General features: G+C 47.4%; 1 protein-coding gene across 2 annotated transcripts; it reads right to left on the bottom strand.

Moving 5' to 3' along the window:
• Positions 1–17,743: 17,743 nt before the first annotated feature.
• LOC147124982 (succinate--CoA ligase [ADP-forming] subunit beta, mitochondrial-like) lies at positions 17,744–66,202 on the bottom strand. 2 transcript variants are annotated; one of them, XM_085995644.1, is made up of 4 exons: positions 66,094–66,202; positions 57,795–57,972; positions 55,202–55,301; positions 17,744–17,933 (listed from the first exon to the last, which is right to left on the bottom strand). In XM_085995644.1, the coding sequence occupies exons 1-4, from the start codon at positions 66,163–66,165 to the stop codon at positions 17,759–17,761; spliced, it is 525 nt and encodes a 174-aa protein (XP_085851770.1). In that variant the 5' UTR covers positions 66,166–66,202; the 3' UTR covers positions 17,744–17,758. The 2 variants fall into 2 exon arrangements, with proteins under 2 accessions (XP_085851770.1, XP_085851774.1); XM_085995648.1 differs by lacking the exon at positions 66,094–66,202 and adding an exon at positions 61,085–61,108.
• Positions 66,203–113,034: the final 46,832 nt, after the last annotated feature.

The raw sequence follows: 113,034 nt of genomic DNA, 5'->3' as shown, positions 1-113,034 counted from the left end.
ATTAGGGTAGTTAGTCCTATGGCGGGACGGTTTAACGGGCTCCCACAACCTATACGAGGGGTGGGGGTGCCACCCACAGCCATGGACGCAAATATCCCACTGGATGTCTACCCAGAATTTAGAGCCGGAGCTCCGACTCCACTTGCCGGGACTGTCTGGAGCGGAGTTCGAAACCCTATGCCGTGTGGCCCAGTGGCGGGGATGCTACCGCTACGCCAAAGGCCCACTCAGATTAGCAATGTGAAATGGCTGGAATGAGCACAATTCACGGCATTAAAAGAACTCACAATTGAACTGATGATGACCTCAGCAATCTCCTCAATGAAGTGGAGGTGCAGCGCCTGGTCATCATTGGCAATGAGAAGTCCAAGGCGCCGCAAAAAGGACAGATGATAGCTTGGTCTTTCAAGTGGCAGCATAGGGCTCCAGTCACGGGGAGGGAAAAGGTGCAGGAAACGTAAGGGTGTCATCTTTTGCGCGGAGTGGGCCTTTTGCGTAGCGGTAAGCATCCCCGCCACTGGGCCAGAAGGAGTAGGGTTTCGAACCCCGCTCCAGCCAGTCCCGGCAAGTGGAGTCGGAGCTCCAACTATAAATTCTGGGTGGACATCCAGCGGGATACTTGCATCTGCGGGTGTGGGTGCCCCCCCCCCCCTCGGATGGGTTGTGGGAGCCCATAAAACCCTCGCGCCATAGGACTAACCACCGTAATGGCTGGTATGAAGATGGTTATGGTCACGGAAGGAGTGTTAACGTGGCCAGAAATCCTTCCACCACTTCATACAGTTCCCGAAAGGGAACAGTGTGAGGATACGTATGCCGATGACCTATTGCGCAATGCACCTCCTTGGACCCTCAGTCGCAGATGCGAGGGGGCAAATCGTGCAATTGTTAAATTTTTCATTTTATTGACATGTAAAATGTTGGCCCAGTAATTCCCTTCCAAACGCGCGAGTACGGTCGGGGTACTCACGCGTCTGGCCGGAGGAAATGCCGGTTTTCAGCATGCACAGCGCATGCGGGGAAAACCGGCATTTCCTGTCCTCTGAACGAAGGGGTTCAGAGGCAGAACGCGTGCGACTGTACAGGCAGCGCTGTGCGCAGTAAAATGCGCCGGTTTCATTCATGCTTTCAGTGAGGTTAAGTCCTTACAACTTACACATGAAAAAAGCATGAGTACAGTTGCTCCAGAGGCTGCGGAGGAAGATATTTTTTATCGTGGAGCTTCTGAAAGGCAATATTTTTGTTTGGGAAAGGGAGGAAAGTTATTTTAAGAAATGTTGAGGTAAGTTTTAAAGTTTATTTTTGTTTTTTAAAACGGGTTTTCAGTACTGTAGGTAGAAGGATCAATTGTGGCTATGTGAATTGAATTTGCTGTGTTTATTAAATGTAAAAATGACTCCAACATTTTTAAGAAAGAAACTTTTCATCAGTAATATATTCTTTTAAGTAATTATGTATGTATGTCTGTATATATTCCTTTGCGTGTATGTATATATTCCTTTACTTATGTGTATGAATGTATGTATTTAATTATGACTTTCAGAGAAAGTAACTTATTGGAAAATCATAATTAAAAACATACATTCATACACATAAGTAAAGCAATATAAAACATACATACATATACGTAAAGGAATATATACGGACATACATACATAATTACTTATTACTGATGAAAAGTTTCTTTCTTAAAAGTGTTGGAAATGTTACATTACTCATTTTAGAACACTCATTTTCACATTCAATTCACACAGCCACAATTGCTCCTTCTACCTACAGTACTGAAAAGCCGTTTAAAAATAAAATTTAAACTTTAAAACTTACCTCAGCATTTCTTAAAATAACTTTCCTCCCTTTCCCAAACAAAAATATTGCCTTTCAGAAGCTCCACGATAAAATATATCTTCCTCCGCAGCCTCTGGAGCAACGTTACACATGCTTTTTTCAAGTGTAACTTGTAAGGACTTAACCTCACTGAATCCATGAATGAAATCGACGAAGTTCACTGCGCAAGTGCTGCCTGTGCAGTCGCACGCGCTGTGCCTCTGAACCCCTTCGTTCAGAGGACTGGAAATGCCGGTTTTCCCCGCATGCGCTGTGCATGCTGAAAACCGGCATTTCCTCCGGCCAGACGCGTGAGTACCCCGACCATACTCACGCGTTTGGAACGGAATTACTGGGCCATTAGAAATAATAGAAATAGATAGATAATAGGTACTTCTGTCTGTCTATCTGTCCGGCTATACACTCTCAAGTTATTGAGCATACCTACACGTGCGTTACATCAAAAGAAAGCTTACGATTCCGGAACGGTCATAAGCGTATTTACTTTTCGGTGAGACAAAAATTGTGCCCACGGTATACAAAAAACATTCAAAGTTCCGCTCATTATCCGCTCATTAGCATCGAGTGACGTCAAGGTCGACCAATCGTACGGTCGAGCGACCCGATGGTCGACCAATCGCTGCGTCGCGGGGGCGGGTTCCTAGCGCGTGCGGGCGGGCCGTCCTAGAATCGAGCGACAGGACCATTGACCAATCCTACACTTCAGCGACCTGACGGTTGACCAATCGGTGCGTGTGTGGGCGGGCCTTATCATTCTGAAATGAGGTGAGTGGCTGCCATCTTGATTCCAAACTTTTCATTTCTTTTTCCCACTTTCTGCGTGTTTCTTTTCAAATCTACATTTCCAGCAAAACAATAAAGTTGCTTTTAAAACACAAATTGATTTTTAAAAAAGTGAATTAATTTGTAAATCTTTTCTCTAACGTCTATAATTTTCCTACCTTTCACCATTTTTCCAGGCCTCGAAGCCTGGGCCTCTGTTGCCCAGCCACGCTCGAGCTAGGCACCTCCCGTTGCGATCAACAAAAGGCCCGCGATCGCCGCCATCTTTGTGAAGGCTGGAGGGGGCGGGCCTCAGCCGAGCGCCGCTGCCGCCGCCATCTTTGTAAAGGCGGGCGACGGGAGTCAGTGCGCACGTGAACTTCCGCCCGGAGCGGACTTGAGTCTGGCCGGGCCTCACGCGGTAGGTTGCGCGGCGGCGTCTCTCTCTTTGGTCTTGAAGCCGGCTCGGGCGGGGGGCGGGGCTCGGGAGGGCGGAGCTCGGAAGAGCGCGAGCACGGGGCTAGGGAGGGCGCGAGCGCGGGGCGGCCGGGAGCGCGCGGCTCGGGAGAGCGGGAGCGGCCACAAACCCTCTATCTCTCCTTCCCTCTGTCTCTCTCCCCTCCCCCTCCTCTCCCTCCCTCTCCCCACCTCCCTACCCCCTTCCTCTACCCTCCCTACCCCCCCTTCCCCTCCCTCTTCCCCCCTCCCTCTCTTCCCCCCTCCCCCTCTCTCTTCCCCCCTCCCCCCTCTCTCTTCCCCCCTCCCCCCTCTCTCTTCCCCCCTCCCCCCTCTCTCTTCCCCCCCTCTACCCCCCTTCCCCCGCTCCCTCTTCCCCCCAGTCACGCTCCCTCTTCCCCCCCCAGTCGCGCTCCCTCTCCCCCCCCCAGTCGCGCTCCCTCTTCCCCCCCCAGTCGCGCTCCCTCTTCCCCCCCCAGTCGCGCTCCCTCTTCCCCCCCCAGTCGCGCTCCCTCTTCCCCCCCAGTCGCGCTCCCTCTTCCCCCCCAGTCGCGCTCCCTCTTCCCCCCCAGTCGCGCTCCCTCTTCCCCCCCCAGTCGCGCTCCCTCTTCCCCCCCAGTCGCGCTCCCTCTTCCCCCCCCAGTCGCGCTCCCTCTTCCCCCCCCAGTCGCGCTCCCTCTTTCCCCCCCCAGTCGCGCTCCCTCTTCCCCCCAGTCGCGCTCCCTCTTCCCCCCAGTCGCGCTCTCTCTCTCTCTCGTCCCCCCAGTCGCGCTCCCTCTCTCTCTCTTCCCCCCCAGTCGCTCTCTCTCTCTCTCTCTTCCCCCCCAGTCGCTCTCTCTCTCTTCCCCCCAGTCGCTCGCTCTCTCTCTCTCTCTCTCTCTCTCTTCCCCCCAGTCGCTCTCTCTCTCTTCCCCCCAGTCGCTCTCTCTCTCTTCCCCCCAGTCGCGCTCTCTCTCTCTCTCGTCCCCCCAGTCGCGCTCCCTCTCTCTCTCTTCCCCCCCAGTCGCTCTCTCTCTCTCTCTCTTCCCCCCCAGTCGCTCTCTCTCTCTTCCCCCCAGTCGCTCGCTCTCTCTCTCTCTCTCTCTCTCTCTCTTCCCCCCAGTCGCTCTCTCTCTCTTCCCCCCAGTCGCTCTCTCTCTCTCCCCCCCAGTCGCGCTCCCTCTTCCCCCCAGTCGCGCTCCCTCTTCCCCCCAGTCGCGCTCCCTCTTCCCCCCAGTCGCGCTCCCTCTTCCCCCCAGTCGCGCTGCCTCTTCCCCCCAGTCGCGCTCCCTCTTCCCCCCAGTCGCGCTCCCTCTTCCCCCCCAGTCGCGCTCCCTCTTCCCCCCAGTCGCGCTCCCTCTTCCCCCCAGTCGCGCTCCCTCTTCCCCCCAGTCGCGCTCCCTCTTCCCCCCCCAGTCGCGCTCTCTCTTCCCCCCAGTCGCGCTCTCTCTCTCTCGTCCCCCCAGTCGCTCCCTCTCTCTCTCTTCCCCCCAGTCGCTCCCTCTCTCTCTCTTCCCCCCAGTCGCTCCCTCTCTCTCTCTCTCTCTCTCTCTCTTCCCCCCAGTCACGCTCCCTCTTCCCCCCAGTCGCGCTCCCTCTTTCCCCCCCAGTCGCTCTCTCTCTTCCCCCCAGTCGCTCACTCTCTTCCCCCCAGTCGCTCTCTCTCTTCCCCCCAGTCGCTCACTCTCTTCCCCCCAGTCGCTCTCTCTCTTCCCCCCAGTCGCTCTCTCTCTTCCCCCCGTCGCTCTCTCTCTTCCCCCCAATCGCTCTCTCTTCCCCCCCAGTCGCTCTCTCTTCCCCCCAGTCGCTCTCTCTCTCTCTTCCCCCCAGTCGCTCTCTCTCTTCCCCCAGTCGCTCTCTCTCTTCCCCCCCAGTCGCTCTCTCTCTTCCCCCCCAGTCGCTCTCTCTCTTCCCCCCCAGTCGCTCTCTCTCTTCCCCCCCAGTCGCTCTCTCTCTTCCCCCCAGTCGCTCTCTCTCTCTTCCCCCGTCGCTCTCTCTCTCTTCCCCCCCAGTCGCTCTCTCTCTCTTCCCCCCCAGTCGCTCTCTCTCTCTTCCCCCCCAGTCGCTCTCTCTCTCTCTTCCCCCCAGTCGCTCTCTCTCTCTCGTCCCCCCAGTCGCTCCTTCTCTCTCTCTTCCCCCCAGTCGCGCTCTCTCTCTCTCTCCCCCCCAGTCGCGCTCTCTCTCCCCCCCAGTCGCTCGCTCTCTCTCTCCCCCCCCCAGTCGCTCTCTCTCTCTCTCCCCCCCAGTCGCTCTCTCTCTCTCTTCCCCCCAGTCGCGCTCCCTCTCTTCCCCCCAGTAGCGCTCCCTCTCTTCCCCCCCAGTCGCTCTTTCTCTCTCTCTCTCTCTCTTCCCCCCAGTCGCTCTCTCTCTCTCTCTCTTCCCCCCAGTCGCTCTCTCTCTCTTCCCCCCAGTCGCGCTCTCTCTCTCTCTCTTCCCCCCAGTCGCTCTCTCTCTCTCTTCCCAACAACAACATGCCCTCAAGAAAGCCTCGGCACCGCCGGGCACTTCAGCTATATATATATATATATATATATATATAATTACAGGTTTACCATCTGCAGTATTATTGCGACATAGAAACATAGAAGATAGGAGCAGGAGTAGGCCATTCGGCCCCTCCAGCCTGCTCCGCCATTCAATGCGATCATGGCTGATCATCCAAATTCAGTACCCTGTCCCGGCTTTCTCCCCATATCCCTTGATCCCCTTAGCCTTAAGAAATATATCCAACTCCTTCTTAAATATATTTAATGAATTGGCCTCAACTGTCTTCTGTGGTAGAGAATTCCACAGGTTCACCACTCTCTGGGTAAAGAAATTCCTCCTCATCTCAGTCCTAAATGGCTTACCCCTTATCCTTAGACTGTGACCCCTGGTTCTGGACTCCCCCACCATCGGCAACAGCCTTCCTGTATCTAGTCTGTCTAGTCCTGTTAGAATTTTATAAGTTTCAATGAGATCCCCTCTCATTCTTCTAAACTCTAGCGAATATAAGCCTAATCGACCCAATCGCTCCTCATACGTCATTCCTGCCATCCCAGGTATCAGCCTGGTGAATCTTCGCTGCACTCCTCCATGGCAAGAACATCCTTCCTCAGATAAGGCGACCAAAACTGCACACAATACTCATGGTGTGGTCTCACCAAGGCCTTGTACAACTGCAGCAAGACATCCTTGCTCCTGTACTCGAATCCTCTTGCTATGAAGGCCAGCATACCATTTGCCTTCTTAACCGCCTGCTGCACCTGCATGCTTACCTTCAGTGACTGGTGCACAAGGACACCCAGGTCTCGTTGCACTTCTCCTTTTCCCAATCTATTGCCGTTCAGATAATAATCTGCCTTCCTGTTTTTGCCACCAAAGTGGATAACCTCGCATTTATCCACATTATACTACATCTGCCATATCGCCCAACCTGTCTAAATCGTCCTGGAGTTTCTCTGCATCCTCCTCACAGCACACACGCCCACCCAACTTTGTGTCGTCTGCAAACTTGGAGATATTACATCTAGTTCCCTCGTCTAGATCATTAATATATATTGTGAATAACTGGGGTCCAAGGACCGATCCCTGCGGTACCCCACTAGTCACTGCCTGCCACTCGGAAAAAGACCTGTTTATTCCAACTCTTTGCTTCCTGTCTGCCAACCAGTTCTCTATCCAAGTCAGTACCTTGCCCCCAATCCCATTTGCTTTAACTTTGCACGCTAGTCTCTTATGCGGGACCTTATCGAATGCCTTCTGAAAGCCCAAATACACCACATCCACTGGTTCTCCCTTATCTATACTACCAGTTACATCCTCAAAAAATTCCAGTAGATTAGTCAAGCATGATTTACCTTTTGTAAATCCATGTTGACTTTGTCCGATCCTGTCACTGTTTTCCAAGTGCTCTGCTATTACATCTTTTATAATGGACTCTAGCATTTTCCCCACTACCGATGTCAGGCTTACCGGTCTATAATTCCCTGTTTTTTCTCTACCACCTTTTTTAAATAGTGGGATTACATTAGCTACCCTCCAATCCATGGGAAGTGTTCCAGAATCTAAAGGATTTTGGAAGATGACCAGCAATGCATCAGCACATGAAGAATGACCACTTGGGCAAGGCACCAGAGGGTTGCTGGCCAAAAATTGGTGGTGGGGGGGGGGGGGGGGGGGAAACGGGGGTTAAACTTAACTGGATCATATCATATATTTAATAAAAGGGAAGGTATTGAGGGGTTTCCTTTCTGAGACTATATTACATGACAGAGAAAGTTGCAAACATGAATTTGCAAAAATGGTAACTCATAATATATTGAGAACACTCTGGTGCATTGTTGAGGGATCTTGCTCTGTTCAATCTTCATGTTCATGACCTAAACTAGGACTGTTTGAAAATCTTACCTACAGCATCCAGTGGCCGTAAAAATTTACTGCATAAACTTCTTGTAAATCACTGTATGAATGTACTTTGCTACATTTATGTTTGTTATACTATCAAAGCAGTGCTAAAATTGGGGGAATACCAAATTAAGTCAGTAATGCAAAAATAAAACTTGTTTTATACCCGGGGGACATGATTTCATTTTGATGTTGCAGGAGCTCCAACAGGTGAAGCCCACAGAATAGTTAGAAACTGATCTATTTACCAGTTATGTCAGATTCTCTAACTCTGCTCACCCAACCTTGGCTCATAGACTTGTGCTATTAAGTAAATATATAGCTGGGTAAAGCAGGCCACAAGCATTGGACACTATGGGCTGGATTTTGTCAATGGGGCGTGATGGAGGCGGGACTCCCACTTTTTGGGTTGTAGTCCCGCCTCCATCGATTTGTGGCCAACCCACGCGATTTTCCCTTGATTGACCTTGTTGAGCCCGCCCAGCGGACTCAGCAGGCCAATTAAGGGACACCCAGTTACAGGTGATGTCAGGGGTTGACATTTCATCTGTCAAGAGCTTTTGACAGATGAAATATCAGCGTTTGACAGCTCTGTGAAGCTGTCAAACACTGACTTCTAACTTGAGTCCTTCTCCACAGACTCAGTTAGAAATCTCTCCAGAACAGAAAGCAGAATGCTGCAACTTTTGACAGCTCGCAGCCATTCTGCTTTCTGTGCCGGTGAGATGAGGGACTCCCGAGACCTGAAGGAAGGAAGCCTGTATTAGTAAGTAAAGGTAAGTAAAACTTATTTAAACACTTTACACACACCAAACACACTTACTTCTGCACTCATGCACCCATCACTCACCTGAACACCGGACATCTCAAACCCTCCAACCCGACGGTCCGCCTCGCTAACTTGGCGTGGTTTGGAGCCGTCAGGCAGCCCACACTTCAGGGCTAAAAATAGGGATTAGGCCAAAAACTGCCTGTTAACTACCTGTTAACAGGCAGTTAATTGGCACTAATCCCCTTCCGGGAGGCAGCTCCCAGCACAGGTCAGGTCCCCGCCTCCTGGGAAACGGGCATGGGGGCGGGAAGGGTTCGTGCCCCCCGATTCTGCAATTTTCCCCCCACTCCCGCCTCCAAACCCGCCTCCGTGGGGCTTGGAAATTCGAGCCCTCAGATTTTTCTCAAGTTCAAAGCACTCAGGCGTGGTATATACCTGTGCATTCACAGTCGTGCTGTGAAATTTGAAGAAAACTGGAGTACTACTGCCTACAGGAAAGTCTAATCTAGTGCATCACCTGTGGGGTGCGCACAAGAGCAAGTTAAATTCTTAAAACACCAATCACAACACCTGCTGTGGTCAAATATACCAATGGCAGTACATTTTTTTCCCCAGCAAGGCAGAAGTTAGTTATTAAAATCTTTAGTCACCTAAATATCAGAACAACAGGTTATTCCTTCTCGAGATGTGGGTGCCCCTGTCAAGACTATCATTTATTGCCCATTCCCTGGTTGCCCAGTGAATGTGATGGTGGGTGGGCCGCCTTCTCTGTAGTAGTTTGACACAATCGAGTGACTTGCTCGGCCACTTCCGAGATCAGTTAAGAGTCAACCACTTTGGTGTGGGACTGGAGTCACATATCGGCCAGACCAGGTAAGGATGGCAGGTTTCCTTCCCTAAAGATCATTAGTGAACCAGTTGGGTTTTATGAAAATCCGACAGCTTCATGGTCACTTTTACTGATACCAATTTTATTTTTTAATTTGAGATTTTTAACACTGAATTCAAATTCTCAAACTGTCATGGCGGGATTTTAAACTCACATTCTCTGGATTATTAGTAGAAGCAATATGGAAAAAAAGCACAGAGATCACCAGGAACTCCATTTACACAGTCATCTGAAATGATCTAAGGGGTGTGACACACTTAATTTATTTTAGAAACAGATTTGGGCCGAATGGCCTGTTTCTGTGCAGTACATTCTATGTAAGAATTTTCCAGCGCATTTTGATTTTACATGATTAATCTTGAGATTAATATTATAAAATGGTTTTGTGACAGGATCAAAATCATTTTTTTTTTAATGAGAAAGCACTTTAGAGTGAACTACAGTGCACCAAATGCACACTAGATCTACAAGTATATCTGCGGTTATTTCAAGAAGTCAAAACATGATGGCAAGTGAACTTTAAACATAACTTCAGAGCAGAGAGAACTTGGTATCGTGACAGCTGTTCAGAAAGTAATGCAGTAAAGTGAAGAGATTAAGCTGCCATTAACTCAGCTGGAGATTTTTGGAAGGGAAAAGGCTTATAAATAGCAAAGTGAGGGACATCAATGTTGGAAACAGCAAAACGCGCTTCCACTTTGAGAATCCAGTAGAACAATAAGCATTCTCAGATTAGTTTAACCTGGCAAGATGCAGAGCAAAACTCTCTCTGCTCTGATAACATATTTCAACCATAACCTCAGCAAAGCACCTTGACTAAACCAGTGTAAAATTTTCCACTCTATCCGCCAATTATATTTGTAGTCCTTAAGGGTACAGTTACACAGACCAGTAGCTGCAGTTTGGCGCCTGCCGAGCTGAAACTTTTAGAAGATAGCTCTGCAGATATCCTGTTGAGAGAGCAGGAAGGGAAGAACCCCTGCTTTCTTAAAAAAAACATTTTAAATTGTGGTTATGGTAGGTTTAAAAAGTGCTTCAGAGATCCAGCAGAAACCCCAAGCACGTTGCTAACCAAACGGAGGCAAAAGGGCAACGTGACAATGTCGTGCATCACCCCTGCTTTACAAATCTCTCACTCATCAAGGACTGCTTCCTGAACACAAATTGTATTTTGTTATTGGGAGGATAGTGAATTCTTCCAGAATTTGCCATCCAAAATAACTCATCCTGTTAAGTCACATTTTAGAATCATAGAATCTTACAGCACAGAAGGTGGTCATTCGGCCCATCGTGCCTGTGCCAGCTCTTTGAAAAAACTATTCAATTAGTCCCACTCCCCTGCTTTTTCCCCATAGCCCTGCAATTTTCTTCCCTTCGAGTAGTTATCCAATTCCCTTTTGAAAGTTACTTTTAAATCTGCTTCCACCACCCTTTCAGGCAGTGCATTCCAGACCAGTGACTCGTTGCGTAAAAAAATGTCCTTCTCATCTCACCTCTGGTTCTTTTGGCAATTACCTTACATCTGTGTTCTCTGGTTACTGACCCTTCTGCCAGTTGAATCAGTTTCACTTTATTTACTCTATTCAATCCCTTCATAATTTTGAACACCTCTATTAAATCTCCCTTTAACCGTCTCTGCTCGAGGAGAACAATCCCAGCTTCTCTAGTCTCCCCACGTAACTGAAATCACTCATCCCTGGTACCGTTCTAGGAAATCTCCTCTACAGTATCCTATGAGCTGCAATGCAAAAGAACCATAAAACATATTTCGGTGTAGCAGAACTTCGCAGACACTAATCTAATCAAGTTTCAGTGGATAAACAAGCCAGAAGAACATACAGCAGCGAGTGATGGGATTATGCCTTGTGATCCACTCAATAACATACCTACTTTGACAAACACAGTTCATCTTTCTGGTTTATATGATTGACTCCCAAATTAAATGTGATGGACACACAATGGGGAAAAAATTGTCTAAAGTATAACTGTGAATTATAATTGTTCATAAAATATCCTAGTTACTTAAGGAAAAGTTGGGGCAACTTCAGCACAAAGGTACACCTTTCAACTATATATAATTTCAAAAACTTTAAGTAAATGTCTGTTGCCTTGTGAAGGATAGCTTTTCATCATTGATCACATCACATTTTGCACTACTTCTTGTACTTGGCAGCTATACCAGAGATGAATGATGCATCCAGGGGTTGCTTTACAATCTAATTCAGAAATTGGTACATTGGACCTGGATGCAAATTTGGAGGTGCCCAGGCTAAAGCCAGTTAGTACTGAATGATTACACAACAGTACCCAACCATCATTACTTGATTTGGCAACTCTGAATAGGCATCCAGATTACTCCAAAGTGTTAAGTTTCTGGTTCAGTTAATGAATCATTCTCGAGAATGATTCCCAGCTTAAAAACCTTAGTCACTCAAAGAAGTTTAAAAAGCTGAGGCTATTCACTTTGGAGATGCGTAGACTTAGCTGTGATTTGATAGATGCAAATAAAATACTAGATTTTGTTCCTATTCATACATTATTTCAATTTAGTAGATTGGGGAAGACCAGGGGCCATGGGTATAAATTACACAAGGATAGTGCTTGGTTAGATGATAGGCAGTTCTTCTTTTCTCAGAGGATAGATGATCTTTGGAACAAGTTGCTGGCTCATGTGGTAAACGCTGACTCTCTGCAAACCTTCAAACTGGTTTATGCCTGGGGCAGGGATCATATCTTATAAAAGGGAGGTGAAGTACTAGGCACTATAAGCATGGTCAATGTGGTCTCCTGCACTAGTTTTCAATCGCCTAAAAGAGTCAGTGAGGAATTTTCCAGCTTTTCCCCCCACAAATTAGCTTTTGGGTTTGATTTGTTTTTGTGCCTCTCCCAGGAGATTACGTGGCTGCTGGTGGGTCAGGAGTGTCTAATCATAATGCTATACGCATCATGACTGTGTGGGGCAGGCTTGATGGACCCGATGTTCTTTTCCTGTCCATGTTCGTATGCAAGTTGCTGATGGATACAGCCACAACCTGCATTAGATAAGCTCCAATGAATAACCTGCTGCAAAAGAGATCCAAATGAGGACCCTATGACCTACATAGGACCCCAACTGCAATTTTGAGGCACAAATGGGCAGAGCGTGCACTGTGTATTTGCCACCCGGCATTGAGCGGCTTAACCAGCAGCCCTTAAAGGGACTGCTAGAGGCTGCTCAGAAAATAGCTCAAATTTCTTTTTAACTTTTATTGCACCCCTTGTTAAAATCATCCCTACTTTAATTCTGCAACTATCCAACAGCCTCCCTCCCCAAATATTTTGAATGATAAATACACGTATGATGACTCCCATTAAAAAAAAATGAATTTGTTTTGAAAATGCCAATGTAGGTCATTTATTCACACACAAACAAGTTGTCAGGGACTACTGCCTTATTTTAAATGCAAGCAAGAAAAGTAGCAACTCTGAAGTAACTTGCAGATTGTGAGAAATAATCACACCTTTCATAGGAATATAAAAGAAACTTAGTTTCTTAATATGTCAAATATACCAATACATTCTTGTTGTTGTTGTTAGTCAGGCAGTGAAGGGAGAGATTTGTAAGACAGTACAGACTTGCCAAACAGATGACTTACATGGAGCCAAATATTAGAGGCTATAAGTAAGCTGGAGAAAATATGCTTCAATGTTTATCCTCTGGACACTTGATCATTCTCACCCTGAGAAATAAAAGACCATCAACTTCACTGCACATGGTGCTTTCTCACTCTCAGTATTTACATAACTTCTTTTTTTCTTCTTACAATATTGAAACATGTATATCTAGGGAATACTTGAAAACTGTTTTGGCTCCAACATTTTGTGCATCTGAAGGTTTGTTCTCCTGTGCTTGAACCTGCTTGACCAAATCAATATAAATGAGGAAGGCCACTCAATACATCCCAGCACATCCATTCAGAAAGAACCTACAGTCCTCATCCCTATTCATGCTAAGAAATGTCTCTGCCTGAACTTCACCCACGACGTCAACATGTTGATTTTTTTCACATATTAACATAGCAATGCCTTCCCCCTTTAACCAAGGGAGATCAAAATCAAAATCATTGTCCATCAGTTCAACATATCAAATTCATGTCATTCTTTCCAAAGTTTTTTTACGTGGCTAAAAATAAACTTACCTTTTTGAACAAGTATTTTTAAATTATAAATGAGTGAAAAACTTTTTAAAACTTTTATGCTGGTAAAAGCAGGCCTTACACCTGCTTTTACCAGGCATAAGATTTATAAGTGATTTCTGTGGGCAGAGGTTCTGCAGAAAGCGGAACTCTCCACCCACAGAGGCCCTTCTCCAGGGCAGGCTTCCGATCTGTCAAGAGGTTTCACCTGTAGGCATCGGAAAATACGTGCCATTGTTTTCAGGGCGTTGTGAGTGGACTATAACTGCACATTTTGTTATGCCCACAATTTATCACATAATTATAGAGTCTGACTCACCTGTGGTTTGGCTCCAATACAGATTGCGTTTTTTTGTTAAAACTCTCTCACCTTTACATCCTTCCTGCATCATCGCTTTCTTACTAATCAAATCTCATGTTTCTTTGTGCTATGTTCCTTTGCTCTTTTTGGCAGGGTCTCACTATTGTAATGCCATCAAGCCCTGCTGAATAATGCTAACCCTTTCTGGTTGCTCTTGCTAATTGAGTAGGTTTGACAGCGATATCGCATGTCAATTCAACAACAGAAAGCTTCCTACAGAGCAGTAGCAGCAACACAAGCTGCAACAAACATGCAAGTGCAAATTACGAGCAGCTATAAAAGTGCACTAGGCTGTAGAATATATAAAACATCACACCTGAGGAGGATTCATGGAAAAACAAAATTGACTTTCAACTTTATTTATGTTATATCAAGATTTATAGGTGCTTAAAGACACAAGGGTGGCTCTTGACAATCATTTTCAAAACAAGTCCTCTGGCTTTTCCAATTAGCATCACCATGCACCATGATATGTATAAAAGAGTAAAAATCTAATAAAACATCCCTGGTCATCAAGTTAGTTCTCTGGGACAACTCTTTGTCACATCAACTGTGAAAATCTAGGATCCCAGGTGTTCTATTTAAAAAAAACAGCAATCATCAATTTTTTAAGATTTATAAATCTGACTCACCAAACTTCGTTGTGCCTCGATTTCAAGTGTACATTTCCTTTCAAAAGTAGATTACCTCACATTTCTTTCCATAACATTTCTTCTATCTGCCCAATCTAGTAACCTGCCTATATCCTCCTGAAGTCACTTAGTCCTATTCAATTAATTACACACTCTATTTTTCTGTCACCTGCAAATCTTGATTTTATACCTCCTATACCCAAGTGAAGATTTTATGTGCACTAAGAGCAATGATGCCACACTGACCCCTTGGGGAAGGCATAGTTAAAATTGATCTGGGGCAAAAAATGCCCATTAATCATCATTTTCTGCTTTCTGTCCTTTAACCAATACCCATCCATGCTGCCATATTTCCTTTATTTCCACATGCCCTAATTTTATCAACGAGGTTCCACTTTGAAAATCCATATATACACAACATCCATTGCATTCCCTTTATCAATGCACTCCATTATTCATTCAAAGAACATTACTAACTTTGTTAGACACAACTTGTACAAATCCATGCTGGCTGTCCTTAATTAATCCATGTTTGTCTAAGTGATAAGTTTATCCCATTTTTTGGCTTTTGCAGGCTTACCACCTAACACTGTTCGGCTGACTGGCCCATAGTTACCTTGTTTAACCCTCTCTTCTTGAACAGAGGTGGTCCATTAGCAACTCTCCAGTACTCTGGTACAATGTCCATATCCAAGGATGTTTGAAAGACATCAAAGTCTCTGCTATTTCCTCTCCAATATCCTGAGCATTTTAGGAGGCATGCTATTAACTGTTCCATTTCATCCCTGATTCTCAAACACTCTTCTGTGAAAACTGAGGCAAAGGAGTCATTTAGTATCTCTGCCATTCCTTTATCGTCCAATAAGAATATTTCCTTTAACATCCTAAATCGGCCCCATTCTTTCCTTATCTATTCATTTACTTTTTATGTGTTTATAAAATCTTTGACTATTGTCCTTTATATTACCTAGAATCATAGAAACTTACAGCACAGAAGGAGGCCATTCAGCCCGTCGTGCCTGTGCTGGCTCTTTGAAAGAGCAATCGTGCTTAGTCCCACACCCCCGCTTTTTGTCCACAACCATATTTTAAATTTTTTTAATTAATTTTTATGGGATGTGGGCGTCGCTGGCAAGGCCAGCATTTATTGCCCACCCCTAATTGCCCTCGAGGAGGTAGTGGTGTGCTGCCTTCTTGAACCGCTGCAGTCCGTGTGGTGAAGGTACTCCCACAGTGCTGTTAGGGAGAGTTTTCCAGGATTAAGTTCTTCATCTTCAAGTACTGTCCAACTCCCTTTTAAAGGCCTGATGGTCTTTCTTCACACCCTCTAGCATCTCCAATTTCTTTTTTTGCTGTCCCTCTATATTTTCTGAATTCTGCTTATTTTTTCCTGTTATTAGCCCTAGATCTGTTACATACCTCTAAGTCTCATCTTAACCTGAATTTCTCCACAAGGAACTCCAGCAACCCTAGCACACTTCAACAGAAATCCATAGGAAATAAATTGGGCGACTTATGGGCCCAGAAATTCAGGTCTCCACGGGTGAGTACGCACGGGGTACTCACCCGTAAGCCCAATGGAAGTGCCGGTTTCCTGCATGCACTGCGCATGCGCGGTAAACCGGCACTTCCGTTCCCCTGAAAGAAGGGGTTAAGAGATCGAACGCATGCGCGGGAGAGGCTGCGCGTGCGCATCGAACTTCGGTTTATTTCACAGGTTTTCACGGGAGGGTAAGTCTCCAGAAGTTAGACATGTAAAAAGCAGGCGTAAGGCCTGCTTTTTACAAGGTAAGTGGTGAATTAATTAAAATTAAAACATTTTTTCCACAGGTTTATTATTTTTAAATACTTTAAAGAAAGGTAAGTTTATTTTTAGTCCTGTTAGAAAATAAAATTATTTTTTTCAAAAATTTAAATTGTTTAAAATAGTTATTTCATGTAATTTAAAGTTTATTTTAAAAATGTGATTTTTTTTTTTAAATTTATTTGAAGATTTAGTGATGTTATGGGGCCCGTAGTATTTCTAAGTTTTGACAGGTCTTCCTGTCAGACTTATGAATGGAGCATCCCCATGGCCCACGTGATCCCAGGGGATGCATCGAACTAACTGCGCCCCTGGGATACGCAAGCACTGCGCGCCGGCAGCTGGAGCAGGCCCCGGATCGGAATTCCACGGGGGCCCACAGCTAAACGGCCGGCACGCTAGGTAAGTGCAGGTCAGGGGCTTGCACCCGCGGGAAGCCCCCAACCCGAATTTCTGGGCCATTGTCCTAAACAAAATGGGAGAAGACAACATCCTCTGAAGGTTTGCTTCCATCAAAATTATTTACTTAATGAGAGTTAAGCAAAAACTGTATGTTGGCTTAAAAATCTCGTAATTTTTGACAATGGGTCCATATTCAACAAGGCAGAGACACTTTTTCAGCTAGCCATACCTTTTTGGTTTCATGTAATTCATTAGGCTCAGGGGGGGAAGTGGATCACCCGACATTTACACTGTTATATTGATCAGCAAGAGCCAAGGTTTGTTCCTTAATCAGTGCTGGGTTAGCTGACCTCAACCTGGAAGGTGATGAGGGAACTACAATTGGAATTATTGGGGAGACCAAATGCAGATTGGGTGTCCGCTTTGCGGAACACCTCCTTTCAGTCCGTAAGGATGACCCCGAGCTTCCGGTCACCTGTCATTTTAATTCACCGCCCCATTCCCACTCAGACCTCACTATACTCGGGCTCTTGCACTGTTCCACGGAAGCTCAGCGTAAGCTCGAGGAACAGCACCTCATCTTCCGATTAGGCACTTTACAGCCTTCCAGACTCAATATCGAGTTCAACAATTTCAGATCATAACCTCGACCCCCATTACATTTTTACTTATTTTTTATCCACACCTTTGTTTTGGCCCTTCCCCCGCGCCCCCCCCTTTTTTTCTCTCCCACATGGCAGCCGTCTCCCATATGGCAGCCGTCTCCCATTCTGCCAGCGCATTTCACACCTAATCTCGAGCCGTCTTTTGTCTCCACTAGTCCTATCACCACCTTGTCTCGTTTTGAATACCTCTTAATGTCTCTTCACTTCTCTTTTGTTCTCTCCCAGCCCGGCCTTTTAATCTATTTCATTTCCTGTGCTTTTCCAGTCTTGACAAAGGGTTTGACGCGAAACGTTGACTCTTTTTTCTCTCCACGGATGTTGCCTGGCCTGCTGAGTTTTTCCAGCATTTTCTGTTGTTATTTACAATTGGAATTAATACTCTTACGATATAGAGATAAATAGAAATTAGGCAGGAGTTCCTCTCATGATCCACATTCTTTAGAGTGCCCTTGAGCAGATGTTTGGTAAGGTTGTGTAGCTTGATGACACTCATTGTACTGTCTCACACAAGGAAGATTTCACTTGGGTAAGGATACCGGCAACAGTCAAGTCTTCACAACGCAAAAGCTAAAGATTTGATGGAATAAACTGGTCCAATAAAAGCTACTGTATATCGAAATAATAAATTTGTTATTTACTCACTTGAGAAGACCTGTCCATTGTGATAGCAAAATAGTACTCTCTTCTTGGATACCTGCGCTCGCAGATAAACACCTGGTTGCATATCCTCCCTTTCGCTCCAGTCTGTTTGGTGACTAGTTTTTTCCCGATCATCCTTGAAGCAATATCCCGGACTTCCTCTGGACTGCAAAAGAAATAATGTTTTACCGAACAGCCCAGCAATAAAGCAAAACCAAAACTGACAAGTTACAGATACAGGAAAATAACTTTTATTCCCCTTTCGAAACTCATATGTCTAAGGCATCAACACGTGCAGATTTCAAACATCCAAAAACAATTCAAGCTAAGTCAACAGCCAAAAACTGTAATTGTACAGCACTGACAGGTGTCAAAAGTTAGGAGAATGTGATGCATGCAGAATTGACTGCTCCTGTGAAGGTGGCATTTAAGCAGTGCTCTTAGATAATTCATTGTCTTTTTTTCCCCCCCCACAATTGACAAAATCTGATGGGACAGGGCACTGCTAAGATTGGAAAGTCTGGGATAAGGTTGACATAAGTCAAAAGTAATACTAAGATGATTCGAAAACATAGGCTTTAAAACCTTTCAGACTGCAAAACACGGAATACGAGGGAAGCAAAGGAGTTCCACAGAATGAGTTGCAAAGGAAAAGGTGCAATTAATCTGTATTTCAACACAGTGAGCATGCAGGGAGATGGAAGTACACGTCATTCAGAACATTTGTTTCCCTTACATTCTGGGTAGAGTAATGTAGTGGTTATAGAACTGATCTAGCAGCCCAGATATCATGAGTTCAAATCCCACCATGGCAAGTCAATTCAATAAATCTGGGCAAGAACCAGGAAAATTTACAATGAAAGCTGCAGTTTTCGTCTGAAAATTCAACTGGTTCACTATGTCTTTCAGGAAAGTGCGCCTGCCACCCTAACTCAGTCTGGCCTACATGTTGTTGGCTCAATGCTTTCTGAAACAGCCTAGCAAGCCACACACTTTTGGCAAGGATACTACAAGCAAGTTTTAGTATCCGATGGGGGACTGTAGGATTTCGCAATAATTTCAAAATTTCCCACAGTTCTGAAGATTAATTTTGATGAAAGAATACCTGGGTAATATACCTTTAAAAATCCAGGGGATCTAAATGGCCGCCAGACCGCATGGCAAAAGACAAAGGACTTGAAAAGGTAGCTTCTGTGTGTGTCTGTGAAAAAGGTGAAGCTCAAAGATGGCTGACCAGGCTGCCAATCAAAGGCAGTTCAGGGAGTTTCCCCTCCCTGCAGAGACAATCGATGTGTTTACAGAAACTGCTACACAAAGGATGAACCACTTGAGACTGGTTTCAGTCTGACCACAAGGACAATGACTTTCTGTTTACAATACCTTCAAGGCTATTTACTCAAGCAATCAAGGAAATGGACACATTTCAAACCACTGCAGCTTTATTCGAAAGCCCATCACAGACAATTGAAGACACATTTAAACTGAAAAGGAACAGTTTAAACAAATGGGTAATTCATCCGAACCCATCCTAGACAATGGGGCAGCTTGGATCCCTTTTGTTTTAGCCCAGATACATCCAGATCTGGGCGGGAACATTTTGGCCCAAATTGGGGTATAAAAGATAAAGCCATCGCTCTCTCTGTGGCCTCGCCTCCATGCTCTCTACAACGTGGGAGTCTGCCTGAAGAAGTGGAACACCAGCAGTTTACTTTTAAAATACTGGGGTGGTTTTACTTCGGGGCAGTGAAGATCAAAGATCGCAGGGCACGGAGAAGGCGTTTTCATTGGTGAGCATATATTTTTCTGGCCCCTTTACAAGGCAACTTAGGATAGGTATGGGGTGGGAATTAAGTGGGAATTTTGTTAGAACTGTGATTTTAGTCGATTTTCCCTCATTATTATGTCCGTTTCTCCCCCCCCCCCCCTATTTTAAGTAAGACAGTGTTGCACTAGCAGAGAAGTGCTATAGTGAACACGGAGTTCTGTATTTAAAGCTGTATATTTTAATAGAGTGTTGCACTGAGCAGAGAAGTGCTCCAGCGGACACTGTGTAGCTGTTTTTAAAGTGCTGTATTTAAATGAGTGTTGCACTGAGCAAGGAGCGCTCTAGTGGACACTGAGTGTACTGCGTTAAGCAAAAGTGCTGTATCGATTATTTTAAGTTGTTTCTTTCTTTTTGTTTCAATAAATACTGGTCTGTTTTGCACCCAAACCACGAGTCACGTTTTCTGTCTACATCGCTACCGAATAAGTCTGGCGGTCAGAACCAGGAATAGGGGAGCGCTTCGAAACCGCACGGGGGTCCCTGGAGCAGCACAGAGGCTTCTGACTGGCCAGAGACAATAACCCCAACCCCGTTGTTTAATTCCTACAAAATGGCTACTGAGGCAGGGACGTCGGCAACAGTGTGCGATGTAGCAGATGGTGGTTTGAGTCTGGAGAGAGCAGTAGTTATTGGGTTTCTTTTTATCCCACTGGTTTGTTTGTGGTTAGGTTCCCGCAGGCTTGGGGAGGTTACCCACAGGCTTAGGGAAGCCAGAGCAGAGAGTTGGGACAGGGAAAGGGAGGTCGAGGAATACCAGGCCAAGGTAGAGCGCCTGGTAGTTCAGTTTAGTGAGGGCAAAAGCCACACAAGGCACGAGTCAGAGTACCTGAAGTGCCTAGTTGCAGAGGCCAAGAATAATGAGATGAGGGTGCGGGAGGAGAACGCTCGCCTCATACAAGAAATAAAAAAGAGCAGGAGGAAAAGGTTAGGGAGGTAAAGGCAGCATATAAGCTGGCCTGCGAGCAAGGGTTTGAGGAAGCAGATTATGGCCCCTGTAGAGCAGAGATAGAAAGCCTGAGTATGGCTTTAAAAAGAGCAAAGGGGATGATCTGCCTGATATAATAATAATAATAATAATAATAATAATCAACTTTATTGTCATTGTTAGTGCACAAGTGCAGTACAACGAAATGTAGGCTTGCGGCTCCCGAGAGTGTACATTTAGATTAAGACATTTAAACATTCAACATTCATTTGGCTTGTAATACATTAACATAAACATAAACATAATAAAGTGCATTGGCAGATGTGCAGGCTTTAGAGTTTATTTGTGGAGTTCAGTAGGATGACCGCCCTGGGAAAGAAGCTGTTCCTAAATCTGGTCGTTCGGGTGCGAATGCATCTGTAGCGTCTCCCAGATGGCAGGGGGGCGAACAGACTGTGGCTGGGGTGGGTAGGGTCTTTGATGATGGTCAGTGACCTCCGTAAACAGCGTTTCTGGTATATGTGCTCTATGGTCGGTAGCCAGGTGCCGGTAATGCGTTGGCAGGTCAGTCGGATTTTACTGGCAACCCAAGTAAAACCGTCCCACTGGCAACACCCAGGGAAAGGTTGGTCAGGGAGTCAGAGGTCCCACGACCGCCACCCACAGCTCCGAGCTTTCGGGAGCTCTGGCAGCAAAGGGGGGTGGAGGATGGGAAGGTAGAGGAAGCACAGCAGGCCCCGCTAGATAGGCCGGGACCAGGACCAGTGTACCCCATCCGACAACGGAGGTACGGTCCTCCCGTTGATGATGACCCAGAGGATATCCAGAATCAGTTTCTGGTGCCGTATGGCACCCACCAGCTCAGGGACATGGTTAGCCACGTCCCCAAGCTCACTAAAAAGGGAGACCCCTCTCTGCACTTCAGGGAGATAGAGCAGGCAGCTTGTGTAAACAACTGCAATGAGGCAGAGCAAGCAAAAATGCTGCTGTTTTCCCTGGCAGATGATCTCCTCCAGTCCCTATCTGGCGAGTGCAAAAGGGGGCAGAGGGATTATGGGGGCCTCAAGAATGAGGTATTGGAGGCCATGGGACTCAATGATGGTGGCCCGTTCGCTCGGGTGGAAAGAACAGTGCAGCTCCCAGGGGAGTCCCCGCAGGCGTTCGCAGACAGGCTGTGGCCAGTCTACCGGAGTGCATGCCCGGGAATGCCAGGGCGAACAGCACTGGACCCAGTTCAATTGACTCACTGGCTCCGGTGTCTCAGATCCAAGCCCAGGTCATGGCTTGGTTTGACCCCCGAAACCCCCCGACCACTGAAGAAGCGGTGATCCGCCGGCTCACAGTAGCCTTCAGGAACATGAGGGGTATCGAGGCTACCCAACCCAAGGGAAAAGTCCATGAGGTTAAACCTGGGAGCCAGAGTAAGAGTGGCACCAGGAGGGGAACCGGCCCGCTCAGGCTAGGTTAAATTGCTACGGGTGTGGGAAAGACGGTCACTGGAGAAAAGACTGTAAAAATCCTTGGGAGGACAGGGTAAAGGATCCCACAGCCCCAGCCCAAAAGGCAGGGCCAGACCTCCCTCCCTCAGCAATTGAGTAATTTTTGCAGTCCCTACGGTCTCTTCTGACTAGCCAGGGGAGAGTAGCAGCCACCACCGGTGTTTTAACCCCGTCTGCCCCACCTCACTCCCAGCAATGACTAGAGCCAGCGCAGCCTGTTGACCTGTGTCCCCGCAAAAATGCTGAGGGGAGCAGGCCCTATGTTGAGATGGGGAGGAGATGGTGCAGGGGAGATATTCGGTGGACACTGGAGCCTCCAGCACAGTGGTCCACTCGGAGGACCTGACCCATTCACCCCGGTCTAACAAGGTCCCATCTAGCTTAATGGGACCCACAGGGTAACAGGCAGCTGGGAGTGAACCTGAGAATAGAAATCCCCAGCCCACAGCAGGTTCAAGTTCACAGGCTGCACAGGCAGGCACTGTGGCTTGTGTTAGGGGAGGAGCTATGCATGATTTTGAACAGGATTACTGGCAGGCAGCCAGTTATATCAAACAATGCAGTTTGTTTAAGCAGGGGGCAGGGGAACGGGCAGCTGGGATTGTAGAAGCTCCCCAGCATTTGGCCCGAGTGATTCCCCCTCTCTTGTGGGACTCCGGGGAGAAGCCCGAACCAGGTTTTAGACCTGAAGGGGAAGGCTCTCAGCCACCGGCATCCGGTGGCAAGGGATTGCCTGTCCCCAGCCCAGGTTTGGAAAGGGAAGGACCCGAAGGAGGAGGTCCCCAGCCAACAGGGAGTGTGACCTGAGCTGAGGGTCTGCTCGCCAGGGTAGCCCCACCGGCAACACTTCCTAGGAGATCTCTTCGGGTACCCCAGCCCAAGAAAGTATGGTCAGCCACTTTCCAGTGGAGTAGGGTGGTCTCTCGAGTCAGGGAGAGGCCAAAAGGCAGAGGTCCCCAACTAGCAGCCATAAGCTGCGAGGGATTTGAAGCTGGAATCAGGCCAGCCATGTCACAAGGAGCAGCCTGTGGCAGCCCAACCAGGGATTAAGCTGGCCGCCCGGAGACAGGCAGCGCTTGTATATAGTTTTCTGCAAGTAATGTACGATTAAAGAATTCAGGTAGAACGTGTAATTAAGGTAGAACGTGTTAAGTTTTGTGTTTGTATTGAAAATAATATTAGTGTATAAGTTTTAAGTGTGGTACCGTTCCAGAATTGTATTGTGGATCAAGGTCGCGGGACCTGATTACACCACCGCCCCCCCCCCCGCCACCCCCGAGCCATGTGACCTGGCGAGATTTTTTTTTTGTCTTTTTTCAGAGTTCTGGAAAGCACAGGGGACCAGCGTGTCGTGGGATTTGAGAGAGGAAGCACCCCTAGTCCATGAAGGAAGGGGTCTGCAGGAAACAGATGCCCACAACATTTAAAACTGCTGCTAGAAATAAAATTTAAGACTTACAGAACTTGTTAATTATTTTACTGCTTGTTTGGAGTTAAAGGAAGCTCGTTTGTCTTCCATCTATTTTTTTTAGCAGATATGTTGGCTGGGTGACAATCCCTTTAAAGATGTTGTATCTTGTTAAAATTATGTTACAAGCGGTGCAGGGGCGTAGGACCCCCTCCATGCTTGACTTACTGTGAATATAAGTGGTGCAGGGACATTGGACCCCCTCTGTGTATTGATTATTTAATTAATTTTGGGTTTTCTGTTGATAGATGCCTGCCGTACTACAATTCTCTCTGGACAGGGAAGATGGAGGTGTCGGGGGATCAAAGATAGATTTAATTAAGTATAAGGGAAGGTTGTTTGTGGGGGTCAGAAGTTATTGCTCACTTTTGGCAAGGATACTACAAGCAAGTTTTAGTATCCGATGGGGGACTGTAGGATTTCGCAATAATTTCAAAATTTCCTACAGTTCTGAAGATTAATTTTGATTAAAGAATACCTGGGTAATATACCTTTAAAAATCCAGGGGATCTAAATGGCCGCCAGACCGCATGGCAAAAGACAAAGGACTTGAAAAGGTAGCTTCTGTGTGTGTCTGTGAAAAAGGTGAAGATCAAAGATGGCTGACCAGACTGCCGATCAAAGGCAGTTCAGGGAGTTTCCCCTCCCTGCAGAGACAATCGATGTGTTTACAGAAACTGCTACACAAAGGATGAACCACTTGAGACTGGTTTCAGTCTGACCACAAGGACAATGACTTTCTGTTTACAATACCTTCAAGGCTATTTACTCAAGCAATCAAGGAAATGGGCACATTTCAAACCACTGCAGCTTTATTCGAAAGCCCATCACAGACAATTGGAGACACATTTAAACTGAAAAGGAACAGTTTAAACGAATAGGTAATTCATCCAAACCCATCCTAGACAATGGGGCAGCTGGGATCCCTTTTGTTTTAGCCCAGATACATCCGGATCTGGGCGGGAACATTTCGGCCCAAATCTATATATATAAAGCGGCTCTTCTGTCTGTCCCGATGTCTGTCTGTCTGTCTGCCTGGTCTCTATACGTTTGGAAGTTACAGAGCGTACCGACGCGCGCGTCGCCTCAAAAGAAAGCTTGCGATTCCGGACCGGTCATAGGCGTATTTACGTTTCGGCCGGACAAAAATCCCGCCCGCGGTATCCCAAAAACGTTCAGCGTTCCGCTCATTAGCATCTCATTAGCGACCGTGTGACGTCGAGGTCTTCCTACAGTTGAGTGTCGAGTGACTCGACGATTGACCAATCCTACGCTTCGGTGACCTGACCGGTCGACCAATCGGTGCGTGTGTGGGCGGGCCTTATCCTTCTGAACCGAGGTGAGTGGCCGCCATCTTGATTTTCCACGATTTTTCCCCCCACACTTTGTGTTAGGGAACGAAGCTAAATATTTCAATTATGTGTTAGGCAATTAATTAACAATTTATTTGAGTTTTATATTGTGTTTAGCAACCCCCCCCCCTCCTCACCCTCGCGCAGGGGGCACTCAGGGCCTGAAGCTGAAAAAATTTCTCTCTCTCTCTCTCTCTCTCCTTCTCCTCTTCCCTCTCTCTCCTTCTCCTCTTCCCTCTCTCCTTCTCCTCTTCCCTCTCCTTCTCCTCTTCCCTCTCTCTCCTTCTCCTCTTCCCTCTCTCTCCTTCTCCTCTTCCCTCTCTCTCCTTCTCCTCTTCCCTCTCTCTCCTTCTCCTCTTCCCCCTCTCTCCTCCTCCTCTTCCCTCTCTCTCCTTCTCCTCTTCCCCCTCTCAGGTGTCGCGGACGGAGCGCGGGCGCGCCGCCCGAAGTTTCCCGCTCGCTAACGGCCTTGCCGGCTCCCGCAGGCCGCTCGCACTGACCGCGCATGCGCCGCCCGCACTCACCGCGCATGCGCTGCCCACCCGCCCGCAGCGGCCGTCCATCAGCCGCGCGATACGCGGGGGACCTCAGCAACGGCACCGGACCTCAGGCGCTAGGCAGGGGGAGGGGCCGGAGAGGGGGAGACGGGGGAGGGGGGAGACGGGGGAGGGGGGAGGGGGGAGGGGAGAGGGGGGAGGGAGAGGGGGGAGGGAGAGGGGGGAGGGAGAGGGGGGAGGGAGAGGGGGGAGGGAGAGGGGGGAGGGAGAGGGGGGAGGGAGAGGGGGGAGGGGGGAGGGGGGAGGGGGGAGGGAGAGGGGGGAGGGGGGAGGGAGAGGGGGGAGGGGGGAGGGAGAGGGGGGAGGGAGAGGGGGGAGGGGAGGGAGAGGGGGGAGGGGAGGGAGAGGGGGGAGGGGAGGGAGAGGGGGGAGGGGAGGGAGAGGGGGGAGGGGAGGGAGAGGGGGGAGGGGAGGGAGAGGGGGGAGGGGAGGGAGAGGGGGGAGGGGAGGGAGAGGGGGGAGGGGAGGGAGAGGGGGGAGGGGAGGGAGAGGGGGGAGGGGAGGGAGAGGGGGGAGGGGAGGGAGAGGGGGGAGGGGAGGGAGAGGGGGGAGGGGAGGGAGAGGGGGGAGGGGAGGGAGAGGGGGGAGGGGAGGGAGAGGGGGGAGGGGAGGGAGAGGGGGGAGGGGAGGGAGAGGGGGGAGGGGAGGGAGAGGGGGGAGGGGAGGGAGAGGGGGGAGGGGAGGGAGAGGGGGGAGGGGAGGGAGAGGGGGGAGGGGAGGGAGAGGGGGGAGGGGAGGGAGAGAGGGGAGGGGAGGGAGAGAGGGGAGGGGAGGGAGAGAGGGGAGGGGAGGGAGAGAGGGGAGGGGAGGGAGAGAGGGGAGGGGAGGGAGAGAGGGGAGGGGAGGGAGAGAGGGGAGGGGAGGGAGAGAGGGGAGGGGAGGGAGAGAGGGGAGGGAGAGAGGGGAGGGGAGGGAGAGAGGGGAGGGAGGAATAGGACAGGGAGAGGACATGACAGGGAGAGGGGGGACACACAGGGGCAGGGAGACCAAACGCCCCAAAATTGCCCTCGCGCCCCAAAATTGCCCTCGCAACGCGGGGCTCCCCAGCTGGTTGGGGTATAAAAGATAAAGCCATCGCTCTCTCTGTGGCCTCGCCTCCATGCTCTCTACAACGTGGGAGTCTGCCTGAAGAAGTGGAACACCAGCAGTTTACTTTTAAAATACTGGGGTGGTTTTACTTCGGGGCAGTGAAGATCAAAGATCGCAGGGCACGGAGAAGGCGTTTTCATTGGTGAGCATATATTTTTCTGGCCCCTTTACAAGGCAACTTAGGATAGGTATAGGGGTGGGAATTAAGTGGGAATTTTGTTAGAACTGTGATTTTAGTCGATTTTCCCTCATTATGTCCGTTTCTCCCCCCCCCTTATTTTAAGTAAGACAGTGTTGCACTAGCAGAGAAGAGCTATAGTGGACACCGAGTTTTGTTTTGAAACTGTATTTAAGTAAGACGGTGTTGCACTAGCAGGAAAGTGCTATAGTGAACACTGAGTTCTGTATTTGAAGCTGTATTTTAATAAAGGAGTGTTGCACTGAGCAGAGAAGTGCTCCAGTGGACACTGAGTGGCTGTATTTAAAGGTGCTGTATATTTTAATAAAGGAGTGTTGTACTGAGCAGAGAAGTGCTCCAGTGGACACTGAGTGGCTGTATTTAAAGGTGTTGTATATTTTAATAAAGGAGTGTTGCACTGAGCAGAGAAGTGCTCCAGCGGACACTGTGTAGCTGTTTTTAAAGTGCTGTATTTAAATGAGTGTTGCACTGAGCAAGGAGCGCTCTAGTGGACACTGAGTGTACTGCGTTAAGCAAAAGTGCTGTACCAGGCATAAGTGCTGTATCGATTATTTTAAGTTGTTTCTTTCTTTTTGTTTCAATAAATACTGGTCTGTTTTGCACCCAAAGCACGAATCACGTTTTCTGTCTACATCGCTACCGAATAAGTCCGGCGGTCAGAACCAGGAATAGGGGAGCGCTTCGAAACCGCACGGGAGTCCCTGGAGCAGCTCAGAGGCTTCTGACTGGCCAGAGACAATAACCCCAACCCCGTTGTTTAATTCCTACAAGGAGGAAAAGTTCAGAGATGTGAAGGCAGCTTATAAAGTAGCAAGCACTAGGGATTTTGAAGCGGGAGATCACGGCCCCTGTCAAAAGCAGATGGACAGTTTAAAACTTGCTCTGTCCAGGGCAAAAGGCATGGTATGCCTACTGAGCCCGGATAGACCTAGAAGTAGAAGTAGCAACTGGACAGACTTCACCTGTGGGACAGACTTCACCTGTGGCACCAGGGAACAACTCGGTTGGGCAGCAGGAGGGACAAGTAATCTGTAGGGAGAAGTGCACACCACCACCACCTGCGGCGCCGGGTTTTGACTCGGTTTGGTAGCAGGCAGGAGTGGGCAAACAAATGCAGGAAAGGTCGGAACTGGGGCCGATGTGCCCGGCTCGACAGCAAAAGTTTGGCCCACCTGGGGTTGGTGGGGGCCAGGGGCCCCTTGAAAGCCAGTTCATGATTTCCCATGGGACCCAACAGCTTAGGGCTATGGTAAGCCACCTGAGCAAGCTCACCCAAAAGGGAGACTCCTCAGTCCACTTTATGTAAGTGGAACAAGCAGCAGGCATTAATGAGTGCGATGACTCAGAAATGGCCAAGATGCTTCTGTTCACCTTAGATGGCAAGCTGTACCAGTCCCTCTCTGCTGAGGGTACGTTGCCATCCGGGATCAAGTTCTGGAGGCGATGGGGATGAATGATGGTAGTCCGTTCTCCCGGGTGGAGAAGACTACACAGTTAGGTGAGAACCCACAGGCTTTCGCAGACAGGCTGTGGCCTGTGTACAGGAGTGCCTGTAATGGGGATCTCGACCGGGCGAACTTGAACCAGGATGAGCTGGCTCACTGGCTCCGAAGTCTGGTGGCAAACGGCTTGCCACGGATCAGAGCCAAGGCAGAGCTGTGGTTCGACCCAAAGGGCCCCCAAGTCACCGAGGAGACAGTGGTCAGACAACTGACCCTGGCTTACCGCAAAGGTAGAGGGGTGGAAGAACCACAAGCTAAAGGGAAGGATCACGAGTTAAAACCCAGCTAGAGTAAGAAGGAATGGCACCAGGAAGGGGGTAACCCTTCCGATGTGAGGCGTAACTGCTTCGGGTGTGGGAAAAGTGGGCATTGGAGAAGGGACTGTAGAAATCCTTGGAAGGATAGTGTGGGGAAAAATTCCCCAGCTCCTGCCCCAAAGGCAGAAACACTGACCTCTCCCCCCACAGTTGATTCGTTAGTAGCTGCACTTTGAGTTTTGTTGGCTGGCCCAGGGAGGGTAGCCACAGCCACGGGTGCTTTAACTCCATCTGCCCCACCTAACACAGACTTATGACTGGAGCCAGCGCAGCCTGTCTATCTGTGTCCCCTTGAGTACGATGTATGGAAAAGACCGCTTGTTAAGATGGAAGTGGAAAAAGTAAAAGGGACCTATCTGTTGGACACGGGAGCTTCGAGCACCATAGTCTACTCAGATAACCCCGCTACCTCACCTCTGTCTAACGAGGTCCCATACAGCTTAGTGGGGTTCACAGGTAACGAGCAGGTTGGCTCGTTCTCTATCCCACTGTCCATTCATTTGGGAGCACTCCACACCAAGTGGACTTGTGTTTTAATGAAGTGGGAGCAGGAAGGGAAAAGGGATCCTGGGGGCTGATTTTATTATAGGCCATAGGATTCTAGTGGATCGCAGGAATCACTGTCTGTGGGGAGCATGCACCGGCAAAGAGGGTGAAGTGGCAGTTATCCCAGGAAAACAGGGAAAGGGGACTTTGTGTACGCTAAAACCCAAGGACGGTTACGACCTCAAGCAAATGGTCAGTAACACTCCAGTGGAGTACCAGGCATTTGTGCGAGCACACCTCGGCGCATTTGCCACTCATAAGCATAACTGTGGGAGGGTGAACGGGGTCGAAGTAAGTGTAGATGGGGACCCCATGACCCGACTACAAAAGCAGTATAATTTCCCCAAAGAGGCGGAGGCAGACATGGAAACAGCCATGACCTCTCTGGTCAAACAGTGGGTATTGAGACCAATAGCCACCCATGTAAACTCTCCGCTGTGGCCGGTTAAGAAACGGGACAGCTCCTGGAGAGCCACGGTGGGCTATCGGGTACTCAATAGAAACATCCCCGCCTGTGCACCCACGGTCGCAGCTGTTGCCGACCTCATTGGAAGTATTCCAGCCTCCGCGACCACCTTCACGGTGCTGGATATTTCCAAAGGGTTTTGGTCCATCCCTCTACGGAGAGAGGACCAGTACAAGTTCGCCTTTACGTTTAAGGGCCAACAGTACACCTGGAACTGCCTGCCACAGGGGTTCCACAATAGCCCCAGCATCTTCCACCAGTGTATGGCAGATTGCTTAAAAGGCTTCAGCCAACCCCGACAGTTAGTCCAGTATGTGGATGACCTGCTCCTATTCACTGATGAAGGAGAAGAACACGGTCCACTACTGGCTGCACTGCTGGAGTTGCTCAAGCAGGAAGGTTTTAAGGTAAACCCCAAGAAGGTACAGATCGGCCAAAAGGAAGTAAAGTTCCTAGGGCTGGCTGTACGAGCAGGGGAAAGGGCCATAGATAAAGCCAGAAGGGAAGCAGTGCAGGAGTTAACAGGCCCCCAATACAGTGACAGGAGTGAGATCTTTTCTACGGCTGACAGGGTACTGCAGGGATTTTATTGAGGATTACGCAGACACAGCAGCCCCTCTGCTCTGACTCCTACGCAAGGGAGTGGAGTGGGTTTGGGATGAGGGTTGCGAGGCAGCATTTGTAAGCCTCAAGCAAAATCTGCAGACCGCACCAGGTCTAGGGGCCATTGATGGGGAGAAAGAGTTTTTCTTGGAGGTAGCAGCCAGCAGGGACAGTCTAAGTGCAGTGCTGCTCCAGGAGCGGCACGGTCAGCTGAGACCAGTGGTTTACTCCTCCAGGATACTCATGGATGTGGAAAAGGGCTATTCCAACTGTGAGAGGCACCTCCTCGCCACTCACTGGGCTGTGAAAAGATCATTGATCTTCACAGGCACCTCGCCCATCACCCTCCTCACCCATCACACGCCCACCCAGATGCTCCTAGATGGGAGAATTAAAGATGGGACAGTGAGCAGTGCCCGCATCGCTCGCTGGACCCTGCTTCTCTCCCAGATGGATCTAAGGGTGAAAGGTCTCTGCGAGCCGAAGCTCGCAGCCAACATGATTTATCCAGGGATGGCCCACCGGTGTTCTACTGAAGGGGTATGGGAAGTCAACATAGGTTTTCGGGCCGGGATACACCCCACAGGCCGCAAAATCTATGTGGACGGTTCCAGCACAGTATCTACTGGGAAACGACTCACAGGGTGTGGAGTTTATGACCCAGGGGCAGACATTGCCCTGGCAATTAAACTCCCCAGCACCATGAGCGCCCAGCAGGTTGAACTGTCCGTGGTAGTGTACGCGGTTACACACCCAGAGAAATTACCTACCGCATACACGATTTGCTCGGACAGCATGTTCACGTGCAATTCGTGTACGGAATACCAGGCCATCTGGTCCCGTCGGGGATACACCTCCGCCGACGGGAGACCTCTGGCAATCAAGCCTCTGCTGGAGAAAATCATGACAGCCGTAGGGGAGGAAGGGAAGGTCTATATCCAAAAGGTTAAGGCCCATTCGAAGACAGAACCCATGAGGGAAACCAAAGGGCAGATGAATTGGCCAAGCAGGGAGCTAGGGAAGGAGAGTTTTGGGACCCCTACCAGACAGGTTCGGTAGCCGCAATCCGGGACAAGGGAGGTACACAAGGGGTAGCTTTGGTCCCGGACCTAAAGCTGGCCCAGGTACGGGATCCCATCCTCAGAGCCATCTTGAACGCGCTCACAAAAGGGGAGAAAGTAGAGGGCCTATACGGTACAGCAGCCATCACCGTCAAAGAAGGCATGCTGTTCAGGGGGGAGCAATGGGTAGTGCCGCAGCAGCACCAAAGGGAATTCCTCCAACTGGCCCACGAGGGTCCAGGAGCGGGGCATCCCAAGCCTGAGGCCACCTGGCAGCGGGTGGAACAGGCAGGCTGGTGGCCAGGACTGAGGGAACAGGTCCGCGAGTTCTGTGCCAGCTGTCTGGTGTGTGCTGCCAATAACCTGACCCCCAGAAAAGGAAGGTATCTTTGGGACACACCAGGAGGGTAGAGGGACCATGGCAGTCGATCCAGATCGATTACATCGGGCCCCTACCCACCGCCCAGGGAGGCTACAAGTATTGCCTAGTCCTGGTGGATGTGTTCTCAAAGTGGGTAGAAGCTTTTCCCTGCTGTACAGCTACCGCATTGGGTACAGCCAAGATCCTGGTCAGGGAAGTGTTCTCACGATGGGGACTCCCACAGTATGTGGAGTCTGACCAAGGGAGTCACTTTACCGGACAGGTCATGCAAGATACCCTCATGGTACTCGGCATTGAAGGGAAATGGCACGTCGCCTACAACCCACAGTCATCGGGTCCTGTAGAGCGTTTAAACCGCACTATAAAAAAGCTGCGCAAGGAGACGGGAGGCTCACCCAAGAAGTGGGTAGAAGTCTTACCGTTGGTCCTAATGGGGATCCGAGCCAGCCAGTCAAAAAGCACGGGGTATTCCCCACACGAGCTGATGACTGGCAGGGTTATGCGGACCCCCACCCATGTGCTAGCCCCGGTGCTCATGGAAGGTCAGCTCAGAGAGGTGAACCGGGACAGCTTTGTCAGGAATCTGTTTGAACACCTTAAACAGATTCACTGGCAGGCTGCTAGCAACATGGGAAAGCAGCACTGGAGTAACTGATTGCTGCTAGAACCAAACAGGCACCACGAGTGGGAGATAGGGGATCAGGTCATGGTAAGAAACTTTGCCCGGTTGGGAAGTTTCGAACCATTGTATATGGGGCCGTACAGCATTGTGGACAAGGCAAGCCCCATGGTCTATGCCATCAAGATGCCCCGCCGCACAAAGTGGTTCCACTTTAATCAGTGCAAGCTGTTTAAGACTGAGAGTGGAGAACGGCCAGCAAGGGTTAACCGCATTAAAGCTAGAGAGCAGCAGCCTGCAGCTGTGACAGACTCACAGACTGCAAAGGTGGGGGCAGTGACGTGTGTCACTGGAGAGGCCCTCCCACCAATTAAGTGGGACTCAGGTACACCCCCAGTAGCCAGAGCCTTAAGGAGGTCTCCTCGCACACCACAGCCTAGACTACCGTGGTCACCAGAGTATTATTTTAAATGGTCCAGCCTCAGGAGAACCCTTAACAAAAGGGGAAAACCCAAGGTCAGGGATAAGTCTAAGGATACAGATCCCCAACCTGCCGCCTCCAAAGGTGAGGGACTCACAGGAGAGGTAGCGTTGGGCAGAGAGAGAGAGAGAGAAGCGTCCCCAGCCTGCGGCATCAGGCTGCGGGGAACCCACAGGACAGGATAGGGACTCGGCAGCCACACAGAGAGGGGTAGTGTGTTGCAGCACAGGAGGGCACACTCCCCCGATTAACTGGGTGTCAGGAAAACTCCCAGGTCTTTTAAAGACTCGTCGGGTCCGGTGGCACAGGTCACCTTACGCCCAGGCGTACAAGCTGCCCAGATTCCACAAAAGGTACAGGCCTAACAGGGATTAGCCTGGCCGTCTGGAGACGGGCAGATGTGTATAGCTTTCTGAAGTATTTTAAGTGTTGTAGGGGAGCATCTTTTACCTGGTCTACGGTAATTTACCTTCCTTTATCTGGTTTACGGTAATTTACCTGGTCAAGCAGCCCTTTTTTCCACTGCACTGAGACCAATACCAAAACAGCGGTTTCGAATCGCTAAACCCACTCTTCCAGTTCTGACTGGAGGAACTTATAATTAATGATATATTAAAAACGGACAAATGATCTGGATGTGAGAAAGTCAAATTTTAATAACTAAATAAACTACACCACACGATCAAAGCAAAATTGCTTAACGGGGAGGCAGACGGCAAAAATGAGGGATAAATGGCTACAATGTAAGTCTTGCAATCTTAGCAAATTCCCTTAAATTACCACCCCTCTAACTCCTTACTAGATTGTGGAGGAGCTCGCCATCTACTTCCATGAGGGAAGGTGGCCAGGGTGGCTGGGGTCTAACTTGACCCATTACTCCAGCCAGACCGGGTTCACTTACGGGGAGGCCTCCATCCCGTGCCCCAGGGTACAAGTCGTTGCTACAAGGGTCAGCGTCACCGAGGGGAAACGTGTGTGTTTGACATGTAAGGGACAGATTCCTTTGGATAAGTGGTGGTGGCTCAGAAAGCTGAGCAAGGATATAGGAAACCCCGCAGTCGACTGGGAACGATTGGGGAACAATACCCACCGAACGATTACAGGGACCCGAGGGGGACAGTGTGTGTGCTGAGACAAGTGGTGGGAACCGGATCAGGGGATTTATGTTTGTATCTGGGGGTCAGAGAAGGTCTGCCCCACAGGCATATCCATCATTTTCCACCAGCAATGGCAAGATGCCGGGGAGGGGATGGAGTGGGATTCTAGCATGCGTGCACGATCCCACACTCCCCGATTCCAGTCAATGCCACTGAACTTGTAACCCTCTCCCGAAAGCCCCTGCCCACATCACGGACTATAGTGCAGAGGTGTCCTACCACCACCAAGGGACCAGGGAATGGGTTAGTCCTAGTGCCAACCGATAAGTTACTGTACCAGGGGGTACTCTATGCAGTGGCCTCAGTGATCCTGAACTTGACTGAGGTGCACTTACCTGAGTGATGCCCTAAGGAGACAGAACAGTTGTTCCAAGCCCTGTTGAAGGAAATGTTTAGAAATTTTATGAATTCGACTTTGCCAATATAGACAAAGCGAAACTGTACGGTTTACATCCCGAGCATAATATGGGCGCAGGGAGACAAAGAAGGGGAACCTGGAATTATATTTTTACAGCTTATAGTACAGGGTCCTCAGTAATAAACAGTCTAGACGATATAGAGTTACAATCCTAGATAAATGGTTTAAAGACCCAGTTAAGAAAACTCGTAACAGAGGAGAACACAGTGGTCGGCTCAGAGCTACATGAGGACCAGGCCATGACGGTCCATTTAAAAGAGATAATAGCTGAGCTGGAGAGACACGCCAAAACAGTAAATGCATTCATACGGGAGGACAGGAATGCTTCGGATCAAGCTGCACAGAATGAGGTGTGCGTGCTATACGGGGCATGGTTGCTGGGCGAGGGCTGCAGCAACCTAGAGGATTTAAAACACGGTTTAGTCCCCTCCTGGATTAGCAACAAGCACCTCGCAGCCCTCCACCCATTTAGTAATTCGTTGAGCCCGTGTCAGCTCCGCCTAGCCTCGGAAGCCTACCCTGTCCCAGTGGATCATGGACGCTCCAATCACACTATCATGGGGATAGTAGTTAGGATGCCGGTCATGGGTGGGACAGCCCGACCCGCACCGGTATACAGGGTGGAGAACATTGGGATCATTCAAGGGGGTGCACACGTCCGCTTTGCAGAGGTCCCACCTTATGTCATAAAGTGGGAGCACGCTTTGATACAGACCTCTCCGGGTGTCAAAGCCGGGGAGCACACATAATACTCTGTCCCCAGCACTTGAATGCCTATTCGAGACCACAGTGCGGGTTTAAAGCTGCTGGCGCACAACCTGTGAACTGTACCATGGAGGTAATGGCACAAGGCCATGTTTCCCCACAGCTAGCATTCATAGGGGGTGGGACATATTGTGTCACCACAAGTGCACCCCACTACCGGCATGGACAGCACAGCCAGTGTCCGATGAGTGACAGCAGTTTCTGTTTTAAACCCGAGGCAGAAGTTCAAGTAGCCCAGGAACGGATTGTACCCATCCCTGAACCCTCAACTGTTCACCTCACTGTCAGGGAAAACATCACCAACCTGCAAAATTACGTAACACATTTCGGCTATGAAATTCCCCCTCTACCAGAACATCTTACCGCCCTATTAAAAGCAGTGGTCATCTCACAGAAACATTTCTATACATTAGAGCAGAAGACAGTCGAGATAGGGGCCAAGATCTTTGATATTGTAGTTCCACCCTGGTGGGATATTTTTGAAAATATAGAGGTCCCTTCTTGGATTCGACTGGCTTCACATCTTTTAGTAGTTTGCCAGCTGTGTACGAAGTGCAAAGGAAGGGACCAGATGCTCCGCTCTCAACATGAGGGAGCATGGGACAAAAATGAAGTCTATGACCAGGTATAAAACCAACCTTGACCGTTATTAAAAATAAAGTTTGATGAGTGTGTGTGTCATTTATTTTCTTATGTGTACGTGATATTTTTCTAAGTGGTGCAGGGGTGTTGGACCCCCTCCGTGCTTGGATGTGAATGTAATAAAAGTTTTGTACCTGTTAAACACTACACTTAAAAGGGAACAAGAGAGTGTTTTGTTTTGGGTTTTAGTTTAGGTAATACAGGGGAAGGTTGGCTCCCGAGGATCAGAAAATTTTGCTCACAACTGCATGATACTATAGGGGGGTGTGTAAGGCTCGCAAAATTATACAAGTTCCCCCAAAGTAAGGAAAGAAAAGATATTGGACTGTTTGAAATAATTTTGGGCCAAAGGGGCTTAAAATCAAAACCCCAGGAAGATTTGGCTAGTTTTAAAAGGCATGTTCAGGCCTGTGGAAAACTGTGACAAAGGGGAGGTGGGATGGGCCCCCGAAACACAGACAGTTTAAGTATTGGGTCATCTGGGAATGTTCTGGGCCACCCCAACCTTTCTACATAAAGAAAATTAAAACTGTTCCCGCCAAAACTCACAGAGCCACCAAGAACATGAATAAAACAATACATGCCAACAGTCAACAAAAGAGAACCTGGCCCCAGCAGGAAAAGACAATCAAACAGCAGTTTAAAACCCATCAGAAAGATTTCCAGAACGCTTTATACATTTTAAACTGATTGCAAGGCAATCCCAAAACCAGTTAAAAGCCAATTAAAGATAGATGGACCATCCCCGAAGCTCGTTGAGAATTTAAAACATTAAAAATAACGAGCCCGCCAAAATTTAACAAAAGAACCAGAGATTTGGCGGTCAGATAAGCCAGGGCTCAAAACAGTATAATTGCGGCCTGCTTGTTCAGTGAAACAGCATCAGTGAGTCATTACGCAGAAAGAAGGCCCAAGTTCAGTACAGGAGAGAAAGTACGGTTCAGAAAAAAAGATATCATCATCACCGTACTTAGCCGGAGAATCGGAGACTTGAAGAAAGAAGAACGAAACAGAAGGAAAAGGAAATCATGGCAACCAAAGGCCTCAAGAAACCAACAACTACCAATATTACCACCAACCAGGTAATACTGGGCCACCGCAACCAACAAGAAACCAACCACTGAGAGGTCGAAAATCACAAACTTGTTTCCACTCTACAGGCTAGTCTGACTTACCCCTGGGTAAGATTTGACACAAAAGACCCTGAAAACTTTACCTAACCAAAGAAAATTGGGCACTTACAGCTAACCGCATCAGCGGACAGACCAAGACTGAAGACCCAACGCAGGTGCAGTCTTCCACCACGTCCGGGGTACGGCAGGCCCCAACCGCCACAACTAAAGAGAACCCCGAAATCGCGAATCTCTACAATGTCAAGAAAGTCGTTTGGTGCGCATTTCCTGGTCCTCTGGTTTTCAACCTAGTTCGGATAGTGGGGTTGGGAGGGTAAGGGATTTTGTCTATTGTAATCCTCCCTCGCATATTCCGAGTGTTCCCCCTTTTTAGAGTATAAGATTTATTGTATTGTATATTTTCCTGTCTCAAAATAAAAATCTCAATTCTTTTGACCAACTCAGGTGTCTGTTGCAATTTCATTACAACCCCCAAATAAGTCCAAAGTCTAGAACCAAACGAGTGGGAGCGATTTGAACTGCTCAGAGAGTCAGAGGTAAAGCTGACCATACACACCACCCCTTACACCTTACCAACATAAGAACATAAGAAATAGGAACAGGAGTAGGCCATTTGGTCCTTCAAGCCTGCTCCGCCATGCAATAGGGTACCTCAGGGATCAGTGCTGGGTCCCTTGCTGTTTGTGATCTACATAAATGATTTGGAGGAGAATGTAAAAGGTATGACCAGTAAGTTCGCAGATGACACGAAAATTGGTGGGGTGGTAAATTGCGAGGAGGAAAGCCTCAGGCTACAGGACGATATAAACGGGTTGGTAAGATGGGCGGAAAAGTGGCAAATGGAATTTAACCCTGAAAAGTGCGAGGTGATGCATTTTGGACGGACAAATAAGGCAAGGGAATACACAATGAGTGGTAGGACCCTAGGAAGTACAGAGGGTCAGAGGGACCTTGGTGTGCATGTACATAGATCCCTGAAGGCAGCGGAACAGGTAGATAAGGTGGTTAAAAAGGCATATGGGATACTTGCCTTCATTAGCCGAGGCATAAAGTATAAGAGCAGGGAGGTTATGATGGAGCTGTACAAAACGCTGGTAAGGCCACAGCTGGAGTACTGTGTGCAGTTCTGGTCGCCTCACTATAGGAAGGATGTGATTGCATTGGAGAGGGTGCAGAGGAGATTTACCAGGATGTTACCTGGGCTGGAGCGCCTCAGCTATGAAGAAAGACTGAACAGGCTGGGGTTGTTTTCCTTGGAGCAAAGAAGGCTGAGGGGGGACCTGATTGAGGTGTACAAAATGATGAGGGGCATAGATAGGGTAGATAAAGAGGAACTTTTCCCCTTAGTAGGGGGGGTCAATAACAAGGGGGCATAGATTCAAGGTAAGGGGCAGGAGGTTTAGAGGGGATTTGAGGAGGAACTTTTTCACCCAGAGGGTGGTTGGAGTCTGGAACTCACTGCCTGAAAGGGTGGTAGAGGCAAGAACCCTCACAACATTCAAGAAGCATTTGGATGAGCACTTGAAATGCCATTGCATACAAGGCTATGGACCAAATGCTGGAAAATGGGATTAGATTGGACAGGGCTTGATGGACGGCGCAGACACGATGGGCCGAAGGGCCTCTTTCTGTGCTGTATAATTCTATGACTCTATCTCCACTTTCCTGCACTATCCCATATCCCTTGATTCCCTTAATATTCAAAAATCTATCGATCTCTGTCTTAAATATACTCAACGACTGAGCCTCCACAGTCCTCTGGGGTAGAGAATTCCAAAGATTCCCCACCCTCCGAGTGAAGAAATTTCTCCTCATCTCAGTCCTAAATGGCCAACCCCTTATTCTGAGACTGTGACCCCTGGCTCTAGGCTCCCCAGCCAGGGGAAACATTCTCCCTGCATCTACCCTGTCAAGCCCTGTAAGAATTGTGTGTGTTTCAATGAGATCACCTCTCATTCTTCTAAACTCCAGAGAATATAGGCCCAGTCTACTCAATCTCTCCTCATAGGGCAATCCCACCCATCCCAGGAACCAGTCTGGTGAACCTTCGTTGCACTCCCTCTATGGCAAGTATATCCTTCCTTAGGTAAGACCACCAAAACTGTACACAATACTCCAGGTGTGGTCTCACCACGGTCCTATATAATTGCAGTAAGACGTGTTTACTCTTATACTCAAATTTTCTTGTAATAAAGGCCAACATACCATTTGCTTTCCTAACTGCTTGCTGTACCTGCATGTTAACTTTCAGTGATTCGTGTACAAGGACACCCAAGTCCCTCTGAACACCAACATTTCCCAATCTCTCACCATTTAAAAAATACTCTGCTTTTCTATTTTTCCTACCAAAGTGGATAACTTCACATTTCTCTACATTATATTCCATTTGCCATGTTCTTGCCCACTCACTTAGCCTGTCTATATCCCCTTGAAGCCTTTTTGCATCCTCCTCACAACTTAACATTCCCACCCAGCTTTGTATCATCAGCAAACTAGTAAGCAACAGCCTGACATAGTCATATTCACAGAATCATATCCATCAGCCAACATCACCATCCCAGGGCATGTCCTGTCCCACAGCAGGATAGACCCGCGAGAAGTGGGGACACAGCGGTATGCAGTTGGGTGGCTGTTGCCCTGGAAGAGTCATGGCTTCAGATCAAAGAATGCCAAGCAAACTTGCTGCTGATCACTACCCACTGACCACCGCACCACCCTCCACCCCAATCTTCCACAGCTAAATCAATAATGAATACTCATTCATGCTGAGCACTGCTTGGAGGAAGCACTAAGGAAAGCGTATTTGCTAGACTGGGCCCGGGCCAGGTGGTGAGGGAACCACTGGCCAGGACACTTAATCAGCACCACTGCCACTAAACACCTGCTCCCTCAATTTAGATTCAGATAGCTTTTCTCCTTGTCCCAAACCCCGTTGCTTCAATATTTTTTTCTAAAATAACAGTTTGACAACATTTACTGTGATAACCAGCGACAATAATTGATTTGAGAAAACACACTCAAAATGCTCCAAATTAAATATCTGAAATTTGAAAATAACGAGCCTCCAGGTAACCAACAATCTTATGCCCTCAATTAGAAAGTTGTTTGATTTGGAAGGATCACTTTGTTTTATTCTGGATAGGGTCCTGTCATTTACAGGTTCTTGGCTCAAGCAACTCAGTCAATCAGAGTGTAATGAGCCATCAGCAATGATTGCACACATATCATTGATAATGGTGACTACAAAGCAGCAAAGGAGGAAAAAATCAATGAGAGGGAAAGGGAGAAGGAGGATGAATGGATAAAGATAATAAACAAAAGGAGAAAAAAACATACCCACTATTAACAGTACAGTGAGTAAAGAGAATTATGTGCATTACTCCAAGATCAGGCAACCATGATGCAGAAGCACAGAATTTTGATTCATGTCAACACTGTAGAGAAATAACCTTTTATTTCATTTCAATAATTACAGAAAAAGCTATGGGGACTGAAGGTCCTGGTGGACATGATTTGTCATCCAACAGCCCTGTTATTAAAAAGAACTGAACAAGAAACTATTAAATTGGCAATGTGAATGTCACATGACCCTTAATTCTACTGACAAAATAGAGTCAGCACTGAAATCTAAATAGAAACGACAGAATACTAACAGTTCTTAAATATATGGTGACCTACTAACCAAAAGTATTTGCCTCTGTTATATCACTATAACAATAAAGAGGATACTCTGACCACTGAAACACAGAATCTACTTCATGAATGAAGTCGACTCAAGTAATTTTGTAATCAATGTGTGATATAAAATAGCAGGTCTATTTGATATCAATTTTATTTTACTCTACCTATTGCAAACACAAAATAAACGTTAATAATTCCCACTTACATGTAGCAACTTCACTTCCATTCAAAAGGTTTTGTCCACTATCTTGAAAATCTAATTTGCAGAAGCTAGTTTGAAATTGCACTGAGGTAGTTATAACTGCCGGGTTTTTTGTGCAACTACTGTAAGTTTCTAGTGCTGCAACATTTTAGCATTTTAGGATTAGAAGAACATAAAAGTTAGCCATAATGTTGGACAGCAGTAGGGGCAATTTTCCAGTTTCAAATCCTTCCAGAATATGACAATTTTAAAATATACTTAGTATGGTAGTGTAGTGGTTATATTACTGGACTAGTAATCTGGCAGCCTGGATTATTACACGAGTTTAAATCCTACCATGGCAATTTGAGAATTTGATTTTTTTTTTAAATCTGGAAATAAAAAACTGCTATGAGTAAAAGTGACCATGAAGCTGTTGGATTGTCATAAAATCCACACTGGTTCACTTTAGGGAAGGAAGCTTGCCGTCCTTACCCAGTCTGGCCTATATGTAACTTCAGTCCAACCTCAATGTGGGACTGCTCTTTGAAGTGACTATTCAGTAGTATCAAACTGCTAAGCAGCTTCACTACAGACTGCAGCAGTTCAAGAAGGCGGCCCACCACCATCTTCTCAGAAATAATCAGAAGAGATTTACTAGAATGGTACCTGGGATGAGAAACTTCAGTTATGTGAAGCAACTGGAGAAGCTCTCCTTAGAGCAGAGAAGGTTAAGAAGAGATTTTATAGAAGTGTTAAAAAAATGAAGGGTTTTGATAGAGTAAATAAGAAGAAACTGTTTCCAGTGGCAGGAGGGTAGGTAACCAGAGAACACAGATTTAAGGTGATTGACAAAAGAACCAGAGGAAACATTTTTTTTTTTTTTTTTTATAAACACAGTGAGTTGTGGTCTGGAATGCACTGCCTGAAAGGGTGGTGGAAGCAGATTCAATTATTTATTTATTTATTTTTTTTTAATTCGTTTATGGGATGTGGGCGTTGCTGGCAAAGCCAGCATTTATTACCCATCCCTAGTTGCCCTTGAGAGAAGGTGGTGGTGAGCCGCCTTCTTGAACCGCTGCAGTCCATGTGGTGAAGGTACTCCCACAGTGCTGTTAGGGAGGGAGTTCCAGGATTTTGACCCATCGGCGATATACTTCTAAGTAAGGATGGTGTGTGACTTGGAGGGGAACTTGGAGGTGGTGGTACTCCCATGCACCTGCTGCCCTTGTCCTTCTAGGTGGTAGAGGTCGCGGGTCTGGGAGGTGCTAACGGAGAAGCCTTGGCGAGTTGCTGCAATGCATCTTGTAGATGGTACACACTGCAGCCACGGTACGGTGGAGGGAGTGAATGTTTATGGTGGTGGATGGGGTGCCAATCAAGCAACATTCAAAAGAGAACTGGATAAATACTTGAAGGGGAACATTTACATGGCTATGGAGACAGAGCAGGGGATTGGGACTAATTGGATAGCTCTACCAAAGCGCCAGCTCAGGCACAATGGGCCGAATGGCCTCCTTCTGTGCTGTATCATTCTATGCTTCTATTCTCAGAGCAACTAGGGATGGGCAATGAATGCTAAGGTGGAAACAGGATAGCAATGTCAATTTATTAAAATATACTATTTTACAGCACTGGCGTAATTGGTAAAGAAATCCCTGAATAGGTTATGCATATCGAAGTCCATTACTACAGCAGTAGTGTCTTTTATGTGGGAAATCTTAAGGTTTTTTTTCAAAAACAAAAATGGGCATCGGATCAAAGAAAGAAATATTAAGGCAGGTGACTAAACGCTTGGCCAAATAAGTGGGTTTTAAAGAGGATCTTAAAGAGAGAGAGTTCGAAAGGTTCAGGGAGGGCACTCCAGAGCTTAGGGCCCAGACAACTGAACGAACGGCCACCAAAAATGGGGAGAAGATAGTGGGGGACGCACAAGAGCCCAGAGTCAGAGGAACAGTGAGTTCTCAGAGGGTTGGAGGGAGTTTCACAAAAAGCAGAAAAACAAGACATCTGACTCATGTGACCTGCACTACAATAGTGAGTACAGGAAACTTTTTTTTAATCTGGCAGCGACGGGACCGGCATGCTGCCGGTTTATCAAAAAATCCGGATTACACAGAGGTATAATAAAAGGTACGCGAGCCCCGTACACGGCCACAGATCCAGGCATCCCTGTTGCATAGCAACAGGTGCAGGAACCCCGGTTACACGGCCACAGATCCAGGAACGGCCACTAATATGAAGTAAAACTTACCTGAACCTACTCCTGAATTTTGCCGGTTAACAGAGTTTTCCGGTTATTTAGGTGCCGGTAAATCGAGAGTTTCCTGTAGTGTGTTTCATCAGCAAATGCAGCTCCGGTTCTGTTCAATACCACTGACTGCCAGTAATTGGGTACGATAACCATTCAACTGTAAGGATTTGTTACACCCCCACCCAGTGGGAAAACTAGATATTACAGCAGCCTAAAGGTTGAGCTGAAACTGGTGGAATTTTTAAATTTAAATTGTTAAAAGTTTAAGTGCCGCGGTGTCCCTCTGGATTGCCTACAAATTTGAAACATTAGAAAAACCCAACAGTCTCCCCCAGTGGCCCAGCTGGCAAATTCTCCACCCAATGTTGCACTAAGCCACACAGGAAAAAAAATCACCAGCTCCATCCTCAGTCTGTACAATGTTAGGTGTTACACTGGCTTTAACACATCTAAGCTGTGTGGCAACCCTGGCTGAACGGGACTTCAGCCAGAGTTGCCACACTTGTTGGCGAGAACACGCAAGCAGGTGTCAATTTTGGGCAGGATCGGGCTCAGCAGTGATGCCTCCCTAGTCAAGTAGCTTGCCCATGCCATTACATCTGGGATCATGCATAAGAAATGGTTGAGGAACTCTGTGGTGGGTGTTACCCATGGAATCTTACTCTAGCATGAGTCAGCACCTTCAAGAGAAGAGGTGCAAAAATAGAAGGGTCAAAAAAAAAAGCAGCTTTCTTCCCACATTAAAAGAAATCTCTGCAGCATTCGGACACTAGGGGCTGGATTTTACTCACCGAGACACGTTGGGGGCGGGACTGCTGGCCTCCGAGTTCCAGTCCCGCCCTCAGCGACGTCTGACGAACAGACGCTATTTTGCCCTGACTGATCTTGCTAAGCCCGCCCTGCAGGCTTGCTGGCCAATTAAGAGAAAGCCGGTGTCAGATGATGTTAGTGGATGACTCTTCATCTGCCGTTTTTTTTTTATAAAGGCACATGAACCATAACTTTTTGACAGTGTTTCTTGACAGCACTGAGGTGCTGTCAAACACTGACAATCACTGTACAAAGGTGAGCCCTTGCACCCAGGCTCTCCAGTGACTCTCTCCTTAGGATGAACAGATGGCAGCTGCAGGTGAGGGTGCAGAAGCGATCTGTCACTTCTCCCATTGAGGTAAGGCCACACAAACACTTCACAGCTCGTCACCTGCAGAAACATCTAACCACATTAAAAATTACTTTCACAACATGTCCTTACCTCTGAAACTAGCCAGTGTCCCATTGCTTCCTTCACACCACTTCTGCAGCTGTCATCCAAACACCGACATAACAACAGACCCACAGCACGCCTCACTTACCCTGGTGTGGTTCCCAGACATCGGGAAGCCTGCAGCAGCAGTCGAAAAATGGGAAAAAGCCTCTTAACTGCCTGTTAACTACCTGCTAACAGGCAGTAAAGTGGCTATAATCCTCTTCCCGCCGCTAGGAGTCGGGTCCCTGCGTAAATCGGGGGCCCGTCTCCCAGGATGATTGGTTGGAGGCGGGTTGGGAGCGGGTTTGGGACCCGCTCCCATTTTGGGGGATTTTCCCAACAATCCCGCCTCCTCAGGGCTGGTAAAATCCAGCCCTAGTAGTCAGAGCTCTATGTGCATGATCCAAGAATGCAAGCACACAACTCTGCTTCGTTTGCTCAGAGAGCAGAACAGTATAAATTGGTCCTCTCCCCTCACACCATTCTCGAAGGAATGCCATCCTCAGCACCATCTTGCAGTATTATAGGAAGATAAAAAAAACAAAATCTGAGTTCAAGTCATCCGTGGCATCCCTGGTGATGGCACTGGAAATGAGACTGCCTGACTATGTGTGGGAAGCAAGATTGACTTGCTGCTTAATAGACCTACCAACAATCAACACTTTCAGGAGATGGGGGGAGTGAGAGAAAATTGACATGGGAAAAGAACTACCCATAACTATTGCACCTTTTCTTTCAGGAACACCAAGTTTAGATTACAGCTCTTCAAAAACTGCACACATTTAGTTTTTTGGAGAAACCATATTCTGCAAGCTCCCACAGCTGAAAAAGCAAAGTATAAAGTAGTCTATTTTGTTATAGTAATAACCGAAGCAATCAGTGGTTCCCTATTAAGAATCCTCTAGTACCAGACAGGTGACAGAGAATATTCAATCCCACAACTGAAGGTCATCATATTACTGAGATTTCACAGTAGGTCTCAACACATTTCTCAAAACAGCACTAGGTTGTTCGATGTTAGTTCAATATTAATGATATGTATGAAACATTCTATCCTTTTTCTGGATGAAGTATTTAGTACAGAATATAAAGAAATAGTAAACACAAAACAAGTCACAGCTCACTGCCAACAGGAGATTCAGAGGCCACATTATACTGCAGCATCCACATTGAACTGAGACGTAGGCCATAAACCAAGACTTGTAGAAGGGAACAAGTTTATTTTTGGGATCTCGTTTTTGAAATCCTACTGAACACCCTGTCAAGTGAGCAATACAGGTAGAACACAGAAGGTTACTCAAAAATGCAAGTAATGCTCAACAGTGAGGTTAGATCTGGGCACTGGTTATGTATCATAATCGCGTACTTTCAATTTATTATTGAACTTGTAAACCAATTAAATTTTCTGTAAAGTATGCTAGAGACATTTGAGGTGTGGTTATAAATTGTGGGGGTGATTTTCCCTGGATGCTTTAGGCACTAAAGAGCCTCGAGGTGGCCAAGTTGAAACAGCGGTTTAGCGCAAGATGCCATCTTGGTAAAGGAGTTGAAGTTTGCGCTAGGAATGGCCACCCGGAGGATGGTTAAGCAGCTGATTGCCACTTAAATTGCCTGCTGCCACTCATTAAGGAGGCTGCATGGCATTTTGGTGGCTGGCACTTGACCCAACACCCTCGCCTAACAGCGACAAGCTGAGTGGGAGTAATCCAGTCGTTGCAGAGGATTTCAAGTGCTACTTAAAGGTATATCACCTTTTACTGGTCACTTGCTGCTGGAGGTTTGAAGAGGACTTTTAAGCCACATCGGGAGACTTCAGCAACACTATCAACATTTATTCTGGAAATTATCTGAGGACTTCACCTAATAAGAGTGAGTGCTATGCTATTCTACCTTATAGGAGTCACCAGGAGAAAGGGAGTGTTTGGTCATCGGCATCTTGCTAGGGGTCCCCTTGGTCTGCAGGAGGAATGGGAGGAGGACATGAGGTCAGGCAGAGCAGCACCAGCTGCTGGAGGAGAGGGGGACAGGGGGGCAAGGTGGACTCTTTCCCCCCTGCGGGATCCCCCTCCTCCTCTGAACCTCCTCCACCAGGACCTCTAGTGCTGTGTCAGAGAGCCTGTACGCCCTCTCATTCGGTCCCTGAGCCATCCTGAAACCTGCCGCTGTCAGCCAGCCCACTCCACACCTTCAATGGAAGGGAGTGCGTGGAGCTCATGTATACTGCGCCACGAAAATTGCGTCTAATCAGCACTTGAGTGTTAAACCTACAGAAGTCTGATTTAGCACCTCCAGGCAAGTTCAAATTATGGTAATCAACAATTAGGCCCAAAATTGCATGCTAAAACCAGACTTTCAAACAAGCGTCTTATTAGAACAACCATTTAGCGCCTGTTTCCACTTTAAGGTGGTGTTTGGTGCTGCCTGACAAAAGAACAATGCATTGAAAGACCCTCTACTATACAAGTGGGGGCCTGGTTATTCCCTTCCCCAACTAGCTGAACCCCATGGACCACTTTCAAGTTGTTATCTTGACCACCCACCCCCCCCCCCCCCAATTTGCGTATTGTTTCCTCCAGCACATGCTCAACTGTACCAATGATCCCAATGTATTTGTGCAAGGGCAAAACCGCAGCCACTTAGAATATATGTATGTTATATACCAAAAAGTCACTAGTTTAGAATTCTTTTTGCAACGCAAATTTAAAAATACATCAAGATTCAGATTTCTGCTAAGCCTTGGCAAACCGGTTACAGAATCGGATTAGGCTTGCTGCAGATATTAGCGTCGAGGTGCAGGACAATTCTAGCGGTCCTGACTGCTTAAAACGGTGAATCTTAATAACTGCAAGAAAAACAAAAGTGCATCATGCCTCTATATTAACACTGGATTGGTTAAGGACAAGGTGACTTTGCTTTTTTTGACTAGTATTTGGCCTCAGATCACATCCAGAAGTGTTGCTAATTTTAGTAGGTAAAGCGCATGTAAATTTCCTAAATCCTGTTCCAAGCTTCAGATCAAGTTGCAAAATGGTAAACCAATACTGTAAAATGTATTCGCCCCTTAGAACTCTTTCCAGGTCAACTTGCGCATCACTGGAATTATTAAATGCTATATGACTTTTAGTAAATTCCCTGAGTGCACATTAACTACTTTGAGAAGCAATCAGACATTCAACAATAGCTTGGTGAATACAGAGATTAAGAGTATCAAATGGCAGGTTTTCATAACGTCACACTAAAGCTGGGTAAAATGCATTCCTTCTGTCAATAATGTATTCAAGGAGTGTTAGATCATCTAAGCAAAAAAGAAGTTACTGCATACAAAGTCCATCAGTCAGTATCAGTTTTCAGAATAATACATGGCATAAGAATCCAGAGTCTGCATTTAGCAGAGATAGATTTTTAAAACATGGGCCACTTGTTCAGTCTTTTCTGCCACCTAGTGGCATTTCAGAGAGTTAACAAATACAGTACAGCTGAAATTCTGATGCTGCAATCAAGAACATTACAAAATCCCTGATCAGTTGACTCAATCGCAAAGTTCAGCCATTTGTTTAATGAAGTTTAGACAAACATGAAACCTTCTACAACAATTTGGAGATTGAATTGCTTTTATCTGAATAAATAATAAATAAATTGTCACTTTCGGTGTCAAAAGATGCAAGGTTAAAGTGGCAGCATAGCTGGTTGATGGAAGACCCTGGATAATGGAACAAATAAACTTCAGAGAAAATAGAGCAAGAACAATTATTGGGGTTAAACAGAAGCCAAATCACACTTCCTTTTTAGCGCATAAATGCAATGTCAACTTGGCAATGAACCAAACAAATAAGGGAAATCTCAAGGTCAATGCCCAGTTTGTGCTGTTTTCAGCCAAGACTGGGGTACTGCTATCGACTTCAGGGCCCCTGGACAACAGAAGAAAAAATTAGCCAGAATTCTCGCTTTGGATCATTATCCCAGCAATCCTTGTTGGAAATGTTCAGTAAGAACAGATGTTAACAAATTCCAGGTCTGCTCTGGATATTGTGTTAGGTTCAGTGTCACCAGTCCCTCCCATAAGTGGAGCCCATGTCCCTTACAATCAGCAGTTTGCGTGTACTGCCTAAGATCTAGTCCTACGATAGCATGACTCGATATTGTGACACTGAAAACCCCTCATTATGCAAACTAGATACTGTAATCTTGCATGTGCAATAGGTGGACTGATTGAAGCTTTAGTGTGATAAGGCCAAATGTAAATCAACAAGCTGGCTTATTTTACAATTGTTAAGTGACTGGGCAGAGTAACATTTATAGTAAATCACACTGTACTTTGACTGAATTTCAGTATCACTTCTCAAAGAAAATGTCATAGCAACACTGACTGTTAGCAGGCTAAATATTCAATGTTCTGGTAAAACATGACAGATGGTAAGTGTAGCCTGCTTGGGAGGACAGGGGACTTTAGACCCATGGTTCCCAAAGCTTTCCACCACCGGCAGTTTTCCTTGCCTTATGTAAGGGGCTGTTGTAGACTAATTGATAGAGACTGATTGCCATGGCATAGTTAACAACTCCATTATTCCTGTATCACGCGGCTACCAGGATGGCAGAAGGTAAACGAGATAGACCTTAGGAATTGCTGGATGAGAAAAAGGCCATGTTCCTCAGAGAAAAATAAAGGGGAAATCATTTAAAGAAGAAACATTTCCTTTAGATTTCAAGAATCTAAAAATCTAAGAAGAAATGGGCACTCCAACTTTAGGACTATGAATAATTTATACTGTACACAATTTTTTTTCTGAGCCATAACTTCAAATATTAATTAAACTTGCCTCTCCTATATAGGTAATAATTAATGACGGGGTCAGTTTGCTGGTACCAGCAGTCCCAGGTATCTTGTCTAATTGTTTTGGTTCATCCATGAAGAATGACCAAAGTGCTGGAAGACTATTCAAGCATAAGGAGCATCACAACCAAGTCGAATCCGGTCCTCATCTAACATGCACGTGCATTTTTCAGGAGGAGTGACTGGATAATAAACAGAAGCAGGAACTCTAGCTAACTGATTTTACCCTCCCCACCACAGCAGAAGGGAAACCAACTGCAATGCCCTTTTACTGGAATTTAAGATAAAAATACATTTTAATTCTTATTTTCTTCCATACTTCCACAGGAACTACTCAAACTAACATCAAAGTGCAGTGCTTCTGATTGGAAGAACCCATTCTCAATTGGCAACCAATGAATGAAATGAACTGTCCATCGTTCCATCTACGTTGGATACAGGAAGCTAAGTTCTTGGTGGGCAAGTGATGTGACTGGATGAAAGAGGGAACGAAAAAAATGTATCTCCAATTAAAGGCATCTTTTGCAAAAGCAAGACATTCCCTCTAAATTTGAAGCTGTCCCTGCTGATTTTTACTGCATAACTCAGCAAGCACATGTTAAGGAATAAGATAGCAGTTGCAATCACCATTTATAAACCTGAATGGTACCAAGCTAAATGAAAGCTTGCGTTCATACTTATTTGAAGCATTGCAGTACATGCACAATTAAATCAGCTGCATTAAAGTCACAAAATGAGGACAGTCTCAGTCCAGTTCCACAGCACAAAACTGACCCTAATTTGACACTATATTGGTAATCACAAAAAATGTCAATGATGCAGAAGAAGCATCCTTCTGAAATTGGGGCCGAGGTGCAATGCTCGGACAGGCCAGAGAGAGCTGTACCCTGTATCGAACTACGCAACACCTGATCGGGGAGTGATTTATGCTGACACCAGATACCTGCCATTTGAAGTATTCCATTCCACAGCACTATCATTCCTCATCTTGATAAACATACAAAAAACATTTTTAAACTGGTGTAACGATAAATCAGGCCTCACATGAAAGTGGGTATCCTTTCATTAACTATCCCTTTAAATAAACTACACATTTTAATATATTTTCCGTAGCTATTTTATCAATACTATATAACTGCACATATCCATACTGTCTAATGCACTGCTTATATTCATTCTATAAAGGAATACACTTTAAAGTCTTTATCAAACTCCCCCACTGCAAATGTGGGGCTTTTAATTAATTATTCTATATAATTAAAATAGGCATTTACACTTACAACAGCTAAGTATTGCTCGATACCTTGTCACAAAGTAAATGTCTGTAATTCTGGTGCTCTTCCTACCAGGGATTAGGCTAGTTTGCTCCAGTAGGCAGATTCCTAGCTGCTTGCTATGTCATAGGCCTCAGATCTGTTCTGTGATGAAGGTCTTGCTGGATCAGAGAAGGAACCAGAAATTTGTGATACATATTGCATCACCTTAGATAGTGTTAGGAAGTGTCCTGCCTTCAATGACATAGTCTGCAAGGAATGGTGTATCATTGGTCAAGAATTTAAGTTAGCCAGATACCATGAAGTTAGGGGTCTGATATTAACAATAAATTCAAGCCTATGGTAATTGCCTGCTCATCAACATTCATATAGGTAGACTATCCTTTATCCGAAAACCTTGGGACCAGCTGTGTTTCGGTTTTCGGATTTCGGAAGGTTTTCATCTCTGTATCTGACAACAAACACTGTTGCTTAGCAACAGCTTGTAAACACTCGGGCCCTGCCTTGGAAGCATCTCTGAAGCTGTTGCTAAGCTACAGAGACTCTTTCCACAGCCTGACTGTTTTTAAAAAAAAAAAAATGCTAGGGGAAGAAAAAAAATGCTAGGGGAAGGAAAAAACCTAACAAAAACGGCTGCTGATTTCTGCCGTTAGATTGAGGTTTCCGGCTCCCCCTGCTCCGTATCTGAATTCCTTGACTTAGCGGGAGTCTGGGGCTCGACTGCCACCGCCAGTTGTGGGAAAGCAGATATCGGCTGACTCCTACACGAAGCTGGCCCGTAAATCAGGTCCGGGGGGGGGGGGGAAGAAAAGACTATCGGACGGGCCGCTGTATTGTTAGGTTCACTCTCCCGGTACCTCCTTCACACTGCCCGGCTCGGCCTGCAATCTCCTACCTAGGAGGGAACTCTGTGTCCCTCTGCCCTGCTCACAGGGAAAGGCAGAGCTCCCGGACCACTCCAGTCATGTTTGGCGCCACTCGGGTCATGTCGTGCGCACGACTTACGCTCCACGAAAAAACTCTGTTTTTAGAGGTTTTCGGAAGTGCGGATAAAGGATAGTCTACCTGTATTTTATTTTTAAAAACTTCTGTATACTAGAAAATTTTAATAACACTTTTTCAATAAATTATACATACTAGTGCTGATTTTTCAGGTGTTTTTAAAACACATCTTATATTTTTTTTTAATCTCTTGTGCTTAGTGTTTTCCCCCTTCTTCCTTTCCTCCCTTAGAGATAGTGACCACTACCCACATTTTTGGATGATAGCACTTTATAAGGATTATAAAATGGTTTAACTTCCATGAAGCAGCATGACTTCTGCAACATTAACAATTGCATACCCAATGTCACTCCTGGACACTGCAGCCCCAGACTTCGCTCTGGCATAGAGTTCCACTCACCTAACTCAAGCTTAGGATTGGAGAACCTTGTGTGGAATCAGAACATCTGATTCACAGCACTCATTTTTCTGCCCATTGCCTTTAATGGCTGGAGGGAGAAACAATTGTTAAATCAGCAGGCTGTCCTCAATGCTAGATTGGAGGCCTAAAGTGAACTGGTTGCAATATCTTTACTAGTTTGCTCAAAATTCTAATGCACCCAAATTCTGACAGGCACAAGACAAAGCAATTGAACAGCAACATGTTTTATTTAAGCTACATGCATCAGTCCGAACAATGTTAAACTCAATTGTTGTTATTTGTACTCTGAAAGGAAACAAATTCTTTAGGAGCTCAAAATTATTTTCAGCCACATTTAAAAGTAATAATCAGATTTAGCGAATGTATCATGTCAAATCACTCTGCCGCCAGGCCACTGGTATCATTACTTTTAAGTCTAAATGGCAGCGGTGTAGAAAACATAGAAGATAGGAGCAGGAGTAGGCCATTCGGCCCCTCGAGCCTGCTCCACCATTTAATGAGATCATGGCTGATCATCCAAATTCAGTACCCTGTCCCTGCTTTCGCGCCGTGTGGTGAAGGTACTCCCACAGTGCTATTAGGGAGGAAGTTCCAGGATTTTGACCCAGCGATGATGAAGGAACGGTGATATACTTTTAAGTCAGGATGATGTGTGACTTGGAGGGGAACTTGGAGGTGGTGGTGTTCCCATGCGTCTGCTGCCCTTGTCCTTCTAGGTGGAAGAGGTCTCGGGTTTGGGAGGTGCTGCCGAAGAAGCCTTGGCGAGTTGCTGCAGTGCATCTTGTAGATGGTACACACAGCAGCCACAGTACGCCGGTGGTGGCAGGAGTGAATGTTTAAGGTGGTGGATGGGGTGTTAATCAAGCGGGCTGCTTTGTCCTGGATGATGTCGAGCTTCTTGAGTGTTGTTGGAGCTGCACTCATCCAGGCAAGTGGAGAGTATTCCATCACACTCCTTACTTGTGCCTTGTAGATGGGGAAAGGCTTTGGGGAGTCAGGAGGAGAGACACTTGCCGCAGAATACCTAGCCTCTGACCTGCTCTTGTTGCCACAGTATTTATGTGGCTGGTCCAGTTAAGTTTCTGGTCAATGGTGATCCCCAGGATGTTGATGGTGGGGGATTTGGCAATGGTAATGCCATTGAATGTCATAGGGCATTGGTTAGATTCGTGCTTGTTGGAGATAGTCATTGCCTGGCACTTCTGTGGCGCGAATGTTACCTGCCACTCAACAGCCCAAGCCTGAACGTCGTCCAGGTCTTGTTGCATGCAGGCATGGACTGCTTCATTATCTGAGGAGTTGTGAATGGCGCTGAACTCTGTGCAGTCATCAGCAAACATCCCCATTTCTGACCTTATGTTGGAGGGAAGGTCATTGATGATGCAGCTGAAGATGGTTGGGCCGTTTAAGGGTCCCTATGATGTAGGTGGCACAAGTCCCTGGGAGAATATGGGCTATTATAATCTTAGAGATACAAACAGTAGGAAATCTCAGCTTCCTACATTTTAGTAATATAGTGTGGGATTGCTAGGTGTAATGGAGCCACTTTTAATCAATGATTGCATGCTAACTCTCATGGAAAACTCTCAGGTTATTGCTATTTAACACTAGGGTTCCAATATATTCTGAGAAACTGTGTACTCCACTAAGATTTGGTTACCTAGTTAAAATTTTAGTAAGTCTCAGGACTATATTGGATTAGCCTCTCCAAATATACTTTTGATGCAACTTCTGAACGATCTTTGGTAGACCAAGATCGAAACACTTTTAGTAAATTATGTTGTAATACTATAGGCATTATCAAATTTTTAACTACTGTCTTGATCTGGCAAATAAAAGGTTTTATTTACCAGGGCAGAGTTATGTTAGTCATCTTTCATTCCAATTCCTTAGAACATAAACTGATCCATACACCATATAGAATAAACTATATTGATTATGGGATAGGGTTACAGGAAAGTCCCTGTTATGCAGATGAAAGCGCGATAGTCCATCATTGATTCTGTTCCTACAATGTCCCTTTTAGCACGCTACTTAATACTAGATATCAAAGTTTAAAATTTCTTTTTAATTCAGTGCTGTTGCTTCTCAAGCATTTCTCAGAAAAACTAAGTTAGTAAAATCTGTATCAAACAGTGCCCAGGACTTATTGATTCTACAAATTCTATCGAGCAGCAGTTTCTTTAACTTGCAGTTGAGATGTTTTGTGTCCAAATTCTGACGATCATAATAATGTTGATGGTCTGATGTAAAGACTAAGTTCATCATACCAGGAAGGCCACCTCCTATCACAAGATTAATTTTGCTAATGGGGTGCTAGCCGGGGAGAAAAATCTGGTGCTAAAGCACAAGACCAAATTATGGAAATTGTTGATGAGAATCAGGCAGATGTCTAGGTTGCTCTAAAGGACCAGAAAGTTTTCAGGTTATCTGGATGTAATAAGGCATTCTCAGAGCTGGAGAGAAAAGTGGACGTTTCTAATCACCTTACAATTTGGTTCAAGTCAGACATCTTTTTGGATTTCTTTCACGTGCTACTAGACTGCTTATGCACCTTCCTGTGTTGAGCACTCACTCCTGTTTACCAATCTTGGATTTGCACGCCGATATTGTCCTTGGGCTTTACTGTGGTTACTAAGACTGACCACTTTACCGTTAAGATCATTTCTATGATCTGCTAGGCCCTACTGAGATGTTTGAATGACAGTACCAATATCCTCATTTTAAGTATACAGTCTAGAATACTGGCAAGCAGCTGCTTGGCTCTTTAAACTATGAAGCGTCCTATTGGGTCTATTCTAAAATTATCTGATTTTGTGGGGGCAAGAAATTCCGAATGCACTAATGCTTGCCTGTCTTGCAACTTGATGCAATACTATTTGCATCTTCTAGCAGGCAGAGTGTCAACAAACCAAATTTATGTTGTGCTTAAAAAAAAGTTTTCCCCAGAAGGCTGGGAAGCCTATTAATCGTCAGCACAATATACAATCTTTGTATAGCACATTCAATCTTTGTTCAGCACATTCAATCTTTGTTCATATCGCTTCCTCCATTAATGTTAAATGTCTGTAAAATATTATTCCATTTAACATCGGAGCTCCTGACCGAGTCTACAAAGTAATCTAGCCCATGCTTTCAAGCACATTTGGGCATCAGCTGTAACCACACAGTTCACTGCTTTATTCAGGATCAGCAGAGTCTTTGTAATATCTCCTCAGAGTAATTACTATTCATTGTGTCTTCTTAGATAATTGTCGCCATTGTGTTGAGGCTGTTGTTCATCTATCTAGTATTAGTATCATACTATAACAGCCATATTCCCAGATGGCCAATATACTATAGGCCTCAGACTGGTGCATGTTATGTGATGAACTTCTTGTTGGTTCAGAAAAGGAGCCAACAGGTTCTGATGCAAGTCGCTTTACCTTGTAAAATGGTAGCGAAGTGCTGTTCACAGAAAGAGTAAAGTAACATCCAGATAGCCAAATGGAATTGGAAGGGGGATTCGCAAATGAGGATGAGGGATTACCGGACTTACGAGTAAACGATTTTAACTCCTCCCTTCAGACCACCTTCAAATTCTCCTTTGCCTCGCCCGCCAGCAAGCACCTGAGCTTTCACCACCACATCTTTTGACCCTATTGGAACAAAATTTTAAATGAATTCAGTCAGTCCTGTCAGCACAAACATTTGCGATTTTTTTCAGTGAAAGGGGGGGGGGGAAGGAAAGAGAATGGAAGAAGGGGAGCTGATCGCATCAAGTGCAGTCACTGTTGTAATGTAGGAAACATGGCAGCCAGTTTTCACATAGCAAGATCCCACAAACAGCAATGAGATAAATGACCGAATAAACTGTTCTTAGTGATGTCAACTGAGAGATAAATATTAGCCAGGACACCAGGTGAACCCTGCACCAGCTCTTCTTTGAATCGTACCATGGGAACTTTTATGTCCACCTGAGAGCAGACTGGACCTTGGTTTAACGTCTCACCTGAAAGACAGTCCTTCATCTGAAGGATTCTTTCAACTCATTATCTTATGCTGAAAATAAAGAGGACTAGCATTGTTAGGTTAACTGCTTCTCTCATGCTAACGTGCTTTTCCTTTTCTGGATATAATTTGTACCCAAAGATATCCTACACAAGTTCATTTAACAAAGCATTTCCTTACATAATCTTACCAATGAAGAACTGAAATTAAATTAAACCATTCCTCTCCTCGGAGGTATCCCCCTAACCATTTATTGTATTTACAAAGTTCATACTTGAAATTAATAACCAGCCAACCTGTAACTTCAGCACACACACAGACTGAGAGGAACACCACAGGAAAAAAACTGCTGATATTCAACGCACACATTAACTAATGCAACAAAACTTAAATTATCATAAAAACATTACAAACAAATAAAACTCTGAATCTCCATGTAGAACGTGCACTGCCCACCCCCCACAAAATCAACAGTGTGCCTAATATGAACTGAAAGGGATGAGATTTTTTAATATCTAAATTTAAGAGTGAACATCTGTGTTTCTCGCTGTCTTCCCGCACTACATACGAACTATCTTCTTCTTCTTAGGCAGTCCCTCGGAACCGAGGATGACTTGCTTCCACACTAAAAATGAGTTCGCAGGTGACTGATGAGTCCAATGCGGGACCTACAGTCTCTGTCATAGGTGGGGCAGATGGTGGTTGAAGGGGCGGGTGGGTGGGTGGGGTGCTTGGGTTGACGTGCGCTCCTTCCGCTGTTTGCGCTTGGCTTCCGCTTGCTCCCAGCAAAGAGACTCGAGGTGTTCGGGGCCTTCCCGGATGCTTCTTCTCCACTTTGTGTGGTCTTGGGCCAGGGATTCTCAGGTGTCAGTGGGGATGTTGCACTTTTTCAAGGAGGCTTTGAGGGTGTCCTTGAAGCGTTCCCTTTGTCCACCTGGGGCTCTCTTGCCATGTCGGAGCTCCGAGTAGAGCGCTTGTTTTGGGAGTCTCGTATCGGGCATGCGGACCATCCATTGGAGCTGATCAAGCGTGGTCAAAGCTTCGATGCTGGCCTGAGCGAGAACACTGACGTTGGTGCGCCTATCCTGCCAGTGGATTTGCAGGATCTTGCGGAGGCAGCGTTGGTGGTACCTCTCCAGTGCTTTGAGGTGCCTGCTGTACATGGTCCATGTCTCTGAAGCATACAGGAGGGCAGGTATCACTACTGCTCTGTCTTCCAACACTACAAACGAACTATAGCCGAGTGAGCAATTCCCTGTCTCCACTTGTACTACATTAAACCAGCCACAAGGGGCATGCCAGCAGCCCAACTGTATCCCTCTCCTCTGGTTTAGGACAGTAGAGTTTTACTCAGTTAGGGCACAGCCCCATTCCTCCCAGAATACTTTCACTCTCCACAATTATAATAAGAGTGTAGCTACTCTTAAGCACTTTAGCGCTAAGGAAAAGCATGTAAATTTTCTGCCACATATGCTAGCATTTAGTGACAAATGTTTGGAATCATTTACCAGGCAAGATGAGGGACAAAGTTATGGAGAGGGCAACAATTAAATCCCATGTTGGAAAAATTAGAGGGAAGAGCTTTGCTGGGCCAAACAGCCTTTCCCCATCCCTGATGTTTCTTATGCTCATGTTTATTTACTCATCTTCTGCTACTGCAGATTGTCCACACATTTTACAGTATATACTGTACATTGTACTGTGCTCACTCACACCACCCAGTGGTCAAAGATTGGCAGTGCAGAAAACTGCTGTATTTGTGGCAAGGAAGGAGGATATCATTTCACATCAATATTTTCAACATAAAAAAAGGAGTAGGCCATTCAGCCCCTCGAGCCTGTTAGCCCACTATTTTTAAAAAATGGTTGGGCTGAAATGTTTTACATTTGTCTGGCTGAAGAACAGGAAAACAGAACATTACAGTTCCAAATACTGTGTGGCTATTTCAATCAGTTTTTCCAAGTTCTGGTACACTGAAATCCAACTGAGTCACAAGGATTATCAAAAAGGTAGGATTCTACTTCTCATGATATTGTATTTTTTAATAAAAGTGATAAATTAAAACGAGCAGCACAATTAAATCTTCACTTTAATGCTAAAGTTTCACATCAAGTATTCTCAATATGCAGAGCGAGGCATACCTAATGCTTTGGCAGCTTTGAAGGCTTCGTCAGCTGAACTGGCAACTTGTCCCCTTGGTATACTTATGCCTGCATCCTTCAGTAAATCCATACTCAGATACTCGTGAAGGGACAGATTTCTTTGTTGTTGCTGCTGCTGGATTTCATTCCCAACTAGATTTAAGGATCCGCCAAAAATCTAGAAGCAGAAGATAAAGCTGATTTAGTTTGTTTTATATGGTACAGTAGTACTATGCAATATAATGCAAACAATACAATATTGTAGCTACCTGTCAAACACAAACTATTTTAAATGGGAATAATTATTGTTATGCAAAGAGGTGCACAGAAATGGAACAAGAGTTAAACTTTCAAAAGATACTTCACTGTTTGAGAGGAGAGCTTGAAAATTTTAAGATATAATATATATATTAGCTTAATCTACAGAATGTCATATTCAACAGCCACTAAATTGAGTACCTATTAATATATAACCTTAAAATACTTATCCAATTCTGATTTTTTTAAACTCTCTGGTCCTCTTCAGACTCTGCACTTCACTTGACAACACTTCAGCTGAAGTACTTCTATGACAATTTTTATTTACTCCAGCCAAATAAGACTTGGACTCTACTCTGCCCTCCATAGGACAGATTGTTGCTTTCGTTGATCTCTCATCACACAGCCTTCGTGAAGAAGCTATGACTGAAACCTGGATTTTTGGGGGGATGTGAACTCCAGGACCAAGGTTCATGTAAGGAAAAAGTCAATGAAAAAGTGAGACAAGGTTGTTCACCGTCACCAATCCTAAGTGACATCTTCACTGAAGATGGCACCATAAGGGTGTGTTCCAGACATATCTGAAAGAATTACAGTGCACCCTCTCATAGATGAGGCCGTGTCGCTGGCAGACTCTCCTGGGACCCAGTATCTTAATCTTAAACAATGAGCCAATCAGAGGGATATGGTGGTGGGTTTTCCAATTGTTATTTTATGGCTTTACACAAATCAAGTGGAGCTCCCAAAATATTGGTGGGAAGATAAAATGGGTGTTGTCCTAATAGTTGATTTATTTCAGTACCTGGGGGCTCTGCTGGATGCCAACTTTAACTTGAAGATCTAGAAAATGGAGAAAGGTGCTTTGGTCTTTCTCATTCTTCTTCAATGATACCAAGGTCATAGTGAAGGTTAATTTATGCATAAACGGCATGTGCCCAGTTTTCCACTGTGGTTTGGAACTCTTAGTGCTTCCTTCAGCCTAAGGACCAAGATGCAAGGCAGATTTGTGATAGAAAGGAACGACTGCAGAGTATAGTGACCTATCGAAGAGTACCCTGGTGGGGGAAATCAGCCTCACATGGGCATACATGCCAAGGCTCCTCATGAGGACTTGGATTCAGCAGTTGGTGACAAGGAACCGTGACACATGCAACTGGACATGGAGTTCTAGAATATCACAAACTGTTCTGCGCATGTCCTTCCTCTATGGTGAAGTCAGTTGTCCATACAGCTTAAGAGGAAGCTCTCAAGTTCGGTATGACAGCTGTTTGAAGGGTCTAGCTGGGTATGTAAATATTTTGTATAATTCACTTCAAAAATAAAACAAAAATACTTACAAGCCTGACCAAGCCTTATAATGTATACTAACAGGTACTTTATTAAAAGAAAAATCAGTAACAAAGACAATGTTAATCACGCATAGTAAATATAAATCAAGTCATTGTAATTACCCTGTAATTGATCCTCTCAATGTAAGCAAGCTGTAGCTTTAAAGCATATTTACATTTAACACAAGATTGTTTGCATAAGAGGACTGTACAAGACAGCAAATATGTAATCGTAATAATTACAGCACGTGAGTGCCAAGACAGTGGTGAAAATAAGTTTACAGTATGACAACTCAAGTCAACAACAATACAAAAGGCTGTCAAACCATTTACTGGCACAAACTTAAAGGTCTCAAGAAACTGCAAGGACAGCATAAGTCTATATTTAAGTTTGTAGTATCGTATTCCTTTTTTGTGCACACAGCACTCCTGGGCAACACTACAGAACTGAGTACCTGTACTAAACAAAAGTTTATGAAGCAGTGTTCTTCCATGACATGATAATGATTACTCCCAGCAACCGCCAAACCTACGATTAATTTTTATTTAAAATGCGGGGGACTGGGTGGTGCATTAAGTTAGGCTGGCTTTTCACCTCTGGGACCGAGGTGCAAATCCAGCCTAGAATGATGGCAGGACTCCTCTGGCAGTTGGCTGTAAGGGTACTACCTGTATATGAAATGAGACTGGACAGCCTCAATCCAATCTTCATTTGTCATGTGTTCACAGCACAGAACAGGCATTAAATATCCAATTTCACTCAAGATAGGTGGCATGCTGGCTGAAGTGGGAAATGGAAAAAAAAAAGGTCATGTCGTTGTATGAAGGGCTGCTCTCTTGAGATTGGGAATGTTGCCTTGCATCCCACTGAGCTATCCTTGACATGGGGCCACTTGATACTGACACTGGAATGGAAAAGCCTCTGACTGGCATACCTCACCTTACAAAAAGTCACAAAAAATGTAAAAATTGAAGTCAGAAACATTTTTGTTTTGACTGAAATCAAGATATAAAAATGTTAGGCATTTTCAAGAGTTATCTCAAAAATAACTTAAGGACTATACAATTCTTTCAGAAAGAGCTTTCTGTTGTAATTTCATTGTACCCTGTATTGCCGCCTTAGAATAGCACTATCGACCGTAGATATTTTGTGTAAAATATTAGATACTGGTAGCTCATTTTTCTAAATGTGACTTCTGATTCCTTACAAGCAAATTACAGAACTCAAGTTGCCCAACACTGCTTTACTTTATAAAATTATAATTAAACACTTAAAAGATCAGGAACTTTTTCCAGCTACAATTTCCCCCAAAAAGTGGCAAATAAGCATGTCCTACAGCTTTGTCACAACAGTGCAAGAGTACAGGTGTAAAACTAACTGTACGCTCAATCAAGCTTCCAATCTGACAGCCATTGCCATTTGCACAGCCCCTCGAAATACTTCCATTGGAGAATTCAACCGTCATACCAAACCAGAACACTCCGACCACGGCTTACACTATTGTAGAGTTTAATACAACACTCATTAGCAAAAGAGGAAGCTGAAATAACAATGACCAAACCTCCAATAAACGACTTGGCCAGTTCCCTTAGGTTTGTAATAAAGAAGTTTGACTGTAGAAACAAAAAATAGCTGCGGACGTGGAAAGCATCTACATCAAACATATGAACATAGAGCATAAAGAAGGGCCCTTCAATGCTCACCCGTTCCATTAGAAGATGCACCCTCAGGCATGAGCCTCCCTAATCGCTAGTACGGCAATATTGTACTTGTAGGGGGAGGTAAATCAAGAGAAAAAAAATCAACACCAATTCCAAGAAAAAGTCTCCTGAAACAATCAAGCAGTCCCCAAGAGCCCACGGTTACCTGTGCTGCAGCACTAGATGTACTTAACTAATGCTGCCCCCACCTCCCAATATTGCCCAACGTCCTTCAGAATATTGAACTGGGAAAGACCATTTCTTTTCATTGGGCTGCACCCAAAGATCAAGGACCTCCAACACAACTTTCTCTATCGCCCTTTAATAGCCCTATCTGCCACAAAGGTATCTCTGCCACGACCTTGAAATTCTAACTCTCTCCTTTTCCACTAACTCCCTCTGTAGGCTACTCCACACATTTATGAGCCTGTTTGTGTAGAAGCTGTATCTCAACTGTGGGATTCACCTTTTCTCATCTTGGCTTGAATTCATGTCCTCTTGTCTTGTCCCTCGAGCTATGGGTCCTCAAGAAAATCGCTTGATAACCATTTTCAGCCAAGTGGAACATGATTGGCGAATTTCACCACTTCCCAAGTCTCAACCCAATGACTTAACAGACTGTCTACAAAACAGTCTCAAGATAAGAACATAAGAAATAGGAGCAAGAGTTGGTCATTCGGCCCCTCGAGCCTGCTCCACTATTCAATAAGATCACGGCTGATCTTCTACCTCAACTCCACTTTCCAGCACTATCCCCATATCCCTCGATTCCCTTAATATCCAAAAATCTATCAATCTCAGTCTTGAATATACTCAACGACTGAGCCTCCACAGCCCTCTGGGGTAGAGAATTCCAAAGATTTACCACCCTGAATAAAGAAATTTCTCCTCGTCTTAGTCCTAAATGGCCAGCCTCTTATTCTGAGACTGTGACTCCTGGTTCTAGATTCCCCAGCCAGGGGAAACATCCTCCCTGCATCTACCCTGTCAAGCCCTGTAAGAATTTTGTATGTTTCAATGAGATCATTCTTCTAAACTCCAGAGAATATAGGCCTAGTCTACTCAATCTCTCCTCATAGGACAATCCCCCCATCTCAGGAATCAGTCTGGTGAACCTTCATTGCACTCCCTCTATGGCAAGTATATCCTTCCTTAGGTAAGGAGACCAAAACTGTACACAATACTCCAGGTGTGGTCTCACCAGGGCCCTGTATAATTGTAGTAAGACATCTTTACTCTTATACTCAAATCCTCTTGTAATAAAGGCCAACATACCATTTGCTTTCCTAATTGCTTGCTGTACCTGCATATTAACTTTCAGTGATTCATGTACAAGGACACCCAGGTCCCTCTGAACACCAACATTTCCCAATCTCTCACCATTTAAAAAATACTCTGCTTTTCTATTTTTCCTACCAAAGTGGATAACTTCAAATTTCTCCACATTATATTCCATTTGCCATGTTCTTGTCCACTCACTTAGCTTGTCTATATCCCCTTGAAGTCTCTGCATCCTCCTCACAGCTTACATTCCCACCCAGCTTTGTATCATCAGTAAACTTGGATATATTACATTTGGTCCCCTTATCCAAATCATTGATGTGGATTGTGAATAGCTGAGGCCCAAGCACTGATCCTTGCGGTACCCCCACTAGTTACAGCCTGCCAACCCAAAAATGACCCGTTTATTCCTACTCTCTGTTTTCTGTCCGTTAACCAATCCTCAATCCATGCTAGTATATTACCCCCAATCCCATGAGCCCTAATTTTGTTTAATAACCTCCTGTGTGGCACCTTATCAAATGCCTTCTGAAAATCTAAATACACCACTTCCACTGGTTCCCCCTTTTCTATTCTGCAAGTTACAACCACAAAAAAGTCAATCATAATTTCCCTTTCATAAATCAGTGTTGACTCTGCCCAATCCTATTATTATTTTCTAAGTGCCCTGTTACCACGTCCTTAATAATAGATTTTATCATTTTCCCTGCTATTAATGTCAGGCTAACTGGTCTGTAGTTCCCCGTTTTCTCTCTCCCTCCTTTCTTAAATAGTGGGGTTACATTTTCTACCTTCCAATTCACGGGAACCATTCTAGAATCAATGGAATTTTGGAAGATGACAACCAATACATCCACTATCTCTATAGTCACCTCTTTCAAAACCCTAGGATGTAGGCCATCAGGTCCAGGGGATTTATCGGCTTTCATTCCCATTAATTTCTCCAGTACTATTTTTTAACGAATACGAATTTCTTTCAGTTCCTCATTCTCGCTAGACCCTTGGTTCTCCACTATTTCCGAGGTTTTTTTGCGTCTTCTTCCGTGAAGACAGACACAAAGTATTTGTTTAATTTCACTGCCAGATCCTTATTCCCCATTATAATTTCTCCTGTCTCGGCCTGTAAGGGACCTACATTTACTTTCGCTAATCTTTTCCTTTTTACATACCTATCGAAGCTTTTACAGTCTGTTTTTATGTCTCTCGCTAGTTTACTCTCATATTCTATTTTCCCTTTCATCATCAATTTCTTGGTCCTGCTTTGCTGAATTCTAAAATCCTCAGGCTTACTGCTCTTTTTGGCAACATTATAAACCTCTTCCTTAGATCAGACATATACTTTAAAAATACCATTTGTACTTAAAAACCTGATATCACCCCATCATAAAATGTACAAATTAGGTAAACAAATTGTTTTCAGTGTAGTATTAAATAGGACAGTTGAAGAACCATATGTTCTTGGCCCAGATATTACATGCTATCTTGTTTATTGCAGAAGAAAATTGACAACACAATATTCTATCTGCCTGTTATTTCTCATCTGGCAACAGGTTCTCATGTAAACTAACTACTCCAGGTCATTCCCTCATTAAAAATGGAACTTCCCACGACTGTTCAAACAAGTGCATCTCAGAGCAAACAATCAAATATCTGTCTTAACACGAGACTCAAGTTGTTAGAAAAAGATATTTAAATTACAATTGAAACCACTTTGTTGCGTTAACCACTCTAGAGAACAGATAAATTCACTCAACTTTGGAAACTGGCAGTAATAAACAAAGAGGACAGAAAAGATCATAAACTTTCTAGAAGCATTAATTTGCTTCATAACAGGAATACTCCTAAATAGGATGCAGACACCAGGGCTGGCAAATTAGTTTGGCTTCAGCAAAAATTGTGGATGCATCTTTACACTGAAACAGAAATTGGTCCAGGCAACAGGCGGTCGAAGGGGTCGTTCGGCCCACCTGCCTCTCTTCCGCGGCCACGTTCGCACCCAGGTGGCCCTGGAGATGGAGCATGCGGTGTCCACCGGCACGTTAGAATCCTTCCGCGACCGGTGGGCACCGCAGGGACTGGAGTGCATTATCACCCCGGCCAACCAAATTTTAATTTAAGTTGTAAGTTTTCTTTAATGGGTTTTTAGTTACAGTTTATTTGTTTATAGCGTGCACCAAGAGTACGCTGAAACAGACCCAAGCGACGCCTCCCAAACCCGCGACCTTTACCACCTAGGACAAGGGCAGCAGGTGCATGGGAACACCACCACCTCCAAATCACACGCCATCTTGACTTGGATATATATTGCTGTTGCTTCTTAATCAGCTCGGAGTCAAATACCCAGAACTCCCTCCCTAACAGCACTGTGGGATCACCTTCACCACACGGACTGCAGTGGTTCAAAGCGGTAGCTCAGCACCATCTTCTCATGGGCGGGATGGACAATAAATGCCAGCGTTGCCCATATCCAGAGAGTGAATTTTTTTTAATGATCTGAAAGAGCTGGGAGCAAAGAAAAAGATCTCATGTACGTTTCACAGACTTTAAGCAGATATACAACTCAGTGGGGAAAGAAGGCATCAGCGTTCCAAAGATGGACTAGAGAACAAAGGTTTGTGCCACAACTCAAAGAAAACTCAATTCGATCCGACTTGAATTAAGACAGCTGGATAAATCTGATATCTCAGCATTCAGAAATCAATCACAATAGATATTCAATGGCCAATTTCTAGTTAAGATTTAAAATGCGTGTGCTTGAACTGTTTCAATACCCAATATAAATAACTACTTGCATTTATATAGCACCTTTAACGTAGCAAAACATCCCAGGAGTGTAATCAGACAAAAATTCACAGAGCCAAAGATGACGACATTAGGACAGGTGACCAAAAGCTTGGTCAAAGAGATAGGTTTTAAGGAGCATCTTAAAGAAAGAGAGGTGGAGATTTTTAGGGAAGGAATTCCAGAGCTTCGGGCCGAGATAGCTGAAGGCATGGCCGCCAATGGTGGGGCTTAGGAAGTGAGGGATGAACAAGAGGCCAGAGTTGGAGGAGTGCATAGATCTCAAAGGGTTGTACGGCTGGAGGAGATTACAGAGATAGGATGGGGCTAAGCCCTGGAGGGTTTTGAGCACGAGGATGAGAATTTTAAAATTGAGGCGTTGTTGGACTGGGAGCCAATGTAGGGGCAGCGAGCATAGGGGTGATGGATGAATGAGACGGTGCAAGTTAGGACATGGGCAGCTTTAAAATAAAGTATAATACTTTGCCAAAACTATCAACCTGTCTAGTGACCTTTGCACATTAGTCAGGCACAGCAAGTTTAGCAGTAAGAATCAATATAGAGATCAGTAAGAAGCTGGCTCGACCTCTGCAGTGTTTTATGTGGCACCGACATCAAGGGGGCGGGGGCGGCCTGTCGGTCTGGGCGGCCCATATTGGTTACCGACAAGAAAGGTTAATCGGGCTTAAAGAAGCTGAATGCGAGAGCAGCCGATCCCTGGGCGGCTCAGCGCTAGGTTGAAGCAGTCTGCGGCCCGGGGGCTGCGAGGCGATCTCACTGTCACTGAGCGGGAGTGCGGGGCCAACGAGCGGAGCGCAAACACCGTCCGCCTGACCCCGGGACCGCCCGGCTACAACCACGGAGTTTCACACCCCGACCCCCGACCGCTCCTCAGAGGGAGCCCATCGTTCCCGGCCGGCCGGCCGGCCTGCCTGCCCCTCGGTGCTTACCCTGGAGGCGCAGCAGGCCGCCGTTCTCCCGTTTGACCCGAGCGACAGCCGACGGAAGACAGAAGCCGCCATGACAGTCCGAGCCGGAGGGCTACACGGCGCAGGCGCGCCCCGCTGCCCCCTGGGTAACCCAGCCTTGGCCTGGCTCCAGCAGCAGTGGGCAGAGCTGGCAGCAGTGCTTCAGATTTACCTGTGTGCCTCTCAACACATATTTCACAAGTTTACCTACTGTCCTGGCCAGTATTTATCCCTCAACCAACATCACTAAAAAACAGATTCTCTGGTCATTATCACATTGCTGTTTTTGGGAGCTTGCTGTGCACAAATTGGCTGCTGCGTTTCCTACATTATAGCAGTGATTACACTTCAAAAAGCACTTCATTGGCTGAAAAGTGTTTTGGGTCGTCCGGTGGTCGGGAAAGGCACTATAAAAATGCAAGTCTTCTTTCATTGGAGTTCAGGGGATGCGGGGGCTGGTGGTTCAACGTTAAAAGGCACTATCTAAATGCAAGTAGCTGTCGTTTTTTGCAATAGGACAGGGCACTTTTCATGATGGTAAATGCCAATCCGACGTTGGCAGTCTGCTTGTGGCACTTTTGAACAGGGGTGCTGTGATGGGCCTTCAATAACCACAAAACTAGAAGTTATAGACTTAAACAAGTTGGCTTTTAATCACTAAGATCAGAGCTAACATCTCAACACGCCGACTGGTTCACAGGAATGAGTCATACAGATCCTGGGATCTTTATGTAAGAGAAGTCAGGGGCGGAGCCAAGACCTGGAACCTCCCAGGTTAGTCGGGAAAGAGGAAGTGAAACTATACACAGTGGGGGAGGGTAATATACATGAGTGCAAAACGAATACAGGATCAAGACAAACAGATTTCATTACATTCACCCCTTCTATAGATTTAGTCCATCGGGGTGATGTTTCTTAAAAGTTGGTATAAGTGAGTCTGTCAGGAGGTTTTGCAGTTCTCAGTGATCGGCGCAAAGCCAGTTGGGGTGCCTCTAGGGGAGTGGATTCTGGTTCCTCCGCTGTCCGGGCCTCCGCAGTGTCTTCCAGGTTATCTGCAGTGTCCTCCAGGTTAAAGTTGGGTATTGATACCTCTGGGCGTCCTGTCTCTTTGTAGTGTAGGTCTTCATCGGGTAGTCTCCCATCATTCTCTCCCCTCCCCGAGGGAGCGAGGTCTTTTATGGAAACAGTGTCCTCTCGCCCGTGAGAGTATTCGATATAGGCGTACTGAGGGTTTGCATGGAGGAGCTGTACCTTTTCCACAAGGGGGTCCGTTTTATGGCCTCTCACGTGCTTCCGCAATAGTACTGTCCCCGGAGACGTCAGCCACGCGGGTAGAGATATGCCCGAGGTTGATTTCCGGGGGAAAACGAACATCTTTTCGTGAGGGGTAGCATTAGTGGCAGTACATAACAGAGATCTTATGGAGTGGAGCACGTCTGGGAGGACTTCCTGCCAGCGGGAGGTCGGAAGGCCTTTTGACTTTAAGGCTAACGTGACAGCCTTCCAAACAGTAGCATTCTCCCTTTCCACTTGCCCATTACCCCGGGGGTTGTAGCTAGTGGTTCTGCTAGTGGCTATCCCCTTCGAGAGCAAGAACTGGCGCAGCTCGTCACTCATGAATGACGTCCCCCTATCGCTGTGTATGTAGTTCGGCATGCCAAACATGCAGAATAGATTACAGAGACACTTGATGACTGTGGCACTGGTCATGTCTGGGCAGGGAATGGCGAAGGGGAAGCGGGAATATTCATCAATGATATTGAGGAAGTATACGTTACGGTCGGCAGAGGGAAGGGGTCCCTTGAAGTCCAGACTTAGGCGCTCGAATGGCCGTGTGGCTTTGATAAGGTGTGCACGGTCAGGCCTGTAGAAACGAGGCTTGCATTCCGCACAGATGCGGCAGGCTCTGGTCATTGCCCTGACCTCCTCGATGGAGTGGGGCAGATTGCGGGACTTTATAAAATGGTATAGTCGGGTGACCCCTGGGTGACAGAGGTTGTTGTGGAGACCCTGTAATTTGTCCGTATGAATGCTGGCACACATTCCCCGTGATAGGGCGTCTGGGGGTTCATTAAGGGCTCCCGGCCTGTACACAATATCATAGTCGAACGTGGATAGTTCGATCCTCCACCTGAGTATTTTGTCATTCTTGATTTTCCCCCTTTGTTATTAAACATGAAAGCCACCGACCGCTGGTCGGTGAGCAGGGTGAAACGTTTGCCGGCTAGGTAGTGTCTCCAGTGCCGCACTGCCTCCACTATAGCCTGTGCCTCCTTCTCGACAGAAGAGTGCCTGATTTCAGGTCCCTGAAGGGTTCGGGAGAAGAAGGCCACAGGTCTCCCAGCCTGATTGAGGGTCGCAGCTAAGGCAAAGTCTGACACATCGCTTACGACTTGAAAGGGAATGCATTCGTCCACTGCACACACTGCAGCCCTTTCAATGTCCTGTTTAATACTGGTGAAAGCCTCCCGAGCTTCAGCTGATAGTGGGAAGGACGTCGATTTAATGAGGGGTCGGGCCTTATCAGAGTAATTGGGCACCCATTGGGCATAATATGAAAAAAATCCTGTAGTGTATGTAACCGTTCCACCTTTAAGAGAACTATTTTAAGAGTTGCACTACTTTATCTTGGCTGCTGTATACTGTAATACCGGTAGTGACCACACCGGTATATAAGTGCTGTGTAATGATTTATTGGGCAGTTCCGCCCTGACCTTCGAATAGTAAAGACCTGTTAAAGTTTACTCTTGTGGTCTGTGTATTAATTCTCAATATAACACACAGACTTAACAGTGGCGACGAGTACGATCTTACCCTGCGGCAGAGATACATCCAAGGCAGTTTAACGGGCGTCGAGAAGAGGCATCCGCTCTCATCATTCTGCTGAGAGAAGACTCGAGTCTGCAGAGCAAAGGAAGAATTCTGACACGAAGCCTTCCATCAGCAGCAGGCAGTGATCATCCCTTCTATCACGGTGGTGGGTAAGCCGATCAGCGACGAGCAGCAAGTCGGCCACGTTGACTGTGAAGTAGGGGAGGGAAAAACGGAGGCTATAAGGGCGGAGAACTCGACCACGGCCGGGGAAAAGAGCCGGACAGAAGTCGGGCCAGGGGCGCTGAGACTGGGGCAGCGCAAGGCATGGGAGCCGCGGTGACTGCAAACGCAGCCGGTGCGAAAGACCGGGCTGCAAGCGGGCTGGGAGACGCAACAGCGTCGAGAGAGAGCTCGACCGTGACCGGTGAGAAAGGCCGGGCAGCTACCGAGGCCGCGAGGCGCAGCGACCGGGACGTCGTAAGGCGCGGGAGAAAATTTAAAAAAATAAAAAACCGCGGAGAACTCAGCCGCAGCCGGGGGAAAGGACCGGACTGCAAGCTCGACCGCGACCGGTGAAAAAGCCGCGAGGCGCAGCGACCGGGTCAGCGTAAGGCGCAGGAGAAAATTTTTAAAAACGCGGAGAACTCAGCCGCAGCCAGGGGAAAGGACCGGACTGCAAGGGGCTGGGAGGCACGATTTGAAAACCGCTGGGGAGGGCGAATGCAGCAATACGGCAATCACCATTACAGCCAGCGGGGGAGAAAGGCAAACGCGGGAAGCCGCCATTTTAGTAGGTGGGGAAGAAGACAAGCGCGGGAGCAAACGCGGGAAGCCGCCATTTTAGTAGGCGGGGAAGAAGACAAGCGCGGGAAACTGCCATTTTGAAAAAAAAAGTTAAAGAAAAATTTCTTGTTGTTTCTCAAGAAGATTGCGAGGATGCCTAAGCGTGGTAACATCAACGATTTCGATCCCGATGTTGAAGATTGGGCCACGTATGTAGAACGCATAGAGATATATTGTAAGGCAAATAAAATATCAAATGAAGATAAAGCACTAACCTTACTAAACTCAATGGGTGCGAAGACATACGGGCTATTGAAGCATCTTCTATCACCAGCTAAACCGGAGGATCAGACTTTTGCTAATATTGTTGCTGTCCTGAAGGATCATTTGAACCCCACACCGCTGATGTTAGCGGAACGATTTAAATTTTATGCGAGAACGCAACTGAAAGAGGAAAGCAACGCGGAGTACTTAATTGAACTGCATAAGCTAGCGAAATACTGTCAGTTTGGGGAAGGACTGACAGAGGCACTGAGAGACAAATTCGTGTGCGGATTGTCGAAAGAAGGAACACAAAAGCGGCTACTTGAAGAGAATGATCTTACACTTGATAAGGCTGTCTCTATTGCAGCATCGCACAAAGCCGCAGCGAGAGGCACTGCGGAAATGCAGCTGAAGACAGCGGTACTCAGCGTAGATCAAATGGCTTTGGGTACAACGAAATGTTATCGTTGTGGAAAGACAACACACGATCAGAACCAATGCTGGTTTAAAAACCAGGAATGTAGAAAATGTGGCAAGCTTGGTCACATAGCTAAAGTATGCCGGTCAGGAAAGAAGACCAGCAACAAAAAGTCACCGCAGGAAAAGTGCAGAAAGGTACATAAGGTGACTGAGAAGAGTTCGGATGAACAGAATTCGGATTCAGACTCCAACAGCCAGGAACTGGGTAGTCTGAGAATTCACAATGTGAGTAAGGAAGCTGACCGACAAACTATCTGGGTCACACTGCAGATAGCAGGAGTCCAAGTGAAGATGGAATTGGACACTGGATCGGCGTTGATGGTCATGAATAAGCAAGATTACAAAAAGTTATTCAAACATATTCCCCTACGGGATACAGAGATAGTATTGCAGACATACATGGGGCAAAGAGTATACCCCATCGGAAAGATAAAAGTCAAGATGGTACACAAGGGCAAAGAACACCAAGGAATGAACTTATATGTATTACCTGAGGGAGGTCCACCACTTCTGGGACGGGAGTGGATCAGGAAAATAAATATGGACTGGCACTCCCTAAACACAATAACGGTAGATTCCGGAAAGAAAAATGTCAAACCTGCACGATTGTCCAGAATATTGGATGAGGGCATATGCAGCAGTGGCAGTGACAAAGCAGAGAGTGAGAACTCGGTGAAGACAATCAGCTCAGACCCTGGAACTGATGATGGTAAGACCAGCCCATGTGCAAAAGACAAGTCTAAAATGGACTTGCAGACTAATGATGGAAAAACGAAGGAGTGTATAAATGCTTCAGGAGAGAACAAAGTATCAGAACAGAATTCCACTGAACAACAACAACATAGTTTGACAGAGAATTCTGAGTCTGTCCAGTCTACAGACATGCACATTTCTGAGGAACACCGGGCTCGAACTCAACTCAATCTCAAACTACAACAGCAATTAGAACAAATGATTCGCCGTTTTGAGCAAGAGATGAATGCAAAGAAAAAGTTCTTTGACACAGAGTTGGAGAATCTGGGAAGACAGCAGAAGCAGCTGATTGAGAAAATGGAGCAGGAACACACAAACCGTCTGCGCGATGAGGCCAAACGAATCAAAGCTGAGCAAGAAAGGGAATATGTCAAATTCATCGATCAGTTGAAAGCTAAGAAGAAAGAGCACCTTTTTGTGAGCAGTGTCAGCAGTAATAAGCCACTCAGGGAATTGGTGGCAGAGGCAAAAGCTGAAGTGATGGAGGAAATAGGAGACAATAGAGAAGAAGCAGAAGATGATGACTCATCTGAACCATTATCATCCCTACCAGGTCACGCACGTGGTCCCTCCGAACTGAGCCAAATCAGTCTGGAAGTAGAAAAACTTCCCAAGGTACTCGAGCCTTTAGAAGTCAGCAATGCTGGTTCTGAAGTTACGAAAGTTCAAGCTGTTAAGGCCAGTGAAGGACTATTAGATGAGTCACCCCAGCAACGACAACCTACTCCACAACTCTATACGCCTAATGATGAAGCAGAGATACCCATAGTATCTACCTCCGATCCGGTGATACTGGAATCAGATGAACCCGACACTGGCATTCAAGCCGAATCGACCTTGCCAAAAGAACCTACGACACCACCGAGAACTACTACACCACCGAGGCGTTATCCGGACCGAGTCAGGAAGCGCAGGAGGCGCCTCCGCAGAGACTGAATCTGTGAACTGTTTTTACATGAAGTTGTGTATATATGTTATGATGTAATGTTTAATGGGGAATCTATATACTGTTAAGCTAAAAAGGGAGGATTGTAGTGTATGTAACCGTTCCACCTTTAAGAGAACTATTTTAAGGGTTGCACTACTTTATCTTGGCTGCTGTATACTGTAATACCGGTAGTGACCACACCGGTATATAAGTGCTGTGTAATGATTTATTGGGCAGTTCCGCCCTGACCTTCGAATAGTAAAGACCTGTTAAAGTTTACTCTTGTGGTCTGTGTATTAATTCTCAATATAACACACAGACTTAACAAATCCCAGGCACCTTATCAAAGCTTTGGGATTGTGTGGCAGGGGCAGTTCCTTTAGGGGGCGTAATCGGTCAGGGTCCGGTCCAATTACCCCACCTTCCACTACACAGCCGAGGATACAGAGACGGGTTGTGTTGAAGACACATTTGTCTTCGTTGTAGGTTAGATTCAGCTTTAGGGCAGTTTTTAAAAATCTCGCAAGATTTAGATCGTGGTCTTGCTGGTTGTGCCCGCAGATAGTGACATTGTCCAGATAGGGGTAGGTAGCTTGTAGTTTATTCTCGTCAACCATGCGGTCCATCTCACGTTGGAAGACCGAGACCCCATTTGTTACCCTGAAGGGCACTCTGAGAAAGTGGTAGAGGCGCCCGTTCGCCTCGAAGGCGGTGTATGGGCGGTCCTCCGTTCTAATGGGGAGCTGGTGATACGCGGATTTGAGGTCGATAGTCGAGAAGACTCGGTATTGCGCAATCTGGTTGACCATTTCTGATATGCGGGGTAAAGGGTAGGCATCCAGCTGGGTATAAATATTAACAGCCTGGCTGTAGTCAATTACCATCCATTTCTTTTCGCTATTTTTAACTATGACTACTTGGGCACGCCACGGGCTGGTACTGCATTCAATAATGCCTTCCCGCAGGAGTCTGTCCACTTCCGCCTTGATAAAGTGTCTGTCTTCCAGACTGTACCGTCTACTTTTGGTCGCTATGGGCCTACAGTTCGGAGCGAGATTAGCGAATAAAGAGGGCGGGCTGATTTTTAAGGTTGATAGGCCACAGACTGTGAGCGGCGGCTGGGACCCGCCATATGCTAGCGTGACACTTTCGTGGTGGCACTGGAAGTCCAGGCCCAAGATTACATTAACACAGAGTTCTGGCATCACGAGGAGTTTAAAATCCTTGTAGTCTGTGCCTTTTACAGTCAGTGTTACCACACAGTAGCCCAAAATGTCCGAAGTGTAGGGCTTAGCAGCCATAGCAATTCTGCTCCGTGTAGGGGTTACCGTTAATGAGTGCCGCCGTACCAGGCTAGGGTGGATAAAACTCTTGGTACTCCCACAGTCAATTAAACATTTCGTTAAATTCCCGTTTACCTGTATGTCCATCATGGATTTTGTCAACGGGTGTGGCCTGGATTGATCCACCGTGATCGAAGCCACTGTTGGGCCCTGGGCGGCCGTTGAGTCGGGAAAAGATGGCGGATCCCAAGATGGCGGCCCGCACAGCACGCACGAGGCAGTGACGGAGTTGGAAATCGGATTCCCCCTGCAGACTTTGCTAAAATGCCCCTTTTTCTTACATTTGAAGCATGTAGCGTCCTTCGCTGGGCATCATTGTCTGGGGTGCTTGGCCTGGCCGCAGAAGTAGCATTTCGGGCCTCGAGACATTGCCGCTGTAGTAGGACTCCTGGGTGAACTTCTGTGCGGGGACTCCGGCGGCATAGAGCTGGTCTGAGACCTGGATGGGGAAGATGGCTGATTCCAAGATGGCGGCCCCCTCGGCGCGCACGAGGCGGTGAGGGCCGCATGGCCGGAAGAATAAGAGTCAGAGTTTCTCTGGGCCACGTCCAGCGATCGCGCAGTGGCCACTGCCTTTTTTAAGTCCAGGACCTCCTTCTCCAGCAGTCTCTGCCGGATATAATTCGATTTGAGGCCCGTGATGAAGGAATCGCAGACCAATTCGTCAGAGTACGCGTTGGCCGTCACAGCCTTGCAGTTACAGTCCCGGACCAGGTCCTTTAAGCCCTGTAAGAAATCGTCCATTGATTCCTCTGGTCGCTGCCTGCGTGTAGCCAGCAGATGTCTGGCGTACACTTCGTTTACCGGCCTCTGGTATTGGGCCTTCAGGATAGTGATGGCCTCCGTGTAAGAGGTGGCGTCCCGGATGAACGAATAAATCCGATGACTTACGCGAGTAGTCAGTAGACTCAGTTTATCTACCTCGCTAGCGGATGAGGCCCCCGCAAAGAGTTCGAAGCATTTGAGCCAGTGTCCAAATTGATTTGATGCTTCAGCAGAATGTGGATCCAAGTCCAGACACTCTGGTTTTAGGAGTCAATCCATCCTAGTATTCTTTAGTGATTAAAATTGATGGGCCTTCAATAACCACAAAACTAGAAGTCATAGACTTAAACAAGTTGGCTTTTAATCACTAAGATAAGAGCTAACATCTCAACATGCCGACTGGTTCACAGGAATGAGTCATACAGATCCTGGGATCTTTATGTAAGAGAAGTCAGGGGCGGAGCCAAGAGCCAAGACCTGGAACCTCCCAGGTTAGTCGGGAAAGAGGAAGTGAAACTATACACAGTGGGGGAGGGTAATATACATGAGTGCAAAACGAATACAGGATCAAGACAAACAGATTTCATTACATTCAATCCGACGTTGGCAGTCTGCTTGTGGCACTTTTCAACAGGGGTGCTGCTAATGAACAAATATTCATATGTGGCAAAACCACTAAGTGACTTACATAATTGTCTGTAACCAATGTTATTACCTCTAGCATTAATTGTCTGTAACCAATGTTATTACCTTTCAAGTTGGCTCTGGTTAAACAGAGCTAGATCGACAACATCGCGATCTGAGGCGATGACGTCATCACGTGGGTCACGTGACGTCCCCTTCGGCGGGAAACGTGATGACGTCATGATGTCAGAGGTAGGGGGCGGGACCAGCCAGTCCTCGTGTGGATTGAAAGAGAAAAGACCTGTTTAGAGCTTCTCCTGTAGTTTCTTGTTTTGTAAAGTTCTTAGACAATAAATTCAGTTTGTTAACTTCCAGTAAGTTATAGATTCTTTGTTAGGAGTGCAGAGACTCCTACATTGGTGACCCCGATTCCTCGCGATCGTTTTTCGCGGTGAACGCCGAACACAGGCCAGTGATGGAGGCCAACGCAGTGGCCTTGAAGCTCCCCCAATTCTGGGAACAACAGGCAGCCTCTTGGTTTGTGCAAGCCGAGGCGCAATTTGAGCTCCGCAACATCGTTCAGGATCAGACCAGATATCTCCACGTGGTCTCCGCCCTCGAGAGCTCGACGGCGTCGAGAATCATCAGCCTGCTGGAGAGTCCTCCGACTGCTGACAAGTATGTCGCCATCAAGACGCGATTGCTGCAGGTATTTGGTCTCACCAAAGCGGAGCGCGCTCGCCGTTTACTGACTCTACCAGGGTTAGGAGACTCCAAACCCTCGGAAATGATGAGTCATATGCTGACTCTCCTGGGGTCCGAGCCCCAGTGCTTTCTGTTTCGCGAACTGTTCCTTACTCAACTTCCTGAGCAAGTACAGGCGTCCCTCGCCCGAGCAGAAACCGCAGACTGCGTCGCGCTCGCCGAAGAGGCGGATAAGATTTACGCGGTCTGGCAACAATTATGCGCCCTCGCGCAACGCCCCGCCACGAAGAGCCCGGCCCCGGCTCCGACAAAGGCGCCTCCGATGACCGGTTTCTGCTACTACCACGCTCGTTTCGGCCCGAAGGCCCGCTGCTGCCGCTTTCCGTGCACTTTCGTCACCAGACCGTCGAATAGACCGCCGCGAGTCATGCACGCCGGTCCCGGTACTTCCCCCGCTGCCGCGATGGCGATCGGTGCTTCTGGGAATTTCGGAGTCGGTCCAACAGACTTGTCCGGCCTTCTCAGCGATTGACTCTTTTCGTTAAAGACAATTCTGGGGGGGCGTATGTGACAAAACCACTAAGTGACTTACATAATTGTCTGTAACCAATGTTATTACCTCTAGCATTAATTGTCTGTAACCAATGTTATTACCTTTCAAGTTGGCTCTGGTTAAACAGAGCTAGATCGACAACATCGCGATCTGACGCGATGACGTCATCACGTGGGTCACGTGACGTCCCCTTCGGCGGGAAACGTGATGACGTCATGACGTCAGAGGTAGGGGGCGGGACCAGCCAGTCCTCGTGTGGATTGAAAGAGAAAAGACCTGTTTAGAGCTTCTCCTGTAGTTTCTTGTTTTGTAAAGTTCTTAGACAATAAATTCAGTTTGTTAACTTCCAGTAAGTTATAGATTCTTTGTTAGGAGTGCAGAGACTCCTACACATACATATATAGTATTTATTCAATTCTAATAGATGATGGAAATATTTGAAAAGAAAAATCAAACCTTGAAGTAAGAGTACAAAAGCAAAATACTGCAGTGCTGGAAATTTGAAATATAAACAGTAAATGCTGAAAATATTCAGCAGGTCAGGCAGCATCCCTGGAGAGAGAAACAGAGTTAACATTTCAGGTCAATGACCTTTCGTTAGAACTGAAATAAGAGTCTCAGCATCAGAGCCTCTTTCAAACTGGAAATGTTGCAAAGAATTATGATTAACTCCAGCATCCCTCCATTAACTGTTCATTTGTATTGTACATTTTCCAGCAGCTGATTTAAATTTAGAGAGTGGCAAAAGCAGCTTGAAGGTACTCATTGCATTTTTAGGTTTTGCACTCGATATTCTATTTGGTTTCAGCATCGCTGCCCGCTCCCATAGGCTGACCTCACATCCTCTATGCTGGAGTGTGCCTTTAGCTGTCCAATATCTAGGTATGTGACAGTGAAACCTCTTGTACTGTACACCGGCTTAGTGGAATGTGCTACATGCCACTGCAAGGTTCTCTCTGGCTTCAGTAGGCTGAGTATGAGCTCTCAAAACAAGACTCAGGCTGTAACCAACAGGCAAGTTATTTAACTTGGCTGTCATTCGCTATATTGAACTACACGATTAACACTTTGTGCACCTAACTATCAAAGACACTACAGTCTACTCCTAATTTGAAGTTGTTTAAATTATCTGTGAACAAATATACTTCCCATCAACTATTTTTCAACATAGCTAGATCCCTAAAAATGGTTGCTCATTTCTGACATGGCAAAATACTACCATGAAATCAAATCAACTTGAACCCTCTGCTGGCTGTGGTGTGACTGGTGATTTGAGCAGCCACCACTCCAGATTAACTCACACTAGAAAGTTCCATCCCCTGAGCTGTCCATCAAAGGACTACAGTCAACCATGGACCCTGCCCTTATTAAAAGTCTTGAGAAAGAGCTGAAAATCAAAACTCGTACCCTAGGCTGGGTTAGTTCTTTCAACTATGCCACATAACAAACTATTTGTGATGACTGACAATTAATGCCTTGTCCAGCAAACTATCAAAGACATTACATTCTACTCCTCTTAACTTGACATTACCTAATTTTAAAAAACTGTTAATTCAAATTGAAATTATGCAAAAAAATGATCCCTGTGGTATTTTATATAAATGGCTTGATTTGAACTCCAGGATAATTCAATTCTTTGCAAAGTTAACAGTACATTATACTCAACAGAATGTTGCCAATGAGTCAATTCCCTTCATTATTTAAAAAAAACCTCAAACCTATCTCCTCAGAGTCTACATTTCTTCAATGAAAAAAGGCCCAATTTGTTGAATCTGTATTTATTTTGCAATGACATACACCATCAAAGACTACATAATTGAACTAAAATGAATGCTCACCATTACCAGTGAGTGACACTTGCCTACGGCCACATTGCTTTGAGCACGCCCGAAGGAATGCTCTGTTTTATAAGGGGAAAAGAATAAACCTGAAAGAGTATTTCAAACATAGACAAAAAGAGCATTATAAGGCTTTGTGTATTTATTACTTGGAAAAGAATTTAAGGTCAGTATTTTTTGGCAAGTTTTTGAAGTTCAGTAGATTGATATATGTCATGTGTGACAAATTTAACTTTAATTTCTAAAGGTAATAAATGGTAAAGGAAGATTGTACAGTATAATGACAATGTTAATGGCTTTAATGATGACTTTAAATTCTGTAGCTAAAAACTGGTAAAGGAAGGATTGTATGTTACAAAGGAATGATCATGAGGTTGTAACTGTGTTTAATGTTGAATAAATCCAATTTAAAAAAAAGCATACCTGATCTTAGAAGCTTAAGCAAAGTCAGGCCCTTTTAGTATTTCGATGGGAGACTGCCTGGGACTACTAGGTGCTGTAGGCTTCTCTTGCCAGCAGAGGCTGCTCTCAGCTCTGTAAATTCACACTGCCTTCAATCATCAACCTTTGGATGTGGCCCATGCGGGTGGTCACTTTGGTTGCCTGCCTCTCTTCTGCAGTTTTGTCCGCGCCTAGGTGATCCTGGAGAAAAAGCACACAGAGTCCATTGGTACGCCTGAGGCCTTCCACGACCAGTGGGCACCACAGCGACTGGAGTACATAGTCGATAAAGGTGATAATGTAGCAGTGCCACCGAGTGTCCCTTACTTGTTATACATAATTCCCTTTAACTTTAACTATGTTTATATACAGTTTGCATGTACGGGGCGTTGCCCCTTTAAGAACACGACCTAACGCAATGACGTCACGTCGCGCATCATGTGACTCACCCAAACGCGGGCTAACGCGATGACGTCACGTCGCACATCACATGACTCACCTAAACGCGAGTCGGCCCAGCTCGGCCTCCCACTCCCGCGACAATCGCCGGCCTAGCTCGGCCTCCCGCTCCTGCGGCAATCGCCGGCTCAGCTCGGCCTCCCGCTCCCGCGACTTCGGCCACAACGGCCGGCTGCAGTGCCGGGTGCCGAGAGAACGCGATGACATCATCGTGCCATTCACGTGACTGCCCAAGCGTGGGAAAACGCAATGACGTCATCACGCAATCCACCGGACTGCCGAGTCAGTCCTTGTGGCGTCCCCACTGGGGAAAGACCTGTTCCACGACTCTCCTGCATCGTTCTACGTTGTTTGCTGTACTTCATCTAATTCAACATTAAAATCCTGTTTGTTGTTCTTCCGAGTCAAGCTCCATTATTTGTTTGGAATACACCTATTCCTACAATAATATTATTATTTAATTTTGAAGTTTCCTTCGTTTTATGAATTATTTTTCTATTAGTTGTGCCCCTTTACAAGGGGGCACTTTTGTTTGTTTTGTTTAATTACTCTGGGGCAACCCAGTGTCTCCTTATCATTTTATTTAAGAAAAGACACTTGAAAAACCTGCTCACAATGTCAGGCACTGTGTCTTTTACAAACCAATACTTTCAATGATATCAACAGTTATTACTTAAACAGAAAATATCCAAGAACTATCCAACAGAAGTAAATAGAACAAACACAAAGGATATTAAAACTAATTCTAGATGTAGGTGTTGGGGGAATGATCCATAAGTTTGCACTGATACCAACATATGTGCGAGAGTTAGGGCTGTAGAGAATGCTCAACTACTACAAGCAGTTTGAGATGTGCTGGGATTTGGTCTCGTGTTTGGCAAATGATGTTTAACTTAGAAAAGTGCAATGTTAAGAATGTGGGCAGGTCAAATGCTATACATACAGCCTACAGGGAAAAGAATTACAACTAGTGGTGAAAGAAAGAGATCTTGGTGTTTTGGTGCATTAATCTCTAAAGGTCCATGACCAATGTCATGAAGCTATAGCCAAAACCAACAGGGTTCTTGGGTATATTCACAGGACAATTCACAATAACACAAAGCATACCATTTGGTCCTTGTACAAGACCTTGGTTAGACCTCAGTTAGAATACTGTACCCAGATTTGGTCTCCTCATATGGCAAGGGCTGTTGACACTTTGGAAAGGGTGTAGAGGAGCACCACAAGATTAATTCTCAGTTTAAAACACCGTAGTTACCCAGATACATTTAGCGAGCTGGGTTTCTATACTTTAGAGTAGCATAGACTTACAGGTGAGTTAATCAAGGTTTATAAAATATGAAGAGAATAGAATATGTTTATGTAGAATAGGTTAGGGAGAACTAGAGGTCACGCTTACAAGTAATGTAATGGCAGAACAACTTTGGATGTTAGGCAGTTCTTCCTTTCCCAGAGAATACTGTGCCTCTAGAATAGGTTGCCAGCTCGTGTGCTGAAAGCTGATTCGCTGTATTCCTTGAAGCAAGGGCTGGACCTGTTTCTGGCTAAGCTGGAGATCACCTTGTACAAGAGGCAGGTATCCTATTACGTAAATCAGGGCCAATGTGATCTCCTGGAGTAGTTTTGATTGCCTAAGGAGGTCGGAGAGTAAACTTTCCAGTTTATTCCCCCCTAATTGGCCAGGGCTTTTTTTTTTTTAATTGCCTGTCCCAGGTTACATGACTTCGTGCAGATGTATGTATTGTGATGCAACTGTGTGGGACAAGCTGGATGGACTAGTACGTCTTTTCTTGTCTGTCATTTTTGCATGTAATCCTAATTCTTTGTAGCTAGTTAATTTTTACGAAAGGGTCCTGGTGGTGAAATTCTCTCATTAAGCTATTGTAATGACATTTGTTTTTTATTTAAATAAATAATTTAGTGTATTCTAGAGTCTGGCCAACATATGGTGGCACTCATCAGTTATATTGGGGAAGCTTGTTTGGCATCTCATCAGACACAAATGTTTGTATTTGTTCACTTTAAAGCTCACACAATTTTAATTGGGCTACATGGTGGATGGTCAACCAAATATACAGTATTAAGACTGATCCATTTACTTAAAGAGGGTATTATTGGCATGATAGTGTCCTGCAAGATAAATTAAACTGTAGGAGTCGCTGGAAATCAACAGACTGCGAGACTTTCGTAGCAGCAAAGAAAAACGCCTGTTAGCTTTATTAACTCTCCGCATGGACTGAGGGACTCAGCCTCGTCGCAGGGCTATGACGTCATCACACAATCGCGACTCTTAAAGGGACCCTGCCACGATAACCCAACCAAGTTCCGTACATAACATGGAGCGATAACAACATTGGCTATACATAGTGAATTGTGTTACTGTCCCTATGTGGTCTCCACCACATACGTCCCCCCAGAATTCACTAGAACTGGCAATGTCAGTCGTTGAGGGGCCCGGATCACACGGCTGAAACGGCTCCTTAAGTCCGGGACGGGGACCGGGGGGGGGTCGCAGGAGGGTCCCCGGGTGCTCGGTGGTGGACTGATGGTGCAGAAGCCGGAGGTCGGCCCCGCCGCGGGGGCTGAGCCAACCCAACGGGTCGGTCCAGATCCAGGTGGGCCGGCTTAAGATGGTCCACGGAAATGTAGTCCGGCTTACCGCCGACATCCACCACGAAGGCCTTGTCCCTGGCTTCCAGGACGCGGAATGGTCCGTTGTAGGGTGGGTGAAGAGGTCCCCGGTGGGCGTCATGGCGGACGAAAACGTACTCCGCCGCACGAAGGTTGGGCGGAACGTGGGACTGAGGGAGACCGTGCTGCGACGTGGGCACCAGTGCGAAAACCTTGGCGTTGTCCAGGAGGGCGGACCGCTGATGGGCTGCAGACCAAGGGTCCGTGGTGTTGGGGACGAAATCCCCGGGAACCTGTAGCGGCTGCCCGTAGACGAGCTCGGCGGACGAGGACTGGAGGTCCTCCTTGGGGGCAGTCCTGAGTCCCACATGACCCACGGGAGTCTGTCGATCCAACTGTCGTCCCGGAGGCTGGCCCGGAGCGCGGCCTTCATGGAGCGATGAAAGCTTTCGCACAGCCCGTTAGCCTGAGGGTGATATGCGGTGGTGCGGTGGAGTCTCAACCCGAGGCCTTGGGCGACAGCGTTCCAGAGCTCCGACGTGAACTGGGGCCCCCGGTCGGAGGCGACGTCAGATGGGGCACCGAACCGGGCGACCCAAGTGTTGATGAATGCCCGAGCCACATCGGCGGACGTTGTTGACAACAGCGGGACGGCTTCCGGCCATCGGGTGGTTCTGTCGACCATCGTGAGGAGGTGGGTGAACCCACGGGAGGGCGGCAGGGGCCCCACCAGGTCCACGTTAACATGGTCGAACCTCCTCTCGGGCACCGCGAAAGGCGCCAACGGGGCCTTAGTATGACGATGCACTTTCGAGTGCTGGCATACCATGCAGGTATTGGCCCAGTTGCGAACGTCCTTCTTGAGCCCGTGCCAGGCGAACTTAGCCGCCACCAGCTTCTGTGACGGCTTCCTGCCCGGGTGGGAAAGGCTATGGACGGCGTCAAAAATCTGCCGTCTCCACCCGTCGGGCACGACGGGGCGTGGCTGCCCAGCAGCAACGTCGCACAGGAGCGTGGTGCTGCCATCGTCAAATGCGACGTCCGCTAACTGAAGGCCCGTGACAGCCGTCCTGTAGGCCTGGACGTCCGGGTCGGAGGCCTAGTAGGCCGCCATGCGGGTGTAGTCGATGCCGAGGTGTACGGCGCTGGCGACGGCCCAGGAGAGACAGTCGGCGATGGGGTTGTCTTTCCCAGCCACATGCTGGATGTCCGTCGTGAACTCGGAGACGAAGGAAAGCTGGCACTGCTGACGGGCCGACCACGGCTCGGAAACTTTGGACATGGCGAAGGTCAATGGCTTGTGGTCCATGAACGCCGTGAACAGGCAGGCCTCCAGCAGGAAACGGAAGTGTCGGACGGCAAGGTAGAGGCCGAGAAGCTCGCGATCAAAGGTGCTGTACTTCCGCTCGTTGGGGCGGAGCTGCCGGCTGAAGAAGGCGAGCGGCTGCCAGGTGCCGTTGACCCACTGTTCATGGACGGCGCCGACACCATAGTCCGAAGCGTCAGTGGTGAGAGCGATCGGCGCATCGGGCAACGGGTGCGCCAGCATGGTCACGTTAGCCAGGGCCCTTTTCGTGTCCGGGAAAGAATTGGCCATCTCCTCGGACCAGTCAATGGGCGAGCTTGGCGGGCTTGCCTTTGAGGGCCTCGTAAAGGGGCCGCATAAGCTGGGCTGCCTGGGGAACGAAGCGATGATAAAAGTTCACCATGCCCAAAAACTCCTGCAGGGCCTTCACGGTGAGGGGTCGCAGAAAATCCTTCACGGCCTCCACATTCGACAGCAGTGGCACAGCCCCGTCCTTCGTGATGCAGTGCCCAAGAAAGTCGATCGAGGACAGCCCGAACTGGCACTTGGCCGGATTGACGATTAGGCCGTGCTGGCTGAGGCGTTCGAAGAGAGTCCGGAGGTGGAACAGATGCTCCGTCCTGGAGGCGCTGGCGATGAGAATGTCGTCCAGGTATACGAACAGGAATGGCAGGTCCCGTAACACGGCGTCCATTAGGTGTTGAAAAGCCTGAGCGGCATTTTTGAGACCGAATGGCATGCGGAGGAATTCGAACAGCCCGAACGGGGTGATCACCGCGGTTTTCGGGACGTCCTGCGGCCGGACGGGGACCTGGTGGTAACCCCGAACGAGGTCCACTTTAGAGAAAACAACTTTCCCGGCCAGGCGGGCGGAAAAGTCCTGGATGTGTGGAATCGGGTAGCGGTCGGGGGTTGTAGCGTCGTTGAGGTGCCGGTAATCGCCGCACGGGCGCCAACTGCCGCCTGGTTTCGGTGCGATGTGGAGGGGCGAGGTCCACGGACTGTTCGACTGGCGAATGATGCTGAGGCGCTCCATTGTGTCGAACTCGGCTTTAGTGATGGCGAGTTTCCCCGGGTCGAGGCGCCGAGCGCGGGCGTAGACAGGCGGACCGGTGGTCGGGATGTGGTGTTCTACCCCGTGCTTGGTGGCGGCGGACGAGAAAGTGGGCTTTGTGAGGTCCGGGAACCCGGCCAGGAGGCTGGAAAACTCGTCGGAGGCCGAGAGTGCGCTGGACAACTTCGTCATGCCGGAACCACTGAGCGAACACAGGAGCGAGCTGAAAGTCTCAGCGATGACGAGACGTCGGTTCTTGACGTCCACCAAAAGGCCATTGGCGCAGAGGAAGTCAGCGCCGAGAAGGGGGGTGGACACTTTCGCTATAACAAAGTCCCAAGCGAAACGCTGCCCGCCAAAACACAGCGCCATGCTCCGTTTCCCGAAGGTACGGATGGAACTGCCATTGGTGGCTTCGAGGGCGGGGCCGTGGTTCCCCGCCTGTATGTCTATGGTTGACGCGGGCAGGACGCTCACCTGGGCACCCGTGTCGCAGAGGAAGCGACGTCCAGAGTCAGTGTCCGTAATGAATAACAGATTACCTAAACGGCCGACAGTCATGGTAGCTAATGAGTGGGCCTTTGCGTTTTCCGACACGGTAAAGCTGCACGGGGGCCAGCACTTCTTAGCTTTGGGGCCGAACTGCGCATGGTAGAAGCACATGCTTGGGGGCTGCCGCCATTGGGCTGTGGCGGTGGGAGCAGGGCCCCGCATGGCTGCGCAGTATTGTTGCCTGGCGGAGAAAAATTTGTCGGCCTCCTTGGCCAGGTCGCGGAAATCACTAATATGAGAGTTGGCTAAAGCCGACTGTACCTGCCCTGGCAGCTGTTGTAGGAACAGTTCTCTGAAGAGGAAGCACGGCTTGTGCTTGCCCAGGAGGGTTAACATGTGGTCCATCAGTTCTGAGGGCTTGGAGTCGCCAAGCCCAGGTAGAGAGAGAAGCTGGCGTGTGCGCTCGGGTTCAGTTAGTCCAAAAGTCTCTAGGAGGTGCGTTCTCAGCGTTGCAAATTTGTGGTGCTCCGGGGGGGTCCTCGAGCAGGCTCACGACTCTGGCCGCGGTGGAGCTGCCGAGAGCAGAGACGACGTAATAATACTTCGTGTCATCCGCGGTGATGTCCCGGAGTGCAAACTGAGCCTCGGCCTGGGCGAACCAAGCAGCAGCCTGTCGTTCCCAAAACTCCGGTAATTTGAGAGAAACGGCGTTCGTCGCCATTTCGGATAAAGTCTTTGGAAACATCCAAAAGAGAAATGGGGTCACCAATGTAGGAGTCGCTGGAAATCAACAGACTGCGAGACTTTTGTAGCAGCAAAGAAAAACGCGTGTTAGCTTTATTAACTCTCCGCATGGACTGAGGGACTCGGCCTCGTCGCAGGGCTATGACGTGATCACACAATCGACGATTCTTAAAGGGACCCTGCCCCGATAACCCAACCAAGTTCCGTACATAACCTGGAGAAATAACAACATTGGCTATACATAGTGAATTGTGTTACTGTCCCTATGTGGTCTCCACCACAAAACCATGTTTATATACATAAGAGGTCACAGTACATAATCATCAACAATATCCTGTCACTAATCATATCCACTTACAATGTTTTTCTTATATAGCTTAAACATGAGAAATTAATGGCCAACTATGGTTGCAGTGGCAGTTTAGAAGCCATTTAAGGAATTGAATTTAGGAATATGGTCAAAATATGAGTTCAAATCCCACCACGGCAGCTGGGGAATTTAAATTCAGTTAATTAATTAAATCTGGAATAAAAAGCTAGTATCAGTAATGGTGACCATGTAACTATCAGATTGTCATAACAACTCATCTGGTTCACTAATGTCCTTTAGGGAAGGAAATCTGCCATCCTTACCTGGTCTGACCTATATGTCACTCCAGACCCATAGCAATGTGGTTGACTCTTAACTGCCCTCTGAAATGGCCTAACAAGCCACTCAGTTGTAAAAAACCGCTACAAAAAACAGTAAGAATAAAACCAGACGGTCCACCCGGCATCGACCTCGGCACCAGCTACGACATGACAATGGCACACCCAGCCCAGTTGATACTGCAAAGTCCTCCTCATCAACATCTGGGGACTTGTACCAAGATTGGGAGAGCTGTCCCACAGATGAGTCAAGCAACAGCCTGACATAGTCATACTCACAGAATCATACCTTTCAGACAATGTCCCAAACTCTCCACCGGCAGGACAGACACACCAGGGGTGGTGGCACATTGGTATACAGTCGGGAAAGAGTGGCCCTGGGAGTCCTCAGCATTGACTCGGACCACATGAAGCCTCATGGCTTCAGGTCAAGCATGGGCAAGGAAACCTCCTGCTGATTACCACCTACTGCCCTCCCTCAGCCAATGAATCAGTACTCTGCCATGTTGAACACCACTTGGAAGAAGCACTGAGGGTAGCAAGGGCACAGAATGTACACTAGTTGGGGGACTTCAATATCCATCACCAAGAGTGGCTCAGTAGCACCACTACTGACCGAGCTGGCCGAGTCCTGTAGGACATAGCTGCCAGTCTGGGCCAGTGGCCGGTGATGAGAGAACCAATACGAGGGAAAAACCTACTTGACCTCGTTGTCACCAATCTACCTGTCGCAGATGCATCTGTCCATGACAGCATTGGTAGCAGTGACCACCGCACAGTCATTGTGGAGATGAAGTCCCGTCTTCACACTGAGGATACCCTCCATTCTGTTGTGTGGCACGACCACTGTGCTAAATGGGATAGATTCTGAACAGCTCAAAACTGGGCATCCATGAGGTGCTGTGGGCCATCAGCAGCAGCAGAATTGTATTCCACCACAATCTGTAACTTCATGGCCTGGCATATCCCTCACTCTATCATTACCATCAAGCCAGGAGACCAACTCTGGTTCAATAAGGATTGTGGAAGAGCATGCCAGGAGCAGAACCAGGTGTACCTAAAAATGCGGTGCTAACCTGGGGAAGCTGCAACACAGGATTACATGCATGCTAAAAAGCGGAAGCAGCTTGCTATAGACAGGGCTAAGTGACCCCACAATCAACAGATCAAATCAAAGCTCTACAGTCCTACCACATCCAGTCATGAATGGTGGTGGACCATTAAACAACTAACGGGAGGAAGAGGCTCTATGAATATTCCCATCCTCAATGACGGTGGAGCCCAGCACGTGAGTGGCATGAATCTTGTCATTCATGTGGAAATGACTTATGAAATGATACTGGGCGGCCTGCTGGTGGCGCTGTCCAGGGAGAGTATAAATACTCGGGCATGGGCCCAGCTTGCTCAGGACATTCTTTAACAGGAACTAGTGAAGGACACAACTAGATCTCCATGTTGAAAAACAGTTGATTAAAGCCTTGTTTAATACTTAGACCAAGTTCCTAGTTTTCTTACGTCAATTTAATCAACTGCAACCCGCTCCACGCTCTGAGTGATTTGGGAACAGACAGCTACGATTCAAACTGTAGAAGGGAACTCAGACGTAGTAATCAATCCATCATGGAGAAACTACTCAGACCCACTCGTCTCGACCTGGAACCGAATTCACTTACAGCTGCTAAGGTATGGAAACACTGGTATCGTACCTTCAGCAACTTCCTCGAGGAGTGTGGTGAGAATGTTCCTAATAAGTTACGAATGCTTGTCAATTATGTATCCCCTCATGTGTTTGACTTTATCGAAGACTGTGTAGACTATGACTCCGCTATCCAAACACTATAGCAGCTATATGTTAAGGCCCCAAACAAAATTTTTGCTCAGCACCTACTGGCCACAACTCAACAACAACCCAGGGTATCACTTGACGAATTCCTTCAAGAGCTTCGCAGGCTCAGCAAAGATTGTAACCTCAAAGCTGTCTCAGCTGAGCAGTACCGGGAGGAATTAATTCGTGACTCTTTTAGTAACGGAATTGCTTCTTCCCTCATACGCCAGCGTCTGTTGGAGAATAAAAACCTCAGGTTACAAGCTGCCTATAACCAGGCATATTCTCTGGACTTAGCTCAAAAAAATCCAGATGCCTATTTTTTACCATATGCACGAACTGCTGCTACCACTTTTAATGACTCCCCCGGTAAGCCTCAGGCAAAAGCCCTCACTGATGATGACCCTTCCCTAGCAGCATCTTGGCAATCTAAAAACAAGTGTTTCTTCTGTGGAGGTGCATTCCATTATAGGAAATTTTGTCCTGCTTGTAATGCAACCTGCAATCATTGCAGTAAGAAAGGTCACTTTTCTAAAGTATGCCGGTCAAAAGCCTCTACTACTGTTGCAGATGCTATCTATAAAACTGCTCCTCCCCCAAGAGCCACTACTAGTGTTACAGCTGCTATCTATAAAACTGCTCCTCCCCCAAGAGCCACTACTAGTGTTACAGCTGCTATCTATAAAACTGCTCCTCCCCCAAGAGCTACTACTAGTGTTACAGCTGCTTTTCCCCAAAGCCTGTCCCATGCAGCCACGAGGGTTTCGCGAAATGGACACATTTTGAGTGCATTAATCGACTCATGTAGCTCTGACAGCTTCATCAGTGAGCAGGCTGTCAGTAAGTTACAACTGCGTATTTACCCCTTGGACAGGGAAATTGTAATGGCTCTGACGACACTGACCACCAACTCTTCCGGCTTTTGTCTTGTTGACCTTATTCTCAATGGCCGCACTTATTTTTCCACCCGGCTCAGGGTGCTCAAACACCTATGCAGTAATGTGCTCCTGGGACAGGATTTCCAGAAACAACACAAAAGACTCACTTTCGAGTTTGGAGGGCCAAAGCCGGAGCTTACTATTTCCAAAGTACTGTTTTGTGCACTTTCGGCAGCTTCGCTCGATGAGCCCTCCTTGTTTGCCAATCTTTCCCCCTGATGTAAGCCCATAGTCACTAAATCACGACGTTTCAGCCAGGATGATCTATCCTTTATCAAGGCAGAAATCTCTCGCCTTCTAGCCGACGGTATCATTGAGCCATGTTCATCTTCCTGGCGGGCTCAAGTCGTCGTTGTTAAAAATCCTCTGAAGCAACACAAGAAATGTCTTTGCACCGATTACTCGCAAACTATTAACCAGTATACCGACCTGGATGCCTACCCACTACCACGCATCGATGACATGGTCAATAACCTTGCCAACTACAGGATATTTTCAACTTTTGACTTAAAGAGCGCATACCATCAAGTATCGTTAAAGGACTCTGACAAGAAGTATACTGTAGGAACGGAGGTTCCTCGATGAATCAAATCAACAGGTTTTAATGAACAACGAAGTTAACAGGGAAACTACAGGAGAAATGGTACACAGGTCTATACAGCTTGCTGGGCACTCGACGACTACTGGAAGATTCTGGAAGCTGACGTCATGACGTCATCGCGTTCTTCACGCCACTGGTGGTCACGTGATCGACGTCATGATGTCATCACGTGGAGTGCAGGAAAACACAATACAGTACAGTTTAAAGGTGCAGTCCGCGGTTGCACTACACTGTAGTTAAAGGGATTATTACCAATTGTTCTGAGACCCTTGGTGGCTCCGCCACAGGCGCCCCCCCAGAATCCACTTTAACGGACATTGTCAACCGAGTAGGAGGCTTAATGATCCTGGCCGAACGGCGACGAAATTCAGGCAGCGGAAACGGGGTATTAGTGGAAGGACCAGTGCCGGATTGCGGCAGAAGCGACGTCTCGGGCGAGGCAGAAACGGTAGTCAGAGGTGCAGGCGCGTCAGAGGCCGAATCGGGCTGTTCGACGGTGGGCTGGTGCACGGCTGGTCTGGCGGCTAACGGCGGTCGACCGCGGCAAGGCGGTTGGGCAGCCACGACAGGCTCACTCTGATCCAGGTGGGCTGGTTTGAGCCAGTCGATAGAGACGGTATCAGACTTTCCACCGACTTCGACTGTGAAAAACTTTTCCCCTGGTGTGATGACACGAAAAGGTCCGGTATACGGTGGCTTGAGTGGGTCTCTGTGACCGTCTTGTCGAATAAAGACATAGTCCGAACTCATGAGCTCTGCCGGGATGTGAGGCCTCTGCAGGTCATGGTGCGAGGTTGGGATGGGCAGGAAATTCCTAGCCGCCTCCTGATGAAGTAGGAGCTGTTGAGCTGCAGACCATGGTTCGGTGTGTGGAGGGAGAAAGTCACCTGGTACTCTGAGTGTCTGGCCATAAACCAGCTCAGCCGATGAAGACTGAAGATCCTCCTTTGGTGCTGTCCGGAGGCCTAGCAACACCCATGGGAGCCTGTCCACTCAATTGGGTCCCCTCAAGCTGGCACGGAGGGACGCTTTGAGAGACCGATGGAACCTTTTGCACAGGCCATTCGCCTGCGGATGGTACGCGGTGGTACGTGTTGTGTATGTAATATGTGTGCTACTTTAAACCTATGGACAGGACTGCACTACTTGTAGGGCGTAGTGATACGCAGTACCACTCCTGGCCATAGGGGTATAAATAGTACTGTGGGTACTGATCAGTTCCCGCCTGTGGGCATGAAGTAAAGACCTACGTGTAGTCCCTACCTCCAACCAGTAAAGACCTGTTTGAGTTATACGTTTAAGTCTTTGTGTTAATTGTTCAATACAATACACATACTTAACACTGGCGACGAGTCAGATTCTTACCCTGCGGCAGTTATTCCACGGCGGCTTCGTCCACAGACAGGACGTTGAAGAGAGGTTTCAAACCGCACCACCCCACTGGAAGCGACAGGCATTAGGACCCTGAAGCCTCCATCAGCGACTGAAAACTGGAGGACAGAAGACATCCTGCAGCTTCTTTTTCAACCTCGATGGTGGATAAGCCGAGCAGCGTGGGCTGCAAAGACAGGGCTGGGGGAAGTCGGAGGTACAAGGGCGATCGCGATCGGGAGATAAGGGCCATCGATCGCAATCCCTGATAAGGGCCGCACTCGGGCTGAAAGGCGCAGCGTCGGCAGACACTGAAGGCGCGAGAGCCGCGGTGAAAAGCGCGGGCCATCGATCGCGGCGGAGATAAGGGCCGCACTCGGGGCTGAAGGGAGACGGCGTCGGGGGACGGGTGAAGACCGCCAAGCGCGGGAAAACCGCCATTTTGTGGGCGGAGGACGATGGCAAGAGCAGGAAGCCGCCATCTTTGATAACAAGTAAAGAAAAGAAAATCTGAGAAATTGCAAATCTACAATGCCTAAACACGGGAATATTAGCACCTTTGATAGTGACCTCGAAGATTGGGCCATATATGTTGAAAGAGTAAAAAATTATTGTCAGGCCAATAAAATTCGTGACCAAGATAAAGCTCTAACATTATTAAATTTAATGGGTGCGAAGACATACGGGCAATTGAAACACCTGTTATCACCAGATGAACCGGCGGATAAGACGTTCGATGAGATTGTTACTGTCCTGAAAGATCATCTAAACCCCACGCCGCTGATGCTAGCGGAACGATTTAAATTTTATGACAGAAGGCAGCTACAGCATGAAAGCAATGCTGAATATTTGCTGGAATTGCGTAAATTAGCGAAATATTGCCAGTTTGGAACGGGACTGACAGATGCACTACGAGACAAATTTGTGTGTGGTTTATTTAAACAGGATACACAAAAGCGACTGCTCGAGGAGAATGAGCTGACGCTTGAGAAGGCGGTCACTATGGCAGCAGCACACGAAGCCGCAGCGAGAGGCACGGCAGTAATGCAGCTACGGTCACCGGAGCTCAGTGCACACAAATTGGGTGTGAGTTCTGGCAAATGTTATCATTGTGGAAAGACAACGCATGATCAGAACCAGTGTTGGTTTAAAAACCAAGAATGTAGAGCTTGTGGTAGGCTTGGACACATAGCTAGAGTATGCAGGTCAGGGAAGAAGACCAGCAACAAGAAGTCACCGCAAGGAAAATACGCAAAAGTACACAAGGTGGCCGAACAGGAGTCCGATTCAGACGCTAGCAGTAATGAACTGGCTGGCTTAAGCAGTATTGAACTGGCTAGCTTAAGGGTACTCAACGTGGGTAAGGGTGCAGACCTCCAGACAATTTGGGTCACTCTTCAGATAGAAGGAGTCCAAGTAAAACTGGAATTGGACACTGGATCGGCATTGACGGTCATAAATAAGAAAGATTATGGAAGGTTATTCCAACATATTCCCCTACAGGATACGGAGCTCATATTGAAAACATACACAAGGCAAAGAGTGTACCCCATCGGGAAAATTGAGGTCACAGTGGTCCACAAGGGCGAAGAAAGTCAAATAATGGACTTATATGTGCTATCTGAAGGAGGTCCTCCACTACTAGGACGGGAGTGGATTAGGAAAATGAATATCGACTGGCATTTCCTACAAACAATAATGAGTGAGAACTCGGTGAACATAATCAACCCAGACTCTGGAACTGATGATGGTAAGACCAACCCGTGTGCAAAAGACAAAGTTTCAGCACAGAATTCCACTGAGATAGAGAATTCTGAGTCTGTCCAGTCTACTGACATGCACATTTCTGAGGGACACCGGGCTCGAACTCAACTCCATTTCAAACTGCAACAGCAATTAGAACAAATGATTCGCCGTTTTGAGCAAGAGATGAATGCGACGAAAGAGTTCTTTGATATAGAGTGGGAACATCTGGAAAGACAACAGAAGCAGCTGCTGGAGCAAATGGAGCAGGAGCACACAAAACGTCTGATGTCAGAGGAGTTAACGGTCAGCCAACTCCTGCATATGCTGAAGGACAGGACTCTGAAATGGGAAAAACTTGAACACGAACTTCAATATTCAAACGAAAGGGGTTCGGAGCTCTCAAAGGTTATTGGAAGAGCTGAGGTGGCAACACAGACTGAGATGACTGCAACAGAGCAGCCCTTGGATGCCAAAAGTACGCTGACTCACGTCAACGTAGAACAACAGACCGCTGAAACAGCTGCTACGGTAGAGGGATTGAATAGTCCGATCAATCAATCTCCAAAAGAAGTTGAAGTAGTAAAATCTCAAATGAGGTCATTAGTAAACGACTTGCTGAAAGCCCAGAAAAAGCTGGATGAAGAGGTACGCATGAAGAAGTCTCTTCAGAAAAGATGTCTGGACTTGGAACAAAAGCTGGCTAACGCCCAGCTGGGTATGGAGGAAATAGAAGACCCTCTCGCTGGCCTAGATCAGGACGACACCGAATATTACCATGACCTATTGAGTGACACTGAATATTATAGTGACCTGGTCTGCCCAGCTTGTGATGAAAACTCCCAAAGTGCAGAAATCAGGATGAATCACTTAAAGTCTAAGGAACATAGGGAGATGGTGGCGCTACAGCTGGCAGCTGACAGGGGAGCCCAGAGAGTCTCTAAGAAGCAGAAAAGGAAAAGACGAAGCAGAAGATGATAACCATCTGAACCATTATCACCCCTACCAGATCACACACGTGGTCCCTCCGAACGGAGCCAAATCAGTTCGGAAGTTCAAGCTGTTAAATCCATGGAAGGACTATTGAATGAGTCACTCCAGCAACGTGAACCGACTACACCACAGAGACTGAATCTGTGAACTATTTTCCGCAGAGATTGAATCTGTGAACTGTTTTCCGCAGAGACTGAATCTGTGATCTGTTTTGACATGAAGTTATCTATGTTATTCTGTTATGTAAACCTGAAGTTATATATGTATATATGTTATTACGTTATGTTAAATGGGGAGATGACTGTAAAGCTAAGAAGGGAGGAATGTTGTGTATGTAATATGTGTGCTACTTTAAACCTATGGACAGGACTGCACTACTTGTAGGGCGTAGTGATACGCAGTACCACTCCTGGCCATAGGGGTATAAATAGTACTGTGGGTACTGATCTCCCCTCAGTTCCCGCCTGTGGGCATGAAGTAAAGACCTACGTGTAGTCCCTACCTCCAACCAGTAAAGACCTGTTTGAGTTATACGTTTAAGTCTTTGTGTTAATTGTTCAATACAATACACATACTTAACAGTACGGTGCAGCTTGGTTCCCAGGCCTTGTGCCACTGCGTTCCACAGCTCTGATGTGAATTGCGGGCCGTGGTCCGAGGAGATGTCCGATGGCACCCCGAACCGAGCCACCCACGACGAAAGAAATGCCCTGGCGACGTCTGCTGTGGTGGTAGCGGCCAAGGGAATCGCCTCTGGCCACCTGGTGGTCCGGTCTACCACCGTCAGGAGGTGTGTGAATCCACGCGACCCGGGAAGGGGACCTACTAAATCCACGGGAACGTGGTCGAAACGGCACTCAGACACCGGGAAGTTGGCCACCGGAGCCTTGACGTGACGGTTGACTTTGGACTTTTGGCAATCGACGCAATTGTTTGTCCAGTCCCGGACGTCCAAATGCATGCCTTTCCAAACGAATTTGCGGGACAGTAGCTGTTGAGAAGCCCGCATCCCCGGGTGAGATAACCCGTGGATTGCCTGGAATACCTTCTTGCGCCATTCGACCGGCACAATGGGCCGGGGCACTCCCATGGATGTGTCGCACAAGAGCGTGGTTCCTGCCGCTTGAAACGGCACATCTGCAACCTGCCAACTGGAAGGCGTGGTCCTAAACGCTTGTACCTCTGGGTCTGCCAGTTGATCCTCTGCCAGTCCGACGAAATCGATACCCAGGTGGACTGCCTGGACTGGAACCCGGGAAAGGCAATCTGCCACGAGATTATCCTTGCCTGACATGTGCCGCAAATCCGTTGTGAATTCGGATATAAACGTGAGGTGGCACTGCTGCCGAGCTGACCAAGGTTCTGCCGTTTTGGCCATGGCAAAGGTGAGCGGCTTGTGGTCCACGAATGCAGTGAACGGCCGGCCTTCTAGCAGGAAACGGAAATGCCGTATGGCCAAAAACAGGGCTAGCAACTCTCTGTCAAAAGTGCTATACTTTTGCTCGTTCTTGCGCAGTTGGCGGCTGAAAAAGGCTAACGGCTGCCAACCCCCGTCGACCCACTGCTCTTGAACCGCTCCGATGGCGTAGTCGGAGGTGTCCGTAGTGAGGGCAACAGTCGCGCCCGGGAGTGGGTGTGCTAGCATAGTTGCATCCGCCAACGCCGCCTTGGTATCGCGGAATGCCTGGTCCATTTGCGGTGTCCAAGCGAGAACATCCTTGCCCGACTTCCCTTTTAGTGCTTCGTACAGAGGTTGCATTAACCGGGCCGCCTTGGGGACAAAACGATGATAAAAATTTACCATCCCCAAGAACTCTTGTAAGGGTTTGACCGTATGTGGCCGCGGGAATGCGGTAACTGCCTCTACCTTGGTGGCTAGCGGGACGGCGCCTTCTGGGGTAATCCTGTGTCCCAGGAAATCAATGCTGGATACTCCAAATGTGCATTTAGCCGGATTGACAATAAGGCCGTGTTGGCTGAGTCGGGCGAAAAGTGTACGTAAATGGGCCATGTGAGCCATCGTATCCTTGCTGGCTATTAGGATGTCGTCCAAATATACAAAAATGAAGGGCAGGTCCCGTAAGACAGAGGCCATCAACCGCTGGAATGCTTGCGCTGCATTTTTTAGACCGAATGGCATGCGGAGGAACTCAAAAAGGCCGAACGGAGTGATGACTGCCGTTTTGGGGACGTCTGGAGGGTGCACCGGAACTTGATGATATCCACGAACGAGATCCACTTTAGAAAATATAGCGTTGCCAGCCAGATGTGCCAAAAAATCTTGGATGTGGGGAATAGGATACCTGTCCGGTGTCGTGGCGTCATTTAAGCGTCTGTAATCCCCGCATGGTCGCCATCCGCCACCTGGTTTAGGTACTATATGCAGTGGGGAGGACCAAGGGCTGTCCGAACGCCGGATGATCCCGAGATGCTCCATGGTCTGGAACTCAGCCTTTGCGGCTGCCAGCTTGCCGGCCTCTAATCGCCGCGCCCGCGCGTAAACAGGTGCTCCGGTCGTGGAGATATGGTGCTCCACCCCGTGCTGTGTGCTTGCAGCCGAAAAAGTAGGCCTGGTGAGCTCCGGGAATTTGCCGAGCAGGCGCGTAAACCCATCTTGTGATGGAACAGCACAGGCTACTGACCAGGACACGGCGGTGCTGCGGTGGCAGGGCACTGCGTGGAAAGTGGACGCATTAATGAGTCGGCAGTGTTGGACGTCGACCAGCAGACCGTTTGCACAGAAAAAATCGGCACCCAGGATGGCCTGTGAGACCTTAGCTGTAATGAAGTCGCAGACAAAACGCTGACCGGCGAAGGTTAAGTTTACCGTCCGTTTCCCAAACGTACGTATGGCAGCGCCATTTACTGCCACGAGGGAAGGCCCCTGGCCGCCGGATAGTAGGTCCAGCTTTGAAGCAGGGAGGATGCTGCACTGGGAACCAGTGTCGCACAGGAATCGTCGGCCCGTAACGGAATCCGTAACGTAAACGAGTTTGCCCGCTGAGCCCGCCACCATAGCTAACTTGCTGTGCTTTCTAGACCTTGTCGTCCGTCCGGTAGGACGCGGGCTTGTTGGAGTTCTTTTTTTCTTGAGGGAAACTGCAAGGAGGCCGGCAGCATCGAGCTTTGGCGCCAAAATGGGTGTGGTACGCACACCATCCTGCTGGGGGAGGGCTGGGCTTCGCTCGCGTGGGGGAAAAACGCCTCGTGGCTGCACAACATTGCTGAGTAACAGTAAATATCTTGTCTGCCTCTGCAGCGAGTTCAGCACCGTCTGTGATGGCAGTGTTGGCCAAGGCCGCCTGCACCGGTTCGGGTAACTGGCAGAGGAAAAGCTCACGGAATAAAAAGCATTGGGGTTCCGCACCCAACAGCGTGAGCATTTGACTCATCAGCTCTGACGGTTTTGAGTCCCCGAGGCCAGGCATGGAAATAAGCTTGCGTGCCCGCTCCGACTTATTAAGGTCAAATACCTGTAGCAAACAGGCTTTAAGCGCTTCATACTTGCCCTCCTCCGGTGGGCTTCCAAGGATGCTGACGACCCGCGAGGCCGTGGCACTGTCGAGAGCGGCAACCACGTAATAATAACGGGTCGCATCTGCTGTGACCTCCCGGAGAGCGAACTGGAAAAACCACGTTGCTGGCTGCTGTTCCCAGAACTGCGGCAGTTTAAGGGCGACGGCGTTCGTGTTCATCCTCGACGAAAGTTGTCCGACGAGATCGGGGTCACCAATGTAGGAACGGAGGTTCCTATCTGAATAAGGTATTCGACTCGATGAATCAAATCAACAGGTTTTAATGAACAACGAAGTTAACAGGGAAACTACAGGAGAAATGGTACACAGATCTATACAGCTTGCTGGGCACTCGACGACTACTGGAAGATTCTGGAAGCTGACGTCATGACGTCATCGCGTTCTTCGCGCCACTGATGGTCACGTGATCAACGTCATGACATCATCACGTGGCCTGCAGGAAAACACAATACAGTACAGTTTAAAGGTGCAGTCCGCAGTTGCACTACACTGTAGTTAAAGGGATTATTACCAATTGTTCTGAGACCCTTGGTGGCTCCGCCACAATACAGCCTTTGAGGCCAATGGTTGGCTTTACCAGTTTTGTCGCCTTCCATTTGGGGTCACCAATGGGGTGGCCGTCTTTCAACGGGCAATGGACAGCCTAACAGCCTAGTCAAACAGGAGAACATTGTCCTGACACTTTTCCATATCTGGATAATATCACCATTGCTGGTCATGACCAGAAGGAGCATGATGCCAACCTCCAGAAATTTCTTGACGTTCTCCGTCATCGCAACTTAACCTTAAATGAGTCCAAATCTGTGAAATCAGTACCATCAGTCAATATCCTTGGCTATTGGGTGGGCAATGGTGTCATCAAACCGGATCTGGAGCGACTTCGTCCGCTTCAGGAGCTCCCTCCTCCTACGAATCTCGGCTCTCTTCGTCGGGCCCTCGGCATGTTTGCCTATTATGCAAAGTGGATACCCCACTTTTCCGACAAGATCCAGCCCCTGCTTCACGCGAAGTCATTTCCATTGGACGTGATGGCTATTTCAGCTTGCGACCTCCTCAAGCAACAACTGGAAAAAGCCATGCTTCATTCCATCGATGAAAATCTCCCTTTCGTGGTCGAGTGCGATGCATCGGAGGTGGCGATCTCAGCTACCTTGAATCAAGGTGGTCGATGTGGTAAACCACTGTTGTTAGTATTGTTGTTCACCACTGTTGTTAGTACTGTTGTTCACTGTTAGTACTGTTGTTCACTCTTGCATATTGTTGTACTTGCCTGTGCATGCCTCAGCTGACTCCGCCCCTGGCTCCACCCTCATGGCTGGGTATAAAGGTCGCTGCTCGGCAGCCCCCGGCCCTTTTGGATACCAGGCAACCACAAGAGGCATGCTCTGTTCTTTGGTAATAAAAGCCTGTTTATTACTTTCTCAACTACCAGTCTTTTGTAGCAATTGATAGTGCATCAATTTTATTACCAAAGTTAAATGTTGGCTGCGGATGCTGATCAACCGATGGCGCAAAACGCTGAGCAGCAGGCGCTGCTGCGAGCCCTCAGGCCAACATGCCTGGACCTAGACCCCCAAGAAGCGGGTTCGTCGACTAAATTCGCACAATGGCTGCGTTGCTTTGAGGCGTATCTGGAAGCCTCGACCGTGACTCTTGATGAAAATAAACTGAAAATCCTGGCCTCGAAGGTGAGCCACCAAGTCTATACTTAAATCCAAGATGCGACGACCTACGCGGTGGCTATCGACCTACTGAAAGGGCAGTATGCACGCCCGGTTAACACGGTCTATGCCAGGCACCTTTTAAGATCTCGCAGACAGCAGCCCGGGGAATCGGTGGAGGCCTTCCTACGGGCACTGCGGGTACTCGGACGTGGCTGCGACTGCAAGGAAGTATCGGCCGCGGCACATGCGGAGGGACTGATACGAGACGCTTTCGTTGCGGGTCTAAGGTCCGACTACTCCCGGCAGAGGCTGCTGGAGAAGGGTGAAATAGACCTGACAAAGGCAGTGTCCCTCGCGCTCTCGCTCGACGCGGCCCACAGAAATATGGACGCTTTCTCCCCTAATCGCCCCGCGCCGTGGATGCCGCAATCTTGGGCCATGGGACCGCCACCTCCGACTGCTGCAGCGATGTCCAAGGCACAAAAATGCTATTTTTGTGGCCAAGCTAAACACCCTAGAGCACGCTGCCCCGCGAAGAATGCTACCTGCTCCGGCTGCGGGAAGAAAGGTCACTACGTTAGCGCCTGCAAAGGGAAGACCGCTAACGCCAGCAGCGCCGCGTGCGAACCGTGGGCGTAGCCATCTTGCCCGCCATCTTGGGCTCCCCCAGCCGCGTGGGGATCGGGACCGTGGGCGCCGCCATTTTGTCCGCCATCTTGGACGCCTCCGACTTCGGTTACGCGGGACCCGGACTCCACCACCGCCTCATCGGACGACCGCATCGACGCGCTTGAACATACGCTGGCTTCCGTGACGCTGGATCAATCTCTCCCGCATCAACTGTCCAGGTCCATGATGGACATTACGGTAAACGGCCGCGCCACTACCTGCCTTTTTGACAGCGGGAGCACGGAGAGTTTTATACACCCCGACACGGTGCGCAGTTACTCTCTCCCGGTCCTGCCGACGCGTCATCGCATCTCTGTGGCTTCCAAAGCCCAGTCAGCGGAAGTCGGTGGCTACTGTATGGTGACTCTTTCAGTGCGGGGTACTGAATACAAAAATTTTAAACTTCTGGTCCTGCCCGATCTCTGCGCTGCCGTCCTACTGGGGTTGGATTTTCAGTGCCACCTTAAGAGTGTCACTTTAGCGTACGGTGGACCCCTCCCCCCTCTCACGGTCTGCAGCCAGCAGTTTTTAAATCGCCCGCCGTGCGCCATTTGCAGCCTCTCCACCCTTAAAGTCTCCCCCCCCTCCTTGTTCGCTAACCTCACCCGCGACTGTAAGCCCATCGCTACCAAAAGTAGGCGTTACAGTGCCGGGGATAGGGGTTTCATTAAATCCGAGGTAGCGAGACTCCTGAAGGAAGGGATTATCAAGAGCAGCAATAGCCCATGGCGAGCACAAGTGGTGGTGGTGAAGACTGGCGGAAAACAGCGCCTAGTTATTGACTACAGCCAGACGATCAATCGCTACACCCAGTTGGATGCATACCCACTCCCCCGCATATCTGACATGGTCAATCAGATAGCACAATACCAGGTGTTCTCGACGATTGATCTGAAGTCAGCATACCACCAGCTCCCCATCAGGGCTGAGGACCGCCAGTACACAGCTTTTGAAGCTGACGGTCGGCTCTATCACTTTCTCAGAGTTCCCTTCGGCGTCACCAACGGAGTTTCTGTCTTCCAACGGGAGATGGACCGGATGGTTGACCAGACCGCGCTCCAGGCCACTTTCCCATATCTAGACAATGCCACCATCTGCGGCCACGACCAGCAGGACCACGACGTTAATCTAGGGAAATTCCTCCGGACGGCCCAGCGGCTGAATCTCACATACAACAAAGACAAATGTATGTTTCGTACTACGCGCCTTGCTATTCTTGGCTGCGTAGTGGAGAACGGAGTCATCGGCCCAGACCCCGATAGAATGCGCCCTCTTATGGAGCTCCCCCTCCCCCACTGCCAGAAAGCACTGAAGAGATGCCTGGGGTTTTTCTCTTACTATGCTCAGTGGGTGCCCAACTATGCGGATAAAGCCCGACCCCTCATCAAGTCCGCCTCCTTCCCCCTGACAGCAGAGGCCTGTGCAGCCTTCACTCTCATAAAAAGCGATATTGCGAAGGCCACAATGCACGCTGTGGATGAGTCCCTCCCTTTTCAAGTGGAGAGCGACGCATCCGACTTTGCCCTAGCTGCAACCCTTAACCAGGCAGGGAGACCCGTGGCCTTTTTCTCAAGGACCCTCCAGGGCCCCGAGATTCGACACTCCTCTGTCGAAAAGGAGGCCCAGGCCATTGTGGAAGCCGTGCGACATTGGCGGCATTACCTGGCCGGAAAATGATTTACCCTGCTCACTGACCAGCGTTCAGTAGCTTTTATGTTTCATAATAAGCAGCGGGGCAAAATCAAGAATGACAAGATATTAAGGTGGAGAATCGAACTCTCCACCTACAATTACGATATCTTGTACCGGCCCGGGAAACTCAATGAGCCCCCAGATGCCCTATCACGTGGTACGTGCGCCAACGCGCAGGTTGATAGATTACAGACCCTCCACAATGACCTCTGCCACCCGGGGGTCACCAGGTTCTTCCATTTTATCAAATCCCGTAACCTGCCCTACTCCATCGAGGAGGTCAGGACCATGACCAGGAACTGCCAGATCTGTGCCAAGTGCAAGCCGCATTTTTATAGGCCAGACAGAGCGAGCCTGATCAAAGCCACGCGCCCCTTCGAGCGGCTGAGCATCGATTTTAAAGGGCCCCTCCCCTCCTCTGACCGCAATGTGTACTTCCTCAATATAATTGATGAGTACTCCCGTTTCCCGTTTGCCATCCCTTGCTCAGACATGACCAGTACCACGGTCATTAAATGTCTGAATGACCTCTTCGTCTTGTTCGGTTTCCCTAGCTATGTCCATAGCGACAGGGGCTCATCTTTTATGAGCGACGAACTTCGGCAGTACCTGTTCGCGAGAGGCATTGCTACAAGCAGGACCACCAGCTACAACCCCCGGGGTAACGGCCAGGTGGAAAGGGAGAATGCGACAGTCTGGAAGGCAGTCCTTTTAAACTTAAAATCTAAGGGCCTTCCGACCTCCCGCTGGCAGGAGGTCCTCCCTGCGGCGCTCCATTCCATTCGGTCGCTGCTCTGTACACCCACCAATGCCACTCCTCACGAGAGAATGTTCTCCTTCCCCAGGAAGTCCACGTCGGGGATTTCGCTGCCAACATGGCTGACTTCTCCAGAACCCGTCCTACTGTGGAAGCACGTGAGGACCCATAAGGCGGACCCCTTGGTCGAGAGGGCGAGCCTCCTCCGCGCCAACCCGCAGTATGCTTACGTGGTGTACCCGGACGGGCGGGAGGACACAGTCTCCATTCGAGACCTCGCACCTGCGGGTGCTCCTGAAACACCCTCTTCGCCACCCACCGCTACTCCTGCCAACCCCCAGGACACAGTCCCCGCATGAGACCTCGCACCTTCGGGTGCCTCTGAGAGACCACCATCGCTACCTCCCATTACCCATGCTCTGACCCCTGTAGACGGCATGCAGCAGCCCCAGGGTCCACCACCTGCTACACCTCCGCTGAACGAGACACCGGGTTCAATGTTGGATGCTGCACCATCACCGCCGCTGCTGCGACGCTCAGGACGGCTTACAAGGCCTCCTGATAGACTTCAGTACACGAATTTTTAGTGCACTTCACCCCGCCGGACTCAATTCTAAACAAGGGGTGAATGTGGTAAACCACTGTTGTTAGTATTGTTGTTCACCACTGTTGTTAGTACTGTTGTTCACTGTTAGTACTGTTGTTCACTCTTACATATTGTTGTACTTGTCTGTGCATGCCTCAGCTGACTCCGCCCCTGGCTCCACCCTCATGGCTGGGTATAAAGGTCGCTGCTCGGCAGCCCCCGGCCCTTTTGGATACCAGGCAACCACAAGAGGCATGCTCTGTTCTTTGGTAATAAAAGCCTGTTTATTACTTTCTCAACTACCAGTCTTTTGTAGCAATTGATAGTGCATCAGTCGACCCGTTGCATTTCTGTCCAGAACTTTGCAGGGTAGTGAGCTCCATTATCCTCCTGTCGAGAAGAAGGCTACGGCTATCATCGAAGCAGTATGTAAATGGAGTCATTTTCTCGCTCGTCGCCATTTCACTATCATAACTGATCAGCGCTCTGTGGCCTTTATGCTGGATAACCAGAAACGCATTAAGGTCAAGAATAACAAAATACAGCTCTGGCGGATGGAATTTGCCGTCTTTGGCTACACCATACATTATCGACCCGGCAAAGAGAATGTGGCCCCGGATACCCTCACGCGTGCATTCTGCTCTTCCATGTCAACTTCGACTCTTGCGGATCTTCATACTGACTTGTGCCATCCTGTCGTTACCCGTATGTTGCACTTTGTGCGATCTAAAATTCTCCCATTTTCTACTGAAGATGTGAAAAGAACATGCTCCACTTGTAGAATTTGCGCAGAATTAAAACTGCAATTCTTCCGTCCGTCGGTTGGCTCGCTCATACATGCTACACAACCTATGCAGCGACTCAGCATTGACTTTAAAGGGCCATTGCCTTCCTCAACGCAAAACACCTACTTGCTTACTATGGTGGACGAATATTCACGCTTTCCCTTTGCTTTCCCCTGTCCCAATATGCTTACTTCCACAGTGATCAAATGCATCGATCAGGTCTTTTCCCTTTGCGGTATGGCCAATTTCATCCACTCTGATCGGGGTCCCTCCTTCATGTCAAGCGAACTCAAAAGTTATCTTTCCCAACGGGGAATCGCCACAAGTAAAACAACACCGTATCATCCTATTGGAAACGGACAGTTTGAGAGATACAACACCATTGTTTGGAACGCTGTTCGTCTTGCACTGAGGTCACACAACCTATCAGACCAGCAGTGGGAAACTATGCTCCCTGACACGTTGCAATCCATCAGGTCACTTCTTTCTACATCCACCAACGCTACTCCTCACGAACGATTCTTCGGGTTCCAGCGTCGTTACACACATGGGACATCCCTACCATCGTGGTTGGCAGCGTCTGGCCCTGTGCTGCTCTGAAGATTCATCCGATCCTCTAAGAGTGATCCACTCGTCGACAAAGTGGAACTGATGAATGTCAATCCCGCGTACGCGCACGTGCGGTACCCTGATGGCCGAGAATCCACAGTGTCACTTCGGGATCTGGCTCCCTGCCCAACTGGTCCCACGGACCCAATCGATAGTGGAATCCGTATTAATGATGCCGATACCCTGCGCTCCTCTGAGGATGACGCCCTACCCGAGACATCAAGGGATCTGCCAGCTATTCCGCCGGATCAACCCGGGGAACAGGGCACTCCCCGCGGGATGGCCATCCAAAGCCAGGACGCTGGTCAGTCACCAACTACTGAGCAGGGTGAAACCAGCTCTGCGCCTGTGGGGGCCCGCACCCGGAGCCACGATCTCCCCAGTCCCCCTCAGATCGATCAATGTGACACGGACTCTGCCGGCCCGCCGGTATGAGCCAAGCAACCCAGGGAACAAAACACGGTCCAAGGAGACGTGCCTTCCAGCCTCCAACGGAGATCCAAACGACTGCGTCTATTCTTAGTCCGATTAATTCCGTCGAAGGAAGCCGCCGGACTTCCAATCTTTCAGGCAGGAAGAATGACATGAATCTTGTCATTCATGTGGAAATGACTTATGAAATGATACTGGGCGGCCTGCTGGTGGCGCTGTCCAGGGAGAGTCTAAATACTCGGGCATGGGCCCAGCTTGCTCAGGACATTCTTTAACAGGAACTAGTGAAGGACACAACTAGATCTCCATGTTGAAAAACAGTTGATTAAAGACTTGTTTAATACTTAGACCAAGTGCCTAGTAGTTTTCTTACGTCAGTGAGTGCAAGACGTAAGAACATAAGAACATAAGAAATAGGAGCAGGAATAGGTCTGCTTCCCCATTCAATAAAATCATGGCTGATCTTGGGCTCAAAGCCACTTCCCTGCCTGCACCCCATAACCCTTCACTCCCTTATCTTGCAAAACTCTGTCTATCTCCACCTTAAATGTATTTAATGACCCAGCCTCCACAGCTCTCTGTGGCAGAGAATTCCACAGATTTATGACCCTCTGAGAGAAGAAATTCCTCCTCATCTCAGTTCTAAAAGGGCGACCCTTTATTCTGAAACTATGTCCCCGAGTTCCAGATGTCCCCACGAGGTGAAACATCCTCTCTGCATCTACCTTGTCGAGCCCCCTTAGTATCTTATATGTTTCAATAAAATCACCTCTCATTCTTCTAAATTACAATGAGTATAATCCCAACCTGCTCAACCTTTCTTCATAAGTCAACCCCCTCCTCTCTGGAATTAACCTAGTGAATCATTTCTGAACTGCTTCCAATTCAAGTATATCCTTCCTTAAATAAGGAGACCAAAACTGTAATAATAATAATAATAATTCAACTTTATTGTCATTGTACAATGCACAAGTACATGAACAACAAAATGTGATCTTGCAAGCTCCCATGAGTCCAGTACAAATAACATTAACATTAAACGTAAATAGCACCGTCCTGGGAGAAGCAAAGCCGCTGCGTCTGTGCGTGCCGCCATTCCATTTCTGCCATTCCTCAGCCCAACGCCCGGGCCTGCTCACCAGCTGCCCCTCCCGGGGCTCCTTCCGTGACCTTCTCACCAACCGCCTCTCCTCAGGGCTCCTTCCATGACCTTCTGCACCTGGTTTTCCCTGATGGTCACCTCTCCAGGTACTAACCAGGCCTGGCTCTGTTTAGCTTCCAAGCTTTGACCAGTGACCCTGTCCCTAGTCCCAGGAACAGTACTCAAGGTGTGGTCTCACCAATACCCTGTACAGTTGTAGCAGGACTTCCCTGCTTTTATACTCCAGCCCCCTTGCAATAAAGGCCAACATTCCATTTGCCTTTTTGATTACTTGCTGTACCTGCATGCTAACTTTTTGTGTTTCAGGCACAAGAACCCCCAGGTCCCTCTGAACTGTAGCATTTTGTAATCTCTCTACATTTAAATAATAATTTGCTTTTTTATTTTTCCTGCCAAAGTGGATAACCTCACACTTTCCCACATTTATACTCCATCTGCCAAACGTTTGCCCACTCACTTAACCTGTCTATATCCATTTGCAGGTTCTTTGAGTCCTCTACACAACTTGCTTTCCCACCCATCTTTGTATCATCCGCAAACTTGGCTACAGTACACTCGGTCCCTTCATCCAAGTCATTAATATAGATTGTAAATAGTTGAGGCCCCAGCACTGATCCCTGTGGCACCCCACCAGTTACCGTTTGCCAACCGGAAAATGACCCATTTATCCCGACTCTCTGCTTTCTGTTAGTTAGCCAATTCTCTATCCATGCTAATATATTACCCCCAACTCCATGAGCTCCTTCTTATGCAGTAACCTTTTATGTGGCACCTTATTGAATGCCTTCTGGAAATCCAAATACACCACATCCACTGGCTTACCTTTGTCCACCCTGCTCGGTACATCCTCAAAGAACTCCAGCAAATTTGTTAAACATGATTTCCCTTTCATAAAACCATGCTGATTCTGCTTGACTGCATTATGATTTTCCAAATGCCCTGCTACTGCTTCCTTAATGAAGGACTCCAGCATTTTCCCAATGTCAGGTGTTAGCCTAACTGGTCTAGTTTCCTGCTTTCTGTCTCCCTCCTTTCTTAAATAGGGGTGTTACATTTGCGATTTTCCAATCCGCTGGGAACACACCAGAGTCCAGGGAATTTTGATATATTGTAACCAATGCATCCAACTATCTCTGCAGCCACTTATTTTAAGACCCTGGGATACAGGCCATCTGGTCCAAGGGACTTGTCGTCTTTTAGTCCCATTATTTTGCCCAGTACTATTTCCTTAGTACGATAGCAAAATACTGCAGATGCTGGAAATCCTTAGTGATAGTGATTTTCTTTAGTTTCCCCCTCCCTGTGGCCCCTTGATTATCCATTATTGGGATGTTGTTAGTGTCTTCTACCGTGAAGACAGATACAAAATATTTGTTCAGAGTCTCTGCCATTTCCCCATTCCCCATTATTAATTCCCCCGTCTCATCCCCTAAGGGACCAACATTTACTTTAGCTACTCTCTTCCTTTTTATATACCTGTAGAAGCTCTTACTATCTGTTTCAATAATTTTTGCCAGTTTACTCTCATAATTCATCTCTCTCTTTATTTTTTTTAGTCATTCTTTGCTGGTTTTTAAAAATTTCCCAATCCTCTGGCTTCCCACAAATCTTGGCAACATTATATGCCTTCATTTTCAATTTGATACCATCTTTTACTTCCTTAGTTAGCCACAGATGGTGCTCCATTCTCTTAAAATCTTTCTTTCTCACTGGAATATATTTTTGTTGAGAGTTATGAAATATCTCCTTAAATGTCCGCCACTGCATTTCAACTGTCTTACCCCTTAATTTATTTTTCCAGTCCACTTTAACCAGTTCTGCCCTCATGCCATTGTAATTGCTTTTGTTTATAATCAGGACACTGGTTTGAGCTGCAACTTTCTCACCCTCCAACTGAATTTGAAATTCAACCATGCTATGATCACTCTTTCCTAGAGGATCATAGAATCATAGAATGGTTACAGCACAGAAGGAGGCCATTCAGCCCGTCGAGCCCGTGCCGGCTCTCTGCAAGAGCACTTAAGCTAGTCCCACTCCCCCGCTCTTTCCCCGTAGCCCTGCAGATTTCTTTGCTTCAGAACTCCCTTTTGGAAGCCGTGATTGAATTTGCCTCCACCACCCTTTCAGGCAGTGCATTCCAGATCTTAACCACTCGCTGCGTAAAAAAGTTTTTCCTCATGTGGCCTTTGGTTCTTTTGCCAATCACCTTAAATCTGTGTCCTCTGGTTCTCGATCTGGTTAAGCAGATCTTGCTTAAAAATCAGTTACATTTCTAACTTTTTCCAGTTCTGATGAAGGGTCATCGACCTGAAATGTTAACTCTCTAACTAAATGTTAAACGTTTCTCTCTCCACAGATGCTGCCTGACCTGCTGAGTATTTCCAGCATTTTCGGTGTTTTTTTTTCAGATTTCCAGCATCCACAGTATTTTGCTTTTGTACCCGTCCCATTTCCCCTGGACACACGCCCTGCAATCTGGACAGTGATCAGGAGCGTGGCCCCTGGCTGAAATGAGCTCACTGAGCACAGAATGGGAGAATTTCTAGTTTGTATACTGCAGCTTCGAGGAGCTCACTTCCGCTGCATCCATCACATTTGGGCCTTTACTATGAGATCATTTATTAATTCTGTCTCATTACACAGTACTAGATCCAAGATAGCCTGCTGCCTGGTTGGTTCCATTACACACTGTTCTAGGAAACCACCCCGGATATACTCTATGAACTCCTCCTCAAGGCTACCATGGACAATTTGATTTGTCCAATCAATATGGAGATTAAAATCACCCATGATTATTACCGTACCTTTTTTACAGGCCTCTATTATTTGTTGATTTATACTCCGTCCAACAGTATTGCTATTGTTCGGGGGCCTGTAGACTAAGCCCACCAGAGACTTTTTCCCCTTATTATTTTTTATCTCCACCCAAACCAATTCTACATCTTGATCTTCTGAGCCAATGTCATTTCTCACCACTGCACTGATCCCATCCTTTACCAACAAAGCCACCCCACCTCCCTTTCCTTTCTGTCTATCCTTCCGAATTGTCAAATACCCTGGAATATTCAGTTCCCAGCCCTGGTCACCTTGCAACCATGTCTCTGTAATGGCGATCAGATCATACCCATTTGTATCTATTTGTGCTGTCAATTCATCTATCTTGTTACGAATGCTGCGTGCATTTATATATAGAGCTTGTAACTTTGTCTTTTTACCATTTCTCTTTGTTTTGGCCCCATTTTCTGTTGCACTCTTATTTTTAAACATTCTGTCCCTTCCTGTCACACTCTGGTTATTATTTCCACCATTTCTATCCTGCTCTATTGTTTTCTCATTTCTCATTGACTTTTTTAATTCCCACTCACCTGGACCCTCGCCCCCCACTATTTAGTTTAAAGCTCTCGCTACAGCCCTAGTTATTTGATTCACCAGGACTCTAGCCCCAGCGTGGTTTAAGTGAAGCCCATCCAAATGGAACAGCTCCCTCTTATCCCAGTACTGGTGCCAGTGCCCCACAAATCGAAACCCATTTCTCCCACACCAGTCTTTGAGCCACTCGTTCATTTCTCTGATCTTATTTACCCTATGCAAATTCGCTCATGGCTCAGGTAGTAATCCTATCTTTGTGGTTCTGCTTTTTAATTTAGCCCCTAGCTGCTCATACTCTCTCAGCAGAACATCTTTCTTTGTCCTACCTATGCCATTGATACCTACGTGGACAATGACATGGATATCCCCTCTCCCACTGCAAGTTCCTCTCCAGCCCAGAGGAGATCTCCTTAACCCTGGCACTGGGCAGGCAACACAGCCTTCGGGACTCACGCTCTCGGCTGCAGAGAACAGTATCTATCCCCGTAACTATACTATCCCCTATCACTACAACATTTCTTTTTACTCCCCCCACGGTGCTGTGGTCAGATTTCTCATCCTCCCTGCAGTCCCTGCCCTCGTCCACACAGGGAGCAAGAATCTCGTACCTGTTGGACAAGGCCAAGGGCTGAGACTCCTCCATCACTACCTCCTGGATCCCAATACCTGCCTCGCTTGTAGTTACACCCTTCTGTCCCTGACCATGGGCCACATTGGAAGTAATTACTCTAGTGGGTTTGACTGCCTACTGGAACTTAGTGTCCAGGTAATGCTCCCCCTCCCTAATGTGTCGCAGTGTCTGAAGCTCGGACTCCAGCTCATCAACTCTGAGCCAAAGTTCCTCGAGCAGCCAACATTTGCTGCAGATGTGGTCGCCTTGGACCTCAATAGTGTCCACCAACTCCCACATGCAACAACAACAACACATTGCCTGGTCTCCCATCTCAATTAATTAATTAATTCATTTTAAATTTTGGAACACGTATATCTTTTAATCTACACCAAGGCACTTAAATTTAGATGCCCAAGTTTGGAAAAAATCGAGAAATAGAGACATATTCACCAACTAATCACTTACCTGCTTTCTGGTGACGTCACACTTTGATTACTTTTTACTTCTTAACACCCACCGATCCGTTTTATCTCTCTCTCGTTCCCAGTTCGGGTCCCGCCCAGGTCCGCAGCCTGAAGCATTTGCAAACATCTTCAGTCAGAAGTGCCGAGTGGATGATCCATAACGGCCTCCTCCTGAAGTCCCTACCACCACAGAAGCCAGTCTTCAGCCAATTCAATTCACTCCACGTGATATCAAGAAATGGCTGAGTGCACTGGATACAGCAAAGGCTATGGGCCCCGACAACATCCCGGCTATTGTGCTGAAGACTTGTGCTCCAGAACCAGCCGCGCCTCTAGCCAAGCTGTTCCAATACAGCTATAACACTGGCATCTATCCGACAATGTGGAAAACTGCCGAGGTATGTCTTGTCCATCAAAAGCAGGACAAATCCAATCCAGCCAATTACCGCCCCATCAGTCTACTCTCAATCATCAGCAAGGTGATGGAAGGTGTCATCGACAGTGCTATCAAGCAGCACTTACTCACCAGTAACTTGCTCACTGATGAACAGTTTGGGTTCCGCCAGGACCACTCGACTCCATACCTCATTACAGCCTTGGTCCAAACATGGACAAAAGAGCTGAATTCCAGAAGTGAGGTGAGATTGACTGCCCTTGACATCAAGGCAGCATTTGACCGAGTGTGGCATCAAGGGGTCTTAGTAAAACTGAAGTCAATGTTGATTCGGGGGGGCGGGGAACTCTCCACAGGCTGGAGTCATACCTAGCACAAAGGAAGATGGTTGTGGAGGTTGGAGGTCAATCATCTCAGCCCCAGGACTACGCTTCCTCAGAGCAGTGTCCTAGGCCCAATCACCTTCAGCTGCTTCATCAATGTCCTTCCCTCCATCATAAGGTCAGAAGTGGGGATGTTCGCTGATGACTGCACAGTGTTCAGTGCCATTTGCAACTCCTCAGATAATGAAGCAGTCCATGCCCGCATGCAGCAAGATCTGGATGGCAGGTAACATTCGCGCCACACAAGTGCCAGGCAATGACTATCTCCAACAAGCGAGCATCTAACCACTGCCCTTTGACATTCAATGGTATTGGCATCACTGATTCCACCACCATCAATATCCTGGGGGTCACCATTGACCAGAAACTTAACTGGACCAGCCACATAAATACTTTGGCAACAAGAGCAGGTCAGAGGCTGGGTATTCTGCAGTGAGTGTCTCCTGACTCCCCAAAGCCTTTCCACTATCAACAAGGCACAAGTCAGGAGTGTGATGGAATACTCTCCACTTGCCTGGATGAGTGCAGCTCCAATAACACTCAAGCATCTGGACACCATCCAAGACAAAGCAGCCCACTTGATTGGCACCCCATACATCACCTTAAACATTCACTCCCTCCACCACCGGCGTACCATGGCTGCAGTGTGTACCATCTACAAGATGCACTGCAGCAACTCACCAAGGCTTCTTCGGCAGCATCTCCCAAACCCGCGACCTCTACCACCTAGAAGGACAAGGGCAGCAGCCGCATGGGAACACCACCCCCTCCAAGTCACACACCAGCCTGACTTGGAAGTATATCGCCGTTCCTTCATCGTCGCTGGGTCAAAATCCTGGAACTCCCTCCCTAACAGCACTGTGGGAGTACCTTCTCCACATGGACTGCAGCGGTTCAAGAAGGCAGCTCACCACCACCTTCTCAAGGGCAACTAGGGATGGGCAATAAATGCTAGCCTTGCCAGCGATGCCCACATCCCATGAACGAATAAAAAAAACTGCTGGCTCTCAAATTCTTGTATTTATTCTATTAATGATTATCAAATCAAAATATTATATAAACTGTACCCTTCTCTTCTCCAAATTTCCTTCCTTGTACTTGCACTAAATGCTTCTGTTAACATTGGGGGCGGGGGGAGGAAGGGAAGACAAGGCAACCTGGTTGAACCAAACTAAAATTCTAACCCATTCCCTCATTTTACATTGATGTCCAGATCCCTTGAGAACACCTGCTGTATCAAAAAGACCTAACTAAACTGCAGTTAGAAATTTTAAACAGGAATTCCCTCAAATTGGATAATTTCAGGATTTTTGGAATTGCCCCAATTTGGACCAGTTCATGTTCAGGGTGACCTGGCCTATTTTTATAAACGAAAACACACCTGGTGCTGTCTTTGTAACCATCTATGAATAAACAGCATCAAATGTATTCCCCCCATCTCCCCAATTAGTACAGTACAGGTCAGAAGAGGCCATATTGAAACTCTGATTCTCTAAATTCAAGTTCTTTTTAATTTTCTGATCAAACTGTACACGTTGCGTGCCACATCCAGTTTTGGTCCCCAAGGAAATAAGGGAGACATTCTAAACCTGCAGGTGGTGCGCATATGAGCCACAAGGATCAGAGGCCTGCATTAGAAATAAAAAACTCGAACATTTCGGGCTTTTCATCCTTGAAAGGAAAAACTGGAATGGAACAATGGGTGATCTTTAAGGAAATGTTCCAAGTACAGGCTAGATACATTCCAAGAAGAGGGAAGGGTAAGGGAACCAAAGCAAGGGTTCCTTGGATGACGATAAAGAAGATGAAGAAACAAAAAAAGAGGGTGCATGATGAATGTCAGGTGAATTCTTCCAGGGAGAACCAGACAAAATACAATAAGTTGAGAGGGGATGTCAAGATGAAAGTAGGATTGGCAAAGAGAGAATGGCGGTTAACATAAAAGATGGGGGGAATACATTTGATGCTGTTTATTCATAATGGTTACAAAGACAGCACCAGGTGTGTTTTCTTATATAAAAATAGGCCAGGTCACCCTGAACATGAACTGGTCCAAATTGGGGCAATTCCAAAAATCCTGAAATTATCCAATTTGAGGAAATTCCTGTTTAAAATTTCTAACTGCAGTTTAGTTAGGTCTTTTTGATACAGCAGGTGTTCTCAAGGGATCTGGACATCAATGTAAAATGAGGGAATGGGTCAGAATTTTAGTTTGGTTCAATCAGGTTGCCTTGTCTTCCCTTCCTCCCCCCGCCCCCAATGTTAACAGAAGCATTTAGTGCAAGTACAAGGAAGGAAGTTTGGAGAAGAGAAGGGTACAGTTTATATATTTTGATTTGCTAATCATTAATAGAATAAATACAAGAATTTGAGAGCCAGCAGTTTTTTTAATTTGTTCATGGGAATCTTCTACCGGCATGTAAACAGTAAGCGGGTAGTAAGAGGTGGGCTGGGGCCTATTAGAGACAAAGTAGGCAATATATGCTTAGAGGCACAGGGCAAGGCTAGAATACTCAATGAGTATTTTGTATCGGTGTTTACTAAGGAGATGGGTGCTGACAAAATATCGGTAGAAGCAATGGAAGGGGTGAAAATTGATAGACAGGATATACTAGAAAGGCTGGGTATGCTTAGAGTGGTCGCCTGGTCCAGATGGCTTGCATCCCAGGTTGCTAAAGGAATTGGGGGAGGAGATAGCAGAAGGGCTTGCCA

This window comes from Somniosus microcephalus, chromosome 1, assembly GCF_052327205.1.
Source record: "Somniosus microcephalus isolate GS21.2 chromosome 1, FLI_Smic_1.0, whole genome shotgun sequence".
Lineage (NCBI taxonomy): Eukaryota > Metazoa > Chordata > Chondrichthyes > Squaliformes > Somniosidae > Somniosus > Somniosus microcephalus.
Note: the sequence above shows the minus strand (reverse complement) of the source record. Positions and strands in the feature narration are given on the sequence as shown.

What these genes read in the sequence shown, in the direction of transcription:
- LOC147124982 (XM_085995644.1), bottom strand. Translation starts at nt 66,165, where the DNA reads ATGGCGGCTTCTGTCTTCCGTCGGCTGTCGCTCGGGTCAAACGGGAGA. An exon ending in CGGCCTGCTGCGCCTCCAGG is followed by an intron (nt 57,973 to 66,093) that starts GTAAGCACCGAG and finishes TTCTGCTTCTAG; the next exon opens with ATTTTTGGCGGATCCTTAAA. An exon ending in CAAAGCTGCCAAAGCATTAG is followed by an intron (nt 55,302 to 57,794) that starts GTATGCCTCGCT and finishes TTGTTCCAATAG; the next exon opens with GGTCAAAAGATGTGGTGGTG.